The 120791-nt window shown below is 46.1% G+C and overlaps 3 protein-coding genes across 5 annotated transcripts; all 3 read right to left on the reverse strand.

Moving 5' to 3' along the window:
• Positions 1-4333: 4333 nt before the first annotated feature.
• On the reverse strand, positions 4334-35071 carry LOC149858369 (interferon upsilon receptor 1-like). Of its 2 annotated transcripts, none has more exons than XM_090059242.1 (8): positions 34955-35071; positions 20616-20726; positions 17798-17918; positions 17113-17288; positions 15222-15400; positions 11909-12056; positions 10191-10321; positions 4334-9023 (listed from the first exon to the last, which is right to left on the reverse strand). In XM_090059242.1, exons 2-8 carry the CDS (start codon positions 20668-20670, stop codon positions 8079-8081), a joined length of 1755 nt encoding a protein of 584 aa, XP_089915368.1. In that variant the 5' UTR covers positions 20671-20726; positions 34955-35071; the 3' UTR covers positions 4334-8078. The 2 variants fall into 2 exon arrangements, with proteins under 2 accessions (XP_089915368.1, XP_089915369.1); XM_090059243.1 differs by lacking the exon at positions 34955-35071 and adding an exon at positions 27914-28293.
• On the reverse strand, positions 20620-67775 carry FAAH2 (fatty acid amide hydrolase 2). Of its 2 annotated transcripts, none has more exons than XM_090059245.1 (11): positions 67446-67775; positions 61941-62023; positions 57132-57268; positions 55132-55341; positions 51454-51573; positions 50696-50831; positions 49220-49337; positions 48189-48308; positions 37304-37415; positions 34955-35149; positions 20620-20726 (listed from the first exon to the last, which is right to left on the reverse strand). In XM_090059245.1, exons 1-11 carry the CDS (start codon positions 67659-67661, stop codon positions 20683-20685), a joined length of 1491 nt encoding a protein of 496 aa, XP_089915371.1. In that variant the 5' UTR covers positions 67662-67775; the 3' UTR covers positions 20620-20682. The 2 variants fall into 2 exon arrangements, with proteins under 2 accessions (XP_089915371.1, XP_089915370.1); XM_090059244.1 differs by lacking the exon at positions 20620-20726 and adding an exon at positions 32787-34300 and having other exon boundaries at positions 67446-67774.
• A 4187-nt stretch (positions 67776-71962) lies between these two features.
• Positions 71963-97161, reverse strand: LOC149858371 (transmembrane protein 47-like). The gene is made up of 3 exons (XM_090060548.1): positions 96830-97161; positions 78015-78155; positions 71963-75972 (listed from the first exon to the last, which is right to left on the reverse strand). Exons 1-3 carry the CDS (start codon positions 97023-97025, stop codon positions 75791-75793), a joined length of 519 nt encoding a protein of 172 aa, XP_089916674.1. The 5' UTR covers positions 97026-97161; the 3' UTR covers positions 71963-75790.
• Positions 97162-120791: the final 23630 nt, after the last annotated feature.

Here is a 120791-nt window from a genome sequence, read left to right on the forward strand (position 1 = left end):
GCACTTAGTTCATTAGAGCTTCCCTGAGTTTATAACATTGAAACTAAATTCACTGTTTGGACCATTCCAGTTCATTAAATACCCATGAGCATATCACCATTTTCATCAAGTGTATTTATTATTAAAAATCTGCAGAGTATGCATTTTGGAGAAAATTTTATCATCTGGACTGATTGTTTGCAGTTCAAAAACCCCTTTCCACCATAATAACTCACATCAATTTTTACTTCTACTTTGAAAACCCAGCCCCTACCACCACCATCACCACCAAAGGGGTAATAAAAAGAGGAAATTGGTACAATCTAAAACAAACAAAAGAAATTGTTCCTCCGGAAGTAGCATTTTTGACTCTAGAAGAGAGAAGTACAAGAGACTCCATAAAAACTAGAAGGGAAAGTGCTCAGATGCTACAGTGATGGGCAGCAATATGCAGTCCTACAACATAGTCTGTTCACGAAGGCCCCCTCTTGGAGTCACTAAGAACAAGCTGAGGGAGGATAGGTTTAGGTTAGCTATTGGGAAGAACTACTTCACGGTAAGGGTGGCCAGAGCCTGGAACAGGCTTCCCAGAGAGGTGGTGCTCTCACCTTCCCTGGAGACCTTCAAGAAGAGACTGGCTAGGCACCAGGCTGGGGTCTTATGACCCCTCCCACCCCCAGTGCTCCTTCCTGCCCACGGCAGGGGGTCGGACTCCATGATCTGTCTAGGTCCCTTCCGACTCACTGATTCTATGATTCTATGAACAGAGAGATGGAGATTGTTGTGATGATTCAGCATTTACTACTGGGAAATAATTCCAACACCTTATGTTACAGATCTATGACCAAATATTCCTTTGATCACTCTATTTAGATGTTGGATTCCTTCCTCTTAGTTAGGACAATCCACTTAAACCCCCTGCCTCATGCCTCCGGCTTTCCACTATATTAGCAGCCCTGAGAAAGCACCAGTGATGGAATTCACTCCCCTGCCAAAAACTCATTAGGGGATAGATAAAGATGTTATTACAGACAATGCATTGCAAGCCAACCAGCAAGGAAATGAAAACGCTAGTAGCTTTTCATAGTTGTTGTGGGCTGGAAGGGTCCTTACAAACCATTGGGTCCAGCTCTCCTGCACGTGGGCAGGAGAGACTGTTGGGAACAAATAATCCCAGCGAGATGGGTGTCAAGACTTTTTTGAAGATCGCCAGGGTAGATGACTATATCACCTCTGGAGGGAGTCTGTTCCAAACCCTCAGCACTCAGCTTGTTAATAAGTTTTTCCTTATCTGTAGCCTGAAACAATCTTCAGTCAGCTTGTGCTCATTATTTCTTGTCCTCCCCTGGGGCACCCTGGTCAATAGGTGCTCCCCCAGCCCCGATGTACACCCCTGATATACTTATAGGCTGCAACCAAGTCCCCCCGGCCCCGAGTCTTCTTTTATCCAGGCTGAACAATCCCAAGTCCCTCAGCTTCTCCTCATGCATCCTGGTCTCCAGGCCTCTAGTTATGTATGTGGCCCTCCTCTGGACTCTCTTGAGCTTCCCCACATCCTTTTTGAGGTGCGGCATCCAGAACTGGAGGTAGTACTCCAGCTGAAGTCTCACCAAGGCCAAGTAAAGTGGGAAGATTACATCCTTTGCCTTGCTTGAGATGCCTCAGTGGATGCATGCCAGTGTTTGGTTAGCTCTGCCAGCTACAGCATTACATTGGTAGCTCATGTTCATTTTGTTTTCAGTCATAACACCCAGGTTTCATTCAGTTGTGGTGCTGGCAAGCAGAGCACTGCTGAGCCTGTAAGTGTGCTGTGGGTTATTTCTCCCCAGATGGAGCACTTTACATTTCTCTGTATTAAATGACATCAGGTTGAGGTCTGCCCACTTTACGAGCCTGTCCTTGATTCCAGTTGCCAATTTATGTTCAGTTAGTGCTTTCACTGTCCTGATCTGCTCCCTACAGATGCGGGTGGGTACTGAGTACTCCTCTTTGGTAGTTCTTCCTGACTTCTATCCCTTGTAGGCTTCTTGCTTTAATTTCAGGAGGTCCATGACTTCCCTGTTGAGTCAAGGGGTCTCCCAGCTCCTTTGTTGTCTTTCTTAAAAGAGGGAATAGACTTTCTTTGAGCTTTTAGGATTGTTTCCTTGAGGAAAGACCACTTTTCCTGTATTCCCTTCCTCATCATGGTCGCTGTCACCCAGTTTCCCTTCAATCCGCAGGTTGCTCACTAGATCATCCCCTTTGATCAGAACCAAGCCTAAGAATGCTTTGCCCCTGGTCAGCTCATAGACTTCTTGAGTTAGATAGGGCTCCTCGACACAAGTGAAGAAGCTTTGTCAGAAATCAGATCTAGCTAAGTGCTTATTCCATGAGATGTCTGGGTAGTTGAAGTCACCCATGATAACCATGCTCCATGAGCATGCAGCTTCTGCTAGCTCGCTAGAGAATTCTTGGTTGAGCTGTTCCTCTTGGTTCAGAGGTCTGTAATAAGTCTCCTATAATCAAGAAGTTTATTATAGTTTAAATAAATCATTGGACCACTGCTTGGTCTGGAGTTTAAGCCATTGGATCGCTGCTTAAATCATTGGACCACAGCTTGGTCAGTGCAGACCACTAGCTGTTCAGATTCCCCTCTAAGCAGCCACAGCTTTGGTTTTGCTGTTGCAGACTATTCTAAATGCTAATGATCAAAAGTCAGCCTAGACTCCCTCTGGTCCCCCACCCTAGCAAACTCAGTTCATGCAGTCCAGGGCTGTTTCTTAGAGGGAGATGATGAGTCATGGGGTTGACTGGGGGTCCTTGTGTCCATGCAGGGTAAGTAGGAGGAAGAGGGTAACATGACTTGCATGCAACATCAGACTACCCATTCCTCAGCATACTGTATACATCTCATGTGATGGCAGCCTCTTCTACAGGAGTGGGTGGCAAAATCCCCTCAAAGTAGGAGGGGCTAAAGGGAGGGATGCTTGTTCCCTTTGCAGTCTCAAACCATGAGTTTTGAGTGGTGCAGTGGCTTCTTGTCTACAGGCTTTGCAAATTATTGGCTGACAGACTAGACACAGATCAGTAGTGCCAAACACGGTGGTGAACCATCATAACTGCCTGCCTTCTCCACAAGTCAAAGTCATTAGGGACCACCATCTCTTGTAGTAAGAGCAAGCAAAGACCGCTGGACTGCCTCATGCAGCAATGAACAGATGCTGCCTCTGCTGTGGGATCAGAGTGGAGGAATAGAAGTATGCACTTGCCATGGCAGATAGGCTCAATGGCAGGATGGGTAGATGGATGCATGTCCCCAGTGGTTGGTGGTACTTTTGGATGGGCCAGTGAATACAGGCTACATACAATGCTGATTTTGATGGGTGGCGAGCATGAAATGGCTGTCAGCTAACTGCCATACAGAGTGATTACAGATGGGGCAGCTACCTGGGGCCTGCTGCCTCTGGGGAGCAGAGTTCTGCAATCAGGGCTAGAGTTGCCCTGCATTTTTTTGCATCACCCTGTGCAACGGTTTCACCTTGTGTGGCGTCCAGTGCTAAAATTCCAAAGTGATTTGGTTCTCCATGCTGCATATTTGTAGCACAGAGCCACACTTAGATACAGGGAAATCCCAGTATTAAAAAAAAAAAGGTGTGGATAAAAAACCACCCAAAACCAGAGCCTGGCTGCCTGGACCCACACTCCAGTTGCTAACCATGCTCCACCTGTCTGGATCACCACTGCTGTAGTCCTAAGAGGCCCCTAACACTCCAGGTAAGGCTACTGGGATCAGCCCAGGTGCTGGCCCCAGCCTCCCCACACTTGGCAATCTGCCCTGCACTAGAGTGCAGATGCAGTGGTGTTTCCTGGGGACAACTAGCAACAGCACAAATTTGCTAGCACAACCCCATGTGCTGTCTCAGGATGGGAGGAGGAGAGCAAGGCAAGGCAGTCCATTCTGGGGTTTCCCCAGCCTGTGCTGGAGTGGAATGGGAAGGTGGATCGGAGCCCCCCACCTCAAGGGGGCTCCAATCCACCCACTTCACCCTCCAACGCCAGCTAGGCAACCCCCAGAATGAGCTCCCTGTGCTCCCTCCCCTCCTCCCATTCTAAAAGCATCTCCAAGAGGAGTGCTGGGATGTATCAGCCAAGCGCTTCTCCTGGTACAAGCAGACAGAAGTTAATGAAGGTGCTCCACTTTGGATCACCTTCAGCTGAACCCTGATATAATGAGAGTTTAGATTTTTTCAGGATTGGGCCTTTTAAAGCACTCTGCAGCCATGCACTTGTATTCAGTCACAGATCTGGAGCACTTTCAGGGGTCATATCAGGCATAAATCGTCACTTCTGTCTGCACCTTAGTTGCTTCAATTCCCTTTTAGCTGAGCATGCATGTGTGAGAGATGGGGAAAGTGCACTGTACTCCCCCCCCCACACATACACACACCCCTTTTTTTTCATGTATCTATTTATTTCTCTTCATAGATGAAAGGAAACATGCAAATTTTTAAAGGTAACATTGGTCTATGCAGACAGAAGCGTTAGTTGGGGAAATTAAAGAAACTTCTCTGAAGAGCTGGTAGTGGTACAGCAGCTACTCAATTCTGGTAAAATGAAAGGTCAAACACTACAGCTGCCTGTATGGCGTAGAATGAATAGTTACAAAGCCAACTCACAACCACAGCTAGTAAAATACACAGTCTCCACTGGGGCATCTAAAAAGTTGATTCCACCATACTTGAACTGTGATTTGCAGTTTAGTTCAGTGCTGGTTGTGTACTAGTATTAATAAATCCTGCACAGACACACACATACAGGCACACTCAGAGGAAGGGGAGCTGCAGGTTCTAGAGCAAGGATTCCCAAAGGTTCACCTGAAAGTCCTGGGTGGTGGCTGCCTGTTCGCATATAGCTCAAACACTGCTATAACATGAATGCACATATGTATACAGGCTGCAAACCCAGATTTTGATGATACAACACATAGGCTGAACTTTGCCCAGCGATGGCTGGTGAGTAGCGATAGTGTTTATTTATGATCTGTCTGTGTTTAACTCCTGTGTTTTTCGTAAGTACATGTTTAGATGTCAATGCACCCACTTCATTATTGTCAAGTTCCCCTTTCAAGCTTGTTCTGTTTTATTTCTTGCTTTAAGTCACATGCCCTGACAATTACACTCTGCCAGTATGGGTTGGGGGAAATTTAATTAGACCGGAAATTAAAAATATGAGTGGCAATTTTATATTTAGAGAATGTGGTTATGAAGCTTTTCTCAGGCAGAAAAAAACCCTCTATGCCCAGCTGAACGGATGTTGGGCCACAGGCAGTATGAGGCAGCGTTGTATAGTGGTTAGAACACTAGACTGGGAGCCAGGAGTTTGGGTTTCTATTTGTGACTGGGGGGCCCTGGCCACTTCTAAGATGGACGTATCACTTCTCTCTGTGGTAGCACCTAGGAACCCCAAACACAGACCAGCACCTAAATGTGGCAAGTACTGTACAAACACAGAAGAAAAATAAAGGTCCATGCCCCAAACAGCTCACCCTGTGCTGTTCTCAAAAGACCAAGAAGTTAAGCTATAGAACAATAAATCTCGTTTATTCAGAGAGCCAGACCTTGTCTACAGTTCCGCAGTTCCCTCAGGTAAATAACAACTTCTACCTAACTCTTAAATGGTATCCACACACATGCTCTGAGGCTAAGATTGTGCCTTGTGCTCTGTTGGTATAAGTTCCACTGGGCAGGTGTCATCTGTCTGCATCCAACCTGGGGTAGCCTAGGTCTGGTATTGGTGAACAGAGTGATCAGTGGGAAAGGGCATTCTAACCACAGAGACAGATTGCCCTTTTTACTTTTATAAACAAAGGGCTTTTAGACAGAAAGAAAAGATAAGGTGAAAGCCAGATAACCCAATGATGAATAAATTACATAGCATTGTAGCAGTTCATAGGGTGATGCCTGAGACAAGGTTGAGCCAGTGTTCTTGCTGTAAAGCCCCTACTAGAAGGTCACTGGATGAGTGGTTTTGTCGCATCAAATATGGAAGGAAAGTCACCAAATAGTCATCAAACCATGGACTTTAACAAGGCATGCAGTATTCAAGAGTTTTCCCTTTCTCCCTCCTTCTCAGATATCTACCCCAGCCTCTTCCTCCACTGTGCTCTCTTACACTTCCCACTAGCTTGGACTGGGAAAATCAGAAAATAACTCCTCACTGGCCACATCCATGTGAGAAGCTAACTGTGCAGTAATCTATGCACTGTATGGCATAATAGTCAGGAGCTACTGCGCAGCAGCATCATAAAAAAGCCATCCCTTGGCATGATTACGCAGTTACTCTAGTTTAGTACAGGTACTAAATGATTGTGCAGTAACCATGTACCAGGGGTTGGAATCTATCAGTTTTAAGTGCTGTATACAGTAGGGTAAAATCCTGGGTATCAGTGGTGGTGCCAAGATTTTTCCTCATGTGTGGATCTTCAGCAGGAGTACAACCTCATCAGATCAGATAATCAGAAGGCAAAACCTGTTACTTTCAACCAAAACTAACCACACATTCTGAGAGGGGGGCTCCAAAACCACAAGAGCTACCAAAACAATCACCTTGTCATGGGTAACCACATCACAACTGCGTCCTGAAAAGTAAACCATTCCCTTTCCCCAGAGGAAATGCCCAGATTTTCCTAGTATATTTTTCTTATGTTTGTTTCAGCATATTACAGTTTTATTTCATATTTGCAGAGCTGGAGACATCCAACATCACAGAAATATCAGGCCATTAAAGATATTTTTCCATAATAAATTACTGTTATAAAATGGATATTTACAACATAATATATGCACTGTTTCTAGTATCTCACCAGATATGTCAGAAAACATTCATTCCCTGCTGAGTGGGCATGTCCCCACATGCATAGACATGCATTTGCTGCAGCACAGATTTGTGCTGCTGCTTTTTGCTTCTGTGCACATCCCTGTACATGAGGCTTGCTGCAGGATAAAATGCCCCTGTAGCTGTTTCTGCATTCCTGCTGTTTCCCCACTCCTTCCAGCTCCTGGCATGCTGAAGGAGCTGGTGGACACCTAAAGCAGTGGAGACGCTCTGGCTGTCAGCCAGAATGTCTCCCTGGAGGACCCAGCCTCCAGTTGCTCTAGAGCAGTGCTTCTCAAACTATCTGATATGGCAGACCAGCAATTTTTTTTCCAGTGGGCCAGGGACTGGTGCCCGGTTCAACCAGTGGCAGCAACTACATGCAACAGCGCTACACAAATGCGCGACCGGCTGTTTCTTTCTCTTTCCTCACCTTGCACGATGTGATGTCACCTGGGGCACTGGAATGTACGAACTGTGATGCTATGACATATCAATGTTATGCTTCTGAAAATATATTTCTTTCTTTCCTGGCAACTTGTTCTGGACTGGCAACCGGTGGCTTGTGGACCGGCACCAGTCCGCAGACCACCACTTTGAGAAGCACTGCTCTAGAGCACACTCCTGGAGCATGAGCCATGCCAGGTTTGTGGGGGTTTTTGCAGTGGTTTTTTGTTTTTTTTGATGCCAAGAATTTCCAGTATCAAATTTGGGTGCCATGCTGCAAATTTGTTACTTATGGTTTGTTGTGCTTCAAATAGTTGAACTCATCTGGACACATCTAGCATATCTGTCACAAAAACTGTATGAGAAATGCAGTTATTCTGTGAGCTTTTCCCTTCTGTTCTGTTCACCATATATATTTTTATACATATATATATATCAGGTTCAGATGGACTCAAAAACTCACTTGAAACTTCAGAAAAAACCATAAGCCTGACTGGATTTCAACTGCAGGTGGCCTGGGACCAAAATCACACACCTAAGTAATTTACAGCTCAAATTCATCTCTGTTGGATAACTACCCAAGTAGCATCATCCCAGCAGTGAAAATCCAACTTGGGCAATGCAGATTTCTAGACTGGGAGCTGGGTTTTGGTTTGGACCTGATTCCAGAGTCTGATCCCACTGTGCAAAGCTTTTCACAGTTTTACCCCATAATACAAGATGAGAGTCAAGCCTACTTGATGTGAATAAACATGTGAGAAATCTCCCTATACCCTGGTGTCTTCTCCCCAGATTCATCATCATTGGGTACAGGACCAGTCTTGAGGGTGTAACTCATAGCCAAAGGAAGCCTTTTTTGTAGTACTGTTAGCCTCTGGCGATAAGTCACTACTAGCATCATTACTGCAGTCTGTATGCTCCAAGAGATCACACTGCTCTTGACTCAGAGGCAGGTGCTCCTGGCACGCTTTGGCACTCTGACCCAGGCTTGCTTTTTGCACACTGTAGTCCTTCATTGTTGGAGGGCTGTATTTACACAAATCCCCAAGAGATGGAACAAAGTGGCCTCCAATCTTCCCACTGGCCTGCAGTTTCACAGAGCTGAGAGGAATATCTCCCCAGCAAAGAGGTGGCCACTCTGTCCTCATGCCACTAATCTTATTTTTAAGATCCTTAGAGCAGAAGGTTGCACTTGACTGATGTGATGGGATACTGTTGATGCTTTCTGACAACAGAGACGGATGTTTGGAATAACTCTGGAGGTTCAAAGGAGTCGGGGTCCCTGAACCAGTTTGGTAATGACTGTCACTTGTATAACCATCCTGGACCAGACCTGTGGACACTGGAGATGGCTTCTTAGGAGACACCAGGAAGTCATCAGGAAGCTGGGTCTTCAAAGCAGACATGTACTGTCCTTCACTTGAATCTCTACTCTTTACCAGTCCTGCTGATGATAAAGAGGCTTCAGAGTCTACAGCACCAGCAAAGCTCAGCTGATTGGAGGAACTACAAATAGTCTTACTATCATGGTAGACAAGGTCAAACCCATTGGCACAGTACCCATCCACTTTCTGGGCATGGTAGCCTCTTGGAAGCAGCAGGGTTTGGGGGGTTTTCTGCTCTATTGTTAAGTGACTTCTGGAGGAAAGCCCAGTCACTGAAAGCAGAGAGAAAGAGTCACCTTCAAGGTCATAGGCAGATGCCTCGGTGCAGACCTTCATGTTCAGTTCTTCATTCAGAACAGCCTGCCAAAAATGAACAATAAATCAATGCAGGGTAATAACAGGGCCACACATGTAAAGGCAACAAGTGTCACAAAAAATGACTGCTGCCAAAACACTCATAATGATAATGGCAGCAACACAAGGTATAAACACAAGGTAAAGGGGCTATCTGGTTAAATTCTAAGTCCCAGGAGGCACCGCAGAGTGATTTATTAGTGCTTCTCCCATGGCTGATTGCCAGCAAAGGTCAGTCATTTTTTTCCCCATTTTTGTCTTCCTAGTTACTACACAGGTATTGGTTTCAGGTTAAAAGATTTATTTCCTATAGACACAAATAGATGGAGCAATAATCCTCAGTACAAAAGGTGCCTCAGAACAAGAGAATAATAGGGACTGTCTTAAAATTAGGGATGGGTGACTCTGCCAACTCAGTTATGTATATGACCTCTGTTGTGTGTTTGCATGCCTCATTTGGTTTTGATGTACAACACATCTGAAGCCTGTTCCCCATTGGGATGGGGACAGTATGGGATAGACTCCATTCTACAAACAGTCTGGCATGTCCAAGTCAGCCCCCTGCTCTGCCTACTTAGACTGCACCTAGAATACTCTGAACTTAGAAGTGGCTCTTTTGTCTTCTGCTTTCTGGACTCTGCTAAATGTGGAAGTTCTTAAATATAATGAGGAAAGCAGCTCTTGGGGCATTTCCATGGAAAACCTTGGTCTCAGGAGACTTCCAGCACACTTTTGCAGATTCTGGAAGTTGTGCTTATCTATCTGATCTAGGGAAACTTTCACATCACTGGGTGTCTGTGCACTCTGAAACTTTGGATGTCTTTTGTAGGTTAGCAGTCTGCATATCTCTACAAGCCTCTAGATTTCCACTGCTTTAGTAAAGCATGATCTATGCCCTCTTTGTTATTCTCCACATATCTGGTGTCTCCTTCCTCAAGAGAAGTTCTCTGCTCAGTCACGTTCCCCCTTATGACAAACATCAGCATCAGTACACATAACGCAACAGAGCAACTACAGGGCTGCAAGCTTCAAAGCAGAAGGCACTCTCTAAATGAAGAATCATAGGGTTAGGGATATGCAACGCAGCCAAACCAGCAATCCTCAGAAACTGAGCCATTCACTGCCATTTCCTGGTACCTGTGAGAGGACAAAAAGGGTGGTCCATTCACTCACCAGAATTCTGGGGAAGGGTATTTCTGAGATGCTTGGATACACATAGAGTTTGAGGAAGTACAGGCCAGCTGCACCCAGCAGAAGAAGCACTGTGAAGACGATCAGAGCAACAACCAGGTCCCAGAGGAAATCTGCAAAGGGTCCAGAATAGTTTGTGAGGGAGAAGACATGAAAGGGATAAAGGAGACCTGCCTCTGGGGTTTGACCAGCCTGACAGCTATAAGACATCTCTTGGCAGCAGAGTGCAAGTTCCACCAAAGCAGGGGGTTCTCCATGCTCCCATCACAACAAGTCAGGTTTGGACAGTGATTAATACAGATGCAAAACAGGAGCAGGGGATCTCAATGGTCCAACCAAGGAGAAAGAGGAGTTATAGGGGAACTCCAAGCAAAGGAGAGAGAGTGCATATCCCCTCAGTAAGGAAGAGCATCTCAGCCTCTGCTTTGAGCACAGGAACAGAAACTGTCTTTTTTCTACTCCCCAGTATTTTAATCCCAGTCTAATGCCCAGGCTCTGTGAGCAGATGTAGCTAATTAACAGAGTCATCTTCCCACTCCATCATCAAGCAGGTCACAATCACAATCTTGTGGTTGAGCCATAGGCAGGTATTGCATGAAAACCAGCCCCATCTTACTGGCATCAAGTCACTCTTGCATCCTTTGTAGCTCCCTCTTCTTTCCAGACACAATGGGCAGAAGTTCACCCAGGTGGCTGAAGGGTTGTCTGTTATTCAATAGCTGGATGCTCTAAAATGTGGGTGGAGGGAATTTAGCCCTTGAACATTATTTAACAATACAAGCAAGGAGGGCAAAACATGCCACCAATGGCTAATGAAGTCCTTACCATTCATAAGAGGCCATACCCAGGAAAGTACATGGCCTAGAATCCCCTCCTGCCTGTGAACAACTCCCAAGGGCACACTGCAGAATCCAGGGTTTAAGGCCCCTGCAGATGTTCAGTGAAAGGTGCAATGGAATCTGATCCACAATCCCAACAATTATACCACCTACCATACTACATGTGCACAATAGGAGGAATGGTTGTGGAACTGAAGATCTGATCCCAATTGTGCCACATTGCTAGTACTGGGGGAGCCTGGATCATGATCCTGGACTCCCCCTGTACTAGCAAGTACAAGCCAGTCAGTTGTTCAGGGCTCCCAGCTTCAAGAACGCATCTGAATCAAGGGCTCTGATGCAACCCTGGGGATGGGACCGTTGATTGTATAACTGCTGCACCCAGCCTCAGGGGTGCACCAGAGACCTTGGCTTGAATGCAGCTCTGAGGCTGGGAGCCCCTGTCAGCTGATCAGCTTGGCCACACATTCAATGTAAGGCATGATAGGAACCAGTCACAAAATTATTGCACAGATTTTGTATAAGAACTTTGTGGTTTATTCCCTGTTTTATTGTGCTATTAACTGCATGAATGTGTGCTTGGGTCTCTATTTAAGATGTGATTAACTGGTTAATCAAATCTTGCATGTAACCTCTGCCAGGGGCCTAACGCTGCACTTCTGCAATAGTGCTATATCTTCACAGGGCTCTCTGCATGTACTTAACTTCAGAAAGGCCAGAGGATTGCTTTCCCTTCCCAACAACTCCACACCTTCCATGCTGCACTCACTGGCATTGCCCATGACCCCTCTTATTCCTGAGACCTAGAACAAAAGTCTAAAAGGGAAGTGCAGCAGTAGCAATATCCATGAAACCTCTTACTTCGTGGACTGAGTTTTGTCTTGGTACATTGTACTGCCTCTTTGCTTTTGGCTGGATCCTCTTCTCTGGCTCTGATGCAGTACTTGGTATTTGGTTTCAAGTACTGAAATGTGTGCTGAATTTTCTTGCCCTTTGGCTTACAGATCACCTTAAAAGAGAGAAGAATACATTATCATGATAGCATCTGCCTATTGGCTACCTGGCAACTACTCTACCAAGCGAGATGCTCACTCCATGGCCCTCATAGAAAGTGTTTGCACCATCTGACTGCCAAACATAGTATAATAGCCTTAAATAGAAAGCCTTGGTCAATATAGTAACACAGAATTGAAATAATGGATCATTCCAAGGTTTCAGCTAGTCCAGTTTCCAGGGGGAAGCATCAGATGAGGAAAGTTTAAAACTTCCATAACAGACAATTTTCTGATAATGTGCTTATTGGATTACTGCACCTTGCATTTCATATTCACTGGATAAAATTGATAGAGAAGTGGAAAAGGTTCTTTCGCACTGGACCAAGGTCCCATGATAAAACCCAGGGCCTCTTCCCACCCAGGGTAGCATCCATCTCACTGTATTACACACCCACTATCATCCATTGGCCTCACATATCTCCTTATTTTAGTTGCTCAGGAAATCAGTTTCAAGGGAAGGGTTGAAGTGAGGACTGAATAATCCCAAACCTGTAGTCTCACAGCATTTTGTAGGGAAGCAGGGAATGCAGGTTCAAACTGCCTCTGAGTGAGGGAGGGAGAACTCAGAACCTGGATCTCCCATTCCCCAGGCAAGTGCCCTAATTGTTATGCTACTGGACTAAACAGTGGGAGGCTCTTCCTGCCAAAAACCAGTTGCATGGCTGCATATATACCATTCAGGTACATAAAGTAAAATAGGTTTCTGCCCTTAGTGTCTTCCTAACAGTAGGTAATCAAGGGCTGACTTGTGTCCTGATGCATGTACATTTTTAGCCTAGATCAGTGGTACTCAACCTACAACCTGCAGGCTGGATCTGGCCCATGGGGCTCTCCATGGGTCCAGAAACTTGGCAGTGTTTATTACTGTGACTCCACGAAAATAACAACTAATGCTGCCACTCCTCCCCTGCCACAACATTTTCAGGCCTGGGGGGATGATATGGCACCAGATTGCATTTGAAGACCATTCCCATGTGCCAACCCCATGCTGAATCTAGCCCACAGGCCAACTCTGTGCCACTTATTCAGGCTGTGAGGCCAGATGGGATGGATACTACTGTCCTCCATGATACAAGTTAATTGTTTCCTCATTGCCATTCATAGTGCATTCCTAATACATGCATGAATACAGTAGAGTTATTAAAGTAAAAGCTATTAAATTCATTATGCTCAAGAGCTTGTAGCAAGTTTCACATATGCACTGTGTACAAAAGCATTTCTTTTATTTGTTTGAGAGTTGCTCTTTCAGTGTCATTGTTTCTCTCTGCATTATGAGAAAGAGAAAATAGAAGTGCCTGAATTTCCTTCTGACTCTTATTCATAACTATATCTACCTCTTTGTCTTGTCCCCTCTTATTCATCAGCTCTCTGAATTAGTCATTCCAGCTCTGCAATTTCTCCCTAGACAGAAGTTTTTCCATGCTACTTATTTTCAGTCTTTTTCTGCACTTCTTCAGATTCTGTAATTTGTTCTATACAACCACTTCATTAGCTTAAAATAGGCAGTTAGCTGTGTTAGTCTGCTAAGACATCTGACAAAATAGATTGTTGGCTATGAAAGCTCACACTTCTTTGAAGAAGTGGGAGCATCTAGACATGCCTAATAATGCACAGCGATAAATTATTGGCTTATTGGCCTGGAGTTTATTGCTCCTGGGTGCGCATCTGCATGTGCACCTGGGATCGCAGCATGTTGAGCTGGGGCTTCCATGCAGGACTAGGTGCTTTAGGACTACCCTCGCACTGAAGCACCCTCATGTCCCCAGTCAGCCAGGGCAGTGTCTACACATGTGCTGCTGTGGAGTTTTTAAAGTGTTTTTAACTCCACAGCAGAATAGTACTATCCTGCTGCAGAGTAAATTAGTTTACTCCAGCCTAATAGGGGCACACATGGAGACACTGAGACATTTACTGCACAGCTAATTAGTCTAACGTGTACTAAACATGTCATGTAGACAGTGGTGAGATGTAGGGGGTGCACAGGGGTGCACATGCACCCTGAGAGTGCTGGTGCACCCCCTGACAGGCAGCGCTCCCCACTTAGTCAATGGGCGGGGAGGCAGGCAGGAGTGCTGGTGCCCCCCCGCTGTGAGTGCTGGCCAAGGAGTGGGGGTGCCAGGTGAAATGCTGCTGGCACTTCCAGGACCACTGCTGGCACTTCTGGGAGCACCACTTGCGCTTCCCAGCTGATGTGATAAGGCGTGGGGGGGGGAACTCCCCCCCCACATTGACAAGATTGGCTGTAGGGGATCACACCCCAGTCAGTAAGATTGGCTACTGGGGGAGCATGTGTCCCCTCAACTCAGGTGGCACCAGTTGCCCATGCATGTAGACATGCCCAGTTAGTCTCTATGGGTACCTGTAGACATGTGGGGAGGCTGCTCCAACGCACTGTAATTACAGCGCATTGGGGCAGACTCAATTAATCAAGACTGCTGAAGCATGTTAATTAGTGTGCTCGAGCCAGATCCTCTCCATTTCAAGTATCAGCATTCCCATGCTTCAAAATGGTGGCAAAGGCGCTTTAACTTTTGGAGCCCCTCTAATTAAAGCACTCCCTCCCTCTCTCCCCACTCCCAAAGCACATGTAAAAAACACCCTACGGTACCACTCTGACCTACCTTTTGCTTAGTGCACATGACATGACACAACCAGTTCTGTGCTTTTATTTGGTTCTAAAAAGTTCTCTCTCAATGTTTCTTGTTCAGGAAGTTCAGTCGAGCTTCTGATAAGCATATGTGCTTTTATAATCCTTCCATCCAAACCTAAAGCAAACTTTGCCCTTGTTGGGTATGTTTATATAAAAACAAAGCAGCAATGCACTGAGACATTCCACTGCCTTACAGAGACAGATCACACTGCCCCACCTACATCAGCTTCTGAACCAGAACAAATGCAATTGTATTGGTGCTCTGCTGCACATGAATACTAATCAGCTCAACATTCATGTCAACACTCTACCCAAGGGCATGGCATGTTCAGCAAAATGCTTCCTGTCACCCTATAAACATATCCTACAATATTCACCCCACCTGACCTTCAATTTTATCCACTTTGCCAATCACTCAGAAGGGTTCAATTCCTTCCTGTCCCTCTAACCCCTTGTGAATATCACTTACTTGGAGGAGGAAAACACCGTCTTCATAAAGTCTGAGAACAAACCGCAATTTTGACAGCACCTTCTGGACTGACTTATAGGAGCCATTTTTCCTTTGATAGGGAGTAAGTGGTATGGATATATCTACAGTAAGATCCTGATCTTGTGACCACAGCATCAGTTTAAGGGGACCCACGATTGCTGTGAATATAAAAAAGACAAGACAGTTGTCAGGATAGTTCTTCACTTTATGCCAGTCGCTATCTCTGTAGATTTCTATCGATTGGAAACTACCTCCTCTAACACTATGGGTTTGAAAGGTTGGCCCACCTGGTGGCCACCATGGTACATGAACCCCAGAGTCAGAAGCTGCAGCAACCATCTCAGATTTTCAAACAGCTCTCCCTTATCTGCTCCCCTGCCCCACTCTTTTCAAATAAGACTAATCTCTATCCTCATTAAACCTACTTCGTCTGTGGGTGTCTGTAGCAAGTTTGAAACCCACATGGAATTTAAGATTCAAAGAAGTTGAATTTTGAGGTTAAAAACTCTGGGAATTTTTTTAATGTGACAGTGGTACCCATTAGCTCATGGTCTTACCCATGTTATCCCAAGAACCAATCTCTGCTCATCACCATCATGCCTTCACGTTTTAGATTTGGAGTTACAATATAAATCTAATTTTCAAGGACAGCCAAGGCTTAGCTCTGTTTGCGTGCAAACTCCTGGGGCTTCCACTTCATCAGAAATGATTTTCAGTTGGAAAACCCTCAGTAGAAAACTTTTCACCAGCCCTAAAAGTCAGTATTCATGCTTATCCACCGCACGAGAGTATAGACCCTCAGCTCTAACTCTCTCCTATAAGAGAGGTGAATTAATTTAGTTGATTATTCAATACCCCATTGGTCCACCAATAAATCCCAGCCTTTCCAGAGACATTACTCCCCTGTGAGTAAATGCAGTCACAAAATCTATTTTGTGTTGCTCTGTCTCGCATAGGACTTAATCTTTTCGTTTCATTCTAGTTTATTCCACACTTCACTTGGAAGGAACACGTAGCCAGAGACAAAGGAAATGTTTATGGCTCCCACAAGTCTCCTCCAGCATACTGAGCTCAGCCTGGTTGGCTTATGCCAGTTGTTTAGTAGTCTGCCTTGCATTGCTTTGTCAAGTTTCAGTCAATAACAAACCTTTGGCTGATTCTTCCCCCCAAACTGCTACTATGGACCATCTATTGTCTCTCTGCTGGAGTCTCTCCTCTAACTCCCGTGTCCTGTAAAAAACGTTTTCCTTCCTTTGACCTCTATACTCCACTGAAATCCCTCTTCCCTCCTCCAACATCTCCTTCAGGTCCCATATAAAGACATCTTCCCTGCTCTCATGCTCCTCCCTCTCTGTGTTGGCACCCTGGATATTATTCATATTCTGCTCTCTTGGGTCTCCAATTAGCCATTCTTCCAATGTCTGCTTAGGTAAATTCTTTTCCCTGTCTGTAGAAGTGTCCTGTCCTCCCACCTTCTCCATTCCCCCCACATCCCCTACCCCCTGCAAAATCTGTGCTTGTTTACCACCTCATTCCTCATCTTCATTAACTTCATATTTCTAAGCTCTGTCTCTTCCTCTTTTATAATCCTTTTCTAGGCATCAGTAATATCTGAATGTGCCTTCTCCTTGCCCTCCTTGCTTTTCACCTTGCCTCTACATCTCCAGTCTAATGCACTGCCACTAAAATAGCCACCCATTTCCACTGGTCTAAGTCACTATAACCTTTCCTGAACCCTTGCACAGGTTTCCCTTTCACATCTCCATCACTGCCATCTCCCCAAAGATCCCTCCCATCTTTATCCCCCAGCAAGGACAGGAACCTGCCCAAAGACCTTCCTATTCATACATCCACTCCGAAAGGTGCTTACTGTCTCTGTATGGCTGCAGTTCATTGGAGATGACCCATTTAGACACATTGACTCCATTCACTGCTCTCACCCTGGCCCAGTAGAGGATATGTATGTCTTCAAAAAACAGTTTACATGTCCAGAACAATGTGGTGCTGTTCTTCCAGCAAGTGTCCACCTTGGTCCAGTTCGAAGACCTGTGGAAGAGCTGCACTAAGAAACTGCAAAGATACCATCAGTACCCTTCCTTTCCCATCTCTTCCTCCTCCTTTACCTTCCCTGGAAAGGGAGCATCTTAAAAAGGAAAGACTTATCTTGGATGGAAAGTGTTGGTATTTTGGACTGGAGAGGAAGCAGACAAGAGAGTCTCTCCTCTATTTTCCTACCTCTTCCATGACCTTTTTGGCCAAGTGCAAAGCATTGGAGAATATGTGTATGTGTATTTAAAGACAATCCTTCAATTGCCCTGGCACCCTGAGATTCCTGCTCTGTCCCTCTCCTCTGCTGCTTCTATAGGGTAGAAAAAGAGGCCAGTTAAGAATCCAAACATGGATAGTGTCATTAATAAACCAGAGGCCTCACATATAGAAGAGTTAGAAAGGGGTAAAAATATCCCAAGCTACCTGCAAAGGATTACAAATCAGTGGGGACTGAAATACCCACTCCCTTTCCCTGCTCTATTTCTGCCTCTTGTGCTGTGACATACCTGCTGCAAGACTCAACCTCATACCAGTTTCCACTGTGTGAGCCATGACCTGGCTCCCATCTCAAGAAAATATGGAAATTTTCAGACGTTAGTGTCACATTACATGGAGGAAGCAGCATACCTTGAAGGGAAAGCAAATGAAAGCAGATCAAAAGCATTATAAACATAAGGGCTAAGTACAGACAATCAAAAAGCTTGAGGTTGAATAAATTCAATCTTCATAGGTTAGTCTAAGCTGTGTAGATTGAACCAATAAGCAAGTGAATAGACATTGACTTTTGATTCCAGAAATGCAGCCACATGGCTGCAGTGGCCCAGAGCAGAATCCAGGGCCTCCCTGCTCTGCTGGAGCAGACAGCTTGGGTCAAGGCTAACGTGCCCACGCTGTGAGGGGCACTTTACAAGGGGAAATGCAAAGCATCCTGGGATGCTGGAAGACTATGAGTTAACTTGAATCTGGAGAGGATCTGGGACAGAAGTTCAATAAACTAATTTAACCTAAATCAATCAAGTTTGATAACGTGATCCACCTAGGTTTACCTTAAACTGGTTTGGGCCATTTTGAAAGTGGCTTACGTGCTCTGAACTTCTGTTGTATTACAGATTTGAACTGGTTTCCAATCACTTATATTGGTTTGTGTGTAACATCTGTCCCTAGCCAAGGGGACACAGCTCTCCTTCCTTAGTTGTCAGCTGCTTGGCAGAAGCCTATACATATGGTGGAAGACTGGTCAATTTGAGGTCCAAGCTTGTAACAGCTCAGCCTCTAGTGCCCGCGCCCCGGCTCCTGGTCTGGGCCATTGCAGACATGCCTCTGCATTTCTGGAATCAAAAGTGAATGTCTATTCACTTGCTTATTGGTTCAGTCTACGTAGCTTAGATTAATTTACGAAGACTGAATGGATTCAACCTCAAGATTTTGATTGTCTGTACTTAGCCTTTATGCCCTTCTGTATCCTCTCTCTCAGTTACCACATACAACCTTACTTCAAGCCCTTTGAAAGTCTCCCATGTACATACATCCACACAGACACAGGCACAGAATGACATAACAAAAATAGATGCTCATTAGTCTAGTGCAGTGGTACCCTACTCAGAAGACCCCATAGGCCAGATATGTAGCATGGAGCCAGTCTGTGGGCCAGATCCAGAGTGTAGGGCCACGCTATCTGGCCTGTGGAGCTGGAATTTGCCAGTGGCAATGTTAAGTGCTGCAACCCTAGAAGCTGCAGCAGCTATAAATCCTCTTACCACCAAATTTCCAGCCCTGTGGGCCAGATGACAATTCCATGGGCCAGATCTAGCCCACAGGCTGTACCTTGGTCACTCCTGGTCTAGTGAATTGTCTCTACTCCCCAGCTTCACTTGGCTAGCCTACCCCAACATGCAACGCATTGGCTGAAGGGAATCTAGGTGCCCAGTGATTCCTAATCAGGGTGCCACAGCGTGGTCTAAGATCCTTTGAAGGGTACTACACTATTAGGTGTAAACGGCTACACATGATTCACAAGATAAACCCAAAGATTTCAAATAGGAATCTATAGTGTCAAAAATATTTTTCCCTACTGTGGTCTGAGTTCTCTGATCAGAAGAATTGCTCTATTATTTTCCTATAATTAATCGAGTGAAAGCTCATTTTCTGAGACGTGCCTTTAGTTTAACAAAGTTTAAGATTGAGAAATACTCGTCTAGATAATACAGTAAAGCTCTAGAATCATAACCAATCAGAAAACTTCACCATGTTTAAGAAAAAAGATAAATACAAAAAAGGTAAATATATTTTGTAATTTTTTTACTGACTTCTTTGAATTTTTTTTCAACAAATTAACAACTATTAAGCTGCAAAGCTGTATCGGTTTTAGCTGCTTTTTCTTTCTCTTCAGCCTTTCTCCGCCAGCAACAGAAAAAGAGAATAATAGCAGACAAAAAGGAGGAAAACCCCCCAGAAATCAAAACCTAAGACTTTAAAGCTAATTTTTGGTTTCAAAAACAACATTTAAAACAAAAACAAATACTTCAGTAAAAATGTAAACATTTCTCATTATCATAAAAGGAATGTTCCATAGAAAAAGATATTGTGATGAAAAAATATCTATCGTTTCTGGTTAGAATATTGTTGGTGGAAAGGAAAATGTTCCACTGTATGCATTTATATTTTATTATACACATGCATACACATAGCCGTCAGTATATATTCTACACACAAATATATATATTTTCATGCATGCACGCACACACACAGGACTCTACTGTTATTAATTTATGTTCTGATTCCCATATAGTTGCACATTAATATTTTCCATCTACCCAAGGAACTTGCTATGTTGGTTCTCCATCCCTTTACCAGTATATTTTCATGGAAACATTTTTTGCCCATCAACTTCTATCAACAACAGGCTAAGTTACAGAGATTCAAACTAGTTATTCCATTGGGATAGTAACAAGACAGGCTGTCGCACATTTTTTTGTTGGCTTATCACACAAGTCAATTTTTACCTGGAACCTCATAAGGCAACCAAACTAAATGTTTTTCACTGAGTTTTTGCAGTTAGTTTTTGTAGGCATTTAATAGGGAGAGACTATGTCGCATCAAAATCTGAGCTGGTCCAGGTAAACATAATTTTTCTCCAGGTTTTGACAGCCTTTAGGTCTTCTACTCATCAAAATTAAAGAATATTTTTCAAACAGTAGAGAGAGGATAGAAAAAACTGAGAGCCATGTGCAAAAGGATGTAGCTTTATACACAGGACTTCATGTACTCTACTCACTCTTTCGTTGCCTAGTTAAGAATAATTCATAGCATCAGACGTGCACTTACCCTTGATGAGGTTCCAAACAAGAAGCAATAGAAGTGCACTCAGTCCAGTGGCCATAGTCCTGCCTGGCTAGTGGAGCAGCCAAGTCCATTTACTGGAGCTATGCTGGCATCCTGAAATCAGTCAAGAGAAGTGAGCACAAACATGTCCGGGTTTATTTGTGCTACATGTAAATATCTGAGATGATCAAAACCTTAGTGAAAACATTTTTACAATAATGAGATGCTGGGGATAACCTATGGCAGGTCTGCATCACATGATGTAATGCCTGCACAAGGCTCACAGCCATCTCACAACTGCCTCTAGGGTGAGAAAATATTCCCTGGAGTGAGTGACTCACAGACTGACTTGCCTCTGTCTGTTAGTCACACACCCATACTAAAACCATGCTTGCATGTAGCCCTGCTGCTGGGCAGGCAGGTTTTACCACAGGCAGTTTTAGGGAGCAGCGGGTGGCTAGTGTGAGGACAGCCACACTCCATCCCGTGCCCTGGGATCTTGAGGAAGATCCCAGGGAATCAATGGTAGATCTGAAGTTTGAGCTGAGTCAGAGGCCAAGAAGAGCAACAACCCCAGACAAATCATCCTGGTAGACTGCAAGTGGCTATGCAAGAAAGGATTTTCTAGGCTAAGCAGAGCAAAGGAAATCTCTCCTTGTGTGCAGTCTTGGAGTGAGGGGGGCAGGAAAGAATGACAAGGCGATCTCTCCATTTTTGGCTCTCCATCTTAAGAAGGGTGTGGAGAAACTGGAGAGGTGAGCAACAACAACAACAAAAAAAGGGTTTGGAAGAAAAGTTGTACACAAAAAGGTTGAGAGAGCAGATATGTTTACCTCAAAGGAAATTAGTTTAAGGTGCAAGGACAGGATAACAATTTTCAAATATTTGAAAGGCTGCCATAAAGAAGAAGGAAGGAGATGAACTGTTCTCCCTTGTCACAAAGGACAGGCTATGAAGCATGATTTTAAATTGTAGCAAGGCAATCTAGATTAGATCTGAAAAAATTACTTACTCTGGGCATGTCTACACACATGGGCAACTGGTGCCTCCCAAGTCTGGGGGGCACCAGATCGACCACGGGGGTGGGAACCCCCAGCAGCTGATCGCTGGCCAGGGGGGAGGGGGCCCACAGCAGCCAATCTCCAACCAGGGAGGTCCCCCAACAGCTGATTGCTGGGTCAGCAGTAAAACCAGAAGTGCGCTTTCAGAGGGTGCAGAGCCCATCTCAGGGGGTGCATGTGCACCCCCCTACACATCACCAATGTCTACACATGCAAACAATCCAGGAGCAGTTTACTTTCAAGTAAACTACTGGAGAATAAACTCACACAGGCATGCATCTCATATGTGCAGGGATGCCTAGAAGCAGACTGCTCTCACTCCTTGTGGCCCTGCAACAGGCCCCTGAAGCAGCTAGAGGGAGCCTGAGGCTCCCCCTGGATGCTAGCCCAAGGGCCAGGTGACAGTTATCTCCTGATGGGGACTGGGACACTGCTCCCTGCCCTGGATCCTGCCGCTACTGGGGCAGGCTCTGCCACCCGAGCCCAGGTGGGGACAATGCCCCCCTGCTCTGGCAGCATGGTGCTCCCAGCCCCCACCCCACAATCATGTGGCCTGAGCTGGGAGGTCCTTATCTCCCAGACTGAGCCCCATGATTTCAGGACCCAAGGTGGGAGATCCTTATCTCCCAGCGCCAGCTCCACAACCATGGGCTTCAGTGGCAGTGCTCACCCAGGCAGCAGGCAGCTCCCAGGGGCAGGGAGCAATCTCCTGCCCCCGATGCCCAGCTGACTGGGAACACATTTGCTTCTGGTCACGCACCTACACATGCACTCCTGCATAGTAATTAATCACAAGTAAGTTTGCTACTTGCATTTGCAGGTAGCAAATTTACTGGTAATTAGAGCTAATTGCTGCACAGTAAGCATCTGCACGTGTAGACCTGGGCTCGTATGAGGTGGTTTCATGTCATGCAAATGGACTGAGAGCTTCTCTCCCCCCACCTGTTCAACCAGGATTCCAAACAGGTTCCATCTGGTATCATCTTTACTCACGATTATGTGACACATACTAGATAGAAACTATTAATGTTTATAAGATGAACTTTCTACATGAGTAACCATTCTCCATTGTTAACTTGTAAAGACATCATGGGAGTTTCCTCATACGTTGATTTAATTTATAGCTGCTTTTGGAACACATCCTAACCCAGTGCCTACTAAAGTCAATGGAAAGACTCCAATGCAGTAAAATGGGCTATCAGATCCAGGACCACCAATCAGGAATAAATCACAGAATTACTCTAGTAGCAGTAAGTACCCTATCCCTTTGGAGTGCCCTGGTTTTAACCCATGCCCAGAATGTTACTCCACAACTCACCAACAACAGAGGATATTTTGTAAGGGCCCCAAAAGCATATTTTCTAATGCCTTATCCTATCACATCTGAAGCAGTTGCCTTAGGCCAGTGTTTATCCCAAATCCAAGAAACAGCCATGACATTGTTAAAGGAGCTCTGGGTTCTAAGAGAACAAACAACTGAAGGGTTTACAATCCAGACAGAGTACCCCTGGCTGAAAAATGAAAAGCTAACACTTGTGTAACATGTTTCCTCTTTATGAACACTCCTGCTTGCAACTGCCTTTCAGTTGCAGGAAGGGGATTGTTTAATTTAATTCAAAGTGCTGCATAGCTGCAAATACACCATTGTTTGCTTGAGCAAACATTTTTCATGACTAATCAATTACAGTCATTTGTGAGGTTTTCATAGACATTCCTGCCCTCTGACCATGAGCATGGCTCTTCTCTGGACTCTCTCAAGCTTCTCCACATCCTTTTTGAATTGTGGAGCCCAAAACTGGATGCAGTACTCCAGCTGCGGCCTCACCAAGGCCGAGTACAATGGGAGAATGATGTCCTGGGATTTGCTTGAGAAGCATCTATGGATGCAAGCCAGCAGTTTGCTCGCTTTACTAGCCGCAGCATCACATTGAAGGCTCATGTTCATCTTGTGGTCAATCATGACCCCCAAGTCCTTTTCATCTGTAGTACTAACCAGCATAGCACTGCCGAGCATATAAGCATGCTGCAGGTTTTCCTCCCAAGGTGGAGAAGCTTGCATTTTTCGGTGTTAAACACCATCAGGTTCTCATCCGCCCATTTCATGAGCCTGTCAAGATCTGCCTGAATCACCCTCCTGTCCTCAGGTGTGGATGCTTTACACCAGAGTGTGGTGACATCAGCGAACTCAGTTAGTCCGCTTCTGACACCAATGTCCACATCATTGATGAAGATGTTAAAAGGTAAAGGCCCAAGGACACAGCCTTGAGGGACGCCACTGGTCACAGCACACCACAATGATTGACTTCTGTCAACCACCCTCTGGGTCCAGCCGCAGAGCCAATTCCCCAGCTAGCAGATTGTGGTGAGGTTGAGGCTACAGTTTAGCCAGTTTCGCCAAGAGGTGATCATGGGATACCAGATTGAAGACTTTTTTAAAGTCAAGATATACGACATCAGTCTCTTCCCCCTTGTCCAGGTGATAGGTCACTTGGTCGTAAAAGGAAATGAGATTGGTCAAGCAAGGTGTTTGAATTATATATGAAATATTACACTGCTGGCACTGAACTCTATGGCAAATAAATATTTAGCTGCTCTAATAAAAGACATCAGGTTTACCCAAAGAACCTTGTCTTTTTATGTCCTTAGACCAACACAGCTACAACCAACGCCCAGATGGAAAATACAATGCATTAATCTGTTTTTAACAGCTCATCAGCAGAAATGAGGGATCTTGAGGCTTTCACTGTTAAGCTGTGGTAAAACAGAACTCCTCCTACTTAGAGAATTGTGTCTTTTTTCTTTAGCAAACGAGTACAAGAGGCAATATAATATGAAGTAGCCTTCTCAAAAGTTGTTTTAAGAGTTATCTAATTTGAATATGGGCGTGTTTCTTCCTCCACAATATGAAACATTTCCTCCTAGTTAGCAACAAAGGTTTGAAAAAAGAGCCCTCATTTAAAGAGCCCCAGTCCACGATATACCAGAAGTACTGGAAATAAAATTGGCCTCACTTGAATTTCTAGGGAAGCAGGAATAAAAATCCATAAAATTACATTTCTCCTTTATAATGTTTGGTACAAAACCAACTCTTCTGCAGAGGACATGAAGAGTCAGTAATGGAGAGGTCTGTACTAGCTTAGGCTTCTCCAGTGGCAAGGGATGAATGGTATCATGTTCTGGCCACACAACATACAGGACAGGACCCTGGAGTCAATACTGAGGAAGCGGAGCAAGCCTGACAACCTCCTCCTAGCTCCCTCCTTCTGCTTCTCTCCATCTTTCATGAAGATGAATGGAAAAGCAGGGCCAGTGGAGAAAGCATCCCTCAGGGCTGCTGAGAAACCTGTCCCTTCATCTGACTCCAAGGTCACTAGGACTTTCTTGAAGGCCACTCTACGGTGTCATTCCAGCTCTTATCCAACTACCAGTTATGGACAGTCCACATACATGTGTCCTCCTGCTCAAGCTGCTTGAAGGAATGAGCAGTGAATGGTGTCAGAGATGGGGAAGGGAGGAGGGTAGGCAGAGGTAGAAATCAAGCAAAACAAGCCTGAGCTCCTCTCCTACCATGCAAGACCCTCCCTGAGGGCCTGGCCCCAAGCTAACAGGAGCCCCTTAATGGGGAAAATCATTGGGTGTCCAGTCTGGGCATGTCCTTTGGTGAGAGTTAGTAACCGGTATGAGTTGCCAGCTCTTCCCCCTGGTACAAACTGGGGGGAATTGATGAGACCTTCCTGTGGCAAAGCTACAAGTGGCCACCTGTAGGCCTGTTTCACAATCCCTGTAGTAAAGGCTGGACTCCTCCTGCTCAGGAGTGGGAACACTTTTATTATGAAGCACATACCATGTAACTAATACCAAGTCAGTCAGGCAACATGCCACCTGCCTTTGGTGTGCCAGGTGGGAACATGAACTGTTAGGGAAATCTCCCAACTGTACTGTTCAGGGCTTCAGGCCATGTTATCCAAGTAGCATCCAGACCCCACTTGTTTGCCAGTGAAAAAGTGGTACCATAAATATAAAATGAAATATTATGGAGAGGCATAACACAATCCCCTGCTACACAGAGTTTAGCAATGTCCCAGAGATCAGGCCTGTCAGTGTGACAGCCCATGCCATGGTCCCCTCAAGCAGAGTCAGCACCTGAGACAAGGGGCATCTGCCTAGCGTTAGGAGAAAATAACTCATTTCAGGATTGAATTGCCATAGTAAAAACTCACTGAGAGAACACTGATTAGATCAGTGGACAAAAGGAAGTACATAGGGATGAGGGAAATTTCCAGCCCACAATAGGAGGCAGAAGAGTTTACACTGAAATGGGCATCTTCTGGATTAAGGGTTTCTTTGGGATCTCAAAAGCACAAGGATGAAGACAGGATAAAGGAAAGGAATACTATCCCCTTCTATTTTGTGAAGCAGGTACTAACAGTGCACAGAAGTATAAAAATTTAGGCTGCTGGGGAATCAGATAAGAGCTTTGTTACACCTTATGCTGAAAGCCGCACAGATGTTAATTAATGCTATGCTCATCAGTTTAGTGGAGCAGTTGCACTTTAACCACCTCTGACTGTCCTTCACCTGCACAGCTGTGACTTGCCATTAGAGACTTGAAAGCAGGGCCAGGACCAGGAGCTGTTCCCACTGGGCAGAATGAACTGGTTTGAGCAGCAACAAGGGTGCAGTGCTTTCTACCACCACAGCTCAGACCTGCTTGCTGCTCCCTTTGGGCAGAACAGGAGCCACCACAGCTGCCAGGTGCTCCAGGGCTGCAGCACGCACTCTGACTGATGTGCATAGGGGGTGAAGTGCCATGCCTGACCCCACTGCATCCTAGCATCTCTGCTCATCTTGACTCTGGAGGGACCAGCTCATTCTGAGATGCTGGAGGACTTCAACTTGGGTGGAATAGCTGTGGAGAGTGGCCACATCTTAATGGAACAAAAGCAAAATTAAGTAGATGAACCTGCCCTGAAGTAGCATAACTTTAAGCCAAATAAGCACTTTAAACCAGTTCAAGGTGTTACAGTGCATCCAAGCCAGGGGTAAGAGCTCCAGAAGTTGCCTAAAATTACTGTGTAACAAGGTCCAAAGAGGTATCAGGTTTTGCTTCACTCTGTCCAGCTCCATGGAAAGGCCACTGTAAAGACTGCTAAACTGGTTGCAGTTAACACAAGTTACAGAGGGCACAGAGCAGAAACAGAAAGGAAAGAGGCAAACCTTGCAGGGAGGGAGCCAGGACTGCAATATCTTTATGCTTCATTTGAGGGCCCCCCAGAGCAATGAGTGAGCCAGGTATGACCTCCTCCTCTCTGGAAAGCAGTGACTTTTTTTTTTTGCGCAAGTAAAATGCATCTGTTGGAGAGAGAGCGTTGCTAGGGAGGCTGGGCAAACACAGCTGGAATGTGGTTGGGGGAGTGAGTATTGGTTTCAGCTCAGTGTGCACAATGCATCTTATGAATCCACAGAGTGTTACTGAAAATCCCTCCAGCCTATCAAACAGGAACTACTGAGCTTTCAGAATACTGCTGTTTGCTTGATCAGTAGCTATTTTTACATCCCACGTGTGATTTTTTCCTACAAGGCAGACACTAGTTCTCAGGGTGCAAATAATTCTGCAATGTAAAATTAGGCCATATTCCTTCCAGAAAGGAACTTTCTGCCTAAACAACCCAATAGTTAACTCATGTGCTGAAGCTTGAACTGATATCCTTTAGTAGATACAACCCTGGCTAACATTAGCAGGGGCATCTATTTCCTTTCTGGAAGCCTGGTAGTTTTACAGGTCAGATTCAGAGGGGAAAACCTTACAGATGTAAGCTTGTTTCTTTTAGTTTAATTAATCCCCTTGTACATCATTACACTATAAGAAACATAAATAGAAACAGCCATTTTTCTATTTTGGTAGTAATTTCTCTCCTAAGTGTCTTCCTGCCTATCCAGTTTTTGGGACACCTGAAACTTTTGAAACAAATGCCATAGTCCAGTTTCATAGCAACTCCTCCAATTCTCTGGAAGTAGCACTAACTCCTCTGCAAAATGTCTTCTTACTCCCCACTCCCTGTACTATGTACAACATGCATAAACATATATTGCTGGGCAGACAGCAGACATGCCTTTCACACACAGGTGCAGTCATGTCAGATTGCTCCAAAAATGCCAAGAACAAAATATACTAGTCTATCCAAGCAGCAAACAAGTTATTTGCCAGACAAACTTCTTTATCTCCCTCCCTTCACATACCTGAGAAGGATCCTTCTCTCTCTTCAAAAGCAACCTCTCCCCTCAGGCTTCTGAGCCCAGATTTCTCCAACACTTGCTCCCCCAGCAGTGTGCGACTTTACTTTTGTGGTTCATGCCCTTTTCCTGGTTTCTCTTCTTTAATCCCTTCCTGGTGTATTGTTTGTTCAACATCTCAGGTTCAGAGAGCCATGTTCTTTTGCACCATTGCCAGCCCTTCCTGGCTCAGCAATGCCCTCAGCAGGTGGTAAAAAATAAGCCCAATACTCTCCACAGTGTCTATCAAGCCATCTCTAGATTTACTTGCTTATCTCCCATTTTTCTTAATGGCCCTGTACGATTAAATCAAGTATGTATAACACGGGCAGAGACCTCTTGCACAGCAAAACCTCTATCCATTTTTGAGATTTCACAATACTCGATTATAAGTGACTGAATGCATTCAAGCACACATTTAATTGAAAAGTTAATATTTTTTAATTAAATCTGAATGTCACAAACTTGAATACCCTCTAGAGTTCTAGCTTAACAATTAGGCCAGTGATCTCTGGCTTTAAAAAAATCTATTTTCATATGCTGGCCAACATTTTTAGCCTACAAATTTGTTATGTAACACTGATACCATGCTTCTACCCTAGAGCTGGACTGCAGGTAAGCAATATTGAGGACTACATATTCACAGGGCTTGCCTATGACTTTGATGCTGAGGCTTTCTGGGAAGGATTGTAACATTTAGCAGCCAGTAGAGGAAGTACAGAACATTACCTTTCAGAAAGACATAATGCTGTTGCCACATCTGACCAATAGCCATGACTAGCACTATGCACAAAGGCAGGATCGCATCTGCCACTGCATCCCAGCCAGGTTGGACATTTCTGGCCATCTTTAGAGCTCTAAGGGGATGGGTAAAACTGCCTAGCATCTTCTTCAGGGCATATTTGCTTTACCATCTTTGAAGCATTAGACACCATTATCATCATAAATTGTTCTTATCCATGGGCTCACCCAAAGTATTCAGACTGCTTTCCCATCATACATTGTCAGTATAGTTGCAGGAAGATAAAGCCTAGCTTGACTGGCCTACCTGTAAGGCATGCTGCCTGTTGATAACTAAAAACTCTTTCCTGATTCACTTACGGAAATGGGCACTAATGTTGTAGGCGCTTTCTGTGTGTTCCTAACTTTGAACACAATAAGCTTGATTATTATTTAAATGGTTAGTTACTAAAGGCTTGAAAGCCTGCAAAAAATTGCTAATTAACAGGTTTAACATAAAATATATCACCTATTAGCGGTCTTACCTCTTTATTTTCCTCCAGGATCACGAAACAACTGTAGGATTGTCCTATGGGTGGCTAAAGAGCCAGGTATAACAAAAATCAGAATACTGGTTTAAAATATGGTAAGTGAAGAGAACACACACAAAAATATCATCTGCAAAATTCAGTAACTTGGCTTTTCCATAGATGCTGACTAGAGGATGAAGCTAAACATGAGTAATTAATGTATCAGTACCAAGATTTTGAATTTTTTTCTGTTCAAGAAATGCAAAAGGTGACACACTTGTCAGAGTTTGTTTTGTCCCAACTTCAAAATAAAGCCATTCCCCTGCTCCTGAAGTTCAGGCCCCTCTGAAACATCAAACAGTAGTAATAGTACACAGGCTACAGGACAGAGCAAGGTTTAGGACAGTGTTTGTCAACCTTTTCATTCTCAAGGCACCCTCACATGATGCAGAGGCTGCTGGAGCATGCTAATTAGCATACTCCAGCAGACTTGCAGCAGACTCAACTAATCAAGTTTGCTGTCATGTGTATTGGTGCCCTTAGTGACCCAAACTGGGAAGAGCTTGAGACTATGGTGCAATAATGACTCAGAACTGAAATGGGAACAACTGCTAAATTACCTGGAGTTCCCAGTAAATATCTGTGTAGCCCAAAGAGGAAATGGAAGAGTTCATATGGAAATGAAGGGTTAAACACCAAGAGTATATGAACTGGCAGGCAGCTTGCAATACAGAGGGCCAGGGCGTGAGTAAGAGCCAGAAGATGTAGGCCCAGGCAACTGTGAGGATGTCACTAGAGGGCTATCACAACCCAAAGCCAAATGATTACTAATTCAATGCCTCCCTGTGGCAGAGGCTAGATGACAGCTCCAAATCACACTTTTCCTCATACCTTAGCTCAGTGATTCTCAAACATTTTTTGGACTCAAGGCACCCCCCCTGTAGCTTTTCACAGAATCATAGAAAGTTAGGGTTGGAAGGGACATCAGGAGGTCATCTAGCCCAACTCCCTGCTCAAAGTAGGACCATCCCCAACTAAATCATCCCAGCCAAAGCTTTGTCTGTCTGGGTTTTAAAAACCTCCAAGGCTGGAGCTTCCATCACCTCTCTGGGGAACTTGTTTCAGTACTTTACTACCCTCCTAGTGAGAAAATTCTTCCTAATATCTAACCTAAACTTCCCTTGCTGCAACTTGAAACCATTGCTCCTTGTTCTATCATCTGCCACCACTGCGAATAGTCCAGCTCCATCCTCTTTAGAACCCCCCTTCAGGTAGTTGAAGGCTGAAATTAAATCGCCTCAGTCTCCTGTTCTCTAAGTAAGCCCAGTTCCCCCAATCTTTCATAGATTCACAGATGCTAGTGTCAGTAGGGACCTCAGTAGATCATCAAGTCTGACCCCATGCCCTGGGCAGGAAAGAGCACTTGATACCCAGCCAGATACCTATCCAGCCTTCTCTTGAAGACCCCCAAGGTAGGGGAGAGCACCAGCTCCCTTGGAAGCCCTTTCCAGATGCTGGCAACCCTCACTGTGGAGAAGTTCTTTCCAATGTCCAACCTAAATCTGTTCAGTCAATTTGTGGCCATTGTTCCTAGTTACTGCAGGGGGTGCCCTAGTAAATAGACCATCTCCTATTCCCTGCTGCCCTCCCCTGACAATTTTATAAGCAGCCACAAGATCATCTCTCAGCCTTCTCTTGCAAAGGCTGAAGAGATCTAGGTCCCTCAGTCTCTCCTCGTAGGGCCTTGCCTGCAGGCCTCTGACCATACAAGCGGCCTCCTCTGAACCCTCTCAAGATCCTCCACATCCCTCTTCAAGTGCGGCGCCCAAAACTGGATGCAGTACTCCAACTGTGGCCTGAGTTGGAGGGGAAGCATCACCTCCCTGGGCCTGTTCATCATGTATCTGCTAATGCATGATAAAGTGCAGTCAACCTTGTTGATCACTTTGTCACACTGACGACTCATGTTCATCTTGGAGTCAACTATGACTCCCAGATCCCTTTCCACTGCCATGCTGCTTATGTCATGCCCCAGCCTGTAAGCATGTTGGTGGCTTTTTGCCCAGGTGCAGCACTTTGCACTTGTCTTTGTTGAACTGCATCCTATTTTATTCTGCCCATTTTTCCAACTTGTCCAGATCTGCCTGGATCCATTTCCTACCCTTTGCTGTGTTAACTTTGCCCCATAATTTGGTATTGTGACAGGACACCAAGTCTGCCCCATCACAGAACTTGGGGGAGTGAAGGAAAGCAAAAACTTACCTTAGCAACCAGTCCCAGGAAAAAAGGGGCAGGGCTGCTTAGATGGGGGAGAGACAGCAGCACTGGGAAGGGAGAGAGTGCTGGCTGTGAGAGACAGCAGATGGCTGGAAGAATTTAAAGGGGAAGTAACCCAGATTTAGCTAAAGAAGGAGAAGAAAGCAACCCGGAAGAAACAGAGAAACTACAAGAAAGAGAAAAGGGAATGTAAGAAGGGTCCTGGAGAGAAACTTACCTGGGAAGCTGAAGTGAGTTAAAAAAAGCAGCACTTTGAGTTGGTGAGTCTGATACCTGAAGACATTGAGTAACATCCCAGAGACTTAAATTTAAGAGAAGGGAATGAGAGTGGATAAAAACTAACAAAGAAGAGAACCCCACAGTTTCGATCAGCAGTAAATTAGGATCGCTATTTTGCTTGGGACCCGTGCGGAGGAGAACAGGGCAAACAACCAAGAAACTGAGAGTTCTCGAAGAGAGAGAGAGGAAACTAAATATAAGATATTATTTATCTAAGAGAGACGTAATAGTTGTGCAGAAGAGTTATTTTTTGTTGAACCACAGACACGATATCTTCCTCCTCTCTCAGGACTGTGTTTATTTTTGTACTTTATTCCATCAAAGTTGTGGTGGGTGAGAAATAAAGGAAATTAACCAGTTCACATTAAAACAAGAGATGGCGATTTATTTTGCGGACGTAGCTTAACTCGCACAGGTATCATCTGCGAACTTCGGCGGGTGCTCTCTACACTCTCATACAAGTCGCTGATGAAGACAATGAATAACACCACTCCAACGACTGATTCTTGCGGGACTCCACTGTCCACATCTTTCCAGGTCGATATCGACCCATCCACCACCACCCTCTGGGTGTGACCCCTAAGCCAATTTGCCACCCACCTGACCGTGAAACACGCAATTTTGTGAACACCCAGTTTAAAAAACTAACTTATATATTGTGGGGCCAAGCAGTGGGAGTCAGGGATTGGCCAGGCAAGGACAAGTCTGAGCCTGTGCTTATCTGCTCATCTCCTCAAACCTTGATGCACCCTTCAAAATGTTTGGCAGCACCCCCCAGGTGCCATGGCATCCTGGATAAGAATTCCTGCTTTAGCAAAGTGCACCAGCTCAGACTCTGCATACTCCTAGGCACACACATTCTGGAGCTTTCAGCCTGAATGGTGGGGAGTTTGTGCAAGAACGTATGGTACACAGTGCAGAATGCCTGCGGTATAGTCACCCTCTTCGTGAAATCTGGTGATATGATACAGCAAAAAGGCAAGACGGCCACAGAGCAGGGCTTTCCCAAATGAGGACAAACATCTGGTATGAACTGGATGGATAGATTTTTTTTAATATCATTTTAATTATTTACATTTTATAAACATTCATCATTGCCCAAAGGAAATGGCTGATGGCCCACAGTGCTTGTGAGCACCCACTTGGGGGTCACATAGAATTAAGGCCTACAGCCAAATGGCAGACAAAAGATGGAAAAATACTTATCTCCACCAGTATTCATTCATTCATTCATTCACTTTTTCTGAAGGAGGGAAAGGGGAAGTTGTTTCAGCACCTTAGCCACAATTACTGTCTGGCTGGAGTGGAAGAGGAAGGAGGGGCTAGGGAGCGAGATGCTGTAGCTGCCTCAAGCCACTATGAAAAACCTCTCTTCTCTTTTTAGTGCTCCAATGATACAAGTGAACCCCACAAAAACAGATCTCCCTTAGGTGTTTCTCTCCTAACCAAATAAGATCAGCTTCATGGCAAGCAACCTGGAGGACAAATGTCCATGCTTCAATTGTCAGTGTATGACTGTGGACTGAGTCTAAGAGGTAGCGCTGCCAGGCTGCAGGGACTGTATTTGGCCAATCTATGAGGCATATGCTTTAAAGTAAAAATTGTACCACGTGCCCTCCCTTTTCCTTTTACAGTTAGTAGAGAAATAAGAAATCCATCTTGCTATGACTGAGTTCAGCTGGGTTAGAGTTCACCAGCAAACCTGTTGTGCATGGATGTTATATTAGATAAGTGACAGGAATGCAGACCATTCCAGTTGTATGGCTAAGATGTTCTAAAAGACAGGAGTCCATTTCTAAACATGGCATTTATATGCTTAGAGAATAACTTCCAGCGACAGCAGTGCTCAAAACTCCCAGAAATAATCCTTTCGTGCCCATCCCCCTGCCTGCCCTCTTTATCACTTTTCTTTTTCTCTAAAGCAGCAACTGCTACAGAAAAATAAATCTATTGAAAGTAGTGGTCTTGGAGCCCCACCCAGACTAGAGAAATGTGATCTCTTCCCCCAACAAGGTGCTACATGTTCTGTTCAGAATTCATGGGAGTTATGGGGTTTCTAATGAAAGAAAACTGGAAAGGGTTTCTCTCCCACCCTCATGTCATGGGATGCAGGGAGAAGAGAAAGTTCCAGTTGGAAATATGAGATTATAAGCACACAGCTTCAACTGTAGCATCTTGCCACTGATTCATGGGAATGAAAACTTGAGGCCTGGCTGGCTTGCCCTGCCCAATCTACCCTGGGAAGGTGCTTGGACTGTGCAGAAGGGAGTTGCCCCTGTCCTGATCTCAATAGGCACCAATACCTATTGTCAGCTTTTGTGAATCAAATTATCTTCATCTTCCTGCTATCTTGGGATCCTAGGAATGCAGCATTATGTTTTTCCAGGGCAAACCCAACCACCAAAAGCCTTCTCCAAGTATTGAGCCAGAGCCAGTGTTAGATGGTCATTGAAGGGTCCAGCCACTACCTGGATTCCCAAGGGAAGACCCTCAGTGCTCAAGCCCAGGGGGCACTGGGTCACAGGCAAGCCCAAGACATTGAAAATAGCTGAAAGAGAGAAAGAGAAAGGTCTTGATTAGAACAGACAGAGGGTGTTAGATTCTGTATTCCTAGATTTTGGATCTGAGATGTTAACTGTGTTAACATACATCCTTTAAAGCAGGATGAAAGAGGAGTCTAGTTTATCTGATGTACAGCCCCCATGCCATGGTAGTTACTTCAGTAAGAGGGCCACATCTGATCAGACGCAGAAATGCCACCTGAAATCAAGCATGTTCAAAACCACTGTCTATCATTCCTAAGATCACAAAAAGTACTTCTCATATGCTATGCCACCTTTAAAAAAGAAAACAGCCTAATCCAAGTGTCTTGAGGGGCTGTGATGGAGTTCCACCAAGTTGTACTCTTTACCAATATCAATCTGGATACAGTGTTGTCTTCAGATTGGCTTCTTTAATACAGAAAAAAGTACTCAAGAGGTCACCCCCAAAAACAGCAGGTTTCTGCTCCCACTCTCATAAAGGTTTAGTTTCCAAATAAGTAGCAGGATAAGGAAAATAGTTCTCAAATATCTGGGCAAGCGGACCCTCTACTACTAAGTGAGTATGCTCTCCCACAACTACTGGTGAACTGGTATGAGCAAGATCCCTAGTTTGTCTCCCATCTCTCCAGGGCCTTACACCTGCAGGAAGTGGTGCTCACCTGTGTAGGCAAAGTTGAAGGGCATCCCCAAGGGGAAGTGATGCTTGGGAGCCACTATAGGATGTGAAGGGTACAATAGCAACCCATTGGCTCCTAGTAAGTCCTCCATCTCAGTCCGGAGGCTCTGTCCCATGTTCACCAGCTTGGCCATTGCAGCAGGGCTGAGTTTCATCAACTTCTCAGTCAATCCCAGGGCTGTGGAACAACCAAGAGGACAGCAAATTGCATGAGGCTGTCTCAGTTAAAACGCATTTTATATAGACATCTCAGCATGCCCCTCACTTGTAAAAGGGCTTAGTCAGAAGCTTGGAAACTGTTCCAGGAGATGGAGGGCACCATCTCCTTCTGGGCTTGCATGTTTCTGCAGCAACTGCTATCTTTGTATAGATAAATGTTCAATGCATGAGAACCTTTCCCCATTGAACAAAATCTGGGAATATTTATATTACCTACTTGAATTTTTAATCAACCACTGTTGCAAGTGACGACACACAATTCAAGATTGAAGGAGATCAAAACAGCTACCAGCGTTATCAGGTATCCTAAAAGATTTTTTTTTGTTTGTTTTAAAGCAAGGAATTCTAAAACTGAATGAGGGAAAACACACCCTCCTCATCTCTCTTTTGTAGTTATCTAAAACATATACATTTTACATCATACTTTATCTTTCTTTCTGCCACTGAGGCACATTTCCAAGCAAAATTTACTAGCTCAGAGGGGAAGTTGGTTGTTCTGAGATCTTTTCAGTATAATTTCTATCAGAGACTCCAATCTCTTTCCCTGGCCATCCCACAAGTTCTGCCAATGTGGCAGTCTATCTTACCATGCATCTGCAAGCATTTAATCCAAAGAAGTTTTAAATGACCCAAGTAGCAAGGCTTTATCCAATGTTTCTCAAATCAGGATGACAGTGACACCTTGGGGTACCTTGAGATCTTTTCAAGGGTGCTATAGGGTGTCATGTAATGTTAATGCTGTTAGGTGAGCAAAAGCAATTCACTAGATAAATCCAGACATTTCATAAAGAAATGCAGTGTTAAAACATTCCAACTTGCTGTGGGCTTTCTGAGTTCTTTGTTCTCTGTTTTTTCTGCAGCCAAAATCTGTGAAAACCAAGAGCTGGCATTTTCCAAAAGAAGCCTTGAATCTAAAAAGATTGAGAGAACCATCGCTCCAGCAATTTTCCCCTCAGGAGGTCACTTTGTAGCTTACTGAGCCTCCAGCCCTCAGAGTTTAGAAATTTACCCAATTATCCTGCCTGCATTTTCCTTAAAGTTTCACTCTAATATTTCCTTTGCATTTGCACCCTTCCAATGCTGAAAGAGACTAAACAGCAATTATTAAAAATGGTAGATATTCAATGTCCAAAAAATTTAATGAAGAGGAAACATTCCAGTGAAAACCTCAAAAGCCAGAAAACAGATTACCCATCTGATGACATGTCCCAAGACTCAAAGATTACTTTGTGATGTGCCATGCGCATGCCTGCTTTTGCTTACAGCAATGCTATAAATACAAACTATAGACATGTTCACTTATTCACTATTAAATTCAGCCATCTTTTGGGTGGACTCTGACAACTGCTGTAACAGCAAACAACATTTGTTTCAGTCTACATGTGAGGGAAAACATTTCCACCCATAACTGCTGGGAATGAGTTAGAGAAACAGGAGGTAATTATGCAAGATGGAGATCAAAACAGAACACCAGGGCAAACCACCTTTGTGCAAAATACCCTAGATCAGTGGCTCCCAATCTCAGGACACAACCCAAATTGGGGGGAGGGTCTGCCCCTCCCACCCGTGGGGCTCTCCCAGCACATGGTCCACGTGGCTCTCACCACTGCTGCCCCTTGCAATCCCAGCCCAGCCTGGACTCTGCTGGCACCACCAGGCATGAGTGAGTTGTCAGCAGGGGCAGGGGTCATGACCCAGATTTAGGGTCACAGCAAAAGAAGATTGGGAGCCATTACCCTAGATGGACAAAACTCATTGGTACCTTGATTTCACATGGTTCAAGGGAAGCAGTGCCACTTACTCTGTTAGTTTCCCCACCCTTTGCATCTCTTATAAATCTACCATTCAAATACTAACCTGGTCTGACCCTACTTCCTGTAAACTTGGCTGGGATGGTTTAGTTAGTGATGACTGTCTTGAGCAGGAGGCTGAACCAAGTGACCAGGTGAAGTCCCTTCCAGTCCTACTTTCTTATGATTCTATACTTAGTTTACAATATTGTGTCATTTCATTCATATTGTAATAAATTTCATGACCATATCAGAATACATGTGCAGGTCGTAAAATTATCTAAACAACTAGGAATTTATTTTTCTGGTAGACTGATTTTTACCAATTGCAGGGAGTGTGTGGGATGACATCCCCAGGAACCATTTCAGTAGCTCCCACGATGGCCATACAGGTTTCCCATGATCGCCAAGAAGGTCTATGAACATCTGTGTTTCCTGCAATATATAAAGTGTTCAGTGAGACTTGCTATGGTTAAAGTGTGGTAGCTGAACAAATGTGGCAACCTCCAATTTTAATTTATATGCAGCACTAGCAGCCTTTATCTGATTATCTACATTCTCTATGGGATGAGGACAAGACAACAGAAGCATAGAACTAGGGATGTGTGAAATTTTGCTGCCAGTTTTGTTTCAATGCTGTTTCAACCCATTTCAAGGCCAAAACAGGAATATCAAAGTGGAACGATATTAGTCGAAATAGCCGTGAAACAAAAAGAGGCAAATCAAAATGTTTCACCATTTCAACGCTGTTTTGACGTTTTGCCCATAGGCTATAATGGAGAAGGACATAGCAGCCTATAATTTTGTCATTTTTGGCCTGATTTGGATGAAACTTGCAGGGATGGTAGCCCCTTCTGAGGGCATGATGCCAGCCAGGTTTCAAGGAGATACGTACAGGGGTTTGGAGGAAACTGCATCCCAAATTCTTGAAAGCAAAACCTGTGTCACGTGTATGTGTTAAGCCACAGCAGGGTCAAAACTGCAGGCATGCTAGCCCCTGTGGAGGCCACAAATCCTGCTAAGTTTCAAGGTGATGGGCACAGAGGTTTGGGGGGAACTGTACTTTAAGCTGTAGACAAGGAAAACTTGTGACATGGGTGACACTGTGTGTGTTAAGGCGCAGCAGGGTGAAAGCTGCAGGCCTGCTAGCCTCTGCTGAGGCCATAAAACCTGCCAGCTGTCAAGGAGATGGGTGCAGGGGGAGTCTGGGTCCTGTGGCCCTGCACCTCTAGCTGCTGACAGGCAAAACTCGTGTCCTGGATGCTTGTGCAACTGTGTCCATCTTGGGGCATGGAGGTAGGTGGGGGGGGGGGGTGGAACACTACCGCAGGCCTGGCTGCTAGGCCCTGCTGTGGCCACAAAACCTGCTAACTGTTAAGGAAATGGGTGCAGGGGGGTTCTGGGGGCCTGCACCCCTAGCTGCTGACAGGCAAAACTTGTGACATGGGTGCTTGTGCAACTGACTGTCTCTGTCTTGGGGCAGAAGCAGTTCCTGGCTCTGTATTGATTCTTTCCTCTCCTTAGTCTGTGGTTTTGTAGGTGTTAATCCTTGCTCATTAACTCATTATCTTCGCTAGCTACTGTGTATTGAGCTGGTCCCCAAGTGAATCATGAGCGATTGTGTAACAGTAGCTAGCTAGCACAACCATCCATGTCATGAGTTTTGCCTGTCAGCAGCTAGGGGTGCAGGGCCCCAGAACCCCTCCGGCACCCATCTCCTTAACAGCTGGCAGGCTTTGTGGCCACAGCAGGGTCTAGCAGCCAGTCATGCAGTAGTTTCCCTCCTCCCTCAGTGCCCCAAGACAGACAGAGTTACAGAAGCACCTATGACACGAGTTTTGCCTGTCAGCAGCTAGAGGTGCAGGGCGCCAGAACCCAGAAGCTCCTGCACCTATCTCCTTGAAAGCTGGCAGGCATTGTGGCCTCACCACAGGCTAGCATGCCTGCAGTTTTCACCCTGCTGCGCCTTACCACACGCAGTGTCACCCATGTCACCAGTTTTGCTTGTCCACAGCTTGAGGTAGTTTCCCCCAAACCCCTGCACCTATCTCCTTGAAACTTGGCAGTCTTCATGGCCTCAGCAGAGGTAGCATGCTTGCAGTTTTGATCCCGCTGGGGCTTAACACATACACATGATATGAGTTTTGGTTTCAAGAATTTGGGATGCCGTTTCCCCGAACCCCCTGCACCTATCTCCTTGAAACTTGGCACGATTCATGCCCTCAGAAGGGGCTACCATTCCTGCAAGTTTCATCCAAATCAGCCCAGAAATTACAAAGTTATAGGCTGTTTTGTCCTTCCCCATTATATCCCATGGGCAAAATGTTTCATAGATTTCATAGACATTAGGGCTGGAAGGGACCTCAGGAGATCATTGAGTCCAGCCCCCTGCCCAAAGGGCAGGAAGTCAGCTGGGGTCATAGGATCCCAGCAAGAGAAGCATCCAATTTACTCTTGAAGGTGTTCAATGTAGGTGCTTGAACCACCTCCGATGGCAGACTGTTCCAGACCTTGGGGGCTCGGACAGTAAAGAAATTCTTCCTTATGTCCAGCCTGAAACGGTCTTGCAGGAGTTTGTGACCGTTCGACCTAGTCATCCCTTGGGGTGCTCTGGTGAACAAATGTTCCCCCAGATCCTGGTGGTCACCCCTGATAAACTTGTAGGTGGCCATCAGATCACCCCTGAGCCTGCGCTTTTCCAGGCTAAAGAGTCCCATGGCTCTCAGCCTGTCATCGTAAGATCTGTTTTCCTGACCTCTGATCATGCGCGTGGCTCTCCTCTGGACTCTCTCTCAAGCTTCTCCACATCCTTTTTGAATTGTGGAGCCCAAAACTGGATGCAGTACTCCAGCTGCGGCCTCACCAAGGCCGAGTACAAGGGGAGAATGATGTCCCGGGATTTGCTCGAGAAGCATCTATGGATGCAAGCCAGAGTTTTGCTCGCTTTATTAGCCACAGCATCGCATTGCAGGCTCATGTCTTGTGGTCAATGATGACCCCCAAGTCTCTTTCACCGTTTCAACCCTGTTCTGACAGAACAAAACAGAAGAGCCAGTATCGAATCGAAACAAAAGTCAAAACGAAATGCTGTTCCGTCAAAACACTAGTCAAAATGGAACATTGCCATTTCGCACAGCTCTGCACAGAACACTCCTACACAATGGATCAAAGTGATTTATTCTCGTCTTTAGCCAGAGGGAAGAATAATGTTAATTGCAAAATACATGCAGAGCTTGTACAGGTTTCCTGTAAAATGCTAACCATTTAGCCTCACCTCAACACCTGGGACGTTACTGGAGCATATCCTAAGGAAAGCCATTTGCAAGCATCTGGAAGTGGAAAGACTGAGCACGAGCAGTCAGCAATGATTTATAAAAAACAAATCATGTCAAACAAACCTGATCTCCTTCTTTGTGAAAGTAACTACTTGGGTGGATGAAGGGAATGTTGTGGATAAAGTGTATCTGGATTTCAGGAAGGCTTTTGACAAGGCCCTGCATGTCCTTTTCGTAAACAAATTGGAGAAATGTGGGATGGACCAAACTACTACAAGGTAGATGGAGAACTGACTCAATAGTGCAAGCAATGGGTAATTATTAATGGGTCCATGTCAGAATAGCACAAAGTTTAGAGTAGAGTCCCACAGGGGTTTGTCCCCGGGCCCAGTGCCATTCAATGTGTTTATTAATGATTTGGATGCCGACATACAAAACTTCTTGAGCAAGTTTGCAATGACATGACACTGGGATGAATTGTGAACACAGTGGAGGATGTGCAATTCAGAAGGATCCTGACAGACTGAAAAGCTGGGCTAGATAGAGCTAACAGGATGAAGTTCATTGCGGACAAATGCAACATGCTACACCTTGGGAGGAATAATCAAAAACACACACATAACATGGCTGAAACACTATGGAAAAGGACTTGGGAGTCTTGGTAGACGACAGACTCAATAGGAGTCTGCAGTGTGATGCAACCTTGAAAAAAGTGAACATAGTTTTGAGACGCACCAATACAAGCATCAGGTGTAAGATATGGGAGGCATAATCGTCAACTGTGGTTTTTACCCTGGGTTGCTTGCAGTTGTTAACAAAGCACAACACAAAAAACAAAACGGTACTTTACTTTAAATCAGGGGCAGGCAATTTTCGGGCAGAGGGCCACTTACTGAGTTTTGACAAACCATAAAGGGCCGCATGTGTAGCCCCACCTCTTGAAAGGTACCCCGCCCCCTGGTCACCATCTTGGGACCAGAAGTCTCTTCCCCTAACCCCTGACCTTTGCCAACAGAAGTCCTTCCCCTCGCCCCGTGAAATTACTTTTTTCAGCAAGGGTTTTGTCATTTCTGAACCAGAAAAATACCAAATTATATTCTAAAAATCAAACATCTCATTCATTAATTTCATTTCAAAAAATATTTTTGCCCTGATTCACATGTTTTTGTGTAGTGTACACAGAGTTGTAATATAACAGCTTAAAATGAAGCCTTGCTCTTGTATATTGTGGGAGGGTGTGTGTGTGAGTGTGTGTGTGTGTGAGAGTGAGATTGGGGGGGGAGGGCAGCTGGGGAGAGTTGCATCTTGCATGGAGGGGGAGAGCTTGCCCACAGTCTGCCCCTCCCCCCATGGCAGGCAGTGCCCTCCACTAGTGCCCCTGCAAACCCAGGCTCTGCATTCTTGCCAGTCCTGGCCATGGGGCACTGATGCGGGCCCCACACACCTGCTTGCTGTCACTTGCCCACCCTCCCCGCCAACCCCAATCTCCACTGCTGCCCTTCTCCTGATGCTTCCCTCCTCTCCTCTCCCCTTTGACTCTGGCACAACATCCTATCTGCTCCTATGGTCCCAGTGTTGCAGCTGGGAATCACATGGTGCCAGCTGGTGGGCAAGGTGGGGTCTGGGGGTGGGGGGGTGCAGAGAAATCGCTATGGCAGACAGGGGGAAGGAGCAGTGTGAGCAGGCGCATGAAGCGCAGCAACAGCCAAGCACGAGCCAGCGCCAGCAGGGCCCAGAGCAGGGCCCAGGCTGCACATACCCAGAAGAGGCAACACATTACTTCAACCAGGCTCTGCAGCATCTGTAACAATCAGGCACATTAGTGGGATTTTTGGCACTTTCATCTAATAGCTGATTGAATCAGTTTTAGCTAAAAGTGGCAAAAAGCCCTGCTGAAATAGCCAATCTTAACAGACAGTGAAGAGCCAGGGTGAAGTAACATGCTGCTTCTTGTGGTAAAGCATGTTTTGTTTTGTTTTGTTTTGTTTTTTGGGGGGGGGGATTGTTTTTTTTAAATGTGCGAGCAGCCATCTGTGGTTCATGGGTGATGAGCACTTGCTATCTTTTTTTCAGTGGGTGCTTGAGCTCTGGAGCACCCACAGAGTTTGTGCCTATGATGGGAAGTAATAATACCTCTCTACTTGGCACTGGTTAGGCCTCATCTGGAGTACTGTGGGATATTCTAGGCTGGCTCTACATTTTTAAAAGGATATAAAGAAATTAGAGGGTGCAGAAGCAGGCAACAAAGATGATCAAGGGCTTGGAAAGCAAGTAATCCAAGGAGAGGCTGAAGGAGCTAGGCATGCTCAGCTTGCAGAAAAGGCACTTAAGAGGGGTCATGAAAGAAGTGTTCAAACACTTGAAGGGTTGCTGTAAAAAAGAGTTAAAGCACCCCTTGCTTCAGAGAGAAGGATGCAGACCAATGGCTTGAAGTTGCAGCACAGTAAGTTTAGATTGGATGTCCAAAAAAATTTCTTCACCATTAAAATAGTGAGACTATGGAATAGACAACCTACAGAAGCTGTGGATTCTCCATTACAGGCAGTGCTCAAGAACATGAATGACTTGAGCCCCTAGCAGCTGGGGGGGCACGGTGGCAAGTGGGGGAGCTCCCACAGCTGCCACCGTCAGCAGCGGGGGGGGCATTGACCAAGGGTTGGCAACCATCTGCAGCTGCCACCGGCAGCATCAGCCCAGATGCCCCCAGCAGTGCCAGTGGCAAGGTGGTGAGTAGCAATCGCCCACGGGTGCTGCTGACAGTGAGCAGTGCCTTTTTGTAGGAGGTGCACGTGCACCCATATGCGTCACCCCTGCTCAAGAAGAGGTTAGACAGCCACTGGTCAAGGATGATCTAGGTGTTGCGATGCTTATGTTCTACCATATAGATTTCCCATGCTTCTGGGCTTTGCTGGTTGCCTCTGGCCCCCCTCACCCTTTCTGCTACATGTGTTAGGGTGTTTTTAAGCCTTCCTCAGAGGCATTAGCTGTTAGCTACAGCCAAGGCTGGGGATTTTGACTGGGGCATACCAATACTCCTGAGGTTCCTGGCTAGGGAGTCTTCCTCCTCCACTCTTAGTCAGACTGATAGCCACATTTGGGGTCAAAGAGGAATTTTACTCCATGGTCAGACTGATGCAAACCGTGGGTATTTTTTGCCTTCCTCTGTAGTGGGGGATGTGGCCCTCTACCTGGGATCTTGAGCATATACTGGCAACATTTCACAGAAGGACATTGGCTGCCCTGGCCCTGTTCTTGACCTTTGGCAGGTCTGCAGTGTGTCAGGGTTGATAGTAGCCTTGTAAAGAGTTTAGATTATGGTTTGTATATGGATGATCCTGCGTCAGGCAGGAGGCTGGACTAGAGGTCCATTTCAGCCCTATTTCTCCATGATTCTTTGAACTCAGCAAAGAATGCCACAACACCCAAGGAGAAATAGAAGCATCTTTATAACATGACAGGGTGATTTCATGCTGGCTATGGAAAAGGCAGGGTGAGCTACCATCATGAGGAAGGGGCACACATTACTGGTACCATTTAGTTTTAATGGTATGTGTGCACCAGAGATGATGGCATTAAAAGATGCAGATGTAATTATAAAATTATTTTTACAGAATTTCCGCAGTGCTTTTTCCTCCCAATTTAAGAAACAGGATCAAGGAGGACAGGATAAAAGTCTGCCTGGCACATTGTTCTTCAGAGAGGTGTGTTTTTCTTTTGCTACTTGCACAGATAATCCATTAATCAGCTTAACTGAAGTATTAAAACTGCTGTACAGGACCTGAAACACAGCAAGGCATTAAAACTTCAGAAAACTACCAGCACTGATGTAAGCAAAGCAGAAAGAGGGTAGTCTTTTACACAACTCAGCTCCACACGGATCTTCCAAAGAACGCAACGTTAACTTGCAGCATCTTCAGTTTCAGTCCCTGGTGCCCAGCCAGAACACCACAAACATCAGTTTTGGCCTGCCTCAACACACTACCGCACTAGCCCCAGGACTCAGTGTTAAAAGAGGGAAAGCATCAACTAGTTAAATATCAGTTCAGCCAAGTTTACAAGAACCTATACCAAAAATACCAAGGTAAAAATGTTAAGATGTTTCTCATTTGCTAGATTAGTTTCTCAAACCGGAGGATGTGGAAAAAGCTTGGAATATACCCGAGAGGAAGGAATAGGAAAGAAGAAGGGAAGATGAATTATAAATGGAGGCTAATAAAGGGAAAAGAAAAAAATGTAACAACTGTAAAATCTCTCTTCAGTTGCTGAAGAGGTTATAGTCTAGTTACAATGATGTAAGTTAGGGCCTTTTCATAATAGATAATCACAGTCCTGCAGCCTGACTGCTCTGCATGTCTTATTGCAGTAGGACAGCTTATTAAGGTGAGAGACTCAAAAAAGTTGAAAATGACTGTACAAGGATACTGAGTTAATGAAAATCTTGCTAATAGTTAAAGCAAGAGGACAAAGTCAGAGAAATGGTCCTAATCCATGTGGGAACGAATGCCGCAGCCAGAAGCAATCCAGAACGCATCATGAAGGACAACAAGGCCTTGGGAGCCAAGTTCAAGGATACAAGGGCACAGGTGGTACTCTCCTTTATTCTCCCAGTAAAGCAGACATGGACAGCAACATGAGGCCCACATCAGTGAGGTCAACCGGCAGCTTTGGAGTTGGTGCTACCAGGCAGACCTCAGGTTCCTGGAAAACGACCTGCATTTTTGCGCAGGGGGCATGCTCAGATGGGATAGACTTCACCCTTCCCTTATAGGCAAGCATGTCTCCTCTTCCAGGTTGGTTGATCTTGTACGGCATGCTTTAAACTAGCTTTGCCAGGGGATGGGGCCACAGCAGGACACGAGGACAACTCCCAGCCAAGACAGGTGACGAGCACAAGAAGTATCCAGCTAAGTGACAAGGGTTCAGATAGTCCTAGGAATCAGGAGAGGGATGGAGGCCGGGAGGGTGCATGTACCAATAGGAGGCCTTAAATGCCTTTACACTAATGCTCAAAGTATGGGGAATAAGCAGGAGGAACTTGCCCTCTGGACAGTTAGTACAAACCCAGACATAGTAGGGCTCACTGAAACCTGGTGGGATTCAACCCATGATTTGGTGGTAAACATTAGGGGCTACAGACTATCCAGGCAAGACAGAACGGGGAGGAAAGGCAGGGATGCGGCACTCTACATCAAAGAGCAATACACGTCCTCAAATAACAGGATGGGGTCAGAGGAGGGGCAGGCTGAAGTGCTCTAGGTTAGAATACAGGGGGGCGGGGAAAGGGACTTAACAGTGGGGTTCTACTACAAACCACCCAACCAGGGGGAACAGCTGGACCAGGAATTCTCAGGTCAGCTCACAGAGGCAGTTAAGTCAAAGGATGCAGACATTTGCTGGGAGGAGCAGTCAGCCAGATCCGACTGCTCACATAGGTTCCCTGCTAAGATGCAAGACCTCCACCTACCAGGAGGTGCAGTCCCACAAGGGGGAATGCCCTGCTAGACCTGGTCCTTGCCACAGGTGATAACCTAGTGAGGGGACTCCAGGTCCTCGACCACCTGGGCAACAGCTATCATCACCTACTGGAATTCACCATCCAGCGCAGGATGTCAAGGGCCTGCAGCAAGGCCCTTGACTGCAGGAGTGCCGATTTCAGCGATTTGAGGAGATTGTCAGAACAGGGATTTTGGTCCCGGAGAGTAAGGGAGCTAGGTGTCCAACATGAGTAGTCATTCCTTAAGGAGATGATCCTCCAAGCTCAAGGGGTGATAGTTCCAATGCGAGTCAAAGCAGGCAAGAGTGCTCAAAAACCACCTTGGCTCACCAAAGGCATTCATGAATGCCTGAAAGCCAAAAAGGTGGCATACATCCAGTGGAAGCGGGGGGGGGGGCACAGCCTGTCACTAAAGAGGATTATACCTCTCTCTCTCTCTCGAGTCTGTATGGAGGTCATTAGAAAGGCTAAGGTGGAGATGGAACTAGGGCTAACAACAAGGATCAAGGACAACAAAAAGTCCTCTTTTAAATACGTAGGGAGTAAAAAAAGGTACCAGGCAATGTGGGGCCCCTGCAAAACACACTTGGCAATCTGGTGGTTGCACCAGATGAAAAAGCAGACCTTTTTACCAAATTCTTTGCCTCCATTTTTCTAAGCAGGGACCAAGACATTTCCCCCACCGGGATTCAGGACGGACTCAGGAGAGGCTCCACCAGGCCTAGGGTAAAGGAACTTCTGAAGGGGCTGGACATGTTCAAATCAGCAGGTCCAGACACTCTCCACCCCACGGTACTGAGGGAATTGGCAGGGGTCATCGCAGGGCCCCGGCACGGCTTTACAAGCACTCATGGTGCTCTGGCCAGGTGCCAGAAGACTGGAAAAGGGCCAATGTGGTTCCCATTTTCAAAAAAGGGAGGGAGGACCCAGGCAAATGTAGGCCCATTAGCCTTACTTTGGTCCTGGGGAAGCTCGTTCAGAAAATTATCCAGGAGCACATCTGTGATGGACCAACAGGGGGGATGATGCTCACAGGCAACCAGCATAGGTTCATTAGGGGCAGGTCCTATTAGACCAATCTGACTGCCTTCTACAATCAGGTCACAAAAAAAAATCACTGGACGCAGGCGTTGCGGTGGATGTAGACTTTCTAGACTTCAGGAAGGCCTTTGATACCATCTTCCACCCCATTCTCATTAAAAAGCTAAGTGACTGTAGCACTGATGCCTACACAGTCAGATGGGTCACAAATTGGCTAGGGGGCCGCACCCAGAGTGGTGGGGATGGGTCATATTCAACCTGGAGGGATGTGGGCAGTGGAGTCCCCCAGGGCTTGGTCCTCGGGCCTGTATTGTTCAATTTCTTTATTAGCAACTTGGACAAGGGGGTGAAAAGCACCCTGTTCAAACTCACCAACAACACCAAGATCTGGGGCAAGGTGGGCACGCTAGAAGGGAGGGACAGGATACAACTGGACCTGGACTGGTTACAGGGGTGCGCGAATGTGACTAGGATGGGATTCAATACCAACAAGTGCAGGGTACTGTACTTGGGCAGAAAGAACCAGCAGCATAACTATAGGCTGAGGAACTCCCTTCTCAAAAGCACACAGTGGCAGAAGTCATTATCAATTCTAAAATGAACATGGGCCACCAATGTAAGGACGCAGTCAGTAAGACTATGTGACAAGGTGCGGTTATCCACAGATGCATCATGAGCAGGTCCAAGGAAGTGATCCTTTGTGATATTGGTCAGGCCACAGTTGGAGTACTGCATCCAGTTCTGGATGCCGTACTTCAGGAGGGATGTGGTCAGAATCGAGAGGGTCCAGACAAGGGCCACCTGCATGATCAGGAGGCAGCAGGGCAGGCCCTACGAGAGGCGGAGGGACCTGAACCTCTTTCAGCCTCCACAAGAGAAGGCTGAGAGGAGATCTAGTGGCAGTCTGTAAACTTACCGGGGGGGGACCAGAGGGGAATGGGCAAGACCCTGTTCCCCCCGAGCACCTCCTGGAGTAACAAGGAATAACGGCTGAGTTGATTGAGAGTAGGTTCAGGCTAGACTTCAGGAGCCGCTACTTCACATTCAGGGCGGCCAGGATCTGGAACCAGCTTCCAAGGGAAGTGGTACTGGCTCCTACCTTAGGGGTCCTTAAAAGGAAGCTTGATGATTACCTGGCTGGGGTCATATGAGCTTAAAAACTTACCAGGGTCACATAAGCCCAGTATTCATTCCTGCCCATGGCAGGGGATCGGACTTGATGATCTGCTCAGGTCCCTTCCAACCCTATTAACTATGAACCTTTGAAATAGTGAGAAAGCAGCAGAGGCATGCAGGTAAGTCCAGAACACAAACAGGAATGTGCAAGTGTTTCTCCCTTGTTAGAAGAAGCAGAGAAAAATTAACCTAAATTTATGTCCTCATGTAAATTACACACACCTGACCATCACTGCCCTTGGAAGACATCATAGCAGACCAGATCTGGAATGAGTATTTCATGCGGCGGATTGACACGTGTTGAACTTGGACACCCAGCTGAGCCTCCAGGTACTCCACTACCTTAGAGAAACACAGAGGGAAAAGCTTATCCATTACAAGATAATGTAATTATTCATTATACAATTATTATCCATTACCAAATAAGATAACACATTTCATGATACTACTTTAGGTCTTTGGAGAGTGCCAAATTATCAAACGGGTAAACTGAGGCTGCCAAGAGCAAAGATGTAACATATGACATGTGTAATAAAAATATGGGTGGCACAAGTGACCAGTCTAAGTCTGGACTCTGCGTCTCAACCTGTTAAACTTTCCTAATGAAAACTTGCTCCAAAACAAACACTCACAAAATATTTCAGTTTAGACATACGTGACTTTTTGACAATACTTTAATTCAACCAGCTTTGCTTAGAAGCTCTTTAATGGACAGAGGCCATGACACCGGGGTTACCTCCTCTGAAAAGCATTTGGCAGCTGCTAGAAAACATAAAGAGGCCCTCCATTTCACATCTCATCTAATAGGCAACATTTATGTAGCTGTTTCTTAGCTCTGTACTTCTGGCTCAGGATTTAGTTTGATCCCATGTCTTAAGGAAGCATGCGAAAGACACAAAAAATTCAATATCTGTAATACCCCCAGGCTATTTCAGTGCTGACTTTTGTCAACACAGACTGGCATGGAAGCTTCTCAGTATAAGCACAGCTCCACTGCAGTCACCAGAGAAACTCATTTTACTTCTCTGACTTGCACTGCACTGTTTCCTTGCCAGATGATTAGCAGCCCATTAAAAGGGTGGGGGGGAGGGGGGGTGCGGCTAAGGTCCTTGGTAAAGAAGAAAATGAAACAGGCTTACGCATAACAAGTGCTTATCCAACAAACTCCTTAATCTCCCTCTCCAGGTTTTAGTGCCACCCTTTATCACCTTGGAATTTAAGTGCCTAAATAACAAGGTCCAGTTTCTTCTTACCTTTCTCTGGGCCTGAAGAATTTCCTTGTCTACAGGGGACACAAAAACTGATCCCCCATCATGCTCCATGCAGTAGAACTTTATTTTCTCCAGAGCAACCTTTTCATCCAGCTTCAGCCTGAGGTGGAAGGAACAATACCCAGGTCACAAATCCACATAACCTACAGACAGCAGCATGGGTTACACTCATGCAAAAATGTCCTGAAGAGGTTATACTTTTTTCTGCTATGTTAGAAAGAAGGCAGAAACTGATGCATACATTACTTGCTGCCTGATATTCAGTACATCTGCCTGCTTATCACAGAGCCTGAGAGTTCCACATTTCTCCTTTTTGTTTTAAGAAAATTGGGCAGTCTTGCAAGATGCAGCTCAATATGATAAGGCTCAAACAATAACGGGGGTTAGAAGCATTTCTCAGCATCACACAGTCATGCTAAAGTAGACACAAAGGTAAAGAAATACAGACACTCAAAAACACAACAGTGAACCAGCAGAGAGACAGAGAGAGAGAGAAGATAGAAAAACCTAAAACCCACTTGGGTGAGCCAGGAGTCTGAGCTTGTATGCAGTTAAAACTTCAAGCCACCTTGTAGAACAGGGTGTGCCAGAGCGCAAAAGCTGAGATTCCTAATTAGTCAGAAGATGTTCCCATCAGCTGGAACAAATGGACTTAGGCTGTGCGTGCTAGGGTAATAACAGGGCTAGGAAGCAAAGAATAGCCAACAGTGACTGGAACGAGGGGCAGTAATTGGGGAAAATCTGGGCAGATATAAGGAGCAGTAACCAGTAAGAGACTGAAGAGTGGCCTTTACTACTATAAAAAGGATTTAGCCTTTTTTTTGAAATGGTAACAAAGACATTTCCCCTGTTCTGTGTCCTTTGATTAGCCCTACTCAGTGCAAGGAGTTGCCCAGCAAGGTATTTCACTCCCACCTAAACCTTTTAGGTAAAGGACTTCCTGTGTGAAACTGTAAAATAGACAAAATATACACATCTTGCAAGGGGGAAAACAATTTATCTATGGCAAACTGAAACCAAAACAGAAACCTGGAATAGACCCAGACAAAAAGGTAATCTGTGGATCCGGTCATTCAAGTTCTGATGTGAAAGTAGCTACAGGTAGCAGGTTTGTGCATTGGTGTATCCTTCCTGAGGTTCCAAGGTGTCTGCAAACAGAATTCTAGGGGGGGTCATGGTTGGCTATTATGGGCCAATCCACCAGGACTTGACTATTTCAATCTGCTGCTTTACCATCCAATACACCAATTGAAGAAAATCAAGCTTGTGCTCTGTCTACAAGTGGTTGGCTATTTTATACTTCCTACTTCAAGAGAGGAATCAGTAACAGACATCTAGCTCCAAAGTCATCTCAATACTTTATTTATGCTTATTTTATGTAAGTTGCTGGATCCAGAAGAGTTGCACCAATTTAACCCATCTTTTCCTCAATGCTCAGAAAACACTTAAGTAACCTACTTTTCAACTCCAGGCCCAGCCATGACCCTCAACATAGGCTTTAGGTCCTCAGCATAGCGACACATGGGACCTGTGCACAAGAAGTCAATCCGCACCCCGCGGGCATTGGGGAACTGACCATCATTGGGGACGACCCCTACAAATGCAAAGGGAGGCACAGAAGTTAGTTATCATAATGCAAACAACATCTCTGCAAAGACAAATTGATCTCCCTAGGAAGAATAGCCTCCAATTGGAAGGTAAATGATCACTTTCAGAGTGCAGTGCAAGGGTACTGTTCTCAAGATCAAGTAATTAGTATGCAACTTATGAGGAAGGGGAAAAAATCTACAATGCGCAGCTGACCGAAGCTCTGGATCTCTTGGTGGGACTAGTTACAGTTTCTAGGGTTGGAAGGGACCTGAACAGATCATCAAGTCTAACCCCAAAGTCCAACTAATCTATCAATTTGAAATAATGAATTACTGTTGCTTTAAAGACATCAGGTCGTTTTGTTTCCAAGCAAGAGATGCTGGCCCAGTGACAATGTCCTAGCTGCAAGTATTTGACATCGAGCCTATAACCCACCCCACTTTCTGGAAATTTATATTCCAATATAAAAACTAATGGAGTTAGCCTCTAACTTTACACCAAGGATATGTCCAGCAGTAAACTGGTACCAGAAATTGTTCTCAACATAAAAGAGAGGACCCTGAACACGTTCTTTTGACCAATCTCTTCTCCCCAACATAAACATATGACCTCTGCACAGTTATTACCTGTGGTGGGTTTATGTCCAAAGACTCCATTAAAGAAGGCAGGCATCCGAATGCTACCACCAATATCTGAGCCCACACCAATTACAGAGCAGGCAGCTGCCAGGACACAGCCTTCACCACCTGTGTAACAACAAGTAAAAAGTCATCACCAGGGATCCAGGTTTTCCGTTTCTCATGGAAAAACAGAGTAAAATGCAGATGCCCCTTACTGAGGTAAAAATGCAAATTTCTCATTTTAGCAGAGAAACCCAAGGATTTTGCATTTTGCAGCAAGCTCTCTGCAGGCTGGCAGAGTTCCAGCCTGCAGGAGGCTGGGAGGGCAGTCAGGCATGGGGCACCATGTACATGTATATGCACATGGCCCCAGGCAGCCTAAAGAGCAGCTCCGATAGGTAAGTGAGGGGGTGACTGAGGCTCCCATAGGGAGGGAGGGAGTTGGACAGGGCTGGGCTTGTTGCCCTGCCAGGCAGTGTGTGGGGCTTGGGGCCCGGGTCCACAATGCACAGCTGCAGGGCCCCAGCAGGGAGCGGGATAGAGCCATGAGCAGGTTGTCCAGGGTCAGGGCTGGCTCCCCACTGCTACATGCATTCCCAGGGGGTAGGAGGGAACTGCACCCCTGAAATTTGTGTGGGCAGGGAGTGACTCAGGCTCCCACCCTGCTGCCTCCCTCTGGGACCTCTGCAGCCCAGCAGGTGTGACTTGGTGCTGCAGGGCAGAGCACAATCATACAGGAAGGCTGTTTGCTGCTGTGAGCTCCACGCTGCCCTGGTGACATGTCCCCTGCACGTGCAGGGGCAGCGGTGTCAAGTTGTGCCCCACACTGCTGCCGCATACACAGAAGATGCGTAACCAGGGCAGTACAGAGTTCAAAGCAGCAAGCATCTTTCCTGCGTGGCTGTACTCTGCCCTGCAGCACCAGGTTGCACACACTGGGTTGGAGGACAGCAGGGTGGGAGGACAAGCCTGGGTGAGGACAGCAGGGTGGGAGCCCAAGCCTGCACCCACCCCATTCACAGATCTAGAGGTCATGGGTCCCCTTCTGCCCTGCTCCACTCGGGAGCATGCACAGTAGCAGGGAGCCAGGCTCCCCCACCCCGGCAAGCCTGCAGCAAGCGGGGGTGGGGGGAAGGGGGAAGCCGGCTTTGTTCTGCTCCACTGCAGGAGCTGCTGCCTTCTATTGGGGGCAGGGGGCTGCAGACCCAGGTCCCTAGCCCTGTAGCCTTGGCAGCTGGGGGCCCTTTATTAAAATAACAGATTTTGTGATTTCTATCAAAGATTTTGTGATTTCTAATCAGGGAAAACCAGAATCCCTGGCTATCACTTCTAGCAACGGAGGAACATTTTCTTGTCACGACCAAACATTAAACAGCATAATGCTGCCTTTTGTCAAATCAACTAATTGTTACTAAACTGACTTAGAGTTTCAGAACTGAAGTAAAGGGCACACTCAGTACCACAAACAGACACTGATTGATCTGGACACAAAACTAATTAAAGCTACATAAAGGACACACTGTTTTGAAATGTTTGCAAAACTGAGAAACAAAGACATTTTATAACTGAAGAGAGACTGGCTCAGCTTCTTTTGATGTAGATGGAGCTGATTGAGATATGTGTTGGTTCTTGGGAGTTTATCTGGGGGGTTTGCAAGAATGTGGAAGTGTTAGAGCCTCCCCACTGCCCCCCTTTATTTTCCCCCCCTCTCTCTCATGATGTTCACCAGTAACTCATATAATTGTGGGCAGATGTAAAATTTTGAAGGTGGTATAGATGGTGTGGTACATCATTATTCATTACATATAACAAAACACACATTTTTCTCCAGTTAAAAGAAACTAGAGGCTTTGCCTATATGGTGCGTGCCTAAGGCTCTATTATTCAGTTTAAGATTAAAACAAAAACAGATGCAACTTTTATCAGAATATACATGACTTTGCTATATGTTATATTATGTATAAAAACACAACAAGCTAGGCAAAAGATAATCAAAATGTTGTTTCGTTAGTCTTGCAGTCACTAGAATTCAATGTACATCTCTTCTTCTTACTCTAGCAGCGTTTCTCAACCAGTGGGATGTGTCCCACTGGTGGGATGCAAAGGTTGTGTAGGTGGGACTTCAACTCATTTGAAAATTACCATTAATTAGGAATATAATACTAAAAATGCATGTAAACATAAAAATCCACTTATTGGAAAAAGTGGGGTTTTGTTTTTATCATGGTGGGACCAGGGTTTTCTGACAAAATCGTTGGTGGGACGTAAAGTACAAAAGGTTAAGAACCACTGCACTTCTTAAGTGTCTTAACTGCAATGAACACACCATTGACAGTTATTTTTACACCCGAGTTAACGATTTTAGTTAGAAATAAAACAGCCTGTGAAATAGGAGCTGTATTACCAGGAATAGCTATAGACAGCACAACTGCAGAAGAACAAATAGCTTGATTAGTGGAACATCAAGGCTATTTAAATAAGGGGGTGCTCCAATAAAGATTTTCTTAGGCGACTGCCAGTTATTAACCAGCCACATTGGCTGATACCAATCCGACAGCTACATTTACAGGCATGCAGCCGTGCAGCTTGGAGAGTAGCATCCTGACAGTAAGTCTGCAGATGGCAAAGGGAGTGAAGCAGGGAAAGGAAGTATACTGAGGCCCTCAAAGCGAGGAAGGGAAAGCGGGGCAGGGGCTGCCCAGCCGGGGCAGTGAATATGACCCGGGGCAGGGCACAGGATGGAGCCGTGGTGGAGGTATGGGGGGGGGGCATATGCCCCCCAGATTTGTGCACAGGGCAAAGGCAGGCTGGACTGGGGCTGCACTCAGAGTCGGTGGAGATAGGGCAGGTTCAGCTGCAGTAGAGCACAGTGCCTTGAGCAGGGGTAGTGCTAGAGGGGGGTTGGGAAGCTACAGCCACCCCAAGATTCCCCAGACCCCCTGGAGCCACCCCTCTCAGTGCTGCCACCTACCCCACAGCTAAGCCTGCTCCATCCCCACCAGGAAAAGGCCAGTGCAGCCTCTAAGGCCTGAGCCTGCAGTGGGCAGTCTGTCCTCACCCTGTGCACAAATCTGGGGGGCACATGCCCCCAGTGCCTCTCACAGGGGGGCTGCGCAGTGGCAGCAAGCCACTCCCCTCCCCAGATGAGCCAATGAATGCTTTCTTTTTTGATGGCTAACTTAAAGGGAGAGAATGAGGCTAAGTGATTTCCCATTCTTGCTTCTATCGTGGGCAGAAGCTAATGGAAATTCTTCTGGTCCAAGAAAGCCCTTAAGATTATCATTTCTGGATTTATAACCATTTTTCATGTGTCACAACAGTGCCCGCATACCCCAATCCAAGATACTACTCCACTGTGCTATGTTTTTGCTCTTGCTATTCACCCCGTTTATATCATGTCAGTTCTGACAATTATACCAATATAAAGCTACTTCAGCAAGAATATTTTTAAGGTGATACATAACAAATATCCAAGAGCTGGAATGTTCACATCCCTGTCAGTTGAACAGACATTTAATTGCCCAAGTGTTGTGTCTCAACTAGAAGTATGGTTAATCAGTCAATCACTTGCAGAGCTTTACAAGAAAGTTCTATTAGCTAGGGGGATTTTCCTCAACTCCTCTGTGTACTGCAATACCTGCTAGCTGCTAAGCAACTTAAAATTACATGATGCAGGTGGCTCACCTGAACTACCACCCACAATCCTTTGCAAGTCATATGGATTGTTGGTTCTGCCATAGACTTTGTTGCTAGACTCATACCACATGCACAGCTCACTGCAGTTGGTCACCCCCAGTGGGATTGCACCAGCTTGCTTTAACCGGGACACCACTATTGCGTCTGATGTGCAGATCAAGTTGCGACGACTAACCAGGCCAGAAGTATTTGGCATCCCTGTGATAAAAAGGTAAACAGGGACAACGAGTCAGAGATTCAGTACAAACAACCTTGAAATGTCAAGCTATGGTTGAGAAAGCCTATGTTAATTTCAAATCCTGCCAGAAAAACTTATTTGTTATTTCATTCTGTTTATCAGGATGACCACCAGTATCTGGGGGAAACATTTGTTCACCAGAGCACCCCAAGGGATGACGAGGTCGAACGGTCATAAACTACTGCGAGACCATTTCAGGCTGGACATAAGGAAGAATTTCTTTACTGTCCAAGCCCCCAAGATTTGGAACAGCCTGTCATCGGAGGTGGTTCAAGCACCTACACTGAACACCTTCAAGAGCAAATTGGATGCTTATCTTGCTGGGATCCTATGACCCCAGCTGACTTCCTGCCCAAAGGGCAGGGGGCTGGACTCGATCTTCCAAGGTTCCTTCCAGCCCTAATGTCTATGAAGTCTATAAATGAGTGCCTTGTACAGCTCCCCTCCCCAAACACTAATAACGATTTCTGGGTGAGACTGCCAAACCCAGGGGAAGTTCTCAGTATTCCTTAAAGTTTCCACACCCTCTTGCCCCAAGGAGAGCAACCCAGCCAAAAATCCCAATTAGTGATTCACTGAGAACCTCCATTCAGTTGCAACTGGAGGAGAACACAGAACCAAAGAGTCATATTTACCAGCAGTGAGGGGAATGGGATAAGCCTTGCAAAACAGTTTCAGGATCCTAAACCATAAACAGCAGAGCAGGGCTTTCCTTATTTAGATGATTAAAAGAGAACCTATCCTGACCCCTAGATTCACACACAATATTTAAAACAACAAAAATGTAAATAAATTAAAAGATCAAACTTGTAAAATAAACAGATCAGCAATGAGACTCTGCAAAAAAAAAAAAAAAACCAAACAAAAAACCACTATTCATTCTAAAACTCTGCTACCCCAATACAGCTGCTAATTCTACGCTAATGAAGTTAGAGTCAGAAATCATATCTGCAATTTGCCTAGATGGTCACTTCAAAAGAGGTTTGATCTCCTCAGGCATAGTAGGGTGCACTCAAGACACTTTGAGAGGTATCAAACATATAAAGAGAATACGATGACTTTGAAAACATCTAATGTATATACTGGAGAGGATGATAGCCACAACCCTTGCACAGATGCAAGTAATGTTGCTTGAAAGTTCAGCTACATTGTCCATTTTAAATTATTTAACACCTGGTAAAAATCAAAGTATGGGGAAAGGGTTACTGTCTATTCAGATATTGTAATTGGTCCACCACAGTCATATCTAGATATTAAAAAGGAAAGAAAGCAACAAAACATTTGTCAAAAGACATGAGAGAGACTTGGCCTAGTAAGCCAGTAACTAGTAAATCAGAACATTGGCTAAAAACAAACAAAAAAGGAACCTCAAACCAGAGTAGTTTAAAGCATGTGAAGAGGGTTAGAAATGGGATAATAAGCGAGGAGTAAAAAAACCAAAAGAGTGGGGGAGAAAGTGTGTTCTAAGGGGCGGTTCAGAGAACCCAGAACTAAGGGGTAGAAAGCCTGTATTTAGAAAGCAATAAATGAACTGCAGTCAGTCGCTTAATATTTACATTCCGTGGGTCGGACATTCTGTGGGAAGGAGAGAAGACAGGCTGACAAAAGGGAGCTGTATTCCTCTGACTAAAACCCACTCAGATTTTCTGCTACAGCAAAACTACCACCCTAGTGTGAGAATGGAGCTAAAAGAGCACAGATTGCAAATCAAACCTAAACAATGGCTGATAAAGACCATGTGAAAACACACCGTGCAATGCGAAGGCCTCCTTGACAGTGAAAGGAACTCCCAGGAAGGGAAATTTTTCCTGCAGGAAGTCTTCATCTCCAACACCCTCTGAGAGCAGTTTGTCAACCTGCTGGGCCTCCTGTAGGGCTTCCTCAAATCTAAGAGGAATGGTGGGAAAGGAGGAAGAGGAGAGAAAAGTTGTCATTCTCTGGCATCAGCCCAACCCCCAGACAGTCTCTGACTGGGATGATCTTCTCTTCACAGATTGAAGGTCAGCAAAAGTAAGATGGGGGAGTGGGATAATAGACTAATTCATCAGAACCAGGTAAATTTAAAAAGAGTTTACAATATTAGGTAGGGAATTACTCATTTCCCTGCTCTCACTGCTATCCATCTCTGACTACATCCAGGACAGAAGCTGGCAGTCTGGTTAAAAAAAGGACAAGAGCCAGAAGATGTGGGTTCCACCCCTGGCTCTGCCACAAGCTTCTTCTGAGATCCTGGATGAGTCAGTATCTGTACAATGAAGGAGAGACAATGCTTAACTCATTAATGTCTATAGAGTGTCTTAGCAGTCTCAGAACAGAGATATACAAAGTGCACAGCAACTGGCTGACTGACACCTTACCTGAATACTTTTTTGGTTACAGAAGACAAGCCATTATACCATAAAGTTCCCAGAAAACATATGAGACATTTGCAGTACATTAACTAAGTAGTTCCACTTTTTAATCAGAAGATAACTGAATATATACGCCTTTAGGGTAGGCAGACCTGAAACTGCATTAAGTCACTCTTCTACAAAACTGCAGCATTCACTCAGACACTAATGACAGTCTAATCCAGATGGCACAAACCAAACTGAACATAGATGTAAAACCTGGAGTTAAATCAGCAAGCTTGGTTTTCTAGATCCATTTGGAAGCAGCAAAATACCTAGGAGAAACATCATCCTCACAGCATTTCCAGATCCAGTGGAATTAAGAAGGACTTGAATTTTCAACAAGGAACTTGGATTTGCAGGATTCAAGTAAAAAGGAATTTTTGCCCATCCTTGCCATAAACGACACTGAGCAACAACAGAGAAGGAAGATAATTTGGAAATTGATTAGAATGATTGATTGGTTAAACCAATTAGATTGATTTTAAAGTATTTTGGATTCAAAATCAAATTAATACTTTAAGCCTTTTCCTAGCAGTGAAGGGGAACAAGAAGGATGAGGAGAGATGGAATGAAAATAAACAGGATGCTCAGCGGATTTAGAACTCCTAGAAAAAGCACCATGCAGCCTCAGTGGGTGTCGCCATGATATTGTTAGCCATAGAAGCAGTGAGAAAATACTGTGAACAAAATTAACATTAAACAGGTTTCAGTAGAGGTGCACTGATATCTCATTCCATATCAGATCAGCACTGATAAAAGGAAAATTGACATTCATCTTCAATTGGCTCTTTTTGGCTGGTGTAGTCGATAATGTCACCAATAAATGCTACTTACATGAGCACAGCTACAGCATGCATGCAGTCAGGAATGCAGCTGGGCAGCTTGTAAAGCAGCCTTACTTAGCCTTAGGCCAGTAAGTCTGTGGAGGGAACAGGCACTGGGAAGGGGTGCGGGTGAGGTAGACTGAGGCCTCCACAGTGAGGAAGAGTGGGGCTGGGGCAGGCACAGGCACTGCCCAGCCAGATCACAGAAAAGAACCACAGGTAGCTCGACCAGGGTGTGTTTTGGGGAGGGTGGGCATGGGTCTCCAGCTGCTGCATGCAACTCTGGGGGAGGCATGGGGGGCATGTGCCCCCAGATTCGTGCATGGGGTGAGGGCAAGCTGCCCGCTTGGGGCTGGGGGCTGCGCCAGCCTCTTCCCGGCAAAGGGTCAGGGCAAGAGGTGGTACCACCGGGGGGAGGGGGCGGGGGGGGTACAGTGAAGCTACAACCACCCCAGAATTCCCTGTAGCGCTTCCCCTCTCTCTCCTCCCCTCATTAGCACCCCCCAGCACCTCTGCCACCCACCCTGACCATAGGCCCAGCCCCAGACCCACTGCCAGGAAGAGGCAGACACGGCCCCCAGCCCTAAGCTCGCAGCCCTGAGGCAGCCTGCCCTCGACCTGCACACAAATCTGGGGGAGGCACATGCCCCCCATGCTTCCACCAGGAGCACGCACAGTGGTGGGATTGCCCCCCCTTGTTCCTCCGCCCTGCCACACCCACCATCTGCAGCTCCTTCCTGTGCCCTGCCCCAGCCCCACTCCCTCAGAATGGGGGCCTCAATCTATGGGAGAGGGCACGCGGGGTCAGGGCTGTGCATGCTGATCCCCACTGCTACCCTGGGGCTGGAGCCAGCTGCAGCAGTCAGGAGCCACCCCAGGTCCACTGCACACCCAGGGACAGCAGTATGCGCCATGGCCAGGCAGTGTGGAGTGTGTGTGGGGCACAATGGGGCTGCACGCTGCTGGCAGTGGCAGGGAGGCACCACAGGGTACATGGGCCCGGGACTGCTGCAGGGCAGGAATGGGTGCTGACTGGCTTGGCGGGGGGGGAGGGGGGGGGGCATGTGTAGAGGGGCTCCCATGCACACTCCACATACCCTCAAACCCTCCCTTGGAAGTCCCACAACCACATCCTCCTCTACCTCCCCCCCACCTGCACCCCCCTGGAAGAAGCCTTCATGCACACACCCCACCACACACATGTACCCACACCAACCACCTCCCTTCACGCACTCCATAGCACCCCACAAATCCCCCATACCCACCCACCCACAGCTCCCCACAAATCCAACACCCACCCACCCATAACCCCGATACCTCTCCACATTCCACACAACATACAAGAGTAAGACTTCATTTTGAGCCATTATGCCATCACTTCTACGTATACACAGCACAAAGACAAATCAGGACAAAAATGTCTATATTTTTAAATTATTATTATTATTTTTTTTTTATATATATATATATATATATATAAAAAATATAAATAAATTTGGGGGTTTTTTTTTCCAGTTCTAAGATGGAGAACCCTCTTCCCAAAAGGAGTACCCTCAAGGGCAAGGGGAGGGACTTCTGGTGACAAAGGTCAGAGGTAGGACTTCCAGTCCCAAGATGGCAACTAGGGGGCAGGGCGCTTGTCAAGGGGCAGGGGTACCCTTGCAGCCCTCAACAGCTCACCAGAACTCGTTAAAGCAGCCCTCAAGCCAAAATAATTGCCTGCCCCTGGGCTACTGGATTGGTATGGGCCAATATAGCTGGTTAATAAATCAGCCACAGGTATCAGCCAAAAAAGTCTTTACTGGTGCACCCCTAGCTTTTAGCAGGTTTCCTGTACAGCACAATCTCCATTATGCATTCCGTTTCTTCCGATTTACAAAACCATCATTAAACTACTCCCTGCATATTAATAGAATGTATATGATGAAACCTGTATCTTGTTGTAAGACCTGTTAAGAATATAAAGCCTTAAGAAATACATCAGCAAATACAGCATGTAGCAAGAATGAGAAGTAAAGAATTCCTCTAGCTGCAGCTCGCTATCTTCCTAAGAGTCAGTAACAATCATACTTTGGTTAACCACTCTTACAATGTTAAACAGCAGTGAGCAGGCATGTAATGACTGCGGAGTAAGTCACACCTATGAAACTAGTTCAGGAGACTCCACTGCTTAGTATTAAGACTGCGATTTCTCCTTCTCAACCCTAAGCATGAAATGCAGGGCCAGGGTTTGAAAAGGTGCAAAATTTCAAATGGAAGTTGTGTCTAGTCTTGTGCTAGAGGTGCACCAATACATCGGTCCGATATCAGATAAGTAAAAATATAAAGAAAATTGGCTGCATCAGAAATTGGCCCAATGTAGCTCATAAATGCCCATGCATGAGCACAGCTGCAGCGCAGCATGCAGGCAGCAAGGAGCAGAGCCCAGCAGCTTGGAGCTGGTAAGTCTGTTGTGGTGGAAGGAGAAGGAGGAGGGAATGTGTGTCGGGAGTGGGCAAATCACTGCCCCCCCATGGTGAGGGAGGGGGCAGGGCCACGGGCTGCCCAGCCAAGGCAGTGCAGGGCAGGGTGGAACATGGGACAGAGCCACAGCTCATCGGGGGGTGGGGTGTGTGACCCCAGACCTGCACAGGGCAGACAGGCAGGCTGCAGCTGCGCGCTGGAGCCAGGGCTATAATCAGGCTCTTCTTGCCAGGGGCTCGGCTCAAGGCAGATGCTATGAAGATGGCTGCAACCACCCCAACTTTCACCGCAGCTCTGCTCCCAGCACTGCCCCAGCTTTTCCCAAGGCACGAGCGGAGGTGGGGCATTGAGCCAAGACTGCACTGGGCATGCAGTGGCGCTGGGAGTGGGGCTACAGCAAAACTTGGGGTGGCTGCAGCCCCCTCACTCCGTAGCCCCCTTCCCAAGCCCAGCTCCTGCTGAGAAGAGCCCAGCACAGCCCTGGCTCCAGCCTGCCTGCCCCACCCTGTGGAGATCCCGGGGCACATGCCCCTGCCCCCGCAACACACCTTCCCAAGGTGCAAGCAGCAGTGGGAGTTTCCCCCCCTCTCCCCCAAGCCATGGCTTCATCCTATACCCTGCCCCTGCCCCCTCCCTCACCACAGGGGCATTGATCTGCCCCGCTCTATACTCCTTCCCTCCCACCACAACCGACTTATCAGCTGCATTGAAAATCGAATTGGTAATCAGCCAATATGCCTCCTTAAATATCAGCTATCCATCTCAGCCCACAAAATCTCTATTGGTGCACCCCTACTTGTGCCATTACAAGGCACAACCTGTGATACCTACTGGACTGGAATATGGAGAAAACCATTTACCACCCTTTCTCCGACTTACCTGTCCTTGACAACTGCATTGATAAAAGGGTTGACTTCCTTGATCCTCTGGATGTAAGCTTGAATAACATCAATGCATTTCACCTGCAAAAATCAACAGATAGTAACTACAGAAACAGAGGGATACTGCTAAAAGCCAGGAAGCATGGACAACTGGAGAAAAGAAGGAATTAAACTACTGTTTTCATGAAATATATCTGAGGCTTCCTTGAATGACATTACACTTTGATTTATTTACTGGAAGCTGTCTTCCTGTTTTTAACCCCTTTGCTTCTGCCAAAATATTCACGGACCTAGTAGCTATTTCCCTGGAATATGCATTTCAAATGAGCATATTTAACAACTATTTCCTATCCTTGTAAAGGCAGGACATTAAGAGTGCCCTTGTCCCTCTGCTCTATGGCAATTTGGGTGTTTTTCATGTTTTGGACACTGGGCCTAGTATTGTTCAAGTGGGTCATCTGCAAAATGTTTAAGAGTAGATTAGGCAAAACACTTGTCTAGAACTGTTTAGATAGGACTGATACTGCCTTGAGCATGGGGCTGGACTAAATGACCTCCCTACCAGTAAGGTTCCTTCCAACCCTACTTTTCTAAGATTCTACAATTCTAAATATACAAGGCTGTGACAGGGGGCCATCCTGGGGCCAGTCACAGTATTGGCCCACCCACCTGTCTACAGCAGTCCACCCCAATTTGCCCACCCTGCTTTGATGCAACTAAACAAGACTGACAAGACTGAAAAAATACGGGAGGCCACCCATTTAATGCCCCAATGCCTAGGGCATTATATGCTATTCTGACCTCCCCTTTACTGTGTCCCATACCTCATAGATGGTGTCCAAATCACTCTTAATTCCCCTGGCCCCATTGCTGGGCCACACTTGGTCTCAGGCCCAAACTTGGCTTCAGGCATTCGGAGTTTTATTTTGGCCACAAGCCCCCTCAGTGGGGCCTCTACTTACACACATACTCTGGGCTCTAAGCCTCTCATCAGGCTTCTAGCCTTTTACATTCTTCCTCTCATTAGGGTCAATATTCTGCCCCCTCACTGGGGCTATGGGACCTTACACCCTGCAGGCCTCAGGTGTCTGTAGACATGCCTGGACCTCACTCACTCTCAGACTTCTTTTGACATAGCTGGACCTCACTCTCTTTCAGGCCGTGGGCCCTCCTAGCCCCTGCATCATCACCCAAGCCTCGCTCTCAGGCCTTGGGCCTCAGACCCTCCTGGCCTCCATGTTGTTGCCCAAGCCTGTTGCTTCTCTCAGGGTGTGCTCCCCTAGCTTTCCCCTCCACAGGGTCACCCACAAGGCAGCGGGGGCTGAGGCTTTCCAGTCCCCCATACACATCCTTCACTAGGGAGGCACCGGTGTGGCATTTCCTGAGGACAGTCCTGCCACAAGCAGCCACACCACACCATCCTCTCAAGCAGGGTGTAGCTTTAGGTCATTCCCCAGGACCAATACAGGCCTACCTGCCCTCATCTTTCTTCACCTCTGTGGGCTCCTGGGTGTTCTCCCTGGGCTACTCACTCCATTGCAGCCTCCATTTCCCGGCCTATTCTCAATCACTGGCCCAACTTACTCCGGCTGCCTTTTAGGATGCCTCCCATCCAGAGGCCATGCTTCTGCCTCCTTCATCATCACAGCCTGCTGTACAGCTGAGCCTATCCTCCCTTTGGCAGTGACGTCCCCCGCACTGAAGGGACCGTCAGCCTCTCTAGGCTCTGGCCCTGCCTCCAGGCCAGTTGGGGTGTCAGATGGCCTTTCGCAGGCCTGGCCTACCCCTCACGGTGGGGGCTTAATTGTCTTTTGGCTTTTTGCTCAGGGCCAATCGAGGCTCTGTGGCATTAGCATATCAGCAGCTGACCTCCCTAGACAGCGGTGGTCCCCCCGGGCCTCACCATAAAGCCCTCCTTTCCTGGGCTGGCCTGGTGCCCCAGAGACCTTGTATGAGGCAGCCCAGCTGAGCCCATGGCCTCACCCCAGCCAGTTCCAATCAGGAGCTGGCCTAGCCCCTGTGTAGGACCACAACTCTAACTCCCTTTTGCAAGGTTGCCCTCGCTCTTCCCTAGGCCCAAAGCTTTTTCCCGAAGGCTAGGACCCCACTGGGTCCCTAGGAGTCTCCTCCTTCTGCACAGCTCCTGACCTGAGCCTCCAGAGCATTCCTGGGAGCAGCAGACCTCAAGCTGGTGATGTTACCACAGCAGCACCCCTACAGCAACTACTGCCTCAGGTCCCCAGGGCCTGCTCTTATGTGGAGGCTTCACAGCTTTGCTCCAATCAGGTGGCCTGCTGGCTGTCATGTGCCTACCTGATTGACCCTGAAGGCTACCTCAGGGCCTGGTGAAGCCCTTAAAGTGGCAAGCACCCACAAGTGCACCACCACCAGGGCTTAGCCATTAGAAAAAAACTGAGGAATGTAGCAACCATGATACAAGTCACTTAGGGTAGAGATAGGGGTCACCTGACAGTTGCATACGTGCTGTCATAAAAAGGTATAATGCAAAAGGTAATGTTAAACAGTGGCACTCAACAGCGTTAAACATTACTTGCGTTAAAGACATTTACTTGCTCTGATGGGTAAGTGAGGGCAGCGCAGAGCTGCTCACACCCTCTGCGCACCCCAGGCAGATGTTCCAGGGCTTGAGGGGCCCAATCGTGCATGAGAAGTCCCGCAGTGTACAGGATTGGGCCCCTTAAGCGCCAGAGGCACCTGCCTGACTTTCCTGCTTAGAGAGATATACCCCAGGGAATCTTGGGGCACCTCTCTAAAAGCAGAGAAAGTTGGGGTTTCCCATTTATGGAGACCTGCATCAGGATTTCCTGGTGCCCCATGCCAGCACCTGTGCTAACCCATGCTTCAAGCAGAGACATGGGCTGGTGCAGGTCCTGGCAAGGAGGCATGGGATGACATGGGACCTGGGAAATTCCCAGCACCCTGTGCCTCCACATTGGGACCAGTGCCTCCACATGAAGTCAGTGTGGATCCTAGCGTGAGGTGCTGGGAATTCCTTAGGTCTTGTGCTGCCCCATGCCTCCATGTGAAGCATGGATTACCATAGGTCCTGGCATGAGAAACATGTCAGCGGGGACCCCTACAAGCGGGGTCTTGGCAAGGAGATTCAGGACAGGGAGGGATGCAGGGAATCCCCAAGTAAAGAGAACACATCACCCATTTTCCTGCATTGGGCCCATGCCAGGAGGAAGACAAAGGGTGCATGTGTTTAACCCAATAAAGTGCATCAGCTGTAGCAGGATATGTCCCACCACAGCTTTATCTCCTGCATCTGGTGATGCCTGTTTCTACCTTTAGCACCCTTACATGACAAGTTAAGATTAATCTCTGTAGTAACTGTGTCACATGTCCAAAGTTTAATCGTTCATTTCAGCCACCGCATCTCAAGCACTGTTAAGGAACCGCATTCAGTGCTGATTGAAGGGAACAGTACCACTTACTCATTCACAAATACCAAAAACTTGTTACACACAATTGGTAGGGTTGGATTGATGCAGTAGTTGTGACAGTCCAAAAAACATGCAAGAGGCAAAGATTTTTATGGGTGATATCTTTTACTGAATAGGGATAGTCTTAGACACACTTCTGAATGCAATGTATTCTTCTTCATTAAGGGTCACAATAAATACAGATCTCTATACTATTGGCTATTGTCCTGAAGCACTTTAACAGCAATATTTAAAGGTGACTTGCCCACACCAAAATTAGCAAGTTCCAAGACAGAATATGCTGCATTTGATAGCTTTTTTAAAATCTATCCCAACCATGCAGTCAGTCCACTTCAAGGTATCACCCATAAAAAAATCTTTGCCTCTTACATAGAATTATTAGACATGGACAAGTTTAACTTCAAATAGGTCCTGACCACTCACTCATTGGCAAAAGAAAACCATCCCCTAATCTCAAGCTCCCTTGCATATCTGATTATATTGCTTGTTTCATTTCTTGGTCTTGTAAAAGTCTCAATTATGCATTACTAGCTCAGTCATGATCTTGCTCATTTCAATGCAAGCAATCCGCTAAACGTTGCTCATAATGTGCTCCAGGATAGAAGCTGCTGTATAGAAATCTAAATGTAACTGTGACCTTCAATAATGCTTATGGAGGAAGTAGGGGCCATCACATAACCCGGTTATAAATGCCTACTTCCGTGCCTCTACTGATAAGTAGCATGACTCTTTCACAAAACATAAAACTGGTAAATGACAGGAAGAGTCTTGCAATATTCCAGCTACTCTGCTATTTTAGAATTACAGAAATATAGGGCTGGAGAGCAAGAGGTCACCTGGTCCAACCTTTGTCCATGGTGCACTTAACTTTCATGTTTCAGTTTTAAACTAACGAAATAAAAGCTTGGTTTCCTGTGTTCTGAGTTTAGACTCCTTTAAAGCATCCTGCCAACAGGCAATGCAATTTCTGACTGATGTCTGCACAGGTCCTGTGCTTCCTTATTCATAAGCACATGCAAGGAGCAGACAGGATCTACTGCATTCTACAATTGTATTTCACTGTGAGCAACAGGTTTGTTTGGCTTCAGACATTTTTACAACAATGGCCCAGGTTTTTCTAGTTCCAGCTACTGTGATGGGAGTCAAGGCAGCAGGGAATCACAGCTGCCAGCAGGAATTCCAGTTTCTCATCTCAGGACAAGTCACTTAGCCTCTAGGTTTCTGTCTCCCCAAACATAAAATGTTGACCTACTTTACAGGATAACTGGAAGAATTTATGCTTGAACCTATAAAAGGTGCTATTCCAGATGCTATTGTTAATTATTACTGGAAGTCTGTTCTTAGGGAGATAACAGTGATCCTATAGGCACAAGACGCAGCTGGCTGGCTAAATGCTGTTCACAACAGCGCAGCCTCCTTAGTACAGCACTGGCTAATATAAAAGTCTCCCTCTTGAACAACAAGCTGCTCATCCATGTCCAGTGACCACCCTGCCCCAGGCCTTGGCAGAGGACATCCCAGCCCCTGCTCCAGGTTACATGCATCACACAATTTGCTGGTGCACGGTGGGCTCTAAGCCCCCACACACAGGGAGCCAGTGTCACCAACTCACTGATGAACTTGTGTGATGTTTGGTTAGTCACACCTGCGTCTTAACTACTGCTCCACGATAACCATGGTCTGGCTACAAAGAGAGCCAGCCGGCTACCAGGCGATGCTGGAAACTGTAGACCTGTCCCACGTTACAGTCGTGGCGCTGGTCGCTCGCGCCATAAACTAAACGCGGCCTACCCGAGCCTACCGGCACCGACCGGCACCCCGGGGTCGGGCCGCAGCCGCCGCGCTGGTTTCTGCCTACGCCGATCCCGAGCCGACTCAGCCGGGCCCGCGGGGCCGCACGACCCTGTGAAACGCCCCACGCCGGACCGGCGGCCGCCCCATCTCGCGGGGCTCGTCCCTGCCTCCGCCCGGCCCCCGCGCAACACGGAGCACTGGGCCCGGCGCCGCGAGCCCCGCCCCGCCCCGCCAGCGCTCACCTGCCGGCAGCGGATGCGCCGCGCCACCTGCACGGCCGGCACCAGCAGCAGCGGCTTGTCCGGCGGCGGCAGCGGCGCGGGGTGGGCGAGGCCCGGCGGGCGGGCAGGGGCCAGCGCGGAGGAGGCTCGCGCCGCCAGGGCCAGCAGCGCCAGGACGGCGCGCGACAGCAGCTGCAGCAGCAGCACGAGGCAGCGCTCCGCGCGCGACAGCGGCATTGCCGGGCGGGGCGGGACTGGACCCAGGGCGCACCGGGGGCCGCGGAGGCGCGCGCCGGGTCCGAAGCCAGTCGCGCAAGCGGGCCTGGGCCAGCTTAAGCCACGCCCCCACGCGCTGCTGAGTGACGTATCCAGGTCTAGGGGGGAAAGGCGGTCAAAGGAGGGGGCCAGGCCTTGGCTCGTGCTCTAGAGGCGGAGCGTATAATATATCAACGTAATGTATAATATGACCATGTACGTATTGGGTGTTGGCTGTAGCCGTGTTGGTCTAAGGACATGGCAGACAAGGTGTTCTGAGTAAATCTGATATCTTCTATTAGACCATTTGAGTTGGTCTAATAAAAGATGTCAGATTTACCCCAAAACCGTCTGCCTATTATACATATATACACATATACATGTATGTGTGTATACTTATATAAGAAAGGGCTTAGTCCGCCTGTCTGTCCAAAACGCTCTTTGGCGCACTTGGGGTTGGGAGACCGGCCGCACACCACCCCGCCCGGGAGCAGGGGGAGGGAAGCTTTGCCCTTCCCAGGGCCCTGGCCTCACCCCCTACACTCTGATTGGTTGTTTCACTAACCAATCGGAGTGCTCCAAGAGTGTTACAGACAGATGGACTAAGCCCTTTAAGAATAATATTATAAATTCCTAAGTTTGTCTGTCTGGCTGTAAGGCTTTATTCGCACTCTGATTAGCTGTCTCGGCCTTCTGCTAGAAGGCAGCTCTTAGCCATGATGGTGGGGACAGAGCAGGGGGGCGAGGTAACGCGGGAGCGCGCCCGAGCGGGGGAAACCCATCCTACTCCCCCCCCCCCGCGTCATTCTTGCCAGACCGCCACGAAAGTGGCGACTGAGGGGCCGGAGGGCCGGGGGGCGAAGCCAGCAGACCTCCTTGGAGGTAGAGGCGGACGACAGGTACCAGAGCGCGCTGGCCTCGTCCCCCCTGGGTCTGCTTGGAGCCAGGGGCCGCCGCCCGCCTGCAACGGCTGCAGGGAGGGGAGCAGGAAGGGGAAGGGGGTTACTGGTGGCTGCTCCTCACTGCCACCATGAAGGCGGCTGCGGTCACGGGCGCAGCCCCGGCCCGAAGCGGCAGAGGGGGAACAGCCCTGGCCCCGGCCCCAGCCTGAAGGAACAGGGGGGAGCGGGGAACGACCCTGATCCCAGACCAAAGTGGCAGGGGAGGGAGGTAGGGAGCGGGCCTGGCCCCGACCCAAATTAGCAGGGGGGGAGGGGGAAACGCCCCAGGCCCCGGCCTAAAGCGGCGGTGGGGAGAGGGGAAATGGCCCCCGGCCGAGGGAGGGGGATGCAGGCCTCTGTCCCTGTACACCCCCCCGCCGCTTCAGTCTTGCCGGACAGTTCGCTAGTTCTAATATTATAAAAGCCTGAGTTTGTCTCTGCCTGCCTGTCTGTCCGTAACGCTTTATTGGCACTCTGATTGGCTGACGGAAACAGCCAATCAGAGTGCTCCAAGCGTGGGGAGCTGAGCCGTGATTCCAAAGCTGCACCTAGGACCAGGCAGCGGATGAAGGAGACCCCCCCCCCCCCCCCACACACACACACACTCCCTGCAAGACGCAGAACAGCGGCAGCATGGGGCATTAGGTGGTGACACTCCATCCCAGCCCCCGCCCCCGTCATTCTTGACAGACAATTGGCTAGTTTATTATATAAAAATATATGTGTGTGTGTAGGTGTGTATAATATATATATAAATACAGTATAGTGATTATGAGCCGTGTGTGTGCATGTGTGTGTAAATAAAATACAGCATGGGGATTATGAGCCCTGTGTGTAAATAAATAAATACAATATAGGGATTATGAGCCGTGTGTGTTATTTAGCCAGTCTACAAAGGTACTTCTCTAGCTGCCTTCTGAGTCCAGCCAGGGGCCGTCACCAGGAGAGGCAATGCACCCAGAGAGACCTGAAGGGACTTGGGTTTCTCCATTCTCCTGCTCCTGCCAGGCAGGGAGGAGAGTCCCACTCACCAAAGGCGAAAGTTCTCAGACAATGGTGGTATGGGTGGCCTTGCCTAAAGAGGAACTGCCTCCTTTATCAAACATGCTTTGTAGTGGCAGAGTCCTGCTCACTGAAAGCACAGGCAAAGCATTTCTAAGACAGGCTCTGATGGAGGGAGCTGGTGCATGGGAAAACTTATGCGTGTCTGATTCAGTTAGTCTATAAGATACATCGCTACCTTGCCTTCTTTGTAAAGTAATTCACAGCAAGCCTACAGAGCCTGGGAGAATACCAGGTTTCCACAGAAAATGTCAGTCTAGGTCTACTAAGAAGGAACTGGCTTCAGCTTGATAAAGACTGCAAAAAAAAAATTTTGGGGAGATACGAGTTTTTTTCTCCCCTGGGACACTGATAAGCTTTCCCACCTGTTTGTATTTAAGTGTCCTCCCACCCATGAAAGCCTTCCTGGTATATTCGAGTCCATGTACTATGGTCCACCTGTGCCATCTTAGGTGGAGGAGAAATTTTAATTGGAAGTAAATTAGCCTAGCTGACTTTGAAACAAAGCAGAGGTATCATTCACTCTTTCTGAAGTACTGTAATCTGAAGTGCTTTCTAATCATACGATCTTTAAACAGAAGCATGGCCCAGAAATTTTACACTTGTTTCCTTCATGAACCTTTCATGAAATCCATGCATAGGATTATCTTTTACCCCTCGTGTATACTCAGTTTTGGAGGTAGTTTTCTTGGCCATAGAAATAAAGCTTCCCTAGTCTCTAGCAAACTTTAATTGCATCACAAAAATATTTCACAGAAAGTTCGTAAAAACTACCCAGGTGTAAAGGTGAGGATCTGCCATGCTCCCAGGGTCCTGTCAGAGTGTGGGGAAATTTCTGAGTTCTGCTGACTTTCCCAATCTAGCTTCATAGTTAGACAGGCATTCAGGCTGTAAAAAACATTACTGCACTTCTGTCTTTAGAAAAAATGCTTCATATGAGACTTTTCCAACTAAAAAGGTATAACTGCAAGTGTCTGTACATCCTACACTCAGACCTTGGCAAAGTGACAAACTCTGCTGCACCCAAAACCTACCTGGCTTCTTCAGACTTGTATGCTCAGATTTGGGTGGTGGCTGATGTGCAAATGGTCACTTCTCTCAATGTGCCACAAGATATTCTTATTTAGATTCTTCCATATCTTCCATCCTGGCTTGCAATAATATCCAAGCACCTGCGTACCCAGAGGTTGCTCTAACTGAACACCAATTATGAGCAGTTCCACAGGAGCTGAAATATTGCTGTAGACTGAAGTGGAATAGCCCTTGCTTTTCCTTCAGTTTTCTGCCCTCCCCCTCCCCTCTTGATAAGAGTAAGGAAATGGTAGTTTGAGAGCACCTATGTTGGTTTTGTCCTGTGGGAGAACCCAACATACACTGGATGATGTTCTCTGGGCTAGTTAAAACAGTTCTAGGTTTAGATCAAATCACCTGCCTGGTGCAAATCAATGATACATTGGTGAAATTAGTCCAGAACTCCCTCTGGATCCCTGGGATTCTGTCTAAGCTTACACAATGCTTTGTAAAAGAATAAAAAAAAACCAATCCACATTGATCATCTGGAGTTTAGCATAAGCACATAGAAATATCTTGAATTTTTCCCCTCACAAGCTTTTTGTTGTATTTCATTCACTGTTACTGTTCCGTTTATCATTCCTGAGTTCTTGTGCAAAGGAATTTGAATGATGGAGGGAAGGGGGGAGGAGATGAGGAGAAGCTTGAAATAGAACTACACCTTTTTCTAAGTAACTTTGCTTCCACATCTGTTTTTGGTGAGTCACACCTACGTTCTCTGGTTTGTCTGCATAGTGCAGCACTGCCTCCAGCAGTTATCAGGCAGGTGTTCACTTTCCACCAAGCACATCTCCTTTATCTTTGTCTGGCAACTTTTGCTTTAGAGTCCAAGCTTTGAAGTTCACACTAGATAAACCACCACTTATTTGGGTCAGGGATGTATTTGGTAGCTGTGATGGTCTGAGACAAAAATAAATGCAAAACTCTAGAACTCCTGGTTCAGAGATATGATACCTTTTATTAGACCAACAAAGAAATCACAAAAATATATGTTTTTGGTTGACATCAACTAATGCATTTCCACTGAGCACAATATATAACAATACTGTGCTAGTTGGCAGCTATTATTGAATCAGTGAGTGATCTGGGAGTCATCCTCCAAAAAGTAACTATCCTTCCCAGGTAGAAAGTTGTATTGGGTATTTTTGTTAATATGGCACCTTTAATCCCAGATGTTAATGTTTATTTAAAAAAAATAATTAGAGGATAGACATTTTAAAATTGCATTTTATTTTTGAAAACACTAGAAAGCCAGTTAATTCTAAAACACAGTTTAAATGATAAAATACCAAGAGTAAAAGGTTATGGAATATATACAATTAAGATCACACACAATTCTGTACCCTAATTCATCACTTTAGCACAAAGCACTTCAGATGGCTAAAACAGATCCATACTTCTAAAACCCTGCACACCATGGTGTGGCCCCAATCTTTTCATTATTGCTAACAACTTTAAGAAGTCTTAAATTTGGGGCTGGTCAGGGTAGATTTATCCTCTTTGTTTGTAAATAATGAAGCCATCTCAAGATTCATGCTGACAAAGACAGCAATAGGAAAAACAGAGTGGAAGGAGCCTTGCTGGCCAAGAGCCCAGGAGCCCACAGTTCAGCAGAGCCAGGCAACTCTTTTCACTGAAAACTACATATTTGGGTCAACTGAACAACTTGCAGATTTGCATTAAAATGATCATAATGTTTCAGCCAAAAAAAGGGAAACAATTCAAGGGAGTCATTTTTGTTTCTTCAAAAATGTTGACCAAAACTGATTCATTTCCAAATAATGTTTAATTTGGAATTTCCATTAATTTAATTTTAAAATAAAACCCCAAAGCCAAATTTTTAAAATGTTTTATATGGAACAAAAGCATATTTTTTTTACATTTGGAGGGGTGGAGTTTGCTTTTTACCTTGACATCTAAACCAGAATAATTTGTTAGGATTGACACAAAATGAATTATCAGTTTTTGATATGGCTCACAAACCAGAAACCCAGTTATTCATAAATCCTTATTCAACAGACTCTTATCTCTTTGAAATACATGCATGTCAAAGCTTGTTCTCTGCCTTTATAAAAAAAGGCAGGTGACATTTGGCTGAAGACTTGTGGGAATGGGAATCACTGACTTTGGGACAGAAGATTTAAGGATGTAGCCAGCAGTTTAGGTAAGGATTTTGTGGTGTGGAGAGGGTAGAGAAGATTAATTTTAGAAGCTGAAATTTTAAGAGTTATGGGGAATAGAATAAGTCAAAATAAATTCACAAGGTTCTTTGTCAGGGTTCCTCTTCCCTCACAGTCTTCTCAACTGGTGCAATACCACAACTGAACAATGCTGAATCCCATTCTTCCATCATTTGTTTCTTTTTTTTTTAGATGATAAGACTCTCAGGTAAAAGGGACTGTTTCTTCCTGCCCTGCTGTAGGGATGCAGTTGCCACAGCAACAAACACTGCCATATATCCTGTGTGTAGTAATGATATTATCCTGTACTTCCTCGCCCCACTTGGCTTCGGTCTCCACTGGTGACTTGCACTGATTTTATAGTACAGATTCTGACTCTGGCCACACAGTGGAGCTGTTACTTTGCTTTATCATAGTGTAGTGTCAAATAACTTGAAACACATTTGTTCCAATTTTGCTCCTTTTTGTACTCATCTTAAGGGGACAAGAGAGTCATACAGAAGTTGATTAAACGTGGACCATGAGGACTAAGAAGCCACAGTAGGAGTGAATTTGGTGAGCATTTATGGGGACCTCCTGAATATACTGTAAGGCATTGATTTATATGGAATGGTTTCTCACATTCCCAAGTGAAAAATTAGTAATGCATCAATGCTGATAGATTAGTTTTTCTAGTAATATTACAGTGGGACTGGGGTTTTCAAGGAACCCTTTAAAACTTTATGAAAACTAGTGAATGCGAGTTCCTATTTACACACACAGGTCCAGATCCTATTATAGATATTAGGCATACAACTGGACTTAAATGCCTAACTGTGGCCCTATCCCACCTGGCTCAGATCTCTGCAAAAATACTGATGTGCCTGTTTTTTTAACACTCCATCATATTAGCCTTAAAATTAAGTCACAAAAAGCAGTGAACAGGAGGAAGACACATCTATCTTGTCATGAATAGTTTTCCAAGGTGGAATAGGATCATACTTAGGGGCTGAATAGGTGGAATAAAATCTGGTTCACAGTAGATAATTGGGCTTTCAGTTAGATGACTGGAAACTACAGGAACCTTTTACCTTGCATGATTTAACTTTGATGTTACATTGCCCATTTAAAAATAGTGTTCTACTTAAACCAAGGGTGTTAAATTCATCCAATCCCATAAACTAGAGGAGCATTCCTGAGCCAGTCTACGGGCTGAACAGAGACAGACAGTCCTGTGGAGTACCCACAGTGTCAGGTCCAGCCTGTCTGCCACAAACAGCATGGTCCAGTCCCCCAAGCCAGCACAAGGTGTGCTCTGCCCATGGCATGCAAACTGAATCCAGTGCTGCAGGCAGCACAGGAGTATGGTCCAGGGCACAGTCCAACATGCTACATGCAGCACGCACTGGGTTAGGGGCTTGCTGTGCCCACATACCCTTATGCTGGCATGAGGCGCATGCTGCCCATGGAGTGCAGGCTGGATCCAGCACTGCACATGACAGATATCCAGGGTGCAGGCTGCATGCACCACCCCAGACCAACCCCCTGTGCAGCTTGCAGCACATGAGGCATGGGGTCCAGCCCACATGCAGCATGCAGGGCTGGCACATAAACCTGCAGGCCAGATCATATGGCTCTGTGGGCTGGATTTGGCCTGCACACTGTATGTTTGATGCCCCTGACGTAAACCATACAAAAACTGTTTGGGACATGGATTGCATGTTAACCAGGAATATTTCAAAAGGAATACTCCACACACATTTTCAGTGCATGCAATGTAAATCCATGGAAACAGCAATTTATAACTGACCTACATTAGCTATAATACAGTAAAAAGCTTAGGTCACACACCCTACATTTCTAGTTGAAGGCACTTTTACAACTCAGCCTTGGTTTATAAATATGGTACAAATTCATGCCCTGCCAATTGCTACTTCCTTATATCAGTGGGGCTGTGGTAACACAGGTTTTGCAGTAACTGTCCTAATTTGGGTGCTTCCACTGGTTTGTGGCAATGCTGTTTAAATTGCCATTACACCAGATTGCAGTTTTCCCTCTGATTTTTTTTTAAGAAAAAAAAGTCCTTTGATCAACATGGACTAAAAAAATTCAGGCTACAAATCTCAAAATTATTTCAGGAATGAACATTTTGCAGGACCCCTTTGCTGCATCTGCTTTACATGTTAGCTCCAAAGAGCTTAATCTGCACTTCATGCCTATTTACATCCCAGACCTTTTCAACTCTGGCCTCTCTTCATACCCCACAGTGACTAGGTCACCCAAGCCATTAAAATCTCTGAAAGAAATGTGTATGCAGGCTGTGGCAGGTTCTTTAATTTATTCTTTTCCACATCAGAACACATTATGCACAGAGAAGACCCCAAAAGGAGATGCAAACTCTGCATGCCTTCATCTAAAAGCTTCCCAAAACCAAATAATTACACTCCCAACTCATGTCTTACAAATAAGTCTTTAAAAGACCCAAATAGTATATTATTTCTAGAGCACCAAGGATGTGAAAATATATCAAAATAAAAACAAAGATGTCCCTCTTAACCAATATAAGCCATGCTCTAAAAGGCAGGACATGCTACTTCCCTGTGTTAAAAAACAAGGGAAATGCATGAGAGACGGAATAGGACTGATGAGCTATATCCCATTTTGTTCCATATTTCCCCAGCCTCTTGATGAGCATCCACTTCCACATCTTCATGTCCACCTCTTTCATTAATTTTGTCTACTTGCTGCCAAGCTTGTGCTTCGATGTCTTGTGGATCCACTAACTCCCTTTCCTACCCTCCTGCCCCTCCCACTCTGGTCCAGTCGATCTAATAGTAGTCCAATGATATGATGTGGCCAGTCACCTCCTCTGCCTGCCTTAGTAATAGGCATCCTCATAAATGTCTGTGCGCAGGCAGTAAAGGATGGCTGCACCCAGCATGAAGATAGCAGATCCCCAGCCCAGGCCATACCCCCAGTTGAATTCGTGGTAGCTCCTCAGCATGCTGCTGTCGATGAATTTGATTGGATAGAGAATCAAAGCGCAGACCTGCAAGACCACTGGGCCAAGGAGAAAATGGGGTGGGGAAAGAGTCATCTGGTTAAAATCGAAAATTAAAAAGCTGTTGTTGAATTGATTGGTCTAGTACACATCCTTCCACCCAGCCTGTTTTTGAGCAAAGTATCATAGCCTACTTTCCTTCAACCATGCGTGGCCACGCGGGCTGCACCAATGTTGTGATCTTCCTCATCACAGTGCCCTGTGAAGCTGTTAGGATGCCAGTATCATAGGTTTCCTCAAAGCTCAACAGCCATTCCTATCAGCTCTGGTCCATTTGTGAGCCTCCTCACGGGGGCAGCCTGCTGATGCCATCTAGGACATGTTCTCTGTCCTGGAACTCCCTGCCAGCGCTTTTCAGTGGACTCTGCACTCAAGCTCTCTTCACTACTTCAGGTAAGCCCCAAATACTTAATCTTCAAAAATTAGAAGAATATGTTTGTTGGTAATCTTGATATCTCCCCTCCCCCTTTCAGACCACCCAGACAAGTACACTAGAGCCATGTTTACAAATCAGTGCTATTTAAAAACCTAGTACAGAACTGTATTGCGTTTGATTTATATAAAGCAGAGGCTAACTGCAGATGTTTTTGGTTTAGCAAAAACTGTCGGAAATTTGGTTGCGCAAAACTAGAACAAGTGGTGGTTGAGATCCTTATCCTAGCTGCTTTTAAAGCCAGTCAAGTTAGTGGCCTAAAAGTGCTCAAGCAAAACCCATTGGAGGGTTTTAAAGAGGTAAGATTTTTAATTTAAGGTAGAGTTCAGAAAAGGATTTAATAGTTTCCTTTCTTCTTCTCTGTGATGTTCATTCATTCCAAGGATGGAACTAAGACTGATCAGTTTTGTATTAGTTCATAATTCATTTCTAGTCATTTCTGTTCACTAGCATGACGTTGGTTTTGGGTTTACAATTCCTCAGGGAATTTGTATTCCAAACAGTTTCCACTGAAAGTGTTATATTGATAGTGTTTTTTTATTCATTCATGTAACACAGAAGTTGGAACCTAAACTAAACTATCACAAAAATGAACTGATTATGCTCTGAAACCTTATAAAACTTTTGTCAAAAGTAAACAAGAATCACCACCTAAAAACATGGCCTTCTAATATTATCTAGCAATATTCCAATATGTTATATATTAAGGTAGCTTTATCATGGCCCAGAGTTTGGTAGGTGAGATTATAAATGGTAGAAAGTGAAGCTGTTCACTGCCTCCTTGGGGAATATGTTAAAGCTAGCTGTTAATAGCTGAATAAGTTTTGGACAGTCCATCACCAAGGATCTTATGGGCAAGGGGAGTATGAGGGCTGTACCTCATGTCTATATATAAAATGGTTACTTCTGCTGGTCTTTAGTGCAGAGATACAGCCCTGACAGACTACAGGTCTCAAGATACTAGGGATTTATATAAAAGTGCTCCATGTACATTTTATAGAGCTATAATTCAAAGCACTTTTTTATAGCACTATAAAGTTACAGCACTCTTAAATATGACAGAAGTACAATGTCTGGTGGAAGTGCCTCTGAGCCTCCCAGGATTTTCCAAGCTAGGAAGCAGGGGGTGCCCCGCAGTTTCCTGGGGCTTCCATACTGGTCAGAAATGTGACTAGTGTACAGAAGTTCTTTAAAGTACTGTAGGTTGCTAAAGTACTGTAAAATACAGCACTTAAAATTTAACACCTCATTTAACAAGGGTTAATTTAAAGCACTATACCCATTTTTTAAATATAAAACCATTCACTTCTGTTAAGTCACAGCAGTATAGTACTTTAAAATGGTGAAAAAGCAACTTCTGTACACACCCTAAGGTTCCCATCCTGAGCCCCTAGGCCGTACTTCTGTATAAAAGAGCATTAGGGTTTAAATCACATTGCACAACTCCATGGATCCTACAAAACTATAGATTCCATTTTGGAATCTTCTGGGGCCAATAAATCTGACATGATTTTAGCGCAGTTGCACAAAACACAACTCAGAAGAGAGTTTATCCCATAAAATAAGAAAAGCATGAATATGTAGTCTATTAATAGAGCAGTGACTTACCTGCAGCAAAGAGGAGAACAGCAACAATTCTGTAATATCGCCTATAGGTCCCCAGGCAGAAGGAGATTAGGGAGACAAGAAATGACAACAAGGTAATGGTAGCTGCTGTCAGGATTAACACCAGAGTAGCTACTTGCCAGTCTAGAAGAGGAAAGAACACAATTGGGAAGGAAAATACTCATCAATGACAAAACATATTCTTGTACCATCAAGGAGCAAGAGCAGACATTCAAATATTGGCACCCATGGCCTGGATTTTCCTCTGATCTTCAGTAAAGCTAATGCCAAACCATTTATAGTGCTTCATATCTTCAAAATGCTGCATCAGCATCACACATTATTCTGCAAAGTGTTAACGTTAAAAAAAAGGGAAAATCTTTGGTGGTAAGGACAAAGAAAAATTACGGAAGGAATCCTTAGCTTGAGACAGCTGGAAGTTTGGACTAGGAAATCTGGTACCAAGTTATCATATTCTTTGCTGAATGGCTGCCGAAACAGTCTTATGAGGAAAGCTGAAGAAAGTCCTTCCTTATTTGTGACTAGGATAAGTTATGAGAAATACTTAGAAAATAATATAAGGATGAAAGGAAACAGTCATCTTAAGATGCCCCTTAGTGCCTTGTTTCTTGGATTTATTTTCCAAAAGGTAGCAGATTGAATTTTATAGCCCAGTTTGAGAACTTGCTTGTTTTTGGGAAAGCCCTCAGAAACCTGAAAGATTCACACAGCAATTTTGTTTTTTGCTGAGAAGGCCATGGATCCAATTTATAACCAGACAGTTCTAACTTCTAATTACTGTACTTCAGTGGCAAAGTCCTTTTTCACCAGCAGTGAGTTTGACCTTCATGTCTGTTTCATCTTAAGCACTTGGTCCCATGTGATTCAAGTTGTACTTTGTGTAGCTTTAATAAGAGATAAAAAGTTTAAAATCCTTGAGACTACACTCATCTAATTTTCCCTATAAAGAAACAATTAAAATAACTTTAAAAATCTTACCTTTAAATAAGTCAAACTAGTGAATGTACCACTCCTAAAAATCACTGCAGAAGGAAAATACAACTTTTTTCAAGGTCAGCCACTAATATCTCTGTAGTTCCACAATGTCTTGCCTGATGGAATCTAGGGAGTTTGCCTTCTTTTTACAATGCTATTAGATCAGGTCCCAGACGCCCCACAGCAATTTGTTACATTTAGAAGAGATGTGTATTGAACCCTCCCAGCCCTTCTGTTCACCACAGTGCTGTCTCTGCTGCCAACATCTGCTGCAGAGAAGGAACTATGAAAGGGCCCCAAACACTCTTGCTGGAGAATTACTGACTTTGCTTTGTTATTTGGGATTTGTTGTTATTTCAGGTGGTGTCAGAGCCAAATGGCCAGATGACAGCACAAAAGGACTTTGGGATGCTGTACTTACCTCTGGTTTGCTTCCCTGATGGAGAGAAGAGGAACCTAAGCTATGTTCTTATATCACAGGGCCAGTCTTCAAACATGTTGGCACCATTCGGTCATTGTACATCTGAATGGAGTGCAGCAGCTTATATTGGGAGCTTATATTGCCCTAGATTTAGGTACACGATTCTGCCTAACACCAGCAAGAATTTTGCACCCATGCAGTCATACGTTCCAGATCTTACTGCTTGTATTCTAGCCAGAGGATGACTGGAAGGGATTTCTCTCATAAGATAGACTATGAGGGTGCATTTACACATGCTCATGAAAGTGCTCCCAAGTGCACATCTACATGTGAGCCCATGTCAGAAGCAGACTGAGCCAGACAGGAGCAGCCCAGTCCAGAACTGCTCCTGCCCTGCTCTCCTCCCCTGCAGCAGCCAGGGAGAGCTCCAAGCTAACCCTGGTGCCAGACTTGGCTGGTAGGGACACAGGGATTAGTCCTGAGCCCTGGGAGAGGGGGGCCAGGAGCTGTCCCGGAGTTGCCAGCCCAGCTGGGACAGCTTTCTCCTTTGCCCTGCAGAGACCTGCAATAGCCAGGCAGCAGTGTAGCCCCCTACAACCTGGGCTGACCCGAGTAGTACAGCCCATTAGTTAATGTGTTGGTTCTCTAGTACCTGTAGGTACAGGTGCACATGTGTAGATGATGATGCTTTACTGCTCGTTAAATTAGACTAATGCTCAGTAAAGGTATGTGCTGCTTCTGTTGGGAGGCTAAGTGCTGCTCCTATTGTTGTCATTACCACCACCACCACTGCTATTGCCACTCAGGCCCCGCAACATCATGGCAGTTACTGCTGCCTTGTGAGATCCCCATGTCATGGCTGCAGTGGGCTCCCTACACACTGGCTACTGCTGCTACCATGCAGATTCCCCAGAAGCTCTCATTCTGGCACACCCTCTGAATCAGCTCCTTTGACTGGTGCCCCACTCAGCCTCCCATAATTATGCCATGGGCCCTAACTATTGGGCTAGAAGGTGAGAGGGCCCTCCTTTTCCTCCACTTCATATGTGGCAGGGCCCATGCCCTGTCTTGTCACAGGGGAACAGAATCCTAAACTGTGCTTAAGTACCAAAAAGTACAGTTACAAAGCTGTGTACATGCCATTTAGGCATGTAAAGTAAAATAGGATTTAGCCCATTAAGTCCTCTCGGGCTTATCTTTTGTTTCCTACATAAACTTAGGAAATAGATAGCACTGTTTTCTTTCATGTCATGATTTTTTCCATTTTAAAGGAAAATTTTGATATCTTCCATGTTGTATAGTGTTCTGGCTTAGCCTGTTTTTTTCCCCAGATCTAGAGATGGACATTCTGCGCCCAAAAGCTTGCCTAACATTTCTCCCAACTATGTAGTTAGTACAGTAAAACATATCATAGAAGAAATCTTGTTTCTCACTTATTCCCTGGACCATCATGTCTACAACAACACTGCTAAATAAATGTCTGCATTTGTAGCTCAGCATGACTCAACTGGTCAAATTTTTAATGAGGTTGTTCAATTGGATAGCACATAATTCCTCCTATGGTGACACTGGTGAGTAATGTTGTTATTCAGTGTTAAAAGGATGTTGCCATCTACTCCGGAGGGGGCTGCATTCTACAGTGGAGAGTGGACATGAATATAGCTAATGATCAGTTCCTAAATTTCTGGATGTTTTGAGTTTAGGATGAAAAAATACTATTGTTTGTAGCATAATTATATACCATGTGGTACTTCTCTTGTCCTAGCTGTGCTACACAGGGGGCATGTCTACACACTGCTGTATGGCAACATTGCTATAGAGCTGCGCTTTAGTACTGCCTTCTGGAAGTACTAACGCACGGCACGGTATGGTATGGGTGGTTACTGTGCCTTGTGAACAGTGCACAGTTGGATTTCACTGCTATGTCACTATAACCAGGGGGTGGTGTGCTGCTATGACGACATAGCTGGCGATTATGTATAGACCCATGTGATTGCTATGTCGCTGTAACGTGCCGTACAGTGAGGTAGCGCATCACTACACCACCATAAGTAGACACGTTCTCAAAGGCATGCAGTTTAAGTAGACTAGTATTATCTCCAGTCTCCAGATTGGGATGTCAGGCACAGAGATTCAGGGACTTGTCAAAGGTCACAGGAAGCCTGTGGCAGAGCTAGGAAATGAACTCAGATCAGAGAGTCAGGGCAGGCCTTGAGCTCCAAGACGAAAAATGATTGGACCTTGGTGGTCTCTCCCCTCCAAAAGCAGTTAGTCGCTCTCTCAAACTTGCTAGTTCTCTTTCCTCAGGCAGGCAACACCCAGGCTGTTCCCACAAAAAGCCCAGCTCTTCTCTTGCTGTCAACACTGTCTAATATCTACATGAGACATTTATAAAGTTCAGAAGTATGTTGTACTTGCATGTATCTTACACATTTGCTCCTCCAATGCTGGTATTCAAAAATCAGGCCAAAAGAAAGTGATTAAATGAAGTGATTATCTGCTTTATTCAGGGCCTTGGATCTAGCTGTCTCCAACATAAACCTTTAAAATGTAGTTCTTCATGTCTGTATCACCAAAGGATGTTACTTTGTAACATGCTGCTGCAACACCACAGTGATGATATCATTCTATCCCTCAGCAAGAACTGATATATTTACAGTCTTGTTTCTCTGCTGGGAACAAGGAACTGGAACCCCGAAGTGAGACAGACTGAAGTCTAGGGATGGGAACAGCTTTTCAAAACCATTTTAGCACCAACACTGTGCCACTCTCCAAAAGACCCCTTGGCCATGATTTAGGACTTAAGCAGAACTCAGGTAGACATTCAAACCATGCCACCTTCCTGCCAGCCATATTAAACTCTTCACCGAGAACTGTGTGAACAGGGATAGAAAACAACTTGCTTCTCCAGAATCCTGAAGTTACTTTACTGTCATGAATACACAAGACATACTATGACAAGCACTGAATTAAAACCAGGCAGGGTGTTGCAACACGGCCTTTTGAATCTTGCCTCTAGATTTATGGGACATTACGGGAGTCAAAGCATAATGCTGTGTGGGTTTGTTTACCAAGCTTTCTGCATGCAATATTGTTGAGAAGAAAGACTAAAGAACGTCTTAGAATGGAAAGGAAAATACAGTTTCCTGTTCTGTTTCCCCTTCCCCCTACTTCCTCCTTCCCTCATTTTCGTCCTGATTTTACAGATGATTGCACAATATACATATACATGTAAAAGAACTCTTTTGTCAACCTGACCAAGTGTCAATACTGGTGGGGTAGAAACATGTGACACTCATGAGCCAGCCTGTACTACCAATCACCAGTATGCCAGGGTGACAACTTCTATTTCAAGACCCTTGCAAGGCTAATTCATTACCGATCCACTTCTTGTGTCACATACACCAGTGTAGGTGGCATGAAATTACCATCTGGATTATGAAACATTAGGTGATCAGCATGGTAGTTTCACGCCCTCTTTGCATGGAGTTCAAGGTGAAGGGCTGTGGTGAATTGAACACTCTCTGTCTTTTATAAGACAGGGAAATGCTCCCAAGAGGAAGAAAAGGCAGACTGGTATAAAAAAGTGCCCAAGGAGAGATGCAGGGGGTTAAATCCTGTGTTGGGAGTTCATTCTAATGTAGGCTGCAGCATGTGTGAAAACACAAACAAGTGAAGCATCTGGAAATGTCAGGCTTTTCACTCACCCTTTGTCATCACAACAAAGGACCTTCCCTGAGCTCCTATTAATTAGAAGTTAATAGCATGACGGATGTCCTAAACTCTCCCAGCCCCATGTTGGCATAAACCAGATGGAGCAGCAGTCCCAGAGGGTGATGGGGTAGGGGGTGGGGTTTCCTTATGTTACTTCAGGAAGCACTAGTGTTTTCTGGAAACTTTGGTGCACAGCAGGGAGAGGCTGAAGAGCCTACTATTGCATCATTTACATAAACCAGACTCCTCCACAGCTCGGTATAGGCCTATTTGGCCCTTTGCCGGCTGCCTGCAGCAGACTGCTTCCGTTGTGAAGAGCCTTCTGTTGACCTGCCCCAAAGTAGCTCATAGCCCCTCCCTGACTTTTTACAAACATGAGGACAAAGTTGCTTATGTCTCTGGGGGTTTGTGGCACGAACAGTCTGTAGGGGACCCTGTTCCCAACATAAGACATTACACTGAGTTTCAGATAATCCAAGTTCAGTCCCTGAGGACTATAGGAAATTTTTCTGGTACAGTTTCAGCATGATTTGGATGACCCTTTTATAACACTAAAAGCCCTCAGATAGATATAATTACACAGGCAGAGCAGTCCATGGGCTGGTACATATTCCTTTATTCAGGAAACTAATATAAATTTGAACTATGCCAGAAAAACAGTACATACTCTATCAACACTAAGAAGGTGTGCCAGTGTAGTTATCCTGGCAAGCCTTTTCTTTTTCTATAGAATGAAGCTTAATGGCTCTATTTGTGCCCACTCAAGACTGAGGAGCTGTGCATGAGTTTGTGATGTGCATTGATGACGTTTGTGCCAGCATTAGGCATTTTCAATCATTAGGCATTTTCATCATGAAGCATGAGGCAGTGGCTTATGCACTAAATCCACAGTACTCTGCGCTTTAGTCAGAATAATTCCAGGTAGGAATGTGGCAGATTCAGAAGAACTGGGAATGGTTTAATGCTGATGCAGGCAATCCTGAGTCTCAGTTTAGCAGCAGCTCAAGTGCCTGACTGTCTTACCCTAGGCAGAAATAACACCATTTCTATTTTTAAATCTCTCCCAGAGTCCTTTTGCTTCTCTAATAAAGTCTCTCAGTTCTACAGAGATTAAGGATAAGCAGAAAGCCATTAGAGAGCATTAGTTATAAACTACAAATTGGCTTTTTCACATACAACTCTGCCTGCTCTCCCTGGGGGCGCTTATACACATAACGCCATTACCATGTACACATGATGAAAATGTCACTTTGTGTGGCTTAATGGCATCACGCTGTACATGAGCAAGTGTTTTGGGGGTTTTAAATGAGTTTGCATCATTGCAAACTAAACTACATCCCTCTCATGTAGTTTAGGTTGCAATGTTGCAAATTGCAACAATGCAGATGTCAGCTCACCCCCCAGCTACATGAGAGGTGGGCAGGCTCCGTAGAAAAAAAGAATTGGGCCCCTTGCCACTTTTGCCTTCAGCAGGCTCCTGGGGCCAACAGGGAGCCTGGGGCTGCCTGGGAACAGACTGGCTTGCCCCTGAAGCAGTGCGGGAATGCAGCAGGAAGGCAACTGTGTTTGCTGGCAGTGGGGACCGTGCATGGGGCACTGGAAGCCCAGGCAGGCTGCTAGCTGGCTGGGTGCTGCCCCAGCTCAGAGGGACCCAATCAAACACTTCCCTGAGCCTGCCTGGGCTTCCAGTGCCCTGTGCACCGCCTCCACCACCTTCTCCACCCACCAGCAAACCCAGCCAGCCTCCTGCCACCTTCCTGCACTGCCCCAGGAGCAAGCCAGCCCATTGCCAGGTGGCCCCAGGAACCTGCTTAAGGCAGAAGCGGTGAAGGCCAATTTTTTTTTCCTTTTTTTTTGGTGGAGCCCTGCCCACCTCTCTTGCAGCCAGGGGGCAAGCTGCCAGTGGGTTGAGTGGCCTCTGAGCTGCAGGGGGCCCCTGATCCTTCCTTCCAATGTGGCAGTGCCCCCAAGGGTCCCCTGAGCTGGCTGCTAGTGAGCTGGGTGCTGCCCCAGCTCAGAGGCAGCAGTTGGCCTGATCCAACTCTTGTCTGAGCCTGCCTGCTGGAAGCCCCCCAGATGCTGCTCCGCAGGCAGGTTCAGAGAACAATTGGATCAGGCCAACTGCTGCCTCTGAGCTGGGGCAGCACGCAGCCCACTAATAGCCCACCTGGGGATCCCAGGGGGTGCCGACACCACAGAGAGAAGGGCTGGTTCTCCCCCATGGAAGTCAGAAGCCACTCAGCCTGCTGGCAGCTTGCCCCCCAGCCACGAGCAGCCTCTAGCTCAAAAAAAAAAAAAAGAAAAAAGGATCAGGCCTCTCGGAAAATTTTAAATTTCAATTAAAAACCCACCATTTAAACGTAGGGGTCAGAGAATAAAACTCTGAGGACTAAACTGCTGTCATGTTTACAAGCACTTACAATTGGAAATCTGGGTGAGGGGGATCCCCTACCCTCCATCAATGCTGACCTCGTGAAGGAACACCTTGAGAAGCTGGATACCTTCAAGTCAGCTGGCCCTGACAACCTGCACCCCAGGGTACTCAAGGAGCTGGCGAGCGTCATAGCCCAGCCCCTGGCATGGATCTTTGAAAACTCCTGGCGCTCTGGTGTAGTGCCCGAAGACTGGAAGAAGGCCAATGTGGTGCCGATCTTCAAGAAAGGGAGGAGAGTGGATCCGGCTAACTACAGGCCCATTAGCCTGACTTCTATCCTGGGGAAGATCTTAGAAAAGTTTATTAAGGAGGCCATCCTTGAGGGACTGGCCCAGGCTAACATTCTAAGGGACAGCCAGCACGGGCTTGTTGTGGGTAGGTCTTGTTTGACCAATCTCATTTCCTTCTATGACCAGGTGACCTATCACCTGGACAAGGGAGAAGAGATTGATGTCATATATCTTGACTTCAAAAAAGCTTTTGATCTGGTATCCCATGATCACCTCTTGGCCAAACTGGCCAGTTGTGGCCTTGGCTCCACCACGATCCGCTGGCTGGGAAATTGGCTTCGTGGTCGGACCCAGAGGGTTGTGATTGATGGCAGTCACTCATCGTGGTGCCCTGTGACCAGTGGGGTCCCTCAAGGCTCTGTCCTGGGACCCATACTGTTCAACATCTTCATTAACGATGTGGACATTGGAGTCAGGAGTGGACTGGCCAAGTTCGCCGATGACACCAAACTTTGGGGCAAAGCATCCACGCCAGAAGATAGGCGGGTGATCCAGGCTGACCTGGACAAGCTCAGCAAATGGGCAGACGAGAACCTCGTGGTGTTTAACACCGAAAAATGCAAGGTTCTCCACCTTGGAAGGAAAAACCTGCAGCACCCTTATAGGCTCGGCAGTGCTACATTGGTTAGCACTACAGAAGAAAAGGACTTGGGGGTCATCATTGACCACAAGATGAACATGAGCCTGCAATGCGATGCTGCGGCTAGTAAAGTGACCAAAATGCTGGCGTGCATCCATAGATGCTTCTCGAGCAAATCCCGGAACGTCATTCTCCCCTTGTACTCGGCCTTAGTGAGGCCGCAGCTGGAGTACTGCGTCCAGTTTTGGGCTCCACAATTCAAAAAGGATGTGGAGAAGCTTGAGAGAGTCCAGAGGAGAGCCATGCGCATGATCAGAGGTCAGGAAAACAGATCTTATGATGACAGGCTGAGAGCCATGGGACTCTTTAGCCTGGAAAAGCGCAGGGATGACGAGGTCGAACGGTCACAAACTCCTGCAAGACCGTTTCAGGCTGGACATAAGGAAGAATTTCTTTACTGTCCGAGCCCCGAAGGTCTGGAACAGTCTGCCAGCGGAGGTGGTTCAAGCGCCTACATTGAACACCTTCAAGAGTAAAATGGATGCTTATCTTGCTGGGATCCTATGACCACGCTGACTTCCTGCCCTTTGGGCAGGGGGCTGGACTCGATGATCTCCCGAGGTCCCTTCTAGCCCTAATGTCTATGAAATCTATGAAATCTAAACCCCCTCAGCCCTAACTCAGGCTCATTGGTATTTCAGCTTTAGGTCCCACTCAGCTCCATTAATGTGCCAGAGCACTCCTTGCTATTCCAGTACCTATAACAATCTGTATCATTTAGCTATGGCTCACACATTAGCACAAATGGAAGCAGTTCAACTGTGGGAATTGTGATGTGTTTACAGGGGAAAGAGGGTAACCAGAGAGGACTGGCTCCACTTTGGAGTTGGCTCGCTGTCCCACCACAACCCCCCAGAAACTTTGGAAATTCCTTTGGAGAGTCTTAGGCAAACTGGCCATGGGAAGGCAACAACCATCAGTCCTGTGACCTCAATGCCCCAAAGAACACAAGCCTAATTTTGTGCCCTTAGCAACTGACTAAGTGAACCAGGGAGAAGTAGGGGAGATGAATTACATTTATTTAGTAGATAAGGTTGCAGTGACTCCTTTGCTAGAATAAGTAGTAAGTACATGCTGCTTTAACAATTGGAAGCTAGGCAGCCATCTGGGGTGCCTTTACTGCCCTGGGCTCTTGGCTTAAGGGTTACTCCATTCCCCTCCTCCAGCCACCATCTACACATAAAAAATCAACTTGAGTTTGACAATGCTTTTGATCCAGCCTAGCTGGATCATCTAGGGCTGCAGGTTAAACCCAGGAGGTTTTACCCTTAGGTTGGTAGGCTGCTAGCTTTGCAGCGAGAACCACTGACTGTTAGTTGTTCCCCAGTGCCTTTCCAAAATCCCCCTGGGTACCCAGAAAGACAGATAAGTTTTTGTACAAGTCACTGTAAGATAATTACAGCTGCTCAGCTTACTGCAATACAGAGAACCATGGGCTAGGCCCCAGAAGTGCAAGCCATATCTGGGTGAACACAGCACCAGATAATACATGCTAACTTTGCAACATGGCTGCTGATATTTGGGCTAATCTAACTCAGGTTCCCAGATCTGGGTGCCAGTCAGCCAAGTTACCTCAGCAATGAAGACATCCCATTAGGATAGCGTTGGCAACACATCAAGAGTGCCAGGGCAAAATTACCCAGTCGGCCTGAGGTGGGCTGGCCCTTCTGACCTGGCTGCTGTTAGCTTCATCCTGCTGCCTGGCCACCATGTGAACAAAGCCCCCAGCCACTGAAATGCTGCCAAAGCCCCAGCTGTACAAGCTGCACAGAATGACTCTATGGGTTGGATCTTGCCTGTGAGCCACAGGTTGCTGACCCCTGCCTTGGGACGGCAGGATGAGAATGACCAGTGGCAATGAAGAACACCCACAATGAAACTGGCAGGGTGGAATGAACATCAATGCACGCTAGTACTTATTATCAAGCAAGGAAATACACAAGAAAGGGAACGCTTCAGAAAAGTCATATGTCTGTGTTACCTGCAATGGCAGTTCTGTCACACCTTTATAAAGACAGGGGTGACAAACCTGTTCCATCTGGAAGGAAAGCAGCACAGCTCTGATGAGAAAGGGGAAAACACATTTCTGAAATAGTCCTCATAAACAGAGAGGTGGAAAAAGGCCAATGAGCAGAAAGGGACTGGGCATGGACTCAGCTGCACAGACCAGGAGTCCTCCCACAGAATCCCCCAGGGAAACAGTTTCTGCTTCCCAGTGGGTGTCATTGATCTAATTTTTCCATTAATCTTAATAGATGTCAAAGATCCTACCAGGGAATTGACAGACTAGGAGGGTGTGGGGCAGGGGGATGGGGAATGCAAGAAATGTCTCCACTTAATGAGGAACAGATTTGAGATGGGATAGGTAGTTGTATAACACAGTTGCATAACAAATGTCATGTGCAAGAGAAGCGATGGGGGCGTGCCTTGACAGAGAGCTACACAAAGCTCTGAAACTGTGCCATTCAGGGGGCCACATATATACATGGCCTTCTACTGATGGCTTATATCAGCTGTCAGTAGAAACTGCACAGAGAATGGAAAGAGATGGGTTTCTATTGCCTTTGATCCAGAAATGTGAAAGTCTGTTGCAGAGGAAAGGCAGCATCACAACTTTGAGTAAACTTTGAGTAAACTGAGACACAGAAAGGAAGGGACTTGTCGCATACAGCCACAGCAGAACTGTCAACAGAATCAGACCTCTGGATTCCCAGTAGAATACACTATTTGTGGGCCCAGCCACAGAGCATACTCACTACTGTATGAAAAAGAGAAAACTCCAGGTGTAAGACCTGGTAGGGGCAATAGTACGAGCAATCAAAGAGCAAGGTGGAAGCTGTAGAGGTAGAGTGGAGAAGTTAATTCCCCCAGTAATACTCAGATGTACAGCTGCATTCACCATCTCAAATTCCACAAATATTTGAAAGGCAGTCAACTGTTTCTCTAAAAAGTATGCTCCTGTTCAAGCAAAAGTTGATCCAAGGAAGTCCTACAGTCTGTATTGCACAGGAGGGCAGACAAGATGATTGCCATGCTCCCTTCTGGCCTCATAATCCTCAATCTATACTTTGCATTTGTTTAAGAGTATAGGTACAACAATTTGCTTCTGCTTCAAATCAAACACCTGGGCCATATTCCACTTGTATTTCTCAGAGGGCAAGTTTTAATGAATTTTTGGCACAGGATCCAACTATATCAGCCAACAAACCAGACTGTTCCATCTCCAGAGTTGCCAAAACCAGTTAAAGGAACTGTGAGTCAGTGACCAGCTGAAACACACTCCCAACGGTACCCTGGAATGACAGGTCCTAACAGAATCACCATTAAGAGAATCAGCTGCTCTCTTCAGCTGTCCATAATGCCTGAATAAAAGCTGCTATAATAATCATACTGTCATAGAAAATTAGCATTAGAAGGGACCTCAGGAGGTCATCTAGTCCAACACCCTGCTCAAAGCAAGACTAACTCCAATTAGATTCTTCTAGCCAGGAGTTTGTCAACACGGGCCTCAAAAACCTCAAAGGATGGAGATTTCACTGCCTCTTTAGGTAACCTGTTCCAGTGCTTCACCACCCTCCTAGTAAGAAAGTTGTTCTTAATATCCAACATAAACCTTCCTTGCTGCAATTTGAGACCATTTCTCCTTGTTCTGTCATCTGCCACCACTGAGAACAGTCTAGCTCCATCCGCTTTGGAACCACCTTTCAGGTAGTTAAAAGCTGCTATCAAATACCCCCTCAGTCTTCTCTTCTGCAGACTAAATAGGCCTAGTTCCCTCAGCCTCTCCTCAGAAGTAATTTGCCCCATCCCCCAAACCATTTTAATTGACCTCCACTGGACTCTCTCCAACTTATCCACATCCTTTCTGTAGTGGGAGGCCCAAAACTGGACACAATACCCCAGATGTGGCCTCACCATTGCAGAAGAGAGGTGAATAATTACTTCCCTCCATCTGCTGGCAATGCTCCTTCTAATGCAGCCCAGTATTCTGTTAGCCTTCTTGGCAACAAGGACACACTGTTGACTCATATCCAGTTTATTGTCCACTGTAACCCCCAGGTCCTTTTCTGCAGAACTGCTGCTTAGTCAGTTGGTCCCAAGCCTGTAGCAGTGCATGGGATTCTTCTGTCCTAAGTACAGGACTTCGCACTTGTCCTTGTTGAACCTCGTAACATTTCTATTGGCCTAATCCTCCAATTCGTCTAGGTCATTCTGAATCCTAGCCACTCTGGTACACTTTGTGCCACTGCTACTTGTCCCCAGGAAACATCTGTGCCATGCACGCCTTGGCATGCAAAAGGTTACCCCAGGTGAGGTAGAGGAGGTTGGGACCTATTAGGTATGTCTCGTGAAGGAACCTAATGCTTGAAAACCAAGGACTGTTACATCTCAAATCAGAGTGCCAACACTAATTAGGTAGAGAACCAGATGTTAGGCAGTTCCCAATGACACTACATTATTTAAGCTAGACCATAAACATTACATACAATTAAATTCCTCCTACTCTTTTGAGCACCTCTGAGGAGTCTTTCATAGCTAGCTACAAGTGACATTGATCTCAGCTTCAGATCCCACCCAGAAAGCAGTTGCCACTGGCTTAGAACAGACTGGAAACTTCCACAAAATTCCAGCTTCCAAGGTGTTTTCAGGAGCACTTGTTTGCATTGCAAAAGGGACTGTACCAAGGATGTGTAAAAGCTGGCAAAAATGTAGAAGAGAAGCATAAAAGGCATTCAAGGGCTGAAGAAAATGCCTTACACTGAGAAAATCTGAGCTTAGTCAAAAACAATCCAGAAGTGACTTGATTACAGTAGCTAAGTACCTGTTCAGGGAGAAAATGCCAGATACCAAAAGGCATGTTTTAACCTAGTGGAGAAAAGTACAGCCAGAACCAATGTCTGAAAAATTAAGACAAATTCAAATAAGACACAAAGCTTTAAGACAAATTCAAATAAGACACAAAGCTTTAAAAGTGATGACAATTAACCATCAGGAAAAATACCAAAGGAAATAGCAGATTCTGTATCCCTTGACATCTTCCAATCTGGACAGGATGCTTTTCTGGAATAGACACTTTAGTCACAGACAATCCCTACAAAAACTGGATGAAATGTAACAGTCTGCAAAATACAGGTCAGATTAGATGATTGAATGGTCCATTCTTACATTAGACTTTGAATGTATTATGGATGTGAAAGCAAAACACTTCTATGAAAGGGAAGTGAATTAGAATATAATGAAGTTTTATCTAGTCACCAGTCTTAATTCAACACTGGGGGCATCTACAGAAGATGCTTTACTGTGCAGAAGCATAGTTTACTGTGCAGTAAGCATGTTTGTCTACATGCACACACACAACAAGCCTTGGTAATCGTGACTAAATTTGCTACCTGCAAATACAAGTAGCAAATTTATTTGTGATTACTGAATGTGCAGTAGCAATTGGGTAGACACCTGGGTCAGCCAGCCACCAGGAGGTAGGAGATTGCTTTCTGCCCCAGGGAGCTGCCTGCTGCTTGGGCAGTCTTCACCACCTGACCCACTATGTCCCTATGCTCCTGAAGGAGCAAGGAGCTCCAAGACCCCGGCTCCAAGACTGCAATTGGAGTGTGGGGGCTGGGAGATCCTTATATCCCAGAGCCAGCTCCAGGGTCACAGGGCACAGGCTGGGAGATCCTTATCTCCCAGGGTTGACCACACAATAGGTGGAGCTGGAGCACTGGGAGATAAAGATCTCTCAGTGCTGGCCCCATAGTCATAGTCGTGGAGCTGCTGCTGGGAGCTCCCTGCTGGTGGGGGCTGGAGAGCCTGTTCCCTGCCCAGCTCCATGATCAAGGAGCTGGGTAGGGAACAGGCTGGGTGTTTCCTACTCAGCCTATCCCCCACCCAACTCCATGCTCATGGAGCTGAGCAGGGAACAGGCTCCCCAACCTGTTTCCCACCCAGCTCTACCCTCATGGAGCTGGGTGGGGAAAAGGCTCCCCAGCCTCTGCCCCATGATTGTGAAGTTGGGGCTGGGAACTGTCCTGGTAAGGGGCAGGTCCCAGCCCTGTACAGCAATCAGGTAATCGGGCTTGGAAAGAGATGCAGGGGTGGGGTAGGTCCCAGCTCCCTGCCCTGATCCACCAGTGGGGCACTAGAAGCGAGCTAGCTGCTAGCCACCCCAGCAGTAGATCAGGAAAGGAGCTCCCTGCTACTAGGGCAGGGGACATTGTCCCCACCCTGGGAGCAGGCAGCCTCCCAGGGTCAGGGTGCAACATCACAGCCTAGGACCACGAGACAGCTATGTCCTGGCCTAGTGCTCCCTGCCAGCACCTTGGCTAGCAGCAGGGGCCCATTGCAGGGCCACAGGAAGTGGTAACAGTTTGCTGCCATTAGCAGCAAATCTGCTCCCACTTCCCTGCACATGCAAATGCCTGCCCAGGAGCATTTACGCATGAGTAAACTGCTTCCAGATCTAATGCACATGTAGACATACCCACACAAGAGCAAAGAAGTTGAGAATGAGATCAGTAAACATGGGCCTGTTAAAATCAGAAAGCAGCTATATGGCAGAGGACTAGATTAGAGATTGAGGTAGCAGCATGCAGCTCCTAGATTAGTTACTCTGAATGCCTGGTTCTGAAATGGGTCTCCTGATCCCAAATAGGACAATAGTGTCTGTGAGGAGCTGCAGCCCCTTTGCTTTGTGTGAGACTGATGCAGGTGGTTGGCTGCAGGGCTGGGTGTAAATCACAAGTTCAGAAGAGTCAGCATAATGAATACCACATATCTGCTCCCCTTCCCTTGCCAGCATAGCCCTCCTTCCACTACTACAGACAAATAAACACACTTTCCTCCATCCCTTCCCCACTTTAGCTCCTTACCCCCACTCTCCCCCACCAGAGATTTTCTGGTTGAGTTGCAGTTAACAAAGAACAAGAGAAAAGAGGTTTACAGTGTAAGCCTTGCCCCCTCCTGCCTCCCATTTTCACTGCCCCATTACCACAACTCCTGGCCTATTATTCCTGCTTGTCTTTCCAAGAAAAGAGACCCCAGAGCGGGGAGTTTAGAAACCTCTTGTTCTTCATCTCCTTACAGCTAGGCAGCCTTTAAGCCAGCAAAACAGGGATTTGACCGTGCAAGGTGAATTGGTCCCAAAGTGACTTGCAGGCATTCCCACCTATCCTTCTTCCCCCATGTCACTACATCCTAAAGACACTGAATCAAACAGAAATATTTTTCATCTGGGTTTCTTCCTGCTCACTACTCTAATTCTCATGAGAGCTGGACATTTGCTAATGAGGTCAACATGAACCAAGTCTAGTTGTGATAGATGGTGCAAGCAGGCAGCTAGTATGTGTCACACAGAAGGTGACATACCAGTGCCTAGAAATGCATTTCTTTCTCCCCTCCCTTGTGTTCCTTAGACCATCTCCATCAGCACTGGGCCAACTAGCCAGTGTGGGGCATGTGGTGGGGTCTCAGCCTGAGCTCAGAGGTCACTCTCCACTAGCCGCTTGCAAGAGAAGGTCAGTTATATCCATATACCCCATTGCAGGTTACAGTGAAATTCAGTTATTTAACCTTCTCCATGAAACAAGCTAAAATATCATAATAGCCCCATTGGCCATAAAATCTATAAGGTGAAACCTTCTGAACAAGGCGGGGTTTTGGGTTCTGGTTTGGGTGCTATTATAGACCCCCGTTTTATTTTGTGAACACTTGGAATATATATTGCAATATATACAAGGGAGAACTATGGTCTACCTAGTCCAGTGCCTCATGCGACAATAGTCAATGCCTGTTTCTTTATAGGAAGGCACAGAAACATTTGTTATACCGTAAGAGTCGTTTCTTTCACCTCCAACTGTTCTGCTTATTCCCTGAAGCATAAGACTTGAGAGTCTGTCATTTTATTCTAGTTAGCATCACCACAGCAGGCTCCATTCTTATATGGGGCTTGACACACTGCTAAGGGAGGTCTGTGCGTTAAGAGTGTAATCACTTATGCCTGTCCAAGGCAGATATAAAACACTGTCAGATCAGATCTTGCCACTCACCCCACCACTGATGTCAGACCATTTTTGCACAAGTGAGAGGCAAATGGACAGGTGGGCCCATCATGCTCAAAAAGGGATATTTTCAGAATAGTTAAATTTGTAAAAACTGTGAGAGGAGAGCTTTCTGCCATGAGATGGATTTCTCACAGTATAACCAGAAGAACAGAAATCTTTTTTTCTCTATCGTTATTTTGTATCTCATTTTCTTCAAAGGAAACTATGAGCCAGTTTTCTCTGTTTTTCTATGTTTTACACAGCTACAATAAGAGAGGGGAAAACACTTGTTTTTAAGTAAATCGGAAAAAAAAAATCTCAAGTTGGTAGAAGACGCAGAAGCTAAAACTACATTTACCTTGGGACAAATATAAAAACCTTATTTCAAGTTTGGGTCTCCCCTTTGAAGCTTGCTGAATCAATAACTCTCAAAAATCCCACAGCAAAAAGCAGCAAGTTGAATCAAAGCTTTCTAGCCCATAAGGTCAACACTTTCCTGGGCTCTTCTAACTTCAGCTATTTCCATTCTTGAATCAATGTCCTGAATGGACTTTCCATTTGAGAGAGAGATGGGAAATACTGAGCTGTATGTGGGAAGGAGAATGTGCATTGTTATAGTGCAAAGTACAGGGTGGGCCAATATCATTGTAACAAATTCTGCTGGTCCCATTTACCATGTTTCTCCTTTGATCCAATGGCAGCCTTGGGTCTGGAAACCAAAGTTACCAAAGCTTCTTTGTGAAGCCCATATGCTGTTCTTCCCTGCATCTGATGCCATATCCCTAGACAGTCTAGTGTTAAGTCCAGGGTTAACAAAGCTTTGTGTGTTTATCGTGATGCCATACATGGAAGCTCCAGCTAGCTACAAAGCACCTATAAGGTCTCTCTCCTCTGAACAAATGTAGCTATCCTGCCTGTGCAGTGGGGTGAATAGGAAAGGACAAAGCATGCTCAGCTTTTCCAACCGGTAAGCAGATTCCCATTACTCCCATTATTCCCACTGCTGCCTGATTTCAATTACTAATTCAAGCCAGGCAGCAATTCTTCAATTGGGCCACACCTCCTCATTTAGTGATACCAAACCTCTCTCATACAGCACTTCTCATCTGTAGCTCACAACGCTTTACAAGAGCAGGTTGAGATCATTGTCACCATTTTCTGGATGGGGAATGGAGGTGCAGAGACTTGCTAAGACTACAGCAGGTCAGCAGCAGATCTAGGAAAAGAGCTCTGTTCTCCTGAGTAACAGTCTGGTGTTCTGTACATTAGTCAATACTACAACTTAGCTAAGTGAAGAGTTTTGATGTCTACTCCTGGATCACTCCCCTTTGAGCATCCCATCCCCTGAGGAATCCACTTTCTTTAATCTGCCTTGCTATGTTCTTCCTCTGTGGGCCTGAGAGCAGGAAGGGTTTCTTGGAAAGGCACTCCCCTTGCAGACAAGTAATGACCATCCTGCCCCTGTTGCTCTCACTCCAATAGTCCCTTTTAGGAAACGCATACATGCCCCACTCTCCCTCCATGCAGGAGCCAAGAGATGCAGCCTCCAGCCCAGCCCTGTGCTACCACACATCCTAAGATTCATGTCTGCGGTAGCAGCAGCCAGAGGGATCCCTAAGGCAGGAAGTTTCCAAAGATAAGGCAAGAGGCTCTTAGTTCCCAGCTGCACAACCCATGGCAAAGCAGGCAAGTCTCAATATGTAAACAGACATCACCTAAAAATCACTTTCACTCTGGTGTACCAATAGAGCACCAGCTCATGGCATATTACAGATGAGTGGTCACAGTGCCACCCTGCCAGGTTCATAGTGCTTTCCACTGTATGCCCAGACCAGACAGTCCATTCAATGCCACTCTGAAGCCCACTTCCAGTCAGCTCGGTCTGTTAGGTCTGGAGGCACCATGTCCTGAGCTGCGCTGTTCACAGTGGAATAGGCAACCAGTCAAAATCACACAGGTCTCAAACAGGCCCCTGTGCCCAGACTCCAATGCCTTCAATGTAATGTAGCCGCCTAAATGGGACGGGTCACGATGCGCAATGACCCACGTTCTCCCCCCGGTAGTTCCACCGGGAGAACGTTGTTCTGTGCTGGCACTGAGTGCCAAACGCTTCTGCCAGCAGTTAAAGGATTACTGGGATCAGGGGCTTGGTCAGGACCCCCAGTGCCACCCAGCCCAGCCCTGGAAGACATGGACCAGTCAGGGCTCTATGTGGTACTGCTCAGCGGCCAGGAAACCCTCTGCAGCTGCCCCCCAGAGGCTGAAAGCCCCGGGACCCTGCTCCTACCTGTCTTTAAGGTGGACAGACAGTGCCACACATCCGTGGACTGTCTGCAGGCCTCCCACAGGGACAGCGAGTAGTGCTCGGAAGTGACCCAGGCGGGACTCAGCAGGGCCACCACGTCCAAGGCGAGGGCGATGAAAACGCAGAACAAGGCAATGAGTTTGAAGGGACGGAAGACGTAGACCTCGTCCGTGGACATCCTTGCAGGTGACAGGCGGACGCCGGGCTGCCTCCGGCGGGCTCGGAGGCTGGGGACACGGAGCAAAGTTTGCAGAGCTGCGCGCGAGGCGCACAAGCACCCCCGCCCCGCCCCGAGCGGCGGCAGGGGCGGGGCGCCGAGCTCCGCTCCGTTCGGGCGCGGTCACGCCAGGGCCCCTCGGGGTCCTAAAGGCACCTGGATTCCGAGGAGCCTCAGGCTGCTGAAACGCGCCAGAGATTCGCGGCTTAGTTTTCTGTCTGCCTCTCCACTTGTTTCTAGTTCCGCACACGGACACATCCCGCAACCAGCCTCCAGCCTGGCAGCCAGCGCTTCCCGATCACAATAAAATCTTAGGGGAGAAGAGGGCAAAATAGTTCCCTGCTAATGTGTGAGACGTGATTTTTCATTTCTACCTAGAAGAACTTTTACAATCTTTGCAATCGCCTATGCCTGATGAAGGATGCCTGTGCCCGAAAGCGTGTGTGCGCGCGCGCGCGCGTGTTTGCAAATATCTACTCGATCTGTTAAAAGATATCTCCTCTGCCACGAGTTTTGATTCCTTTTGCCTATAGACCAATACGGCTACAATCTGGATCCCCGTTAATGTTGCAGGCACTTTGCTGTTAGAGAGGGGAGGCTCAGGCTGGGATTTCCCAGAAGGGTTGCAACTGAAATGTGACCAGTGTTTCCAGACTGCTCTGCTCTACATGCCCAGATTTGCAAGAACACTGCCTCAGCAGCTGATTACGATCACGTGGCACATGTGGTGCTGAGCTCTACAAAATCTGGTCAGAGGAAGTTTAGTCAGGGCCCTTCCAATATCTGACCCGAGGTATTCCAGCCCTCAGGTCCGATCGCTAGAGTCGGAGCCAGCTGACCTGGTTTCTGGCTCCATTTGTTTCCCTGGACCCTGCATGGTGGGAGTGAGAACTTTGCTCCTGTTGGGGTGAGCTGGGTCAGAAAGGCTCCAGGAGAACCTGGCGGGTGCCGGTGCTGGTCTAACAAGATCGGTCTCCCGAGCTCCCCATGGAACCAGGCAGGAGTGCCCTTTCCTTCCCATCCATGCTGCAGCACCAGCAGAGGATTGTCTTGTCAGCAACAGCAAATACCCAAGTCACTTGAGTCCAGGAGCTGGAGGATTGCCATGTGGGGTGCTCCACAGTTGGTAGCTGCCACCCTTCTTGGTCCTGCTCCCCATCTTACTTCCTTCTCCTGCTCATTCTTTGTTTCTCTCCAAGCCCCCATCTTTCACCTTCCCACTTCCTTACTCACAATCCCTCCCTATTAGTTCCCTTCTGCCTTATTTTACCCATAGCTGCAAATCCCCCCAGCCATTTCCTACCCCGCCTTTTCTCCCATGTCCTCCAGTTTTTGCCTGCTCCCATCCCCTTATATTAAGTCCTTCTCCCCCGTAATTCTTGCCCTCCCCAGAAGCACTTTTAGTCTGCAATGTCTACATCAGTGGTTCTTGATTTTTTTTGTACCAGGACCCATTTGTAAACATTAATAGCCAGTCCTGACCCATTACCCTTCACTCATGACCCACTGCTCCCTGCCCCCAGACCCCAGCACCCCCGGGTGTGGGGCAGGAGGTAGGTATTTTGGGGGGCCTCAAGCAGCCTCTTGCAGGCTGGAACTCTGCCAGCCTGCTAGGGAAAAGCCATGGTTTCCTACGTTTTTCTCCTTTAAAGGAGAATCCATTTTTAAAGGTTGTTGCTACATTTTTTAAGTTTGTTCACAACCGGTTCATATGTTCTTACAACCCACTTTTGTGTCACAACCCACAGGATGAGAAACACTGGTCTAGAGCAGTGGTTTCCAACCTTTTTCTACCACAGACCAGCAAACCATGGACCAGAAGTGACTGCAGACCGGCAAACCCTGGGCCAGAATTGACTGCAGACCATGGACTGGCAAACTACAGACCAACATACTGCAGACTGAAAGTCATACTGTGGACTGGCAGCCAACCTTTTTTATACTGAGTATAAAAAGGGTTGGCTGCCGGTCCACAGTATGCTGGTCACTTCCAGACTTCTGGTCTGGCAGCCAACCCTTTGCAGCCTGGTACTGCTCTGTGGCCTGAGGGTTGGGAATCTCTGGTCTAGAGGACTCAGCCAGAACAGGGCCTCTTCTACTAGGTGCTGCACAAACACACAATCCAACAGCTCCCCCACCAAAGAACTCACACTATGGATAGTCAGCAATCCTGTAGCTCCAGTTGAGCAGCCCCACACCTCTGCATTAGTCTCTAGCCATCTCACTTAGTTCTGCAGTAGATGTAAGGAGAGTTATGGAGGCTCTGAAATCTGAGATAAGCTATGTAGGATGTGACAGTAACTGCAGTTTTGGATGCATGCAGGAGTGAAGAAGATTAAAGACGTGACATGCATCAAAGTATTTTTGGGAAGAGGGAGAGATTTCTCTTGTTAATGATGTCTTACTTAATGCCCCACCCCACAGATGAAACAAGGGGACCTCTCCAATTTCACCAACCCTTTCCTTCACCAGCACAGGTGCATAAGGGGATCATTCAGGTCCTGCTGGGGCATGAATGATTTATGTCCCAGCCCTGCTGCTGGCCTGAGCCCGCACAGAGTCAGATAACCAAAGTTCCATTCCCTTCCCCTTGCTCCTCAGATAAGGTTACTGCCAGACCTGGGGAATTCACACTCCCCAGGCAGCCTGCCAGGCTATTTATAGAGCAGCCTGTGTGCCGAGGGGGAAAAGCAAGGGCTGCGAATCAGTGAGTTAGTAGGAGGGCTGCATTCCTTCACCGCACATGGCTAGGCCCACACCCACGCTTTCAATGGGTTCATTTTTTTTAAAGCTACTGGATACAAATTTAACGTTGGCAAAAGGAACTGAGCTGGCAGCATTGGTGGCTGAAGGCTGATACTAATTCACAAAGCAGGTAACAGCAGGAATAGCTTCTAATGCTGTCTTGTTAGCTATCTTCAACACTTTTCTGGAAATATCACTCCACAGTGTGATGGAAATTCTGGTTTCATGGCCTGTCCAGTTCTTGTGGAAGCTGCCCACAAAATTACTCACTGATGCCAGTGCCAGCTTTGTGATGTGATCTTCCATCTACCTGGCACTGGACCAAGACCCAACTAACAACCCATCTAAGTTGTTAGTTGTCATACTCTAGCATGTTCCACTCACAAATAGCCAGACCTGGATTGCAACTCGTGGCTCTGGAGAATGGGTTTCCTAGGCTATAAGGGCAGAAGGGACCTTGTGGTCAGTTGGCATCAGGGTCATGAGATCCTAGGGGTTTGCTGTACAATTGTTGGAACGAAAAAGCTACAGGTTGGTGGCTTCACTTGAGGCACACATCATCCTATTGTGGGTGGACACGGAGCGACTTTTCCCCTGGCAAGTTCTTATGAAGGAATTCATGTTATCATCTGGCTGCCAGCTTTATAGGAGCTCTGCCCTACCACAAGCCATCAGCAAGGTTGAATGTAAAATCCTCAGCATAGATCCTTTTACCTTCATCATTTCAGCTAAGTGAACAATTGCATTAGTAGGGGAAAATAGCAGGCTATTGTCTTCTGGCCTAGCTTCCAGAGCCAGGACAGGACAATTTAAAGCATGCTATGTCTGCATGTCTAGCATACTCATGTACAGAACAAACGGACAAAGGTGGCATTTGTATCTCCCAGTTCCACAAGGATGTCCATGTTAGAGACCCAGTCCCTTAGCTTGTCCAACTCTCCTCCAAGTGAAGCAGATGCTGAGGAGTTATTAGTGACATGGGATGCTGGCTAGTAGCAGAGATAAGCTTGTTTGGGAGTGGGCAGCTGTGAAAGTCACCGTGCTCCAAGGGGAACAAGAGATAGAGAGACCTGTACATACAGCCTCTAACCCCACAGCAGAACAGGTGGAAGTGCTGAGAAGCTGCAATTAAATTTACTTCAGCACATCTCATGTGGCAATTTCTCTCTCATACAAAGGGGGTTTTTTGTCTCTCAAGGATAGTGAAGGGTACAGTTTCTAATTTCAAAGGCTCACTGGGTTTAATAAGTCACCTGCAGGCAATATAGCTGTTCAGGGCATCTATATAGCACTTATAGAAGCAACCTCTTGAGTCAGTGAACATTGTCCATCATCATGTGCCACTGGTACAACCCCTTGCAGGTGGTGGATACTGGACCATTCATTAATGTTACAGCAATCACTTTGTGTCTGGGTACCAACAGTCTGGAATATGTGCTTCCTCCTCCCCACACTATTCAGAACAGGAGAATATCACTTTCTTCTCATTAGATTGTATAACCGACCCGGACAAACTGATCTCCTTCTCCCTCCCTGTCCAATACCTGATGCTTCCAAGGAAGGCAGTTCCTACAGACCTGAGTGCAGGGCCAGCCCAAGGGTAATTGGCACCCTATGCAAACTGTGTACCTCAGCGCCCCCACCACGTCCAATATAGAGGAAAGTAAGAAGTCTAGAATGGACTTTGACATGTACTTATTTGATATTTGAAATAAACAGTAAAACAATAAAAACAAAACATTTTTAGTGATTGTTTCATACTTTTCATTAACCCTAACACAATTATACTGCAAGAACTCTAATAGAATTTATTCTAATCCATGTACAATTAAAAATGCCTACATATCTCTCACGAGTATCCAACCATAATATGTACACAAAGGCTTACCCCAGCTCAACTTACTTAAAAAAATCACATGCATTCTTACAAGAATTAAATGTAACAATTCAGCAAACCCACTCTGACCATTTCTAGACATAGAAATCAGAGTCATGGGCTATAAGATGGTATAGGAGTAGAGGTTCACCTTTTAAGATGATGTCGCCAGTGGTATACTCTTGTCATAAGTCTGCTTGAAGGTTGAAAAGGTAGCAGTCGCGATTCTAGTGATCTTTCCTCTGAGATCTTTTCAGAGGTCTTTCTCCTCTTACCCAAGCAAAGATCTTAGACCAAGGTGGAGCCGTAGCTGGCCAGGGCTGTTAATTAAAATGATGTTCCTGTTATTTTGTTCTACATATTATTTTGGCACCACCCACAAATTTTGGTGCCCTAGGCGACTGCCTAGTTCACCTAATGGTTAGACTAGCCGTGCCTGAGTGCACCCGGCTGGTTGAGCAATGCTGTATGACTTCCTGCCTGATCCCAGCAGTTGATCGGTTTATGCCCTGAGGCACGAGAGGTAATTATTCTGTCTTAGTTTATGCATATGTGAATGGTGTTAATCTCAGCAAAGACCCTGAATGTGAAACCTGTAGTTTGTAATCTCGGTCCAGTCTCAGTTTGGTACACAGCTGCTCCCCTTATTAATATTTTCAGGCCTGGTCGACACTACAAAGTTTTGCTGCACTCCACTGCATGCAAAGCATGCAAAGCACCTTTGCAGTGGCAGAGACCCCCCTTCTGAGGGAAGAATTACCCCACCCCTGCTGAGAAGAGTAAGGCATGTGTCATCACTCAAAGGAAGGCACATGTATCTGCAGCTACTTGCCACAGCCCCTCCAGCAGCTGGTGCCCTCCCAGAGTGCATTGCATTTGGCTGGCAGCTGCTGCGATGGAGCTACTTTAAGTGCATGAATGTGAGTGTGCTCTGGTGGCTGGGTGGTGATAGCTGCTGCTGGTACTTCTGGTGAGAGAGAGAGAGACATGTGGACAAAACCTTAGCAAACAATCCAAGGACTGAATGGGCCATGGGCATGGACTCTTTTGCCCTTAGAGAGGCACCCTCAAAGGAAGAGTTGAGGAATATTTTATTATGTCCAACATCACTCTGTGGATCAGGGGTGCCAGTCTGCAGGCCTGGCAGTAAACACTGTTCACTGGCACACAAGTCACATGGTTAGAAGCCTGACTGCAAATAAAACCCCTTTCTCCTCTATTAAGTTTACTGTAATAAGTGCATTCACTCCTAGCATAGAAAGTACACTGGTCATTGGAAACCTTTAAATGATCCTTGAATCCCCACAGAAAAACTGATCCTTGTAATGAGCAACTTAGACTTTATTCTATTAGGAGGTTCCAGTGATTTGAGTTTAACTTGGTGGTTTACGACGTTACCAGAAGCTCCTTGATGGAATTATGGCTTCTATGTTTTATGGCATCCCATTCTGTCATTCTCCATGTGCTTTAAAGGGCATGAACAGCAGGGCTGTGCCTGCAATATGCTGCTTGCCAGCTAATAGAAGACATGTTCCTTTTCAGGCAGGGGGTAGCTACAAGCCCCTACCTCTCCCTCCTCAATCAAATCAGGATCCTCTGAAAGAAGGTGGGGGTAGTTTGGGTGGTTATGTCTCAGCATAGCCATACAATCAATCTCTGGGCTAGACAAGTGAATAATTGAGGGAGAAAGATCAACCAGGTTAGATGACAATGCACAAAACCCCAAGCTCAGAGGGCTGGCGTTCATTGCTGGATTCTTTATTGGGGAAAGGTATGTTGAATCCGTCTGAGACCCCATATTGCTTCTTATCCAACCTCTGAGAAAGTGCCTCTGTGAGGAACACCTTGCAGACCACAGCGTCTAGGAATACGGGGAATATGGGGAATGCCAGGATGGGAGAAACAGTAGGTTGGACATGCATAGCGCCATCTCCATCTACAGGGTACTTTTCCAGCAAGCATCTTTCTTTATCCAGGCCAGGCATTGTGATCCAGACTGCAGTCTTCTGTCCTGATTAGGATTTACATTGTGCCTGTTGCCCTGACAGGGTGTAAAGTAGTGGCATACTTCACACTATGTGGCAGTTTTATCTCTAAGTCTGATCTTGTGATTAGGGCACTGGGCTGGGATTCAGGAGCCCTCAGTTCAGCTCCTGTCTCTGCCACATATTAGATGATGTGCCCAGGATCACCCATCTGTCCCCAGCTCATCCTCTCTGTAAACACCTCCTCTGTCTCTTATTCTGTGTATGTGTTTGATATAGAAGGGTGCTGATCTTGGCTGGTGTCTTTAGGCATTACTATAAGGGAAAGTTAATACAATAAACAAAATGACCTGGATGGATGACAAGGGTTAGCATCATTTTTTCAGTGAGATGTCAAAACAAGGATTGAACCTCAAAAGCACTTCCTTTAGAAGATTTACGCTTGGGGTTTGGGGAGCGTGTGTGTGTGAGGTGGTGGGGAGTGGGGTGCGGGCAGGGATGGGGACAGGACACTTCAGTTTGAGATGCAGTGCTCTGCTTGCTGGTGTGCTCCATTGCTGTTTGTATTAGACACAGCAATCCTTTTATCCCAGACCCTTGTAATACAGTTACTAGTTGTGTGATTGATGTATGTATGCATCATTTAATTTACTTTTTTTCTGATAAACTAGTTTACAGTGCATCCATGAGTCCAGTTCCCCAAAGCATGCTCAGATACCACCACAGACTGATCAGGTACATGTCAATGGATTTCTCCTGAGGGAAAGGACTTACCTGGCCTCTTCAGTTCTAGGAAAGTTAATGTGTTTCCATTCTGAGAAACAAGAAAGAGACAGAAAAAAAGCCTAGCCATGTACAGTTTATCTTGAAGAGAACAATTGTAGAGTAACGGTCAGTGTAGAAAAGTCTGATTGGACACTTCTTTTCACCTGCCTAATAGAAGAACAAGGGAGCATTCAGTACAGTTGAATGGTTCCAAGGTTAAAACCAATGAAAGGGAATTGCATTTTCACCTGCATCCAACATTAGCAGTTAGCCTGTGGAACTTGCTCCCACAAGACATCACCAAGGTCAAGACCCAAACAGTATTCTAACCTCCCCCCCCAAAAAAACGGCAAACATTTATGAGCAACAAGGGCATTCCTAGCTACAACAGTGAGTATTAGACTTGAACATGCATAGTTTAGGAAGGCTTTGTTCTCAGACTCATATCTGTAGTGATCACTGGGAGCAGTAAACATAGCCATACATGAATGAGAACAACACACTTTAATTTGTGGAGCAGTACACATCTGGAGAACCTTGGTCTCGCTCTCTCTGACTCTTAACTGGCTGCTTCTTGAGGGACCATCTCCCATTTCCCAAATTTCTCAGTCTTCTGTTAGGTAGCATCTATAAATGATAACTTCTATCATTACAGTGTCCTAACCATGATTAGACCAACTCAGCTGCATGCTAACCCCATGTGTCTTATGCCTTGTGTCATAAGAGAAGCAAGTCCTGACTTCAGGAAAATATACAATTACCGTGTATTGAAATGGGTGGTTTTCCTGTCAAATTTTACCAAAATCTAGGGTATTTGCTAACGGTGTTAATAGCAGGCCATGAATGTTGGATTCTTCCTCTCCTGTTCCCCATGATCACTGCAGAAAATCAACACAGGTCTCAGATACACATTATATGATACATTGGGAGCAAAAAAGGAAAACAGGGCAAAAAGGTGATTTGTGGCCTTCCCCAGGGGAAGATTACTCCAGGAGGATGGAGCCAGTGCTGTCTCAGCACCTCTTCAAGCTCAGTGAGCTATGAACAGGCTAACTAATGTCACTGTGAAATGGAGAGGGCATCATTCTGTGCAGAAATCCCAGCTCAGGACATTATCTTTAGTGCTGATTGATTTGCCCTGTCCAGCAGGAGCCTGAATACAAAATTTGAGAACAAGCTGCAGCAAGAGAGTTTGTAGTATTGAAAAGGATGAATCAGATTCACTCAGATGGGTCTCTAGTTCACTTTCCCAAATCCTTCTCTAATTGTGCTTCATTTTAACAGTGTCCTGAAAGTTCAGTCTGCTCTACCCAAAAAAGCCTCCCAATCTGTGTTTCAAAGCTGTATGATGTTATCACTAGTCTTATAATATTTGGTGATTCTCAGTTCATGGAATCAACCAATTACCTATATTCTTATATAAAACAAGGACCTCTCCCCCAAAAGAAACTGCTGCTGAAAATCGGAGTGTCCATTATAAGCAAGGAAATACAACAACAGTAGCCTCTTCTGCTTAAGCTTTGCCCAGTGAAAATGACAGTAAGTCTGCACAAAATCCACAGGCAGCAAAACAGTGATCAGGTTTGGTTCTCTAGATACTACTATGAAGCTACTCACTACAAGGAAAGCTATTTTTTCCTTCATTGTGCCTTTCAAAAACAAGATGAATGTCGTAGTCCAGGATGTACTTTATGCAAGAAAATACGGTGTGTGAGTATTTGGTTTTCAGACAGAAAGATTTCTAACTCTCTTGGGTGCACACAAACCCTAAGGAATCAAAGCCAGAAGGCAAACTAAAAGTGCCCAGCCAGTATTGATTTGTAATAACCTTGTGTATTTTTAAGTCAGTCTCATGATTTCTGATTATTTGGAGAGGGAATGCTGATAGTAGGTTAAGTGGACAATTGAACGCCACCCTTTAAGTAGCTCATGGAACTGCTGAGACATGTATGTTTATGCCCTATTTCTTTCTGCAACATGAAATCTAACTGCTCCTGGTTTGGTTGCAGGTCTTTGGGACTTTGATCCGCAAGCAGAGTGGAGTTGACAGAGGCTGGATGGTAACAATAAGAACAGGAGGCAATCAGACACAATTGCGATTTCTCTGGCAGGCAGCCACTGCACCTCAGGCTGTGGTCTTTGTCCTTCCAGACACAGACAGATTCAGTGTGAGCTTGTGTTATTTTAGGCAGGCTGAAAACTGAGCACTCAGAACTGGATCCCAGCATTCTCCTTTTTATTGTTGGCTAACTGCACTGCTGTATGTACTGATCTGGTTGAGGATGTAGATCACAACCCTCACCTAAGCTCTTAGAATCTGGAGGACCCTCCACCCCATTACAGCTGCATTTCAGTGCAGAGAACATTTAGACCCAAGCTACTGGAGTGACTCTTTGAGATGCATTTGTACCGAAAGCTTAAAGATATCAGTGTGGATCACCATGACTGACTAAAAATCTGTGCTAAGGTGGAGCCCAAACACTTTCTCTTTACACAGTAAGGACACAACACCTAGGACTTTACTCACAGCTAGGAACCAGAAACTCCTATTTCATTATTTTTAGACCCAGGAGGAAGATAATTCAAGGACAGAATCAAACAGAGTTTCCATTTTGTTTGTCAAGTCTCTATCCTGTCCCCAGGTCCGGTTGTGTAACCCATGACTCACACCTACCCCCACCTATGTAACCTGGTTCCTGAATGAATGGGGATGAATGAGGATGCTTGAGAGACAATGGCAGTAGGTCTAAAAATAGCTCCCTCTGAATGACTGAACCATCAACACCAATATCTGGACCAATGACCCAGCCCTTGGAACCACCCTCAGCATTCAAGACACAAAAGATGAGGCAACCCACCATTGTGCCAGGCTGCACATGCTCAGTAAGAGCATCTGGAGCCCTCTGGGACAGGACTGACATTGCCTGGACAGGCCCCCCCCATAGGAGATCAGAGGTAGTCTGCCCCATAAAAAGGGGTAGTGAAGACCCCTCTTTGGGATGCCCTCTCCATCTGGACCAGCACCATGCCACACCACCTATCCACCCAGAGGCCCTGCCGGCGACCCCACTCTGGACAACACCTACTGGACAAGGACCCCTTTCCAGCCTGGATAGGTAGCTATCACCCCCCACCCCCTCTTCAACCAAAAACTTGGACTCTGCTTCTCTTTCCTACCAGGACTCCAACTCTTCCACTGAGTCTCTTTCTTCTGCTGCCATTGTGAGTACTTGTGTGTGTGTGTGGGAACCAATAACTTAATGGGGCTGTGTAGTGTGTTGTCTGTTTAATAAACCTGTTATTTTGAAACCCCAAGTTGGGGTTTTGTCTGTTTCCTGACTGTTTCCTCCTTGCCACCACTTATCTGCCCCCCCAGTCTGTAAGCTGTCAGCCTGTTTCCAGCCTCAAGCTCCCAGGTTTCTGCCTCTCTCTCTCTTTCCTGGCTGTCTCCTCCTTGCCACCATTTATCTGCCCCCTGCCCCCCCACAACATCTTAGCTGTCTGCCTCAGTTTCCAGCCCCATTCTACCTTAAGAAACCCCAAGCCTCAGTTCCTCAGCCAGTTTCTCTCTAGTCCACCGGTTCTAATCCTAGTTCTGGCAACTTTCACTCCCTACGCTTTAACTCTCTCTCACCTTAAACTTCCCACAAGTATCCAAGGTACCCCAAGCACACACATACATACTGTACCATCCAAGTTAGGAACTTACCTATGTGTGGGTGGGTTGTATGTGTGTGAACTGGTGAGACTCTGTGTGTGTGTGTGCGTATATATGTCATTGTGTGTATGATATATGAATTAGTGATATGTGTAGTGAGTGTGTGGGTATGGACAATTGATTCTGTCTAACTTTTGGGGTATATAGTGTATGTGCTTGAATTGGTGATAGGTATGCATGTGCCTAGGCTAGTTTGAATGTGTATGTGCCCAAGTTGGTAGGTGTGTGTATGCATCCAGTTGATTTGTGTGTTTGGATATGTGCAATTGTGTCACACCCTCCTGTCTAAAAGCGCAATATTGAGATCCTGAGAGTTGGCCTGACCCACAGGGCAACAGCAGGATGCTGATTTTTGCTTCTTTCTTCTTAAGTTGTGAAGTTTTCATAAACAACTAATTATAGTATCTTCTATGTTTCAGGGATATTGGTCGTAGCCATGTTGGTCTACAGCAGAGGTCAGCAATGTTTTTGGACAGAGTGCCTAAAACACCCGCAAACTCGGCTTATAAGATGTTGGTGTGCTGGGGCGGATGGTAGCAGAGCAGCAAGGGGCCTGATCCTTGTTGTGGCAATGCAGCCCAAGCCCCTTCCCTACCTTCCACCTCAAGGTGTGTGCGCCAAGCAAAATGCCTTTGCATGCCACATTCTGGCACTCATGCCAGGGGTTGCCTACCCCTGGTCTAAAGGCTTAACAGCGAGATGCACATACCTACTGGAAAGTCTCCAGCTTCAAGACTCATGTGTCTGTCTGGAGGAAGAAGACAAAAGGAAAAGATTAAATCAGAAAATACAATAGATTCACATCTATGGCACCAATTTTCAGTTTCACCTGTGGTTTTGGTGCCAGGTGTGCAGGAAGAAAAAAAAGGGGGTGGGGATCCCATCAGCTAATCAGGATGCAACAGCTGCTAGGCCTTTAAATGGGTTTAAGAACAGTCCAAAGAGATATTATTACTATTAGGTTAGGGACAGACATTCAACAAGCCTGAGCCTGAACTGATTCAATCTTTGCAGGCTAGTCTAACCTGGCTAAGCTAAATCAGTTTGTAACTGTACAGGCATCCCAGATATGCAGGGACATGCCTGCAGTGGCTTAGGCTAGAAGCTGCGGGAGGCACTAGAGCAGCCCTCCCTCTCCTTCCATACTACCGAGCTGAGGAGGCGGCATGGCCAGGCCCCACAGGAAGCTCCGATTAGCCCAGCAGGGAATTGATAACAGTGTTTATCACACCATTAAAAAAACAAGAGAGGGACATTACCAGCTATCTGTTGATTCTGCCTTTGTTCCAGCTGCCACAGCATGGACAGTAACCAGCATGTGGTCTGCTAGCTAATACACAGACACTTCTCAGCAACGCAGAGGGGAGTGGGGAATTTCTGCTTAGTAGAGAGTGGTAATGGGGAGTTGGGGGAGCAGCCCACAGTCTCTGCAGAGCTCCAGCCAGGGAGCAGAGGGGAGGGGCCAGCCCTGCTGTAGAGCAGAGAGCCCCGCCCAGCCCAAAGAGCATGCCAGGATGCTGGTGGTGTCTGGTTTAACTTAAACCAGCAAGGGGTCTGAGACAGACATTGCATAAACTGGTTTGACCCAAATCAGTTAAGTCTGATACTACATTCAACCAAGTTTATCTCAAACCAGTTTCAGCCATTTTCAAACTGGTTTATGTGCACTGAACATCTGTTCTGTTACAGATGTGGCAGGCTGGCAGGTGGGCTCACCAGCAGCCTGGATTGTTAGCTTAAGCCCGAAGGGCTTGGGCTCCATTGTTGGAGGCAGTTTTTCCTTCCCTACCAATCACAGGAAGGCAGAAGGAATGCAGCCCCACCCTGACCCAGGGGTGAGGTGAAAGAGAGGAACTGAGAGGGAACTAACCCCTTGGGCTTCGTCATTGGTCCATTCCCAATCTGGGGAGGAGTCTTCAGAAGGAATAAAAGTCCGCATGCTGAGCACATGGGCAGCTTTGACGAGACATGACAAAAATGAGGGCTGCAGAAGAGTTGGTAGAGCTGACCAGCAGGGTAAAGCTGTTGCCCCAGAAGTGCCCTGAAGATGCCTCCACCAAGGGAGAAACAGTGGGTGGCTGCATCCCAGCTGCCATGGGAAGAATGCAGCAGCAATGCAAGGGATGGTGCATGGAGGGTCCAGAGGACCGACAGGACCTTGGCGGCTGCACAAGGCAGTGCAGTTCCCCAACCCTGCACGAAGCAGGAGCCCAGCCCCCTCAGTGCACAGAGCAGTGCATGAGGCTTGGTGAGCTGAAGGGATGCCACAGCTGCTTGAGGCAGTGTGGGTCCCCAGCCTCGCACAAGGAGGAGCCCTTGGGAACCCAGGCTTACATTGATAAAGTGCCTCTGTTATATTCACTTCTTCCTTCCCATGTATATAAGTAACAAGACTTACCTGCCTTAGATGGTATAAATGTGTATTTGGTTTTAGGATATAACTGTGTATATGCTTAATAAGTTCTATGGGTCCTGTAAATAAAGTTCTGTACATAGGTAAATTTTACTGAGGGACCACAGTCTCTGCTCTGCTCTGCTCTGCTCTGCTCTGCTCTGCTCTGCTCTGCTCTGCTCTGTAGGGGAGAATGGCAATTGGCATAGGCCAAGCAGCTATGCTTTCATGGCACACCCCCCTGCCCTCCCAAAAAACATCCCCTCAATTGAAGAGGGGGTACCAACAGTGTACCATCTGGGTTACACAGATTTAAACCAGTTTATGTGTAATGTCTGTCCCTAGCCTTGCTTCAAGCTATATACAGTCAATACAAGCAGGAAAGAACCAGCATTTCTTCTTGCCACAGGGAAGCTCCCACAGAATATCACCCTGCTAGAATAACAGCCCATGTTTGGCTACAGACTCTATGAAAGAAGGAAAACCTTTCCTCCTCCTGAGATATTTACGAGGCAGAGTTGGGAAGGCTGTACCTGTTTCAGGCCCTGATTCCAGCCTTAAAGGATCTCAGGGCTATGAATAGATTATGGCTTCCTATAAAAGAGCTGATGAAAAAGTTTGGTGAGGAGGGAGAAGACGGGAAGCAGGGGAGAGACAGCTAGTTCAGGAGGAGTGAGAAAGAGATGCTTATTGTAGGCATAATCATTGTGGTGTGTGTGTGAGGGAGCTTCTTTATACATGTCTCTATGTGTGCCAGCATTAATGGCTGCTCTTATACTTCTTGTTTCAAGTGGAGAAAGACAGTGGTTTCATAAAAATGAGCTCTTTTCCTTAGCTTTAGCAGCTCCCCGATGAGTTTTAAAAATAGACTACCTCGGAAACTAGTTCCGTCCAATAATGAATGTATCTAATAATCCAGCAGCAGCAAACGTATTTCAGGTTTTCCCAGATCTTGTTGGAACCCTCACAGTGACAAAAAACCAACAGGCTTTGCACTGTATTGTAAAAGTCAATAAATGAGGAGCATTTCAGACAGTCTCCAAGCAGAACTGCTCTCCCTGCCAGGTGCCCTCTCCCTGCTATAGCAGCAGGTGCACTAATAAATCACCCTTCTCCCAAGAAACTGTGTTAGATCACCTCATTCTTAGTGCAGCACTGACCTGTGAGAGGCCTGCTGGTTTGGATAGCCCACAGTCAAAGAACAACTCCTTTCAATGAGCAAAGGATCCAGCCTCTTGGCATAACTACCCCACGTGTAAGTGCAAGATCAGCTATTTGATGAGAAGGGTTCAGGGGAAGGTGTGTAGGCTACAAGCGTTCTCTAAGAGAGACAGTTTGCAGGAGAGTTCAGACTGAAGACATCTTTGGCTCAATTATGTTGAGAGTACTGTATCTGTAAGGGCTTGGAGCTTTGTGTCTTTGTTTAAAAGCGCTACTGGTGAGCCAACAAGGGATTTCTGCACCTGCCCCAGAGGAAAGGATTGGGGTCTCTGATTTTTCTCTGCATGTGTTCCTAATACCCACCCCAGTTCCAGCTGCCCCATTAGCTAGCACCTCCTCAGGCCTCAGAGGACTAGGCATCTTTCACCCCTCAGAACTTCGCCTTTGCTTCTGGTTTTAAACAGAATCTAAGTCACTAATACTCAAACTGCAGCTCCTGAGTCACAAATGACTACTTCAATCTATCACTTGTGGCTCTTTGCAGAAAACATTATAGCCAAGGGGTTTTGTTTTGTTTTTCTCCCCAACATGCGCTTGGTCTCTTTCCAACAACTGTAGATAATGTATCAGATGCATCATCTATATCAGAGGTTCTCAGACTGTGGTCTGCGGACCACCACTGGTCTGTGAGCTCCATTCAAGTGGTTCGCAGAAAGGTGACCCAAGGCTAAAGCTGACAAGCATTACACCCGACTTCCCAGAACTTTGCGCAAAAAACCAGGCACGTCCACTGCATTTGAAAGGTAAGACTACTGATATTAAAATATGAGTTGTGTGCTTTGATTTGTAGAACAAACAAAAGTTTAAGTGGTCTGCTGTGACCCTCAGCAATTTTCAAATGGTACATGAAAAAAAAGTGTGAGAACCACTGATCTATATCTATCAGTTGTGGTGGATGTACTGTTATTTCTCAATAGGTTTTTTTTTTGGTCTTTGAGTTGGAGCGTGCTTGCAACAACTCACCAAGGGCTGGACATGTTGTAGCTCTTTGGTTAATGCTGACTGCTCAGGGAGCCCATCAGCCAGTCAGAATGAGCACTGACTTAGGCTGCATTTCTTCTATTCACAAGCCTTTAGACTGCTTCATACTGGAGTACAGAAACACAACCCCCTCTGCTATTGCAGAGTGCAACAAGACACATTTATGCCAGCATAAAGGTGGAACAGACAGACAACATCCCACTCCGCAGCAATGTAAGTTACCCTCCTGCAGGACATGGTTATCCAGAAGTAACCACATGTAGGTAAGTAACACCAGGGTTACACCCTGGTACTAGTCAAGTTCAGCCCAGGGCAACCCTTTGCACAAGGCAAGAGGTAACCAGCTTTATCAGTGATCCTTGTTCCCTGCCACCTAGTGGCAAGCGATTGTTAATAGAGCCTGCTGCACACAACAGTTACTGTCTATTTTTATTCTCTACCAAGATACTCAACCCAAGACCAAAATGAAAATCAGCGAAAAATATGCAGGAGGTGACAAGTCACTTCTGACAGGGCTGTGGGGAGAGGATGGAAAAGAATTTCATATCAGTTATCACCCACAGATACATCTTACTGCTTCTTGTCTAAACACTTTCTGAATTACAATTAACAGAGAGTGGCAGCTGAACTGGGAGACTTGTTCACAAACTGATGCTTTAAGAATAAATTGTAGCCACTTTGGCCCCTAGAGCAGATCTTCAAGCCAGCCTCTTCTCCAGCCTCATTTGTCAACTTGCTATCTGGTGGCAGCACGAGGCAGGCACACATGCTGGTTGCTGTGGAAAGTGCCTTCTTGGTAGGCAAAGACCCAGTTCTCTCTTACCCCTCTGTAACACCCTCTGCACCTGTGAGAGATCTGAGCACTCAAAAGCCATAGAAGCTGCAATCAATATAATCACCAGCCCACTACAAGGGGTGTTGCTTTACTCACAGACACGCAGCTAGAGGACAGACTGATCATAGCAGCAACAGAGAAGAAAACTGTGAGGAACAACATCATCAGCCAGATCACTAGAAGCATCACTCTGGCTGCTGTTGCCAAAGCAGAAACATCTGTCCCCAGTGACGCAGGCTAAGAAATGGACAGAAGGGCTGGCTGCAATCAAGCCAAGACTGGATGAGAATGTGCTGCAGAGCTGCCATGGACTGGCAGTGAAAGCCATGGCTAACCAGCCAGCAGCTGCTCAGACGCTTGTGAGAAATGACTGAATGCGTGGCTGTTCTTGTCTCACGAACAGCACAAGTAGAGAAGTTGCTGATGTCCTGGGCCCAGAGACTGAAACGGCTTGTCACATTCAGCTGAATCAGATGCCTGGGGCCCAGTGGTAGAAATGGGAAACAGCTGCTATTCTTTAGAGGCAGTCAGAGCTGACCCACCAGGACTGCTGAGCCAGCCCCCATCCTTACTGCATTCACCTATGAGACCCTTCAAGAATTCAAGACCTGAGTTTCAGAAGTGCTGAGTGTGCCCAAGTCCAGTGGCCGGCAGTAGAAGCAACAGGTGTTTAGTGCTTCTGCTGAGAAAGCTTATTCCACACCATCCACGGGGCCCCTGTTTCCCATCTACTTTCTGATTTGGAGACTAGATAGAAATGAACTGTAGTTCAGACATAAAAGAAAGGACCCGTTGTACATGTTGCTGACTACCTAAAAGTCTTTCATGACAAAAGGAGGGTTAGATGTGCAGGAACAAGGAGACTCGTGGTTCAGCCTCCTGCAGACAAGTGTTACTAACACCCAGGAGCAGCACACTTGCTAGCAGCTCCCTGTGACCACATCACAGTGGACTTCTTGGCTGGATCAGAGGTCAGGACCCCCTGCTGCAATGGAACGTGAGACAGGACAAAGGCACTTTTCACAGCTGAATAGCAGGGAGATTCTCTCTTCCTCTCCACAGAGGGAATTTGACATCTGGCCTTCCCCTGGGTGCTCTATATGCTTCACTATCCTTATTTACTGTTCTGGGGAAGGGAAGTTAGGGCTTTACAACTGCTTTCAGCTGCCGCAGAAGATACTAACACCTCCCCCCACCCCTCGCCTAGAAAAACATCCAAGAGGTCCCTTTTTCCCCTTTATAAGAGAACAAAGCCCCAGCTTTAAATTTTCTGATACTCCAAACAGTTCTTTTCCATGGGTGAATTTTAGCATAAACCCCACCAACACCTTTATTGTGTTATCTCCACCATTCATTCCTTCTTCCCCTACCATTGTGTTGACAGCCACTGATGTATGTACCATGTAAAGGGTTGGAAACTTTCTGCAGTTTTATACTGTGTAGTAGCCCATGTACCTCAGCAGGGGGTGCTATGGAAACTGTATGCTCCACAGCAAATATAAAAACCTTGCATACTGACAATTATTAACAGATGCAAGGTGAACCCTTTTAATCCCCTTTTGCTTTTCCTAGGGTCAAATCATACTATTCTGTTTCTCGTAAAACTGGGCAATTATCCCTTAAGTGCACACTGGGGCTGTGCCAGGCCGTGAAATGCTGGAGCTGACCGTTCAAAAGAAAGGTGGCAACAGGGAGGGAAGGGGCTGAGTATCCTGTTTGCAATAGCCATCAATCAACCCCCTTCTTCTTGCCCCACAGGAACATGCAGAGAAATGACTAGAGCTGTGCAAGAAGCAAAATATCCTTCCAGTCAAAAATCTTGCCTTTCCAATAACACACCTGTTCCACAGCAGACCAAAATCAGAAATGGAAAAGTTTCCATAGCAAACAGCCAAGAAGCAGGGAAAGTAGCCGAGTGGCCCAGGGACTTGGCTTCCTGGTTCCCTAGCTAGCTGACCAGCCAGGCTTTGTGTCAAGTAGATGGGGATCCCAGTGAAATCAGCACCTAACAGGGATGGCAGCAGCTCATGGATCCAGCTGGGGAAGGGGTGGGAGATGGGACACAGCTTGGAACCTGGTGAACTGGCTGTCCAGCCACTTGCTGTGGCTTATTTTTAAGAGTTTAGCAAATTCAAGACATTCCTATAAATTTGGATTCCATTAACCAGCATTTTCCAGTGGAAACCCTTGGCAAAATGAGTGCTCAGCTCTAGAAATAATGGAGTAAGGAGGGCAGCTGGTAAGAGCAGACAGTAGGAAGATCCCACTACTTCCATAGGGAGAAATGTTCCCTTGCCTGCTTGTGTTCTGCAGAGGTCTCGTAGGCAAAAAATTACTGTCAGGCACCTTTGACTCCATTTTTCTCCCGCAGTATGCACTTGTAGGCTGTTCTCCTGAGAGGTCAGCAGCCCACTGCTGTGCACCTTCTGCTGCTGGGCAGATCCTAGCAGGTGAAGAAGCAGTTAAAGACAAAGCAGCTCAGACTGCAAATTACCTGTGTTTAAAAGGACCTGAAATCAGCAGGCTGATTAACTTTCCAATACTGAGCAAGAAAATGTGGTAAACTGCTGCCCTACATGAAATATCAGAGAGCTAGGGCTCAGCCTAGGAGATTCAGGCCTTTTGTAGAGGATTAAGAGCTCTGATTCTGACTTGCTGAGGAAATGAGAACAAACCATCATCTCCTGGAATGCGGGTATTCTGTTAGCTTCAGAACAAGGGTGAAGATAAATGGAAAGGTCTCCTGAAAACTTGAAAAGGCTTTTATGCTTCTAATAGATGAAACCATGAAAAGCTTCACAAAGAGGTGGGAAGGAGGGGAGTCCCAAGTGTTACATGAAGGATTCAGATAGTATCTGTGGCAGATTATGATTGGAGACTTAGTACACTGGTGACAGAATACCCAATGAAGGGAAAGGTCAGTTACAGATAAAAGAGCAGAGACTTTTACTTCAACTGTTTAATTTGTTAAGTGAAGTTGGTGTGTAATTGTAGGGGTGATGGTCCAAGCAGCATGTGAGAAGCAAGGATGTTTTTGGTGATACCACATTGAACAACTGTATAGCACTCATTTCAATAAAAGATTATCACACACAAGCACCCCCACCCACCCTCCCTTTGCTTCTTGTAACCTTAACAAGGCAGGTCTTTAGCTAGTATAACTCTATTGGCTTGCACCAATTTACAGTAAAGATTTGGCCCATCTTTATTTTCTAATCATCAATTTAGGTTCTTTGACATTTCAGATAAAGGAAGCCTGAAGTTGGCATCAGTAAGAACAGGCCTGAATAACCCGACATAAACCTTGTCTCCCTCTTACTTGTTCGACTCCACCTCACACTCATTGTCAGACTGAAAACAGGAATTTCAGTACTCACAATATATTTCTCATCTGAGACCCTAGCAAGAGTAGCCCAGGCTGAACTTAAGGTTCTAAATATTTTTGCAGTAAAAGGAAAAAGCAAGTGAGCTTCTCTTCTCTTCCCTTCCAAGCCTTTGTGCATTTTACTATACCAATAAAAAGGCCTGAGCTCGATTAAAAAGCCCTTCCTAACTCCCTGTTTGTAAAGCAGCCACCCACAGATAAGATCCCACACAAGTGCTGGTACTTCAACATGTGGACAGCCATTAAATTAGTGGCAGACTACCAGAAGCTACATTTCACTATCCCACTCCCATATTATGGTTTTAAGTGATTGATTTACTCAAGAATAATGGAGCAGCATGGTAGGTGTATAGCCTAGATAATGAGGCCTGGATTCAGCAAGATATTTGAGCACACAAGCAGTCCCACTGACAAGCATTTACTGTTCCTGCCAATCCTAAAACAATATAAAAGCTCCATCGTTCTCTCACACTAAACTGAAGGTACAGGAAATAGGTGGTTAACGAGGATTATTTATACCTCAGTATACTCACAAAGCTACATTGTGACTTATAACTTGTATATTATAAATCTGCAGTCATTAATTCCCAGTCTTCAGAGCTCTTGGCTCTGGGAGACAGACTCCAAACCTGTTTCAGGGGTCAATATAAGGACACAGCACTTTCAGCAGTGACTTCATTTCCCTCCAATATGAAGCTTAGCATTTCAGAGCTGCATCTCCTCATGCAAGCAGTTGTTTTCAAAGCAGCTTCTGTCAATTCCAAATGATTTCTAATCAGCAATGTTTGTGCAGGCAAGTGGAGTACAAGTAGAATTTTAGCTGGCAGATGAGACTTGCATTAATAAAGCATCCTGTACTTCACACTCAACTGGTGCACAGATTTCTCTGCAAAACTGACTTCATGCATAATTGATCTTGTGTTTATCAAGCTGCAAAATGTTGTCTGCTTTTTAAAATTTTCTCAGGATTCTCCACCACTGTGCTGTGGGCTACATGAAACTCCAAAAACTCCTCTTTGTCTTTGTACTACAGTAGTAATGAACACATTATAAAGTTAAAAAGCAAAAAAGCAATGTGGGTATTATCCCTAGTCAGGGATATTCTTGAACATAAAAAAGAAAATTCATATATTAACTGCAAAAGAAATTGAGGCCAAAGAGTCACCGAATCCAAACTTTTTTAAAGAAGCAATTGTGTGTTTAATTCGGAATGGGTCCTACCCCCATACATATACCCCATCCTACCGGGGAAATACTCCAAAAATGATTGCACTAAACCATGTCTGAAACTGGTGAAAGCCAGAGCAAGGCTGTCCAATGAGCAGCCTGCTAGGGTTAATTTGTGGACCCTACACTCCTACTTGGCCACTGCTATGGTCTCCTGGCTCTCTCTCCCTCCTTCCCCTCGCAATGGGTAATTTTCTATGGCACAGCCCACGGTGCCAGGAGAATCTGCAGCCCCCATGAGACACACGCTTGACATGGTGCAGCAGGTAAGCCTGGACACACTGCTGAGGGTGAAGTGCCCTGTCCTTGATGCAGCTGGGTGGGAAGGGAGGATCCTGCATAGCAGATAGAAGGGGCAGTGGCCTATGGTGGTGGGGCCTGCAGCCCTGGCATAGAGTTAGCTTCAGTTAAGTTTCCCTCTCCCCCAGACATGAACTATGTTTTTTATATTAATGTGGTACTTGTACCTTAAATCCAGCCTAAATCATAATTCTCATTTAGAGTCAACTTCAAAGAATCAATTTAAAAAAACATTAGAATCTTTCCCACTATGTCAGTAGCCTGTCACTAGAGCTCTGTTCAAGACATTAGCTTCACCAATGACAACCATTTAACTTTAAAAACACCTCTAAGTAGAGCTGAGCAGGGATTTTTTGCCAGAATGTGTATTAGAGAAAACCAAACTGTTCTTGACAAAAAGATCAGTTGCAATGAATTTATTTTCAAAAAAAAGGTTTCAGAAAACCCATTGCACTGGGATGCTTAGATGTTTTGCTACAGGAAGTTGAATCATCTGGAAGGAAACTACTTTTGTGCAAAGTTTCAATTAATTGAGTGAAAAGAAAGGAAGAAGCAGTCAAAACGGTTTGAAAATTTGGGTGTTTTGACTGACTAGATCTGAAGTCTTTATTCAGATCTTCATTTTGGGATAGAAAAATCTTGCAAAAGCTCAAAAAACACTCACAGGACAAAGTATGTTTCTTCCCTAGCTGCATCTCAAACCTTCTAATTCTTAAAATGACAGCAGCTGTAACTAGCGCGGGCTGAACCAGCAATGACTTGCAAGGCCCAGAGTTCCCTGCAGCTCAGGCTGAGCCAGGGCAATTACTTTGGGAAAAGGGCCGTTTACCAAGTTTTGGCAAGCTGTTGAGGGCCGTGTGGGTAGCCCTGCCCCTTGGTAGGGTCTGCCTCCTAGCCCGACCTTTGCAGCCAGAAGTCCCTCCCTTTATCCCCAGACTTACTCCTTTTAGCAAGGAGTTTTCCCATCTTGGAACCAGAAAAATACCAATATATTCTAAAAAGCAAACATCTACAACCTTCATTAATTTGATTTCAAACAATACTTTTGTTTTACATGTGCTTGTGTAGTGTACATACAGGTGATTGCACAATAGCTTAAAATGAAGTCTTACTCTTGTAAGTTGTGGGGGGGGTTATGTGGGGAAAGGGAGCATGTGGGGGGTATATATGTGGAGTGTGGGTGGGTTTGGGGTCTGTTGGAGGGGGGTGACTGGGGTTTGTGTATGGCAGTGCAAGGAGTCACGTGTACGGTGGGGTGTGTGACTCACCCTATGAACACACACACACGCTTTCTCTACCCCCACCCCTGCAAATGCATACACACACTTCCCGAACCTGTGCATGCACACACACACCCCTTCCCCCCTGTACCAGCATGGTCCCATGCTCTGCAGTCCAGCGATGCAGCCAGGAGCCATGAGGAGCTGGAGCAGGGCAAGGGCAGGAAAGCAGAGAACTAGCTGGGGGTGGGTGGGGCAGGGCTGAGTTGCTCAAGCCTGCAAGCCTGCTGAGGGCTCCCTCTGGGTCCAAATGCCCCTGACTCTTGTCAGCTTTGACAGGCAGCTGGGAGCAAATATTAATTTAGTAAATTTTTCAAGGGCCCTATGGGCTAGATAGAATGGCCTGGCAGGCCACACCAGACCCCTGGGCCATATTTTGCCCACCCCTGCTGCCTTTCTCCTTCATGTTATAAGCAGTTTCCAGTTTTTTGTTTTAATATTTTGCCTGGGGAAGCTAATGATCTGGATCAAAGCAACTTCAACAACAACAACAAAGCAGCAGGAGCCAAAAACAACTAAATATGTTGTTAATTACCACAATCATGTTAGGATAGCAAAAGCCCAAAATGGTGGCATTGAGTCAGTGGTTAGTGTCGGTGGGAATGACCTAAATGTTGGATTAACCACAGCTAAGGGAGCTCTTAAGGAGTTTAACTTGAATATTGTGGAAATTTTTCAGTTTAATGTGAATGAGCCTTTATGTTTGTTGTTTCTTTTCTCTCTCTTTTTATAAAGTCCCTTCCTAAAAACAGTCTTACCTGTGAAGTCCAGTCCAGGAGGAGATATCCATTTTGGGAAGATTCAGAGTGTCAGGGATATAAGCAATGGAGAGAACCAGAATGTTGAATGCTACAGACACTCACACTGTTCTGGTGCAACATCCAACTCAATTCTCCTCAGCCCGTTCTCACTGTGCATTTCTTTATTTGGTTTGAAGTACATGAGGCACAAACCTTGTCCCAGGTCACTATGGTTCCACCCCACCCTTCTTCCCCTACACCTGACTCCATGGGCAAT

This window comes from Crocodylus siamensis, chromosome 8 (assembly GCF_052110815.1).
Source record: "Crocodylus siamensis isolate JL-2025a chromosome 8, ASM5211081v1, whole genome shotgun sequence".
Lineage (NCBI taxonomy): Eukaryota > Metazoa > Chordata > Crocodylia > Crocodylidae > Crocodylus > Crocodylus siamensis.

Excerpts from the sequence above, each read along its gene's own strand:
- LOC149858369 (XM_090059242.1), bottom strand. The coding sequence starts at position 20,670 with ATGGCCACTGGACTGAGTGCACTTCTATTGCTTCTTGTTTGGAACCTC. Across the intron at positions 17,289-17,797 it reads GAGGTTGAGTCTTGCAGCAG|GTCTTCGAACTGGACCAAGG; the intron begins GTATGTCACAGC and ends GCTCTTCCACAG. Across the intron at positions 10,322-11,908 it reads GACAAAACTCAGTCCACGAA|ATTTCCTCTGGGACCTGGTT; the intron begins GTAAGAGGTTTC and ends GACCCTTTGCAG.
- FAAH2 (XM_090059244.1), bottom strand. The coding sequence starts at position 67,661 with ATGCCGCTGTCGCGCGCGGAGCGCTGCCTCGTGCTGCTGCTGCAGCTG. Across the intron at positions 50,832-51,453 it reads TGGACATAAACCCACCACAG|GGGTCGTCCCCAATGATGGT; the intron begins GTAATAACTGTG and ends TTGCATTTGTAG. Across the intron at positions 48,309-49,219 it reads TTCTTCAGGCCCAGAGAAAG|GTAGTGGAGTACCTGGAGGC; the intron begins GTAAGAAGAAAC and ends TGTTTCTCTAAG.
- LOC149858371 (XM_090060548.1), bottom strand. The coding sequence starts at position 97,025 with ATGTCCACGGACGAGGTCTACGTCTTCCGTCCCTTCAAACTCATTGCC. Across the intron at positions 78,156-96,829 it reads TCTGTCCACCTTAAAGACAG|ACTGGCAAGTAGCTACTCTG; the intron begins GTAGGAGCAGGG and ends TTCCTCTTCTAG. Across the intron at positions 75,973-78,014 it reads TGTTCTCCTCTTTGCTGCAG|TGGTCTTGCAGGTCTGCGCT; the intron begins GTAAGTCACTGC and ends TCCTTGGCCCAG.